At 39.5% G+C, this 121,896-nt stretch overlaps 3 protein-coding genes and 1 long non-coding RNA gene across 4 annotated transcripts; 3 read left to right on the top strand and 1 right to left on the bottom strand.

Annotated features, from left to right (window-relative positions):
• The first annotated feature begins 43,464 nt into the window (after nucleotides 1-43,464).
• Nucleotides 43,465-44,607, top strand: LOC147633970 (uncharacterized). The gene is made up of 3 exons (XM_086805611.1): nucleotides 43,465-43,522; nucleotides 43,640-43,905; nucleotides 44,229-44,607. Exons 1-3 carry the CDS (start codon nucleotides 43,465-43,467, stop codon nucleotides 44,418-44,420), a joined length of 516 nt encoding a protein of 171 aa, XP_086661737.1. The 3' UTR covers nucleotides 44,421-44,607.
• Nucleotides 44,608-78,268: 33,661 nt separating this feature from the next.
• On the top strand, nucleotides 78,269-79,348 carry LOC147633971 (uncharacterized). The gene is made up of 2 exons (XM_086805048.1): nucleotides 78,269-78,624; nucleotides 78,992-79,348. The coding sequence occupies exons 1-2, from the start codon at nucleotides 78,307-78,309 to the stop codon at nucleotides 79,157-79,159; spliced, it is 486 nt and encodes a 161-aa protein (XP_086661174.1). The 5' UTR covers nucleotides 78,269-78,306; the 3' UTR covers nucleotides 79,160-79,348.
• Nucleotides 79,349-85,178: 5,830 nt separating this feature from the next.
• LOC147633972 (uncharacterized) lies at nucleotides 85,179-91,726 on the top strand. The gene is made up of 3 exons (XR_015266870.1): nucleotides 85,179-85,380; nucleotides 91,427-91,453; nucleotides 91,562-91,726. It is a non-coding gene; the product is annotated as an uncharacterized LOC147633972 (long non-coding RNA).
• An 8,573-nt stretch (nucleotides 91,727-100,299) lies between these two features.
• LOC147633973 (uncharacterized) lies at nucleotides 100,300-101,528 on the bottom strand. Its single transcript, XM_086805049.1, has 2 exons — nucleotides 101,102-101,528; nucleotides 100,300-100,740 (listed from the first exon to the last, which is right to left on the bottom strand). The coding sequence occupies exons 1-2, from the start codon at nucleotides 101,414-101,416 to the stop codon at nucleotides 100,495-100,497; spliced, it is 561 nt and encodes a 186-aa protein (XP_086661175.1). The 5' UTR covers nucleotides 101,417-101,528; the 3' UTR covers nucleotides 100,300-100,494.
• Nucleotides 101,529-121,896: the final 20,368 nt, after the last annotated feature.

The raw sequence follows: 121,896 nt of genomic DNA on the forward strand, positions 1-121,896 counted from the left end.
GAAATTAAGAGTGGGGAAAACCTTTACTTTACCACATTTGATGGATACTTTAAGAACCAGCTCAACTTCTTCTCCAGCTCCCTTCTTGCTTACAGAGGTCCCTGACTTCAAGGCATATTGTGATGGCTACATTTGTGATGGGCAAGAAGCACTTATAGGTCACTCCAAACCACTTCTATTTAGGTTCTTCATGGAAGGAGACACACCGGTAATGCAATTTAAGGCACATGTAGCTATTTGTAATTGGAGTGGAAGTATCCGTCTTTGGAAGACAGACAGTGAAGGTAAACCAAGGTTACCAAAAGGAGATCCACCTCTAAAGATGCATGCAGAAGTAATATCATGATTGAAGGGTTACATAAAATTTTGGCATAAAATATCAGGATTGAAGGGTTACATAAAATTTTGGCAGAATCTAAGTAATGGTTCATTTGTGCCAAGATATTATAGGCCCATCATAGATTATTGGAGTAATGTAATCGAAGAGCTTGGAAAACCAATACAATCAGAGGCAAGAAAGTACACAAATTTTTGGCCAAAATTTGAAGGGTCCCATCAATTAGATGATATGAATGTTGAACAATTGCAAGCACAAAGATTCTTAGGTATTGAAGAACATAATGATCATTATTGTGGGCCTGCACAGGATAAACCAAGGGAGGCATTTAACCCTATGCTACATGTTCAGCAAGGACACTTTGTTATGCTACTCCCAGATGACACAAACATCTATCCAGTTTGGCTTGCTATGGCTGAATCAGATATTGATGATGAGCCTACATCACCAAATTACAAGAAACTCTTGATTCAATATTGGGGACCTTGTGCAAGGAAGAAAGGTTTGACAGATACTCAAGCTTATGCTGATTTTTGGAAGGGATATTGGCAAATTAATGAGGCAGAACAATAAGTATGGGAAAATGATGATGCAATTATTTGGTCGTGGAGACCAAGAAATCCATCACCATATAAAAGAATCAAGATACCAGAAAAGGAAGCCCGTAAAGTAAAAGCATGCTTAGGCTTGGCTTGTGAGGATGAAGCTCATATTGATGGTTCCTTCAATGAGGAGTAGCATTTGTAGATGCAATATTGACAATGTGGATTTTTAGGTTATAACTCTAATATCCAAAAGAGATGTACTTTTGTACTATCTTCTTTATTTTTTATTTTCACTTATTGAATGAAATTTTTCTTTGTGCCTCCTATATTTTTTTGATATAATAATGTTTCTATCTTATTTGTTCAATTGTTTCATAAATTTTGTGCAGTGTACAACTCAATTGGTGCAGGTCCTTGTTGCAAAGAAACAAATACCACTTTCTTATTAATGGTGTTTATCAACACCACCTTCCTACATGATTATCAAACTCCTTTCAAAATATGTTTATGCACAAATACTAATTATACCACTTTTTTGGTTCGAACAGTGATTATCTCAACACTACCTTCCTCCATTCTATATTAAGAAATTCCACAATAACTTTTCCCACATTAAGTGGGAAATTCCCATAATACATGAAACCTCTCAATTTCAAAATTCCCATAATGCGGGATTTTTTCCATAATACCTAATACGGTCTTATATGGTTAATAAAATTATCAGAGTAAATCTTGTTTCATGAAGTATGATGAAATAATTATCTATTTAAAGAATAAATCACAAAAATTAAATAATCATGTCAAAGTTAAGTTGACGAAAATCTCGTTTTGTCAGTCATGAGGCGCACGGCCCGTGCAAGGCAACTAGATCCTCTAACCAGTGACAAAGAGTTAGATCCGGATGTTCGAAAAGCACTGCATAAATCCCAACCTGGTCCCTTCAAGGGTGAAGGGGAGCAGTTAGGTGAAGTAGTGAAAAAGTGAATTGAGGTAATGGAGGAATCATTTGATGTAATTGGCTACAATGAGAGAAGCAAGATGGCTCTTGCCAGGTTAAAGATTGTGGGAAACAGCCAGGGTCGCTTTGGAGGAATCACTGTGAGACTAACCGTCTCGACCGGAATACCCAGACCTGGACCAATCTTAAAGCTCACCTCAGAAAGAGGTTTTGTCCTCTGGGCTTCCTTGAAACTAAAATGAATGAGTTCTTGTAACTAAAGCAGGGTAGCCAGACAATTGAAGAGTACCATCAAGCTTTTGCCCTTCTCCTCAAATATTCCCCATAACAATTGGATGAAGAGCAGCTGATGGGCCAGGTTTATTCGAGGAATGAACGAGCCATTGGACACCTTAGTAAAGAATGCCAAACCTATTTCAATGGCCGAAGCAGTAAGAATGGCAAAGGACTTTGCCAAGGTCTTTGTTGTTAAGGTCCCGCCAAAGCCCACACCCTCTAACATTAAAAGATTCCAAACCCTGGGAAGTACTTTAAACTTTCCTCCCCCAAAGCGGTAGCAAGGCCCAAATCAGAATCAGGATGCGGGAAGATTCAGAAGTGAAGGAAGACCCTTCCCTAGAACACTTTCTCAAGAGCCCCACCTATTTCAAGGATTCAGAGGGATGAGCTCAGAAGTGAGAACCGGTGTTTTGGATGCCAGGGTTTTGGTCACCAATTGAAAGACTGCCCAACCCCTGCCATGTCAAGGGGACAGGGAAGTCAGGGACTAAGAGTGCAGAGACCAACCCCTTCCTATCAGTCAAATCAAGGTCCATCTCATCAAAATCCAGGCAATCCCAGGAGAAATCCAGCTTAGGTGTCTACCTCTGTCCACAGTAGCCTCAGAACTCCTTCCCAGAAGTGGGGCAACCAAAGAGAAAGAGTTTTTCCTCAGATTGCAGTAGCCAGAGCAGTCACAATAGCAGAGGTAGTGGAAGAGGAAAGAGACAAATTTATGCAACAATTTAAAACCAAGGACCAAACCATCAATTCTTCATCATTCATGCTCCAACTGAGTATCAGGGTAAGCCTTTTAAGCTTTTGATTGATTCAGGCAGTACTCATTCTTTCATTTCCCTTGGATGCTTACGTAAGCTAGTCTTAGATCAGAAATCAGGGAAACCTATGCAAGTTGAATTGGCAAGTGGGAAGATTCTTTTCACTCACCTTGAGACAGATCGTATTCAGTTCAATCTAGATGGGAATTTAACTGACTGTCAGTTTAGAGTTATACCTTTGGGAGTTTTCAACAGGATCCTTGGAATGGATTGGCTCCACAAAAATCAAGGTGACATTCACTGTCATAATGGAACAATTTCCTTCCGTGACCTTCACGGAAACAAGGTTCAAGGAACCGGAATTTCAGGAGCCCAAAGTTTGCAGTTAGTAAAAGCTTCTAAGTTACTAAAAGGACTTAGAAAGAAGCAGCGCATTTATGTTGTCAAAATGAATCTAATAGATTCAAAGTTAAAATCTAAAGAACCTGAATGGTTAAGTGAATATGATGATTTATTCCCAACAGAGCTAACAGAGATGCCTCCAATTCGGGAAGTAGATCATGTGATAGAATTGACCCCCGGAGCTCAGCTAGTAGCCTTGCGCACGTACAAGATGCCAGTTCCTGAAGCCATCAATCTCAAGGAACAGCTTAAACAGCTGTTAGAACAAGGGTTTATAAGACCCAGTGTTTCACCTTAGGGTGTGCCAGTTCTCTTTCAGAAAAAGAAAGATGGAACGCTAAGACTCTGTGTGGACTACAAAGGTCTCAATCAGCTGATAGTTAAGAATAAGTATCCTATCCCCAGAACTGATGAGCTTCTGGACAGGCTAAGTGGAGCTCAGATCTTCACAAAGATAGATCTCAAATCAGGGTATTATCAAATCAGGATTAATGAGCAAGATATCCCGAGACAGCCATCAATACTCAGTATTGGTATTATGAATTCACTGTCATGCCATTTGGATTGACAAATGCCCCAGCTACATTCAATCGCTTAATGTAAGAGATTCTCAGATAATACTTGGATGATTTTGTTCTTGTTTTCTTTGATGATATTCTGATTTACTCAAAGAATGCAGCTGACTATGAAGCTCATGTCAGAAGAGTTCTTGAGATTCTAAGGAAGCACCAACTTTTTGCAAAAAAGAGCAAATGCACTTTCTCTACCGACCATGTTGAATACTTGGGCTTTCTGGTATCCAAAGATGGAATTTCTCTAGATTTCGCAAAAGTCCAAGCAGTCATAGATTGGCCTGAACCAAAGACAATGAAAGAAGTCAGAGGATTCTTGGGATTGACTGGTTGGTATAGAATTTTTATACCAAAGTATGCTCTCATACCTTCCCCCTGACTAATCTTCTCAAGAAGAATATTCCGTTTCAATGGTCTGCCAGGTGCCAAAGTGCTTTTGATAAGCTGAAGACCACCTTGGTAACCAATCCCATTCTAAAGCTGCCATATTTCTCTCTACCCTTTGAGGTAGTAATTGATGCCATTGGTTTTGCCTTGGGAGGTGCACTTATGCAGGAAGGTCATGCAGTGGCCTATGAATCCCGAAAACTTAGAACGCATGAGAGGAATTATGTTGTCCACGACCTGGAACTACTTTCAGTAGTTTATGCCCTGAAGTTGTGGAGACATTACCTACTAGGTCAAAGATTCACTTTGATGACATATCATCAGAGCTTAAAGTGGATCTTCACTCAGAAGGATCTCAACATGCGCCAAACACAGTGGATGCAGACCTTGTAGGAATTTGATTTTGAAATCAAGTACCACCCAGGAAAAGAAAATGTGGTAGCACATGCCCTCAGTAGAAAAGCCTCCTTGCTTGCAATTACTGTAGTGTCAAATCCTTTGATTATTGAAGCAAGAGAGAAGATCATGCAGGATAGATTATTTGGCCCTATTGCTACCCTACTTATGCAGGAAAGCAAAACTCCACAGGAGTTGAACCGAGTTCAAGGGTACAGCCTAGATGATGGAATTATGTATTATAATTGTAATATGCTATGCATTCCCAATGATGAGGGAACTAAGGGTCAAATTCTGAAGAATGAAGCCCATGACAGTCTTATTGGGGTTTGATTTTTTTGCGAGCTTTATTTGGCGAGCTTTTTGGAGATAAGATAGTTTTATGTGAGCTTGTAAGAAAAATGATACATTTTGGTGAGCTTTTATATAGTAAGTATTTATGAAAGAGAAATAAATACATTCACATACATATACATAAATACATGCATATTCTCAAATACACCTACCTACCTACCTACCTACCTACCTACCTACCTACCTTCCTACATATATACATACATACATATATACACACATTTGTACAATACATACATACATGCATGCATGCATGCATACTCCCAAACATATACATGCATGCATACATACATACCTACATACGTACCTACCTACCTTCCTACATATAAACACACATTTTATGTCAAAGAAACTTAAATGTAGGCACAAACATACCTATCTATGTACCTTTCTTCCAATATTTATTTCAACAGGCCCACATTGTGCGTCCCAACGGCCTCTTCCTTTATATGCATTTGTTCTCCGCTCATTGTGCCATAATGTTGTTTAGGCTCTTCATGTCCGACATCTTTGTTTCCTCCAGTCATTGGACTTTTTGGTCCTCCCCTTGAAGCGTGACTTGCTGCACTGTTTGTTCTAGAGATCTATCTCCAAAACTTACTCTTCTTGCTGTTCCCCAGTTTTGACGATGTCTGCTCTGCATGACATAACCTGGACGATGTGAGCATTGGTCTACTTCCATTGTCCTCACCCTCTTCCGTTGAATAGTCTCCTTATCTTCATGTAGAGGCCTTGATTCCTCATACATAGGAGTATTAGCTACTGTTTCATGGGCCATGCGAGCCACTTATGGTGGTGTTGGTCTTGACCTTACTGCCACCCTGTCCAGCAACTTGCTCAAGCTTGGTCCCTCACTTTTGTGCTTCCCCATCTGATAATACATCCAAATATAATTAAGTTACAGAATGGATACTCACCTCTGGTTTTCCACAAAAGGACTCAACTCCTCCAAAAAGTTACAGAGCTCATGATCCCCATTACTTATAGGTAGCTCATCATTTTGATTCATCATGGAGAAAAACAGCCTATCCTTCACAATATCCATCTGTATTTTTCGAGGATCTGCACTTCTCTGGGCTTTCAACACTTGAGAAACAAACATTTTCACGCGCTTCAACATTGACCTTGAAGTTCCTGGCTGAATTGGATGTTCATGCAGCCCAGTGTGGAGCATCATTCTTGTAATGGTTATGTCACGAGGCATTGCGTAATACGCAACACATCTACACACTTGCACACAGTGTGTAGTTTTGCGACAAAAGTGACAAACTATTTTAGTTTTCTCATCCTCTGTCAGAAGTCCAACTGCAATCTTTTTTGTCAGATGTCCATGAAAGAAGGTGTTGTTATACCTTTTATTGTTCAAGTAAAAAGGAAACCTGAGCCTATGGCACTCCAAAGTACCAACACAATATCTAATATACACGGTACAACTTACAGACATGTTTGATGTTACTGGACGTGTCCATAGGAGCGTGGTCTGGTGGAAAAGTATTAAAGTTTGAGATTTTTTGCTGCAGCCATCAAGCTCCCACTCAAAGGTGACTGTGTGGCTCCATAGGGAAGGCAATACGAAGATGTAGAAAGAACAGGAGAGACAAAAATGTGAAATGAAAATATAAAAACGAAGGAATAGGTGGGACTTTATGAAACAAAAATAGAAGATCAGGTATCTAGGTGGAGCAATCACGATTGAGAATGAAGGCGGTTGAAATGATAATACAAGGTGGAGCAATCACGATTGAGAATGAAGGCGGTTGAAATGATAAAACAAGGTAGAGCAATCACGATTGAGAATGGACGATAAATTTTTTTAATAAAAAATATACAAATATATATGTATCTACAAATATATAAAAAAATATACAAATATATACATTTATTGGTAAGTATTATTTTTATAAAAGGCTAGTCTCTTTGTAAATACACACACACACACACATGTCTATATTTATATATTATATTGTATATATGTTAGGCTAAGAATCTATTAGGATATATTATATTGTATATATTTTAGGCTAAGAATCTATTAGGATATATATATTTTAGTGTGTGTGTGTGTGTGTGTATTTACAAAGAGACTAGCCTTTTATCTATTTTAGGATATATAGATATATTAGACTATATATCTATTAGGCTACACACACACACACACACACACATTTATTAAAATACATATAGTTTAATATGTGTGTGTGTGTGTGTGTGTGTGTGTGTGTGTAACCTAATAAATACCTAGACTAATATATATATATATATACATCAATATATAAATACCTAGACTAAACTATATTCTCTCTCTTTTGAGCCTAAATGTTTAAAAAAGTTTTAAAAGAGCATGAGTTTTCTCTTTGTTGTGCATCACATATTCTTTCTCTCTCTCTCTCTCTCTCTCTCTCTCTCTCTCTCTCTCTCTCTCTCTCACGCACACACACACACACTCACACACACACACACACAATTTCAATAACATAAATAATATAAAAGTTTTAAAAAAGTATGCCACACATATTGAACCATTGAAAAATGTGTGTGTGTGTCTATCTATAGCTTAATATATTTTTAGCCATATATATGTGTGTATATGTATGTATCTATCTTTAGGCTATATATATTTTAGGCCACACACACACACATATATGGTACATATATTTTAGGGTACTCTCAACTCAGTAGGCAAACGGGCCAACGGGCGAACGCATCTGTGAAAAGAGGTACTGTTCTCTCTGCTGTTCTTTTTCTGTTAAATTGAGAGCCGACGGCTATGTTGGAGGTGGCGGTGGAGAAGATTGCGGCTATGTTGGACGTGGCGGCTATGTTGGGTGGCGGCGGCGATGGTGAGGGAGAGGGTGAGGTGGAGGTGGAGGTGGAGAAGGAGACCGGTTTAACCGGTCATGATGCCTCCCTTGCCCCCATTGCTCCAGCCACCCCAAGCTCTGCCCCGAGAGCCTGGGGTAGCTGGAGCAACGGGGGCAAGGGGAGATTTACGGTAGTTCCAGTAGAAGTCATAGTAGTGGGCCTTCACGTATTGGGTGTTATGCTAGCGGAAGGAGTGGTCTCTACAGTCTTGGGAACTTGCACGAGGTGAATACCTACAGCAACCATGGACATATGTGAGGCTAGTCTTTGGTGAATAACATGGAAAAGGGAGCGCCTTTGGCAAATACTCTTGGACAAGGGAGCGTAGGAGTGGCTGCGTAGGCAAGCAGCCTGTGGCCAGCCACCCCAGGCTCCCGAGGCAGAGCCTGGCGATGCTAGCACATGGCTGGAGCAACAGGGGCAAGGGGAGATTTACGGTAGTTCCAGTAGAAGTCATAGTAGTGGGCCTTCACGTATTGGGTGTTATGCTAGCGGAAGGAGTGGTCTCTACAGTCTTGGGAACTTGTAGGAGGTGAATACCTACAGCAGCCATGGACATACGTGAGGCCAGTCTTTGGTGAATACCATGGAAAAGGGAGCATTGGCCTTTGGCGACTACCCGAGGATCATCTGAAGGTTAATGCACATGATGATAATGATGTAGACGCTGATGTTTGATGATGTAGAAAACCCTTTGTTTGATATGACAAAGACTTAGAAAACTTTACAGGGTATGCAAAAAAAAAATGTTGATTATTGCTCAAAAGAAAATGCCAAAGCATGCGTTTGTTGGACTCTGCGTTTTCTTTTTCTCTTTTTTTTTTTTTCTCAAGAAGTTGAGATGATGATGGCCTTCAATGCAAGCTGGTAGTGATGATAGGCACCGATGACTGTGTGGTTGAGGCCAAAAATACGAGTCTACACGGCTGACTGGGCATAGAAGGAGTCGGTGGCAGGCAGAGCGAGGCGAATGTGGTGCTTGTTGAGAATCAAAGCTGCACGTGGCCAGCCACCCCGGGCTCCCGGCAGAGCTTGGGGATGGTCTGCGCTAGCGCAGACCATCCATGTACTGCTAGATCAGCTTCATGTCTCGGACGGGCAGGGACGTTTGCAAGCATGGAGCGAGGGCCTGCACAGACGCCTGTGTGGAGAGCAGCATACCCACAGCACTGGAGAGCCAGCTCAGACCGAGGAGGGACGACTTGGAGTCGCCAGCCTGTGTAAGAAGTTCCTGGAAGCAGTGTGCCAGATCAGCCTCGAATGCTTGCGAGGCAGATGCAGTCTCGGTGTAGACGCGGGACTGGCGCTTGTTACACTGAAGGCGGCAAAGAAGGGAGGAGAGGAAAGACCGGGCAGGGACGTTTGCAAGCATGGAGCGAGGGCCTGCACAGACGCCTGTGTGGAGAGCAGCATACCCACAGCACTGGAGAGCCAGCTCAGACCGAGGAGGGACGACTTAGAGTCGCCAGCCTGTGTAAGAAGTTCCTGGAAGCAGTGTGCCAGATCAGCCTCGAATGCTTGCGAGGCAGATGCAGTCTCGGTGTAGACGCGGGACTGGCGCTTGTTACACTGAAGGCGGCAAAGAAGGGAGGAGAGGAAAGACCTGGAAGCCATAGTACTGATGGTCTGCGCTAGCGCAGACCATCCCCAAGCTCTGCCAGGAGCCTGGGGTGGCTGGCCACGTGCAGCTTTGATTCTCAACAAGCACCACATTCGCCTCGCTCTCCCTGCCACCGACTCCTTCTATGCCCAGTCAGCCTTGTAGACTCGTATTTTTGGCCTCAACCACACAGTCATCGGTGCCTATCATCACCACCAGCTTGCATTGAAGGCCATCATCATCTCGACTTCTTGAGAAAAAAAAAAGAGAAAAAGAAAACGCAGAGTCCAACAAACGCAAGCTTTGGCATTTTCTTTTGAGCAATAATCAACATTTTTTTTTTGCATACCCTGTAAAGCTTTCTAAGTCTTTGTCATATCAAACAAAGGGTTTTGTTGAGAATCAAAGCTGCACTTGGCCAGCCACCCCAGGCTCCCAGCAGAGCCTGGCGATGGTCTGCGCTAGCGCAGACCATCCCCAGGCTCTGCCGGGAGCCTGGGGTGGCTCCTGCTGGTGTGGGTTTCTCTTACACTAACAACAGCTCTGAGACGTTCGGCGACGCTAAGGCTGGTGAGGACTAGTGCGTAGGCCAACCAGATGTGGAGTTCGAGCAGTTCGCGGGCTACGTGAGCATCGCCGACGACGTAGACACTGCCGGAGAGGGCGGACGGGCACTCTTCTACTACTGGCTCACGGAGGCAGCCACATCAGCAGGAGCCTCCAAGAAGAGCACGTTAGCGACTGCAGGGCAGAACAAAAAGGATCGTAAGATGTGTTTTTCTCGTGCGTAAAATAAAGCATGCTTACAGTGTCAGTGAACGGTAGGTCATGAACCAAGCTTGTGATCACGTTTGTTCCACGAGAAATCGTTCATGTAGAGGGAACTAGAGTCTGAATTGATGTGGAATGGCCCATCGCTCCGAACGCTAGCGAGGAGCACCCGGGACCTGCACTCACACCGCAGAGCATGCCGTAAAATGCCGTATTTATTCATGCCGTAAAACGCCGTATTTACTCATCCTAAAGACTAACGATCATTCATCAATTGCACATAATCACCTCCATTGAGCCACATAATGAGAGGTTTTGAGGCCGCATTAGTGGCTGCCTCAGTGAGCCAATAGAAGAGTGCCCGTCCACCCTCTCCGACAGTGTCTGCATCGTCGGCGACGCTCACGTAGCCCGCAAACTGCTCGAACTCCACATCTGGCTGGCCTGGCAAACGCACTATGGTGGGCTGGGTTGCAAGCCTTCTATCCATCCAGTTAATTATCCCTCCAGCCACTCCAGGCTCCCAGCAGAGCCTGGGGATGGCTAGCGCAGACCATCCCCAGGCTCTGCCGGGAGCCTGGGGTGGCTGGAGCAACGGGGGCAAGGGGGGAGATGTGTAGTCTTTTATGTGTTTTAAGGCATCATGTGTATAGTTGTCGAATTCAATTCAGATACTAAGCTTGCAAGCATGTGTATATTCTTCAAACTCTATGTTTTTTTCTTATTCTCACAAGGTAATCATCAATACAACTAATCCCAATGTAATCCCAATGTGCATGTATGGATATAAAATGATTGTAAATCTATGTTTTTTTCTTATTCTCACAAGGTAATCATCAATACAACTAATCCCAATGTGCATGTATGGATATAAAATGATTGTAAATCTAAGCTCCATAAAGATTCTATTTTCTAGGATCGTAGCACTCTGTGAACTCAAATCATGACAATCCCACTCAACTCAATGATTCCACTCAGCTTAACAACCCTACTCTTGGACAATTTCACTCAAGACTGATCTGATGAGATCCCGAGGGATTCACTAATAGGCCCCTATTTAAGCTTATAAGGATACCTTTAAAAATGAATGTCACCCCCCTTCCTTGGTACCCATATTTGACTCTTCCCTTGGTAGTATCCCTCGGCTACTATAGGTGGAGGATGGAGATGAGGCTATGGTGATCTTGTCCTAGCCCTTTCTTGGCCTCTTGGATCTCTGTTAGCTGCCTTTGTAGGTTTTCCACTTGATTGGCTTATGCTCTCTTCAAGATTATGCAGTTCTTCCTATGGTGGTTCTTGCTAGCTCCTCAATTCTTCTGTGACTTTGTGCTCTAAGAACATGCCACATCTTTTTTCCTTATGATTGTTTGTAGTTTGGACATTTATTTTTGGGGACATTTGTCATGCATTTATTCAAGTAATCTAATACTCCCTACATCCAGTCCAATTCTATGGTTTCCAAAAAACTAGATGGGCCTGGCACTATTGGGGCTGGTTTGGGCATGGTGGATCCAGCACAATGGGGCCCATTAGTTGATGATGGGTGAGTGTTTCTTTCCTAGAGGTTTCTTTGAATAGAGCCTATAGTTATGGCCCGATCTTGGTTTTGGTATCATGCCTTGTGAGCTTACTGATCTACTCTTTGAAGTTGTGTGCTAGCCTCTACATGTTTTCTTAGACATGTAGTAAGGTTTGTGTGTGAGGTTGATGTTTTCCTATAGACATGAAGTAGGGTTTATGTGTGAGGTTGATCATCTCTATCTGTCATTCAGCTCAAACTGTTTGCCACTCATATTCAGGGCAAAAGAGAGACAGAAAAGCAGGAAAACAACAGGCAAAGACTAAGAAAGGTATATGATGTGAATAGCCAAGATTCTAATGAGATTGTGTTTTAATGTTTTTAGATATGCTTACTTGGGCTTGGTTTGTGTGTCTTACAGACAACAGGGGGGATACTCACTTAGATCTGGGCGTGTTTGTTTGACTCTTAGCGAGGAAGCTCAATCACGGACACCTATGTCCTCACATGTATCTCTCCTATTAGAGAGGAAACAGAAGCGCATAATTCTCTTGTTTATGAGGAAGAAGCGTTTGTGTTGGAGAACGAAATTGGCTCAATGAGCTCACCTCCTCCAACTCACATGGAGATGCCTGAATCTAGTACTGGTCAAGGGGAGACCCATAGAAGGCTTCTTGGAAAATCTATTGAATTGGGATTGCTTGGTGATGTATTCAGTAAGTTTTTTGTGCAACGCAATTCCTCTACCCCATTGGTCCCTTTATGCAGGCTGATTCCAAATGAAGCCATCCGTACAGTTTCTAGCCAACTTGAGGTGTTTCGTGATTCCTTTGACTGCCATGGCTATGTCGAAGCATCTCCTCCTTTTTTTGTTTCACTTACACGTCCCAGAAGCTCTATGTATTTCGCGGTCACACAAATAGACTTGCAAGAATGGGGACCATACTGGGTGGTACAACATGACAGATTTGAGGATGAAACCAGAGGAACTGAGTGGGAGGATCTCAGTGGTAAGAAGTTTTTTGTTTGGGATGGCAATCATCGTCCAGAGCATCTTCAAGAGAGAGACCCTCCAGAGCATCTTCACAAGAGGGGGAGGTGTCAGGAAAACATGACATCATGGACATGACTAGTAAGAGTACTTTCCATCGCAAATTTATTTTGAGAAGAGTGTGCTTTCGAAATACATCTCATTTTTTGTCTTGTTTACTTGCAGGTGAGAGATGTTCTTCACACATATTATTGCTGGTAGACGTCCACACTCTTTCGGAGGGCTCAGATAGGTAAAAAGAATAATTTCACCATATAATTAGTTTTCCAAGTTATACTTACCAAAACTAAACATCATAAATCTTTTTTGTATAGTGTGGAAGAATTCTTGATGAAGATTCCCAAGGCTCTATCTCATAGAGGTGCTCCCTCATATATAGTGGCTCGCCTCGTATGGGCTGACTTTCCTACAAGTTTATAGGTTGTTGATGTAGATACAGATGGGTGTCCCTCATGGAATCAAGTTTCTTCATCATTGATACGTGCCACACTTATTTTTGTTGGTTTGTTTGTGTGGCTGATGAGGGTTGGTTTGTGTGTTTGAGTCTAATGGATCAACTTCCTAAAATATATTCCATGAGAAAGAAAGTTGGATTGGTCATGCATCGAACAATGTCTGTTCATGTGGAATCAAGTTATTTGTATGAGAATGGAGAACGGGTAAGTCATAATCTCTCAAATATTTCCCTTTATGTATACATGTTATGTGGTATGGATATCCAAACATAATGTTTTCTCGTTATGGTAGGTGGATACATTGGCGCTTAGTATGTTCTATCGAGTAAATTGCCATGTCCCTATTATTGATCGTGAGGCTAGGCAAAATGTTTCAAAGAAGTTATTCAACGCTCAACAAAATTTCATTTTTGAGAAGAATAAGAAGCATCCATTCCAACGCACGATGGTCTTGGAGTGCTACATTCGAGGTGGTGCAGAAAGATCTCCTATGTTCTTTAGGTGAGACAATTTTTATTCTGTTCATTTTCATAGCTACTTTTTCAAAATACTTAGATGCACATTTATGATTGCATTTCATTGTAGGTGGCTAGTGGAGACCTTCTCAAGTGAAGGAGATGGTGTCTTGGACATTTTTGCGGGATGTGGAGGCTTGGGACATGCATGCCAAGAGTTAAAAAGGCACTATATAGGGATAGAGAATGATATGGAGGTAGCCAAAGCATGTTTTTGCGGGATGTGGAGGCTTGGGACATGCATGCCAAGAGTTAAAAAGGCACTATATGGGGATAGAGAATGATATGGAGGTAGCCAAAGCATGTCTGGGAGATTTCTCATTAGGTCGGGAATGACACGTAGAAGAATGCTATAATTTGTGGATCAAAAGACTTTGTAATTGAGATTGTCATGGTTTGGAAGTTTAAAGATCGATATATACATTTTTTATCTTTAAAAGATTGTGTTATATATTTAAGTAAGTAAGAAAGTATGTATGTAATGTATGTATATATGTTAGTGATGCGTAGGTAGCTCTTGTATGTATGTATGTATATGTATTTGTACGAGGTGTATGAATTTAGGTAGATATATGTATATATATAATTATATCAATAAGTATGATGTGAATCAAAAGACTTTGTAATCGAGATTTTCATGGTTTGGAACTTTAAAGATCGGTATATACATTTTTTATCTTTAAAGGATTGTTTTTTATATTTAAGTAAGTAAGAAAGTATGTATGTATGTATGTATGTATATATGTTAGTATGTAGGTAGCTCTTGCATGTATGTATGTATATGTATATTTTGTATGTGTATATGTATGAGGTGCATGAATTTAGATAGGTATATGTATATATGTAAATTATTATACATATCTAAGTAAGTAAGAAAGTATGTATGTATATATGTTAGTATGTAGGTACCTCTTGCATGTATCTATGTATATGTGTCTATGAAGAAAAGCTTCTTTTGGCCTGGTATAAAAAAGGATGTGCTTAATCATGTACGTCAATGTCTGACCTGTCAGAAAGTCAAGGCCGAGAGAGTAAAAATGCTTGGGAAGTTACATCCATTAGACATCCCTCAGATAAAGTGGGGATGCATCAGTATGGATTTTATTACTAGATTACCTTCAGTGCAATCAAGTTACAACTCCATCTTCGTGGTAGTTGATAGACTAACCAAAGTTGTCCATTTGACTCTAATAAAAGAAACCTACACTGCAATGGATGTGGCCAGAGTGTTCCTCAAGGAAATCTTTCGATTGCATGGCTTACTGAGAAGAATAGTAACTGATCGAGATCTCAAATTCACGTCAAGATTCTGGACTGTATTTTTTGAAGTAGTAGGAACTTTCTTAAATCTTAGCATAGCTTACCATCCTAAGACCGAAGGACAAACAAAAAGGATAAACCAAAAGTAATCGAAGATATACTTCAGTCATGCTGTGGCAAGGACCCAAGAAGTGGCTAAGCTATTTGCACCTAGTCGAGTTCGCCTACAATGCTTCTTATCACCGAAGTATTGGGATGAGCCCTTTCAAAGCTCTGTATGGACAAGATTGCTTAACTCCATTAACTTGGTCCGACCCATTGATTAGGGTCGAGATGTCCAGACAGATACTTGATGACATGGAGCAACAGATGCAATCAATTCGCAAAGATATAAAAGCTACCCAGGATAGACAAAAACAGTACGCAGATAAGAAGAGGCCAGACAGAAAATTTGAAGAAGCAGATATGGTCTTCATTCGAGTACGCCCCAAAAGAAGTTCTCTATCTCTTGGGAAGTACAAGAAGTTATCCCCCAGATATTGTGGACCATATGTGATTACAAAGAAAGTAGGTGACTTAGCCTACGAGCTTCTTCTACCTCCTCATCTCAAAGTATATAATGTATTTTATGTCAGCCTTCTTAAAAAGTATGTGCCAAGCCCGAATCATGTGCTTGATGAAATCTTAATTGATGAAATCTTAACTTCTTCAAGGACAGATGGAACTCCAACCTAAAGAAATCCTTGAAAAAGGTTCTCAGGAACAGAATTCTGAGAGAATTATTGGTCAAATGGAAGTTCTATCCTTTTGAAGATGCCACGTGGGAGAAAGAAGCCGAACTGTCGGGATTACCCCGAGTTTGCAAGATGAGGACATCTCGCGTTTTTCAAGTGGGAGAGAATGTAAGATTTCTCCCCAACCTCTCAAGATGTCCAGCATCTTCGCCTGTAATCAAATCCCTCTTCAGAAATATAAAAGATATTGTTTCTCCCTGTTTTGGCCTAGAGAGAGAAAATGTTTTAGAGAGAGATTATTTATATTTTAGATATTTTTTGGTTTAGGATGGAAAAATATCTCTTCTTATTAAAATAAGTTCCCCCAAAATAGAAGTTCAAAAAGAAAGTGCATTAGAAATCAATGATAATCTGTTCAAAAGGCCTTATCCTAGGGAGAGAGAGAGAGAGAGAGAGAGAGAGAGAGAGAGAGAGTAGACTTTGCCTATTTTTCTTAAAATAATTAAAGATAAAAACAAGGGGAATAGAGAGAGAGAGGGAGGGAGAGGGAGGGAGACAACTAGAGAAAAATGATTTTGTTTAGTTTTCTTAAAATAATTAAAGATAAAGAGGGGAGAGAGAGAGAGAGAGAGAGAGAGAGAAGTGAACATCGAGGATGGGATAGAGATAGAAAATAAGGGGGGGAGAGAGAGAGAGAGAGAGAGAGAGAGAGAGAGAGAGAGAGAGAGAGAGAGAGAAAGAGATAAAGATTGATTTAGAAAGACTAAGAACAAAGACTAAGAACAAAGGGTTTTGAGGGGCCAGTCAGATTCATCCAAATGTGTAGAGAAGATAAATAGAAGAAATAAAGAAAATCCCCCCAAAAATGAGTAAATACTCACATAAGATGAAGAGTGGACTAAGGACCAAAGGAAATACTTTAAAAAATGGATTTTTGAGCTCTCACAATGGGAATTCCCCCCTCATGAAGGAGGCGCCTATTTCACATGTGTGGTGGAGTTTTAAATTATCAAAAATTGAGATATTTCATCTCTCCTCTCTCCTAATTCAAGTCTAGTTCCAAAAAGTAAGCTAAATTGACCTAAAAATAGTCAAAAATTGACCAAACTGCTACTCAAAGTGACTTGCAAGCTATGAATTTGTGAGTTTAGAAATTGAACCTTTCATGCATCACATATACTTAAGTGTTTGCAATATCCAAGGAGCCCATTCTGTGAGATCTCCCTGTTCCCACCGAGCAACGGATTCGGGGTACTAGTAGCGGAAGTAGCACTTCTCGCGCGGGACAGGGGTCCCACATTCGGGGCCTCGCCCATGGATATCCGGACAAGAGACTAATCCGTCGATTTTTTCAAAACCGGACTCGGAAAAACTTCCCTTACCAAGAAAGCACAGGCAATTCCACCAGGATAACTCTTTACTCTAACGTAGTCAAGACCATTACTGATCAAGCTGATCCACCGAATGCACTTATAAAGATACTCGGTTAGATCAAGGAAGAAACTTGCACTTGGATCATTGGGATCAACGCTTTTTTCCCCATTAAGAGGCACAGCCGTTGATTCCTATCCATAGAACAATTACTATCCGGGATTTACTTTATCTATCGTAACAGAAATTCAGTCTCGATTTATGGATCCATCAGTCTAGCCTAACCCCCTCCGATCCCATGGGTTAGCTAGCCGCCCAACCACTGTAGTGATGGGATCCAATTTGGAGTTTGGTTAGGTTTTGTCCCGGTTACCAAGAAAAAGAGCTAGCCACGGAAGTTCATGCAAACATAAAACTAGCCACACCACTTACACACCCAATATGAAATTGCCTTTTTCTTAGCATCAGCTAACTTTAAAACAATCCTTTAATGAAACCATAGTACCACTGATCACAATCTTCCAATTTATCTGGTTGATTCTTAAATTTCCCATCATTCCTTCATCAGAGTATCTATGGCATCATTGGCAACTAGAACGCTCACCACCTGTCCACTCAGGGGTCTTTTCAATAGTTCCTAGCCCATAATACTCGGCAATATAATCACTTATAAAAATCAAGATGGACTCTCGTTGAAGATCAGCAAGATCAACCAACAGATCCATAAAAAAAAGCCATGGACTCATCCATTGAAGACCAACAAGGTCAATCAACCAGATCCATGCGCCGGTTTCACAAAACAACTCTTACTTCTTGTTCCAATATCTTCCTCGACGCACGCGTGGGTATCCTAGGCAACCCAAAGCCCAAGCACCGTATGGTCAGCACCCTCTAGGATCCTTCGCAGGTGACCTAACGCTTCACTCATAGGCTGCTTCCTTGGTCCCTCATCCACCGTACCCGGAAGCTCACCATTTTAATCGAACCGAGGCTGGTCAAGACCTCGGCCTTCTTTACTACGCGAGATGTCCTCCATTGACTCTCCGTCACAGCAGCTGCAACTTTATCAGTTAGGTCTCCACGACCTTAATCACAAGACGATCAAAATGCTTCCCTAGCATTCTTGACATAAAACAGCCATTTACAAACAGCATTTACAAACAGTTTACAAATACAGTTTCTATATTAACTCTCATTTTTCCACATTATCCCTCATCAATCCACATTACTTAAATTCCACATTCCATTTATATGTGTACTCATCCCATCACATCATTTTTCATCTCATCACTTCAGATTCCTTCACATCACATATCATATATTCACATCCATACGTATTACCACATCCACATCCACATTCACATCCATACATCCACATCTACATCCATGCATCTATTTTCACATCCACATCTACATGCACATTCATGCATCCTCATCCATACATCCACATCTACATGCACATTCACATCCATACATCCATGCATCTATTTTCACATTCACATCTACATGCACATTCATGCATCCTCATCCATACATCCACATCTAATGCACATTCACATCCATACATCCACATCTATATGCGTACATTCACATCTACATGCATACATCCACATCCACATTCATACATCTACATCTACATGCATACATCCACATCTCCACGCATACATCCACATCCACATTCACATTCACATCCATACATCTACATCTACATGCATACATCCACATCTCCATGCATCTACATGCATACATCCACATCTGCATGCATCTACATCCACATCCTCATTCACATCCATACATCCACATTCACATTCACATCTACATGCATACATCCATACATACACATCCACATTTACATCCATGCATCCACATCCTCATTCACATCCATACATCCACATGCATCCACATCCTCATTCACATCCATACATCCACATTCATGCATCCACATCTACATGCATACATCCATACATACCCATCCACATTCACATCCATACATACCCATCCACATTCACATCTATATTCACATCTACATGCATACATCCATACATACCCATCCACATTCACATCTATATTCTCACCCTATCACAACCCATATACATCTTATCCCATCACATACACTTCTTAGCTCATCCCATACACATTCTATCACTTCTTAACTCATCTTATCACATCCTAACTCATCTCATATGCATCTTATCACATCTTATCAACTTCCCATATCTTTTATGCATACCTCTATGCATGAAATTCAATTATGCTAAAAGTAACACTTTTATAATAAAATATTCATCTCTTATGCATACCTCTATGCATGAAATTCAATTATGCTAAAAGTAACACTTTTATAATAAAATATTCATCTCTTATGCATACCTCTATGCATGAAATTCAATTATGCTAAAAGTAACTCTTTTATAATAAAATATTCATCTCTTATGCATACCTCTATGCATGAAATTCAATTATGCTAAAAGTAACTCTTTTATAATAAAATATTCATCTCTTATGCATACCTCTATGCATGAAATTCAATTATGCTAAAAGTAACTCTTTTATAATAATATATTCATCTTTTATGCATACCTCTATGCATGAAATTCAATTATGCTAAAAGTAACACTTTTGTAATAAAATAATCATCTTTTATGCATACCTCTATGCATGAAATTCAAATATGATAAAAGTAACACTTTTGTAATAAAATAATCATCTTTTATGCATACCTCTATGCATGAAATTCAAATATGATAAAAGTAACACTTTTACATTAAAATAATAATCTTTTATGCATACCTCTTTGCATGAAATCTTATTATGATAAAAGTAACACTTTTATGTTAAAATAATAATCTTTATGCATACCTCTATGCATGAAAATCAATTATGCATAATATAAAAATCAATTTCTCTATGATTTCAATGAATATCTTCAATTAATCTAGGATGATAATTCCTAGAATATGGTAGGAAGTCCTCTTTTCATGCTTTGAATGAAATTATTTTATGCGTAATTTTTATAAAAATTTTGCCATAGCTCTGCTGCTATGACTAATAAATCTCAATTTTTCTAAGGGATAAAGCTTATCATTAAGAAATAATTAGAATGATCCCTAATTAGATCAATAATCCATAATGGATTGAATCAGCAATATTCATGAAATACATAAACTAAAAGCATAGAAAAAAACTATTAATTTGGCCTCAAGTATAGATTAATCTTGGATTAAGGAAAAGCTTTATGAAAAGCTTCATTTGGATTGAGAATGGGTCATGAGTATGACCATTTCTTGAGTGAGAGAGAGAAATTACATAAAAACCATTTGAATTAAGCATAAATGAAAATTTATGTAATTCTTAACTATCATTAATCAATTAACTTCAATAGCATTCATCAAATTATGTAACTCTTCACTACCATTCATCAATTAACTTCAATAGCATTCAAAAACCATTCTAATTAAGCTTCTCAAGCTTGAGAGGGGTTGAGAAGAGAGAAACATTAAGAAATTATAGAAAAGATAAAAATTCACCATTTATCTTACAAATTGCTTGATTCTTTGTTCACGGTAGAGGCCCCCAACCAATCAATTTGTTAAGTATGTTGATGGAGCCACCAATGGGGATTGAAGAAAGAGGAAAGCTCCAATTTCTTCAATTTGGAGAGAATTTTAGAGAATAGTAGAAATTAGCATTATTTCAGCATAACTCTAGTATAGTAAAATTCTTCTATTTTTTTCAAAGGACTCATGTTCTATTTATAGGAGAGGAAAGCTCTAACCAAAGCTAACTGAATTCTAGAATTTTCCAGATTCAATTTGGTTGAATTTGGACTAGATTTGGATCTAGTTTGGTTCCTTTTTGATTCGGTTTGGTTCCATTTTGATTTGGTTTGATTCAAGAGAGAGGAGAGATAAAATATCATATTATTTTTGAGTTTAAAACTCATTCAAGCATGTGAAATATGCACCTCCTTTAATGGAATCCCCTTCCTTACATATGTGTCAAAATGGAATCATTATACCCAAAATATCTCATATTTTTAATATTGCTCATAGTTTTTTACTAATAAACCTTGTACATTTTCAACTCTTCATCTTATGTGAGCATTTACTCATTTTTGGATACCCAAAATATCTCATATTTTTAATATTGCTCATAGTTTTTTACTAATAAACCTTTTTCAACTCTTTCTATGTGAGCATTTACTCATTTTTGGAAACCCAAAATATCTTATATTTTTGATATTACTCATAATTTCTTACTAACAAACCTTGTACATTTTCAACTCTTCATCTTCTGTGAGCATTTACTCATTTTTGGATATCCAAAATATCTCATATTTTTAATATTACTCATAGTTTTTTACTAATAACCTTATACATATTCAACTCTTCATCTTATGTGAGCATTTACTCATTTTTGGGTATCTTCTTTTACAAATTGGATTTATCTCCTCCCTACACATGGATTGATGCTATTGGCCCATAGGAACCTTAATTGGACCATAATCCAAAAATTTCTGAAAATCTAGACCCTTAGGCTAAGGTCTTTTATACCCATTTCCAATTAATTCCAATTGCACATTGGAAAGTTCTTTTTGAATTTCTATTTCAGGGGAACTTATTTTAATAAGATGAGATAATTTTCTATCTAAAAATATTAAAAATTTAAATATTCTCTCTCTAGAATATTTTCTCTCTCTATGAGAAAATTGGCAGAGACAAGATCTCTTATAATTCTGAAGAGGGAATTGATTACAGAGAAAGATGCTGTATATTTTGAGAGGCTAGGGAGGAATCTTACATTCTCTCCCACTTGAAAAACGTGAGATGTCCTCATCTCGCAAACTTGGGATAATTTCGCAAGATACACGAACATGAGACTTAGAGAAAAATTTAATTAAGATTAACTACCAAATAAAAAAGTCTCAAAGAGAGTAAGGGTCAAGACAAGAACAAGATTTAAACTTTATTCATTCTTGGAACATATACAGTAAAGATAGAAGAACTCTTTACACTTCCATAAGTCTGTCCATCATATGATCACAAAAGCAGCACTCACAAGCTGCGCACGTATAAGGTAACTCATCTATGGGAATAATTCTGTTGGTTATTGCCGCACCTATCTCAGTGGTATGAGGTGATCTAACAAAAGGATCTCTGAAAGGCAAGCCAAAAACGGGGTAAAGGCATATCTTCTAATGAGGAAGAAAACACGCCAGTAAGAAGACCCGCTCAGAAAAACCAAGATGCCTTGATCTCATGACGCAGTAGTATCGGGGACCCAAACCCAAGGCTTCAATAACCATGGCCAAGCGGACATTGTTACGAAAGTGCTGCTGACCCCAGGGTGTTACCCTAGTTATGTCTTGATAGGTCCGCCATTTGGTCTGAGCTACCGAAGTTCCCAAGTGAGGAAAAAGTGAGCGCTCATACTGTTCTATAAAATCTTTCTTCATAGACTCGCTTGCGTCTTGAAGGTGAGAAATCATCATGGATAAAACTAATTCCTGTTGCCAAGCCATGAAGGAGATTAAGAAGAAGGGAGATCGATGGAAGTAAGATTACTGTGAGTGACAAGTAAAAGTTACGACTTATATAAAGGAAGAAGCTAGCATAACTTAGAAGCCAACGGTATCTTGCCACTGAGGTTTTTCCGTCTTTCCATGATTTGGGTTTGGCACATATTTCTATAAAATACATTAAGAACTTTGAGATGAGGAGGTAAAAGAAGCTTGTAGGCTAAGTCACCTACTTTCATTGAATTCAGATATAAGGCTCACAATATCTGAGGGATAACTTCTTATACTCCCCAAGAGATAAAGAACTTCTTTTGGGCCGTACTCGAATGAAAACCAAAACCTTGGTATCCAAAACACCGATTTTCACTTCTGAACTCATTGTTCTGAATCCTTAAAATAGGCGTGACTCCTGAGAAGTATTCTAGGGAGAGGGTCTTCCTTTTTTAAACAGAATCTTTCTTTTATTTTAGAGAGGGAATAATTATAAGATCAAAAAGGGAGATTCTTACTCCTGTATACCTCGAAGGCTGGGGAATCTTACATTCTATCCCACTTAAAAAAGTGTGAGATGTCCTAATCTCGCAAGATAGAGGACGACTCTTTTTCTTAAGATCCAATTTTATTCTGGGGTTCCTTATATTCTGGTCAACCCAACAGAATACTGGGATAAATATCCCTTATATAGAACTCATCATTAATTAACAATTCATTCAGATAATATCATTCATATCTTTAACATGATAATGGTCCATTCAGATCATATCATTCATATCTTTAACATGATAATGGTCCATTAGACCGAAAAAATTTCCTTCTGAACATTCCTCCACGGGAATTTCAGTCAAGTAAGTTCTCAATTTGTCATCCCTTAACTTGATCTACCGGTCAATTATTAACAGTAACAATTTGACAGCACAACCCACTAATCTTATAGTGATTTGCTGAAATCATTATCATCATTCTAGTTATGAATATCATCACAGGAACTCGTCCCATTCATCCTCATTGTGGTTTCGTTCAGGTTATTATATTTCTACTAAATTTTAGAAATCATCATTTTTCAATCAGCATCCAAATCAATTCATCAATTCTCAAACAGAATTAAAAATCATATCAACCACACTCGAAATCATTATCTGGATAGCATTAACGCTTATAATTTCAAGTCTTAGATTTACTCATATATACTGTCAGTAAAGAGTTGCAGTTATACTCTCGGTATATACAGGTAGTCACGGCCCTTGGAATTATAAGGAAATACCATCATGTCTAGGCCTCAAGCAAGTCAGGGATTCTATATAATTGCGGTACTTCCATCTGAAGACCCAATTACCAAATTACGAATTTCAGTTTGAATATCAAATTGTATGACTTATATCACATAATTACAACCTTTTTGTGTTTCTTGTTAAATTTTACATATTTGTCTTCTCAGTTGATCTTTATTAGCCGAATGGCTCTGATACCAGCTGTGAGATCCCCCTGTTCTCACTGAGCAACGGATTCGGGGTACTAGCAGCAGAAGTAGCACTTCTCGTGCGGGACAGGGGTCCCACATTTGGGGCCTTGCCCATGGATATCCAGACAAGAGACTAATCCATCGGTTTTTCCAAAACCGGACTCAGAAAACCTTCCCTTACCTGGAAAGCACGGGCGATTCCACCAGGATAACTCTTTACTCTAACGTAGTCAAGACCATTATTGATTAAGCTGATCCACCGAATGCACCTATAAAGATACTCGGTCAAATCAAGGAAGAAACTTACACTTGGATCATTGGGATCAACGCTTTTTTCCCCATTAAGAGGCACAACCGTTGATTCCTATCCATAGAACAATTACTATCCGGGATTTACTTTATCTATCGTCGTAACAAAAATTGAGTCTCGATGTACGGATCCATCAGTCCAGCCTAACCCCTTCCGATCCCATGGGTTAGCCAACCACCCAACCACTGTAGTGATGGGATCCAATTTGGAATTTGGTTAGGTTTTGTCCCGGGTACCAAGAAAAAGAGTTCCAAGGCCCCCTAGCCGGAAGTTCATGCAAACATAAAACTAGCCACACCACTTACACACCCAATATGAAATTGCCTTTTTCTTAGCATCAGCTAACTTTAAAACAATCCTTTAATGAAACCATAGTACCACTGATCACAATCTTCCAATTTATCCAGTTGATTCTTAAATTTCCCATCATTCCTTCATCAGAGTATCTATGGCATCATTGGCAACTAGAACACTCACCACCTGTCCACTCAGGGGCCTTTTCAATAGTTCCTAGCCCATAATACTCGGTAATATAATCACTTATAAAAATCAAGATGGACTCTCGTTGAAGATCAGCAAGATCAACCAACAGATCCATAAAAAAAAGCCATGGACTCATCCATTGAAGACCAACAAGGTCAATCAACCAGATCCATGCCCAGTTTCACAAAACAACTCTTACTCCTTGTTCCAATATCTTCCTCGATGCACGCGTGGGTATCCTAGGCGACCCAGAGCCAGAGCACTGTATGGTCAGCACCCTCTAGGATCCTTCACAGGTGACCTAGCGCTTCACTCATAGGCCGCTTCCTTGGTCCCTCATCCACCGTACCGGAAGCTCACCATTTTAATCGAACCGAGGCTGGTCAAGACCTCGGCCGACTTTGCTACGCGAGACGTCCTCCATTGACTCTCCCTCCTCAGCAGTTGCAACTTTATCAGTTAGGTCTCCACGACCTTAATCACAAGACGATCAAAATGCTTCCCCAGCATTCTTGACATAAAACAACCATTTACAAACAGCATTTACAAACAGTTTACAAATACAGTTTCTATATTAACTCTCATTTTTCCACATTATCCCTCATCAATCCACATTACTTATTCCACATTCCATTTATATGTGTACTCATCCCATCACATCATTTTCCATCTCATCACTTCAGATTCCTTCACATCACATATCATATATTCACATCCATACGTATATCCACATCCACATCCACATTCACATCTATACATCCACATCTACATCCATGCATCTATTTTCACATCCACATCTACATGCACATTCATGCATCCTCATCCATACATCCACATCTACATGCACATTCACATCCATACATCCACATCTACATCCATGCATCTATTTTCACATCCACATCTACATGCACATTCATGCATCCTCATCCATACATCCACATCTACATGCACATTCACATCCATACATCCACATCTATATGCGTACATTCACATCTATATGCATACATCCACATCTACATTCATACATCTACATCTACATGCATACATCCACATCTCCATGCATACATCCACATCTCCATGCATACATCCACATCCACATTCACATTCACATCCATACATCTACATCTACATGCATACATCCACATCTCCATGCATCTACATCCACATCCTCATTCACATCCATACATTCACATTCACATCTACATGCATACATCCATACATACACATCCACATTTACATCCATGCATCCACATCCACATCCTCATTCACATCCATACATCCACATTCATGCATCCACATCTACATGCATACATCCATACATACCCATCCACATTCACATCTATATTCTCACCTTATCACAACTCCTCGCCCCTATTGCTGTTGCCTACCCTTCACCTCGAGTTGCTTGTCTTCTTGCATTGGATCAAGGAGCCCTTCTTGAAACAGAAATAGGACCTTGAAGTTTGTAGTGCTTTGTATTGCGATTTTGTGGTTAGATTCTCATTTTGGGCATGTTTTGGGGCCATTCGCGCGTGGTTTTTGGTTTTTTTTACAGACATCTTTGGTAGGACTAGATTTGCATTGTTCTTTATTATATTTTGGAGTATTATTGTGAGATATACTATAGACGGCTATGCTGATACATGCAAAAGCATCATCAGATACTCACCACACATTGGATCATGTCTACAAGCTACACTCCAGCGACATTGATGTTTATATCTCACAAGAGTAAAATTTCTACATTTCTTTTGCATTTCTTTCATACACCTTGCAGGTCTCCTCACTTATTAACAACCATCTTGGTTGTATCAAAGGATCACTTAGCACTTTTGCAGGTTGCATGATTACTTACTTGGTTATTATTAGAAATGGCAGACAATGATGTGTTTTGGTATATCCACTGAGGATAAGCTTGACAGAACCAACTACCGTTATGGTTCTATATGATGCAGCATGTATTGGTAGCCAAAGAGCTATGAAATATTGTGAGAAACGGGAGCTACCTCTATTTTGTCACATTCATTGATGATTTTTCTAGACATACCTGGATATATCCATTGAAATAGAAATCATAGTTTTTTATGTGCTTTTTTCAGCACTGCTATGGTTGAAAATAGTTCATGTAAGACTAGTACCTTATGTAGTGATTGAGGGGGGGGGAGCATATATATAAGTAGTGTCATGCATACATGTATGATTGGTACCTTGCGTAGTACTGATCGGAGGGGAGGAGTTTTTGTATGATTGGTACCCTGCGTAGTACTGATCGAAGGGGAGGAGTATATGTCTAAGGAGTTTCATGCATACTGATCACGAGATAAAACACCAATGTATTGTATCCTATACACCTCAGCAAAATGGTGTAGCTGAATGCAAAAATAGGTCTCTCATGGAGATTGCACATTGTATGGTCAAAAGCCAGGGGTTACCTCATGATTTCTGGCTAGAAGCAGTCATATGTGAAACATATGTTTTGAACAGGTGTCCTAATACAAAGGCTTTGCATACAATTATACCTTTTGAATCTTGGAATGATAGAAAGCTTTATGTATTTGAATTACGCATTTTTGGTTGTCTTGCTTATGTACTTGTGCATGAGCAAATTCGTAGCAAGCTTCATTAGATAAGGTTATTAAATATTTTTTTCTGAGGTATAGCTTGGAAAGTAAAGGTTATCGTCTCTATCATCCTTTTACTAAGCAAATCTTGTGAGTAGAGATGTTGTATTTGTGGAAGATGCAATTCATCTCTTGCTTTCATGTAAAAAACATCAAAATGTATGTCCGTAGGATATATTCAACACTCTCCTCTAATTGTTCAATGCAAGACACATTGATGTAGAGCATTTGGGTACTTAAAGGAATGTTGAAAATCAATCCACACAAGTTAAAAAATAGCATATTTTTAGCCCACAATTCATAGAAAGTCCTTATAACTGTTCTAGCATCCTTAAGAGTTGAAAATAAGGTCAATATTGGATTAAACATTTTAGTGGCTTTGCATCACTTATTTCTAAAGTAATAACCATTGTTAGGTCTACATAGTGGATTCTAAATTTCATGCATATTCTATGATTTAGGGCTTTAGGCCTTTAAGGCATTAAGACCGATCTAGTAGATCAACTAGATGCTTAGGTTTAACATCTCTTTCTCTTATAAAATTTATCTAGATTAAATCTTTATCCTCAAGGTCTTCTTTGATCAAATCTTCAGACAAAGGAGGGAAATTTTGGTCTAGAGATCTTGTTGTTTTGTCTAAATGAGATTCACTTCATCATTTTATTCCATTGGTTTGACTCAAGGTATTCTCCAAAAAATATTTTCAAATGGAGAATTTAACCTTTTGAACATAATATTCTTTCTAGAGGAAGACTTAATTTCTAGAGAAATCTTCTCTCTAAATTATTCAACCATTTGCCCTAATAATTCCAAGGGTTCTAATTTTAAGATAAGCATCATCCATCTCTATGCTATCAATTTAGCCTTAAGTTTGTTAAGATGGAAATTACGTCACATACTTGTAATGTCCTCTCTCTCTCTCTCTCTCTCTCTCTCTCTCTCTCTCTCTCTCTCTCTCTCTCTCTCTCTCTCTCTCTCTATATATATATATATATATATATATATATATATATATATATATATATATATAGAGAGAGAGAGAGAGAGAGAGAGAGAATAACATTTTCTCATGAGAATTATCCCATTTAATTTCTTATTGGCTCCCAGTGTTAATTATCTTAGATTAATTATATTTCTATATGACCATTAATTACTAATCTATGATATTCTATCTCTAGTTTGCTAGGTTAGCTATCCTATCCAAATAAATGAGATGATTTACTAATATATTCTCTAATTCAAGGTTTATATTACGCATCTAGCTAGGGGCACTCCAAGGTTAATAATATTTAGATTAGGGGGTCAAGGAGATACATTGCTTATTACACAATATGTCCACCCTTCCTATCAATTAATTCTAGGTTAAGCTTTGATACCAATGCAAAGCTCTCAAAGTCCATGTGATCTATCTGCATACTCATACCTTCCCTATAAGGTATCATCTCTCAATGAAGTTATAACTACCCTCATGCACTATACCTAACTACTCAAACACAAGAACTATATCCAAACAAATGCTGCCAGGTACACTATGAAAGCTAGGACTAGTGGTCAAACAATAGATATGCCCACATGGGAACTCTCTAGAGGAATAGAGAAACATATCTAACATAAGAATCTCAAACCTAAGCTCCTCACGGTCCCTTGTATACTCATGGGTATCTTGTGAAGTATCTCTAACCTCATTTTGTGCAATAGATGAATACTCAAGATCCTCTAATTGTTGGTCCTCACTATGATCTTTAGAGAAGTAGGTAGATATACTAGACATATCATCATCTATAATGCTCGATGTACTCGATGCCATCCTATCCCCCTCGAGATCATGACCACATGATCCAACTCACACACAACACCATCACATACATCATTATCACATGCATATGTGTCCATGTCATCATGTGCACATATATCACTATCATCATGTGAACATGTATCATCGTGCGCACGTGTGTGTGATACATCAATATTATCACATGCATGTGTGATACATTAATATCATCATATGCATGTGTGTGCAATACATCATCATATGTGTGTGTGTACAACCATACATCATCATGTGTATGTTTATAAGATACATCATCATCATCTAGATCCATGTCGATGTAATCTACATCATCAAGAACATAATCATGGCGACTCAAGAGTGTAGGATGTGCGCACAAGTCATGAGCCAAAAGAAGATTTGTCCCATGCAACAATGCCAAACCAGTAGTGTCGAGGTAACCAAGCAACGAGTTGATGAAGGCACCATATGCCAAACCATTTATGTTGAGGTAATCAAGCAACAAGTTGATGAAGTTACCATATGCCAAACCATCTGTGTCCAGGTAACCAAGCACAACGAGTTAATGAAGTCACCATATGCAGACCATCTGTACTATATATCCTTCTCATCAAAATAATGCCTCAAGTGACTAGGAAACAAACTTGCAAGATCAAACATCTAACAATGCCACTTCATCATATCATGAAGTCTACAAATGAGGGTATAGAGGTCTAAGCCTCAAAGTACCAAAAGTATGTGTGAAATCAACAAAAGATATGTGAATCATGATATAAAATGGCAACTCAAAATATCGATCATAGAGAGGGACCTCTTTGGGCCTCTCCTCCAACCCTCATGCATCATTCTTGGATTTACAGGCAACTGCGTAGGGACCTCATTGGGCCTCTCCTCTAGCCCTCATGCCTCCTTGGAATTACAGGTGACTCGGTAGGGACCTCGTTGGGCCTCTCCTCTGGCCCTCATGCCTTATTCTTGAACTTACAAGCGACACGGTAGGGACCTCTCTGGGCTTCTCCTCTGGCCCTCATGCCACATTCTTTTTAATGTTTTTATTCATACAATATTTCGAGGCAATGTTCAATAATTGATGTATTTGCAATTGGTAAATTACTTACCATCTATGTCCATTAGGTTATCCACCCAGAGTTTCCCATGGAGGTGAAGGATGTGTTCCATGTACTCCATGCAGAGGGATAGATGAGTTGGATCATCAAAGCCGACATGTCGTATGCCATCTGTATGCTTTTTTTAATGTGCTCATGAAATCCTTTAGATTTTTAATTGCCTTTTTAACTTTCTTATGTGATTTCGATTTGTGCAAGGCATGTAAGATACCCTTGAACTCATTCTCCAATGATAGTGCACAATACGACTTCCAGTGACCTCTTGTGTTACAATGCTTACACAAATAGAATTGATAATCTTTAGTGTGGTGATTCTTGTCGTGACACAACTCACACTTTGTCCCCATTTTTAGTGGTTGATTTGATCTAAGCCCTCGCAACAACGAGTGCACCACACTAGCCCAAGACCAAGTGTGCTCTGAACAAGTAGAGCTTGGTAGAATACCAAGGTTCTTGACGTTCATACGCAAGGCTGCTTGATCTTAACTTTTAGGGTTTTCCACAAAATTTCCTTGGGTAAAAAATTCTTCTATATGCAAATCCCTCTCAAACACTTAATTCGGGCGTGTTACTCCCCTCTCGGACACTTAATTGGGCATTACTCCCCAATAATCTCATAAGGATAGAGTTTGAAAACTCCTTTTAATTTTGGGTCACCCGGATAAGTGGTTGTTAAGAGCTTAAAAACTCTCTTTCAGTATGTGAATTGCCCGAACAAGCTGTTTGTAGCTATCGCCACCCATTGCCCAGGTTCTGGTACAGAAAGAGTCCATACTGTTGAAATATACAAGTGAATAGGGTGTGTGCGGGAACAAGCCCTTAGCAAGAGGCTGTAAAAGAGAATCTGTAAATGTGAGAGAAGCTGTGAAAAGGTGAGAAGTATCTACTGGGAGAGAATAAAGGGTAGGAGGTGTGGAGATATTCTGGGAGAGGTGGAGAGAATCAAGCAAAAGAGGTGGAGTGAATCAGTGGGATTGGATGCTTGGATGTAAACCCTATAAATTGAGGCATTAATGAGAATTTGTCAGTTTTTGATTATCCATGCCTACATTAAGCTATCAGTTAATTGCTCACTAATTATATCTTAATTGCTCACTAATTATATCTTAATTATCATCTAATCTCTTTGTTAATGATGTTGATTCTAGCATTTGATCCACCATAGCTCATCACATTGCTGAAAATTTAACATGGTATCAGAGCCAAGCTTAGCATTCATCTATTTTTTGAGCCTAATTACCTTGCTAATTACTCTACTAATCATAATTAGGAGTTAATCCATTTTCAAGTCTATTTTTAACTAACCTCTGCACCCCCAGCTGGTGGAGGAGATCCCTCTCCCTCTAGGCTCAACATTAGCTCAAAAGCTTTCAGCCATAGCTAGCCATACTCATCCATTCAAGAATTTCATCAAACTACCGGCGCAAGCAGGAGAAAATCGTGATTTTTCCAGCGCTTCTTTTTCTACAGAAAATGGAGATCTTGTCTTCCACAAATGCAATGGCTCGAATTCCTCTTGGCCCTAGGGTTTTCAAGGGTGCTCTACAAGCTGGTGAAAAAAGATTTTGATTTGATCAAGTCTAGAGTGAGAACTAAGCTCTTCATCAAATCTGCAGGTGACACTAGTAAAACAGAGATTAAGCATTCAATACTTGGTTAAATCTTGTGTTTCTTGGCTTAATCCTCTACTAGACTAATTGCTATTGATGGCCTTGAAAGGATTTGAGCTCATTTGAACTCTAAGGCCTTAGATCTGGACTCCCCGCTGCATACTCTGTTTTTTGCACACAAAATAGAGGATTAATTTACTAATCAATAATTAATCAATACTAATCACTATATTTTGGTGCAATTAAGGGTTCAAATTAACCATTGGGTATCTGATATAGATCCCTATAACTTCAGATTGCAATTCGGAGATGATTTGATACTCCAACCATTTCGTATAGATTTGTTACCCTTGGTTTAATGTAATTTTTGGTGATTTTATGCTGATAAATCTGTTGTAATCATCACCTAAACACTAGATTGAGTTGTAAAAAGGTAGACACTGCCTTTGAATCTTGAAATTGGATCAAGAGGTAAGACCCCCTTCACATCATCATGAGTACGGCACAAGAGATAGCTAAATTTAATAAGGAGCAGTTTTACACATGGCAGACAAAAACCATGTATCTGCTCATCATGAGGAAAAATCTGTGGGGGCTAGTTAAGGGAAGAGATGAATGCCCAGAGGTGAGAGGGAAAAATGAGTGGAAGAGCAGGAATGAAAAAGTATTGGGACTTATCGCACTCAGTTTAAATAATGAAATCATTCATCACATCACAGGGATACAGTGGGCAAAAGATGCATGGAATGAACTCAATAAATTATTTGGCACACAAGCTAAAAATTCAAAGATAAATCTGTTAATGCAATTCTATAAATTGGATATGAAGGAAAGTGAACCTTTAATCACACACTTGAACATATATAAAAGCATTAGGTAACAACTGGCAGCTATTGGCAAAAAGGTAGAAGATAATGAGACACTAGCAGTGAGCACTTCTGAAGAGTGTGGACAAAAGTGTGGACAAAGGTGAATATAAAAACATTGTAGCAACATTAACACTAGTTCTGTAATTGGACACTAAAGTGTCCTGAAAGTTAGCATTTTTCTTGAATTTTTGTGGGCAATCTATTAAGAGTTTTGAAATGCTTAACATCCACAGATGTTCCTCAAGACCCAAAAAAAAATTGAGATTTTTTAAATTGCACTTTTCTTAGCTTTTGCAAGGCAATATTTTAATTTTCTTAGACGCATGCTGATAAAACGCATGATTTTTGCTGTTTTCAAAATAGTAGTAATTTGTACATAACTTTTAGAAGGGACATAGTTTGATCATGAAACTTGGCTTGATGGAAAGCCGATGATGTAAACTAAATCTTGGAATCATCAAACGATAATTATTGGATAAATTTTTGACTCGCTAATATTGAAATGATGTTTTTTATACCAGTGGAGCATAAATTTTTCTCCTTCCATATGCAAGCTAATAATGTAAAACTTGAGGTGCACCCATGTTATATAGGGTAAATACTACTTTGTTTTGAATTTTCCAAAACTTTAGAGCCACTTTTTAGGCCTCTTCTCATACATGGCCTTTTGCGCAACCTGTTTTTAATACGTAAAATGTCTAATTATGAGCCTAATTTTGATTTTCATCAAAGGGGAAAGCTGTGTAAGTGCATTATTTGTTGTAACTATAGGTGTAGACTACTTGTGCAAGCATAGTTATGATTAGTTTTTAAAAAATGATGATCAAATTTTGTATTTTTGTTTTTTACAGTTTTTTTAGAACTAGGCGATAAGAACCTACTTAAGTGGAGGCTAAGTTAGTGTCATACACATCAAATTATGGCTTATTCATCTCATCTCAAGCATGAAAACCAATAATCAACATTCTCATTGATAGGGCTACAATTTTTTTTAGTGGCGTGATTGAGTTTTGATAATACGCGTTACTTTTGCTGATTTTATACAACTTTTTTGGAAAAAATTCTAGGAAAGGAAAATGATTTTTTTGGTGAACTTCTACCTCCTTGGACTGATGTATGCTATCAAAATATCTTGGAAAAAATGCTATTGATATCATTGGATTTTTTTTTGAGAGAATGATGCTTGCATATTTGGAAAAATCCTGAAAAATCCTGAAAAATGTTCATTTTCAAGACATATGCTACTTTGTTGCTTATGTACTTCCAAATAAAAAGGCATTTTATATGTTTAGCATTTTTTACATAAGCGTAGGGTTATGTTCTACATGCCCAATGAAGCATTTTGGTTTTTAAAGCCTACATTAGGAGTTTGATTTTTTTTCGCAACCCCCAAAAAAGGACACTCAAGTGTCCTGTTTTGGTACCAAACTAGTGTTAAAGAATGTACTTGAATTGAAGCCACACGAGATAGAAGGAGCTCTACTAGAGCAAGAGACCAGGGGCAAAGATAAGAAATGGCTGGACTCAACAGCAGGAGAAGAAAAAGCATTCTTCACCCGAGGAGGATTCTCTCGAGGACGAGGACGAGGAAGAGAAAGAGACAGAGTAGGAGGAAGAACCTTCACTTACCACACAACTGTGGAAAGCCAGGACACATGGCAAGAGACTGCTACAACAAACCCAATGGAGAAGGAACGACATCGGCAAACTTCATGGAGGCTCCTAAGGAAGTGGAGTCAGATCATCTTTTCTGAGAGAGAGAGAGAGTGAAACCCCATAACCCAATGTAACATGCCCCAACAGAGTAAAACCACTTCTGAGCCATCGATGATGTAGGCCATATGGTAGATGTATGTGTGAGCACTTTAGTCAAGGTCACGGGCACTTGTAGTAGCCTTGGACACATAGAGAGAGAGAGAGTGACAAGGACTATGAGTTTAGGGACTTGAGGCACTGGTCGCGGACTATCAAGTAAGAGGAAAACTTGGTATAGGGTCCACGTGTGCTAGGAGTATTCACTTGAGGGGAGGTGTTGAAATATACAAGTGAATAGGGTGTGTGCGAGAACAAGCCCTTAGCAAGAGACTGTAAAAGAGAATCTGTAAATGTGGGAGAAACTGTGAAAAGATGAGAAGTATCTACTGGGAGAGAATAAAAGGTAGCGAGGAGATTGAGGAGGTGTAGAGATATTCTGGGAGAGGTGGAGAGAATAAAGCAAAAGAGGTGGAGTGAATCAAGGAGAAATCAATGGGATTGGATGCTTGGATGTAAACCCTATAAATTGAGGCATTGGCATAATGAGAATTTGTTGGTTTTTGATTATCCATGCCTACATTAAGCTATCAGTTAATTGCTCACTAATCATGTCTTAATTATCATTTAATCTCCTGGTTAATGATGTTGATTCTAGCATTTGATCCACCATAGCTCATCACATTGCTGCAAATTTAACACATACTTGGTGGCCGATGTGTTGGGCACCAGGGGACATGAATGTAGATCATGACGCAGCTTGTGGGAAATGAGTTACAGAGGCTCAGCAGGCCCACGATGCCCACCCATAGCGCTCCTGCCACCAGCACCAGCAGCAACCTCGGCTTGAACATGGACTCACCCATCACCACCTCTCTAAAACATGGAAAGAGTAGAGCCTGGCTGTGGCTGTGGCTATGGCTCCAATCGAGCGGATGAACATGAACTGGAAGGCAAGCGGCATGAGGCTTCCAAGCTCGCCGTGCGCGACTAAGCTGTATCATCTTTTTTTATTGAGGCCAAGCTTAGCCAAGATAGCTTCCAGCCAGTTCTTTCTTTTTCAGCTCTTTCTTTGATAGCTTCCTGTCTGGTGGCTCCCATGCAGCCGCTGCTACAGCGAGGGCCACATTCACATTAGGAGCAGACTGATCAGTTACTTCAATCTCTGGTTCTCCTTCATCACCTTCCCCCCTTAATTTCTTCATCGTCTTCACTTTCCTCTCCATGGCTTAAATCTTCCTCCTGCATCACGAGAAGTTTCTGCATGTTGCCGATAGTGGCCTAGAATGTTGCAAACTAAAGGCAAACTATTTGATTATTTCAGACTAACTCCTTTGTAAATAGGCAATCGAGTACTTTGGAAAATTTTTGAGAGAGGACTTAGCAATACTTTGGTCTCATTTTGGCTACGAGGAACAGCTTGGTTACCAATAAAAACTTTAGCATTTGGTCTTAGATGGAAGAAATGAGTACTAAATATTACAATGAATATGTAAATTGATTGGTTGGTGATTTGATAATGGATCATAGTGCATTTAATTATAAGTAGAGATCAACTTCTTAAAAAAAATTTGGTCAACATCAAAGCATAGACTAATAATTTAGTAACTATAAAAATAATTTCCAAGGACATTTATTCTAGTGATAGTGCCATTTTTGAAATATGAAAGAGGGCATCACTGTATTGGCACGTGATTTCATACAAGCCCTTTTTTTAGAGCATACTAAAAGAGGAGCTTTTATCCCTAGGTTTTTGGGCTATTAGTTGTTTCCTTGGATAGAGTTTTAAAGATCTCTTGTATGTCAACAAGTAGTATAGTAGATATAAGAAGTATGTCAAGTAGTATAGTAGATATAAGAAGTATGTCAAGTAGTATAGTAGATATAAGAAGTATAACAATTCAAAAAAGAGATTATATATATATATATATATATATATATATATATATATAAAGTAAAAAAAATAAGCAATTGATTCACTAGATTATAAATTTAAAAATAATTTTACTAAATTATCAATTTTACAATAGATAATGTAAGTTAGCAAATAATAATAAACTAAAGGTGAAATAACTACTTTATCAACTAAGTGCTAGCACCCAACCATTCTCAAACTTTCCCCCCCCCCTCAATGAGTACTTCTCTTTATTTTCCATAAGTTTTTTAAACCCCAACATGTAATTATAACTTGAATTATTTTATTAACAAAATAGCTTACCCTATACTCACAATTATTTCCTTATCTATTGCCAATGGCATGGCTTTCCAATTTCCTTGAATCTAGTATCCAAAGGAAAAGATATTAAATAGTGGTGCTCTCTATTATTCTTCTTTGGCTATTTGTTGACAAGAGCCTAAGGCATACAATCAGGTTACTCATGAAGGGAATAACAACTCATGTAATCTTTTTGAAGTAAAGACTCTCCCTCTCTCTCTCTCTCTCTCTCTCTCTCTCTCTCTCTCTCTCTCTCTCTCTCTCTCTCTCTCTCAAGTGTGGTCCAATTGAAACGTACCCATATTCTGTTCCATAATCACGAATACCGGCCACCCCGCACGGAATCTCCAAATTATCCGAACACGGACGTTGTTCTTCTTGTGATGAACTAACTTTCTTTAATACTTCTCTCTAACAAATAAAGTTATCTATCCCCTCATGCGAAGCCGTTACTGAAAAGCAAGGGTCAATTTGGTGTCCGGGCCCTGTTTTGGGCGTCCATTGCAGTTATTGTTACTATGTAAACCCCTATATGAGTTTCCTTACTATGACCCTCTTATACATTATCTAACATCGTTAAGTATAGAATAGAAATCGCTTAGAAATGTCAATTTTTGGTCAATTTTAGGGCTTTTTATGCTAGTAATTAGGAAGAGGCATCAATCTCCACTCTCAATATAAATACATAAACATGAGAGGAAGCTCATATACTTTAGCAATGGTTTGAGCTACTACTTAAGAATTGTTTTGAGCTTACTACTTAAGAGATTAGAAATGGTTTAATAATTAAGAGATTCTATTAAGTATACATAAACATGAGAGGAAGCTCACAAGCTTAAGCATTGGTTTAAGGTACTACTTAAGAATTGTTTTGAGATTTCTACTTAAGAGATTAGAAATGGTTTGATAATTGAGTGATTCTATAAATTATATAAAGACTAGCACATTTATGATTAAGTGCTCCATAATATTGCATGCAAGCTAAACATTAGTTTTTATGATCAAGCTATGGCTTCTGGTAACCTAAGTTATATGAAAACATCGCAATCATAGAAATCATAGTTTGCCTACAAATCTTCTCTTGATTAATTAATCATTAGCATTAAAATTTAAGGTGTAGCTCTCATAATCATATAAACTTAGAGCATGTATGGCTTTTGATATAGGTCATGGAAGGTTTAATAGACAACAATCAATGCATATTTGGAAAACTTTCTATGATTTATAAGTGATTAGCATTAAAGAGTGAGGTTTAGTGCTCACAATCATATTGGATACAAGTTATTAACATTAAAGAGTGAAGTTTAGTGCTCATAATCATATTGGATGCAAGTTCTCATAATTGAGAGATTCTATAAAGTATATAAGGACTAGTACATTTATGAGTAAGTGCTCCATTATACTACATGCAAGTTAAACATTAGTTTTGATGAACAAGCTATGGCTTTTGGTAATCTAAGTTATATAAAAACATAGAAATCATAGCAATCATAGTTTGCTTGCATATCTTCTCTTGATTAACAGATCACTAAAATTTAAGGTCTAGCTCTCATAATCATATAAGCTTAGAGCATGCATAGCTTTTGATATAGTTCATGCAAGGTTTAGTAGACAACAGTCAATGCATATCTATAAAAATTTCTGTGATTTAGAAGTGATTAACATCAAAGAGTGAAGTTTAGTGCTCATAATCATATTGGATGGAAGTGATTAGCATTAAAGAGTGAGGTTTAGTGCTCATGATCATATTGGATAGCATTAAAGAGTGAGGTTTAGTGCTTATAATCATATTGGATGTAAGTGATTAGCATTAAAGAGTGAGGTTTAGTGCTCATAATCATATTGGATACAAGTACTCATAATTGAGAGATTCTATAAAGTATATAAAGACTAACACATTTATGAGTAAGTGCTCCATAATACTGCATTATTGAGGATTAAGCTATGGCTAATGGTAAACTTGAAGACGAGTTCAGGGGAGCGCGTCAAAACGCGCAACCAGTCCTTCAGTTTGCCAATAGAATTTTGACTTTATGTCTACAATTAGGCTTATCTGATAATACGGACAAGAAAGGGCAATTTTTGTATGGCCTGGACATGTAAATCCAATGGGAGGTGCATACGTTTAGGCCAGCCACCTTTGAGGACGCACTCTCGCTTGCGCAGAGTGCAGAAATGAAACATAATGGTGGCAAGCCCAAGACTTCCCAATTCTTAATCATAGAGACCACCATGAATCAAATGTAAAAGGATAAAATATATGTACACTCATAAAAAGTAGGACCTTTCACATCACAAATACCTGTGTGCTCCTATGTAGTGAGCTTTGATGGTTGATCTATATGCTAGTAGAAGCTAGGGAGTAAACTCATAGTGATGATGATGAATTGTGTGATGAACTATGTGGAGAAGGGGCTAACCGTGTATCTATATAGGGAGTAAACTCACAATGATGATGATTGATGAGTTGTGTGATGAAATATGTGGAGAAGATCTAACCGTGTATCTATATAGGCCTATATATGGGAACATCCATGACATGACCACATAGATCCTATTTTAATTTAGCATCTTGCTTATTTGAGACAAGTTTTTGAGAGGTGTAGACTCTACCACATCATCTCATTGAACTCACTCAGATGCCAATTTCGGGGGGTTAAGCATAGAGTCATCCTTGGACACATCATTTCCAACAATGGGACATCCATAGATGAGAATAGGATCCATGTGATCTTGGAACTACCACCAACAATGGGACATCCATAGATGAGAATAGGGATCCATGTGATCTTGGAACTACCACCACCCATAAACTATAAAGGGGTGTGGAGATTTTTGGCGCATGTCAGGCATTACTACAGAGTTCATCTTCTTGTATGCTATATACATGAAACCTTTATACAAGTTGCTGATTGTCTTCTTTGAATAGATAGGTGACAAATGCCAATGTGCTTACAAAAAGTGGCAAGAACACCCATCTTGGGATCCCCCAACTCGATAGATGGCCATAAAAAAAGCTAAACAAGAAATTAGAAAGAACACCCATCTTGGTATCCTCCCAACTAGATAGATGAATATCAATGGCCATACAAAGAGCTAAAGCAAACCCATCTTGAGATTCCCAAATTGGGATCTAATTTTTTATACAATTTGGTTAATTTCATTAATCTAACGTGTGCTTCACTTTGGTCAACAGCCTACATCGCCATTCAGAGAACTGCTTAACTTGATGAAGGACGAGGGTAGGGATGCCCTTACCACACTATGCAAGTCCAATGACTTAGAGTTGAGACAAATCGTTTGCCAACATATCTGAGCTCTTTTATGGACAATGAGGACATCACGACATATCTCCCAACTTTACTCATCCTGGCCTATTGTACAAGGAGATAGTGATCCATATAGACAATAAGTAAATTACGCTTGTTTGATTACAGTAAATCAGAAGCTTTCATCTTGAATCCGAATGTATTCATTTTGTAAACTTTGTACTGGCCAGCTAATGTTGTGTATGACTAGGCCGACAACTACACCTTCCTTAATCAATCGGATTGAACAGCCGCACTTTTAAGTTACTCAGAAGGTCTGACGACGGAACTACATTCTGCCCCTCAGGACTTCTGCCGAGGGAAGCCACGGAAATTATAGGATGGGGGTGTATTTGTAGAACTGCAACGTGGAGTTTTGCGATGTAGAGTTCCGAGTCTCAGTCAGAAAATAATCCTCTTTTTTGGGGGGCCTGATTTTGAAGATTACAGATCATAGAATTAGCCTAGAGCTTGGACCTAAATAATTTGATAAAGGATCAGATGTTAAAGGGTTGAGATTTAAAAAGACACCACTGATCATGCCACGTGCCCAAATTTTATGAAAGTGCCCAGAAAATAGTTTTTTTTAAACTTCATTTTTAAGAGATCTGAAATTTTAATTTTGGCGGACTCATGCTTATAATTTATAAAGAGAGGATACTCTAGCCACATACACAATTCTCTCTCTCTCTCTCTCTCTCTCTCTCTCTCTCTCTCTCTCTCTCTCGATTTTACCCGTCGTCGAAGATGGGCTAATCCACTAGTTGTAATTTTCCAGGGACACAATAACCCACAATGTTCTTCAAGTCGGCCTTATAGTGGCCTACACTCTTTGGACATTGGAATTGAATTTTTGAAGCATTGCAATTAATGCCAAATGTTTTTTATGGTCCAAGAGAAGGATCAAATGCCCCTGGTCCCTATAATCTTGGAACAACTATTTGTAAATGGGACTTAGACTTTGTGGATCCCAATAGATAGGGAAACTCGAGCATGCTTTATCATAGTTGTCATTGACTAATTCATCAAGCCTGGCTAGTCCTAAGATGGATTGGGAGCACCATGCTTCTGAGATGAAATGTAGGTTTAATTTTCATAAGCGTGAAAATCGTAGCTTATTTCACACATATGAAGTCTAATAATGTGTATCATTAGTTCATTCTGGGTGTAACTGAAAGGGTTATGCACACCCATTTCCCATTAGTATTCTTCCCAATCAGAGTGTTAGTTAAATTTTTATGTGCATGAAAATCTCGGAGATTCTCATGGTGTGAGAATTGATTTTTTTTTAAATTAGGGAGCTAGCAAGTTGTTATTTCCTCTTTTGCTTGGCAAATTTATTGATATTTTCACGGACATGAAGATCATAACGATTCTCATGGATGTGAGAATTTCACCTTGTTTGAATTTTCTTGATAGAGAACAAGAATGCCCCTGGATGCTAATACTATCTATGTATTCGGATCCCTCTAGTAGCCTTTTGGGAAGGTAACCTTGGCATGTTGGAGTAGAATGTTGGGGTTCCTATTGGATGCACCTTTCATGCCCATTAGTACCAAGATTTTTTCCTTGAGCTTGATGGAAGATGTTGTTGAAGACTCTAGGGCTCCACCCTGCAGCATTTGAGTTCTTATGTGTGTGTGTGTGTATGTCCATAAACATTGAAAGGTTTCTTGTGTATCCACCTCCTATTGGAAGCGGGTTCTTTTTGTTGTGTCACCTTCTCTTTTGCCTTGGAGTAGGCTTTTAAAGAATTAGCTATTTACCCTATCATTGGCTGCTTCTTGGTCATTAGTGCCCTTGGTTCAAGAAGGTTTTTGTGCCTTAGGCCTCCGTACTTATCCAGGTTCTTGTGGCTTCTTGTTGGCACTACATTTTGGGGAGGATTTTGGCAAGGGTATCACCTTGGGCCACCATTCCTTGGTGCATGAAGGTTCTTGTGGCTTAGGCCTCCATACTTGTCTAGGTTCTTGTGGCTTCCTGCTCGCAATGTATTTTGGGGAGGGTATCACCTTAGGCCGCCATTCCATCCTAACATATTAGTTGTTTGATTTGCTAAACGGGTATGGTTTTTGACTTGTCACTTGTTTTGGACCCCATATCTTTTAGTGACTCTTTCAAAGTATCCATCTGCCCTATAGTACCGTGGTAGGCACCCAACATCTTGTATATGATGATGGGTTATGTGATGAAAACTTCACCTAATCCAGCTCTCCTAATGTCGGTGATAAGATTTGGCTCCCACTCTTCTTTCCTTTCGAAGACCTATAACTTCAGATACCCATACCCTCTTCTTGCCATCATAATAGGGTTTGGCATAGGCTTTGCACATAGATGTCAAATCCTTGGTTTCATCATTTGATTGGATTGGCAATGTGGTGTCTGTAAGAATATGGCATAGTGGAAAAAGATACAGTTACAAGAGAAATTACACTAGACAATGCAATAGAGAGAATGGAGAGAATTTTAAAATTTTGATTATACCAAAAAAGAGATAGGTACAATATGATGGGGCTATCCACCCGTGCGCTCTAGTGTAGAGCTTAGATGGCGATCTAGACATACTCTAGATGGAGAGCGTACTGAGAGTATAGGGAATATATGCTCACAAGCATTGGATGCCTTAGCTTGTGCCAACTATGCCCATTTATAGTGCTACAGATAGTATGGTGGATGCGTCTAAATATTCCCTATATCTTTTCGGGCTAGCTAACGCTTGTACACCTCATCATCTCTTAACCATCCAACGGTCACAACTACGACCCCTTCCAGCATATAAGCTGGGGTTCCCACTAAATATATGTGCACCAATGGCTTCTCCTCATAATGGGGGACCGTACAAATGTGTACCATACATCGATGTGATATACATGCTGAGAGGCGGGCACTGAACATATACTAGCAGTGTCCTCTTCAATGGGGTAATCTTGAGATTTGGGAAGGAGTTTTTATCTTGTGAAGCATAGGCTAGGTATCTCCTCCTGCTTTGGTTTTGGGTTGGCTCCATAGTGGCACCATAATAGTGTTTCCATCCTTCACCTAAGCTAATTGATTACCCCAGTTAATCATGCAATTCATGGCACAAGTTCAACTTCTCTTCACCAGGCAATAACCTGATCTCCCATCATCTCAACATAGCCTAGGGTTACTCGTGAAGCGCACGAATGCAATGAAAAAAAGGACGAGGGGTTTTTGGCAGAGGGAGTTTGGAGTGCACCAAATTTTCAAACCCCTAGCTAATTTGAAAGCTAACCCGACATCGTAGCATGGCAAAAAGATGGTGGATATGAATGGGATCGCGTTGTTTTTTCAAAGCAAAGAAAGTGAAACTCAGCGTCTTTCTTGTCCAATCCTCAGCCCTCTGCATTCCATTCTTACGGTTCCTCCTCGCTTCATTCAACACCAGTAGTAGTATGGAACACCATCACCACCACCACCACCATGAAGAACAGCACCATGGACACCATGGCCTGCTGCTTACTATCCTCCTCCTCCCTCCGCATACCCCCCTCCAGCACCTCTGCCTTACGGCTACGCTGCCCCCGACCCTTACAACTACGCCATCCAGCCGTCTCCATACGGCGCCCCCGCTTACCCTTCCTTTGATCCCTATCAGCAGCAGCAGTTGAATCACGCTATTGCCGACGACCAGCATCGTCATGCCCGGAACGAGCACGCCGCTGAAGTGGGCGCCCTAGCTGCAGGAGCTTTTGCTTTGGTATGTTCTTCCCCTTCTTCTAGGGTGTCTTGAATCTAGGTTCGAGGTTTCTGCTTTCTCCATGGCAACTCATCAGGATTAGCAGGGTCTTCTTCCTGTTTATTACCGCCCAAGGTCACGGTTAAATCTTGGATATTCGGATCCTGAATAGTTAATTGTCGTAGTTGAGTAACAAGCCATCAGGGTTAGGTTTCTACCTTCTTGATGTTGTCATCCTCTACTATGGACGTACTGCTTTCGAAGCCTAGGATTACTGTGCGTCATGTTTAGGGTTAGGCTTTCTCGTTGTTTGATGTAAATTAATGTTGTGATCCTTGTGGCAGCATGAAGCACATGAAGCCAAAGTGGATCCAGCCCACGCAGGCAGGCACAAGCTTGAAGCAGAGATGGCAGGGGCAGTAGGTGTGGGCTCTGCTGCATACGCCTTCCATGAACGCAAAGAGAAGAAGAAGGAGCACATCATCGCCCGCCTCAGCGGCCAGAGTCATCATGGCCAAGGCCACCACAAGCAGTAAGGCCACAAACACCGTCACCACTTGTGGTGATCATTGTCATGAACATTAGCACCACTCTCTTTGTGTTGGATTGTTTCCCGTTTTGGCTCGATGCAGATTTCTATCCTAGCAGGGATCTTTATCACATCAAGACTGCAAAATTTTTTTATTTTTTATTTTATAAATACATTTCCTTATCCTTCTCTCATGTACAAGCATGGGCATTACTTGCTTGAACATTTTGCAAGTTTGATGTGTTCATGGTATGCAGTCATGATGACTTTGTTTTTCTGTGTTGTGAAACTTGGGATGTCATGGTATATGTACAACAGTTGTTTTGCTATTTGTGAAACTTCCTAGTAACACTAATATGTGTATTAGAGAGAATTTGTGAGGAAATCAATTTAATCCAAAGCTTTCCACATGGTGTACTGCAATCCAATCTCAATTCCTGGCTGTACTAGTTTGATGGAGAAACTCTCTCTAATTCGGCCTTGCATCTCAAACTCCTTCCTGATTGAGCAGCTTGCTCGATGGGCCGCCTCAGGGTAAACATAGTGTAGTGGAGCTTGTCGTGTTTTCCTCTGTGGACTAGGGCGCGACCCGGTTGACCACTGCAACTCCTATTTTTTTCCGATTGGAATTCCTCCTTTACGAGTTACCATTGTTTTTCACTGTGTCAGCCTGCCTACTACCGCTCGCATCCTTCTAGTGGTTTCTGGCTTCTCGTCTCTCGCAAGGAACTTTTGGTGGTTCCCTATATAGTGAACTTCACCATATATAGGAAATTTTGAGAGATTTCCTGGTTATGTTGATGGAAATTTCCTATATATATCTAGACAATCGTATTTCCCATTTAATCAAATTTTGAGAGATTTCTTGGTTATGTTGATGGAAATTTCCTATAGATATCTAGACAATCGTATTTCCCATTTAATCAATCCTCTATATGTAGGAAATATGGGCTTATATCTAGGTAATTCAATTTCTTATATAGGAAATATGGGCTAATATCTAGGTAATTAAATTTCCTATATAGAGAGTATGAGCCAATATCTAGGTAATTCAATGTACTATATACACAATATGGGCCAATATCTAGGTAATTCAATTTTCTATATAGAGAATGAATAAGAAATATAGGCTATTATCTAGATAATACAATTTCCTATATAGAGAATTGATTGCCTACGTGGAGAATTGAACCACAAATGAGTAAATGGTTATTTAAAAAAATTCGTTATTTTGAAAAAATTGGTTACTTTGAAACTTTTATACTTAATATTCAAGCATCAATATTATTATAAATTGAATTACTTAAATTCTCCTCTCTCTCTCTTTCTCTCTCTCTCTCTCTCTCTCTCTCTCTCTCTCTCTCTCTCTCTCTCTCTCACACACACACACACACACACACACAAAAAAACTCAATGTAACATACGTGAAAATGTAGGTATGTCCTCTCATCTTATATCAAACAGTAAGAGAATGATTTTACCAATACTAGCATGCCCATATTCAAGCTAAACGGCCATCTACCTTAGAAACTAAGGTTTTCTCTCTCCTTATCAAACAGATAGATATTCTCTCTCTCTCCCTCTCATACGTAATCCAAAATCTTAGATTATTATCTCCCTCTAATGTGTCGCAGCACTAATTAATGATTATATTAAGGTTTTACACCTTAGCTAAAACATCTCCCTCTCTCCCCCTCTTAGTGTGTTCATGTCCATCTCTTTTTCTCACTCTGTGTTAAACGTCTCTTAGAATGTAAATTAAAAAAAAACAACGTATACAATAGCCTTTCTCTCTCTTTCACTATGTCATTGCCCAACGAGAAAATACTACACATAGCGTATATAAAGCCTCTCTCCGAACTCTCCGGAATACAAAAACCTCTAGAGCTTCGAACCTCCAGTCATCCACACGTCAAGATTTCATCTCTAAGGATCTCTAAGGTTACCTCTCACCACTTCAAATTAATTAATTGAAAACAAAATTGGGAAACCATATTAAGCTTGCACTAAGTTAAAATATATACAAATAGGACAAAAGATTTGTGTTGATATTGCGAAACAATGGGAAAGAACATTTTGCATGGGAATGGTGAGAAAGAGTGAGTGTTTTGATAGAATTTACCTACATAGCTTTCAAAGGGTAGCTGTAAAACCTCTTAAGATCTCATAATACCATATACATGAGTTCATGATCTTTCTTAAGATCTCATATAATTTCATAAAATCTTTTTAGAGATCTAATGAGATCATAAGATCCGTAAGACTTCCTCTATGAGTCCATAGGATCACATAAGGGTTGAGAAGGGCTCATCGAACTTAGCCTGGTCCTAGTGCTTATAACATTTTGAGATGATCAAAGCTGTCTCTGTGAGACACTTTGGGAGAGGGGCCTCGCAACCAGCGATTGGATAGCCCATTCACTAGTCGCATCAGGAGTCTAGGTGACTTGGAGTGCATGGTATGGGACATGCATACTTTTGGGATGTGATTGGTCAGGGTTTTGTTGTCTCTAGCATTATAAGGTGTACCACCGAGAGCCCATCAATCATGAGCTTTCGATTGCCTTCGCTCGTGGTTTTGTTTATGAGAATAGCACAACAGCCCCCTTTACTACTGTTCTTCTCTATTCTTAGAGTAGGCAAGAGCAACATATAAGCATGGTTATCAATTAAAGTTTACCTTTTTGGGATCTGTCCCTTACCCTTCTGTGGCATCTTTCCTTTTACCAAAAGGCTGCAAACCATGCCCCAAGGTAAACTTTGTTTTTAATATGTATCTTAGATATGATCAGGATTTGATAATAATGGTTGTTTTTTGTTGGTATAAGCATAGTGATGCATGGCTAGGGAAGAGAACACGCAGAAATGGGCTAAAGATCCGAGTGCGATTCATTCAATTTCTTATTGGAAAACTGTCCCAAAATCTGAGGGTAATACAGGTTCGCATGGGAAACGTGCAACTCTCACCACACTCTCGCGTGTACATCACAAGAATCTTGTCTCAGTTTGGTCAGAAGGGGATCAAATGCTTGTTTATGAGTACATGGCACATGGCAGTCTCAGAGACTCTCGCATAGGTAAGATACTTCTTTAGGTGAAGCAAGCACTTGTTTCCAATGTTTATAGTTGTGTGCTCTTAGAGCATGCATGCATGCATGCATACATACATACATACGGATATGCATGCATGCACACATACGTAAATACATAGACAAATATACATACTATATGCATGCATGCACGCACATGCCAGTACATACAAAGTCATACATACATGCATGCATATGCCCTTTCATACATGTAGATAGATGCATACTTGCCTTGCATACATACATCCAATGGAACTGACACAACAGTTAGGTCCGGATTTTGCTTAAATAAGAGCAGCAAATTCCTGTCGTTTAGTAGATAGAAAATGCTCTCCAATCACCAACCCACTGTCAAAACTAGGAATCTTAATAAGCACTGACATAGGAGATGCCAAGATAGGTCCACAACAAGGAGCACTTGTGCCTATTTATAGGCCCTTTGGACCATAGGAGTGCTGGCCGACTGCTGCTGGTCGGCTAGCCGACTGGTCATAAATGCCCTATATGATGATGCGCCTGCTGTAGCTGCCTCCAACCTGGTTCAGCCGCCGCCGACACACCTCTGGTACAGCCGACTCCCTTGTGTGCAACCAACAGCACCCGTCTTGCAGCAGCAGTCGACAGCCCCTTTGGTACAGCCGACAATCCCTGTGCTTCGAACAACTCATTAATGCCCATATCATCATTGGACACATCCCCACATCAGTGCACCTCCCACCATATCAGCTCGTTAGCCCCCGTTTCCATTGGTGCCCTAGTTTACTCGTCTCATCAAGTTTACTTTTTTCAGATGGGTAGCCCAAATCCCCACCACGATAGGAACGCCTCACTCCTCTACCCTAGATCCCATCAGTTGGCTTCATTCAAAGGCACGTGCCACACAGTGAGGGGAATGTGAATTGCTGTGGGACTCAAGAGGATATGCAGTGAGAGACACGTAGGCAACCAAAAGCTTCATTCTATAGACACCAAGATGGACAATCCTTCAAGGGTCGACATCCCTTCACGTTTTTAGCAGGAAAAATAATTAGAGAATCCATTAGTATTTTTTTCCATTTTTTAAAAATAGTACCTGGCATTAAAAAAAACTAAACATTTCCTTCATCCCGGCGGTTGCCCCGCCATTTCTTGGAATAGAGGAGTTCAAAGCACCAAATTACGACTATGGGCATGGACAAAGGTAGACGGAGATCATGCTGAGTTTCGTGGCAATGGTAGCATGAGAGTGGTTTAGTCGGCTGCAACATGATCCTACTCATCATTCAAAGGTAAAACCCCTCTCTACTAGGATCCTTTTGTTGTGTTTTTTTCTTTAATACATCATGTCTTGTGTGTACCACAAGGAGGAGCAGTTTGGCTTGACCAAAGTCAGCATGCCTTTTCAACTCCCAGGTTTAAGAGGAGGGATCCAAGGGCTTTCATAGGTGGTCTACAAGCAAGACCCATTGAGAGTAAGGGGGCTATGTTGAATAAGAGTGAGAATGAGTAGCAGAGGGGGCTGGCCAACCGACCTCGCTGGTTGGGCTACAACAATTGTAGCCAACCAATCTGGTTTGGGGAATGAGGAAGCCAGACAGCCCATTCCCTTCTACTTGCCAAGCCTCAAAGGAGTTGCCTTGTGCCCATATCTGCCTTCCATGTTTAGAGGCTTTATTAATCTATAATAAGGACAATATCCACATGTCTAGATTATTATGCTACATGCCATGAAACCCATTCAACATCTGGGCCCATGTTATTGGTGGAAAATGGATCACACAAAGAACTTTACAGATGTGCTGATAAAGTTACATTCTTTAAAAAAAATTTTGATGGCCAAAAACCCGTTGAAAAGTAGTGTATTGAAGGTTTAGCTGTATAATAAGACCAGAACCATTCAAGAATCATTTGCACCTAGAAGAGAGGTTTTTGGAAAAATAACCTTGTATGTGTTATTCAACTCCTGTAACATTTTAGATGTGTGACTTGTGTTTGTTAACTCATGTTTTGCATGCAAGTTGTGTCGGAGGTGGTGACTCCATCCTAAAGGAGCTAATTGAACTATGTGAAACTGGGATACAGGGTCAGTCAAGTCATCACATTCACAAATTGACCTCATCAACATGTATGATCTTTTGACAATCTTTATTGCAGCATGACATGAGGCTTGCATGGTCTTGCAGGGGGAGGGCATGTTGGAAATAGAGGTGCTAACATTGGGCAAAACAGCTCTAAGCTTGACCAAAAAGGGACCTCTCATAAGATCGAAGGTCAGCACCTAATCCAACAACCTACAGGTAAAATCATGGAAGATTTTTCAAGCCCTCCCAACCTTTGAATAGCTTCTATAGTAAATGTTTTTCTCTTTGAAAATTTTTAATAGTATGTATAACTGTGATGCAATCATTAGTATGTAAAGAGTGATGTGCCACTGTCAGCAAGTATGCTCCTTGCTTACAGCACAGAAAGAAAGGAACTGTGGGAGATGCTTTTATCGATGTTCATCCAACAACTGTGACTTCTTTTTGTGCGTATTTGAACCTTGTAATTTGCAGTCTTCAATTTTTTTTGTAAAATTCTCAACGATTCATTTTCTTGATTAGATTAGATATGTTGTAGGTGGGAACCTCCAGCATCAGGCCATGTCAATGCATCTGACATTCCAACAAACACAAGCCGCGCTAGCCAAGCCCAACAAAGAGGCAAATTATAGACAAGGGATTTTGATTGTGCTATAGTGATCACATGAGTACTTTTGGGCACCATTTTGGTCCTAAGACAGATCTTTGAATGCCCCATGTTGATGAAGAAGGTGGGATTTGGTTTGTTGTTGTAGATCAATAGTAGGCATGTCTCTCGATGGCTTGTTTTAATCAACATTAAATATGTTGGTATTGATTTGTTCATGGTTAAGGGTCTCATTATAAAAGAGTATGTTTATGATGGTGGAACATGGACGTTGGATGGTTTATGTAGACCGAGCCTATTGCCAACAGTGGGCATCATTTTACGAGGCATGAAAGGCATGATGACATTAGGGAAAATTTGGACTCAAAAAGGGGCCTTGTAAGAGATCCCTTGGGATGGTGATGTGGACAAAGCAAGCCAATAAACCCACATATAATATTGGAGGGTACGTGCATCATTTTTGAGTTCTTTATTCCATTGACATGTAGGGTGTTTTTTAATTCAAAACAATGCCTCTTAAGTATAGTTTTTTATTCCCACTATGGTGCCTTATTTTATTGAAAAAAGACACCACTCTCTTTCTTCATTACACTTTTGAATGTAACCAAGCCAACTTTGCTTACCAAACTTGAACCAAACTTCGTCCCTGCAACCCATCATCTTGCATTGTCTCCCTCATTGTCTTCCCGTCTCCACAACCACAACCACTCCAAATCCGAATTGTTTTGAGCGGGAGGTTTTTGATTTTCTCTTCTTCTCAAGGCGGCAAATTTTGAAAAAGGATGGAAAAGTATTTGTTCTTCATGTGCCATACCTGCTTGTGCATGAATAACAATCCCATTTCTTACCTTTTTCAAGTGACGGTTGTACATTTTGGTGCATCCAGGATACCAACAAGTTTGTTTGATGGACAAGAAGGTATTATTTAGTAATGTTGTCTTTTGGTTTTAATGAAGCAATCTTCTTCACGGGAGATAAGTGTAATATCTTTGGCTTCTTTTGGTTAAAGTGTGAGTTCATGATGCTTTTTGGTGTTGTTAAAGCACAGAACAATGCAATGGAACCTGTGAAACAAAAGAAGAAAAAGGTGGACATCCACTTCCAAGTAGAAGCCGATTATGCTCCCTGCTCTGTAAGAGAAATTGGTCTAGGCCAGCATGCGAAGCCCACATTACTGAGCTTCGAAATGAAGGAAAGAAAAATATGGACCTATGGTTGGATGGTAGTATTTACCCACCAGAACCAACCTCCTCTCAATCTCCATCATTCTTTGGGTTGACAAGTTTCTTCAAGTTTGTGTGTGAGGGTGAAAATGGATTGCTTGGATATTGCAAAAGATTGTTTGGCCAATGTCAAAGTATCTTTGAAAGACATTTGAGTGATAGAGATGCCAGAATAAAAATGCATGAAGGTGCGAATTTTTACTTGGCATCGATCACAACAGCTTTGCAAGCTTCAAATGAGGACAAAGCAAAAGTTTGTGCTGGGTTACAAAAAGAGTTTGATCATTTGCAGCAGACCATTCGTAAGATGCAGGACACTATTAAAGAGAAGAATGAAATTTTGGCAGTTCGAGAAATCAATAATTTCACATTGGAGAGTGAGAATGCACACCTTCGAAAACAACTTGAAAAACAACTTGAAAAGTTCAACAAAAAATTACAATATTTGAAAGACACGCCATTGGGTGCTCGATTACGCAAGAGACAGATCAAACCATTGGAAGAACTCAATGTTGGAGGTGGCCAATGGATCTATAATTTCTTTGAGCTTAAATTTCTTTGAGCACTCACTTTTCATTTTCATCTTTAGTTCCTTTTTTGGAGATGGGGGATTGGGTGTGGGGGTGGTATAGTTAGATGAATGATGGACTGAAATAGCTATCGTTGTTGCTTCAGGATGGTCACAGATGTTGTGGGTCCAAAAGAGCAAGGTTCTGATATATTTGGCAAAGTTCTGACAAAAGATATCGTGGAGTTAGCAATACATCATCCTAAGTTTGCAAGACTTCAATCAGACATAGCAAAGCAATCCTTGCAGGAGGTGAGTGAAGCATTCACTCCTGCAAATGCACAATATATGTGACATGGCTGGTATAAGCACAAAGTCTTACAGGATGTTGTTTAATAAAGTTAAAGAAGGTTTCAATTCTAAGCTTGGAAAAAAACAGTAATTTCCATTCCAAAACCATTTCACGTGAACAAAGCTCGAAATATTCTCAACTTGGGAATGGTCGAACTTATTGGAGAGCCTTGTCACGTGTCTAGTACATTGACAGTGACTAAAAAGAGCGGGGAACAGAAAATCATAGAGCTTACAGAGTTCAACAATTTCATTATGGATGTTCGGAAATTACAAATGGCTATAGTGAAATTTTATGACATCAGTGTACATGAGTGCAATGGAAGGCTGAAATTTGTTTCAAAACTTGATGAGAGTGAGGTGATCAAAGGACAGAAGCTGGAAAGGGTTAGCATGACTTTAATGAATAGAGCTTTGGATGCAAGTATCAGTAATGCTGATGAGAAGCACTTTAGTGTACAATCCAAAAATGAGATTTGGTGGCTGGCTGCATTTGAGGTGACGTGCTATCCATTTTTAAAAAAAGTATATTATGTTGCTGTCCTCTTGTTATGATGTTGTAGACAATTTAACTGGCCTCTTGTTAACAGGTTCCAACAGAGACCCATGAAATTCTAAAGTGGTACTTTAACCACTGAGCTTCCTTCCACTATCCAGTAGCAGTTGAATGGCGAAAAGCTTTATGTAGAAGGATATGGTGAATATGAGGTTGAATGGCACCTGGCTGCAGATCTTAAAACCTTGAAATGCATGTTTGGTATTTCCCAAGGAGCAATGGCCAAGTATCCTTGCCTGTATTGCATGACCGAACGAGGTGTCTCCAAAGGAGGAAAAGAGAGAGAATGGAAATGCCTAAATACAATCAGTAATAGGCATGAAGCCCCAAATCGTGATGCTCCAGGAGTGGATCCTAATTGGGATCCAATTCTTGCTATCCCTTTGATCAGAGTTCATATTTGTGTTTTGCATGCGCTGGTTAGAATAATTGAGAAACTAGTCTACATGTACATCGAATTTTCATGGAATATGAAACCAGCATTAGAGAGTGAAAGAACTATTAAAAAAATAGAGCAAGTGCTTTCAGATGCAGGTTTACATTGTGGTCAAGTGAAGATTGAGAAGGACTTGAGAAGATCAGGGAAGACCGGAAATGTTCCTAGCAAACCATGTTTTGGAGGTGCAAAAGCCAGAAAGTTCTTATCTAATCATACCCAGAGAGGTCATCTAGGTACAGATTTTGAGGTGTGGAGGAAGCTTCATGCAGCTGTACCTGATCGAGACTCTTCAAGAGACCAGCAAGGTTGGCAAAGGCCAAAGCGTGGTTGGCACTTGATCGCCTACTAGCACCTTTGTTGCAAAAAGCAAGGTTTGAAGATGGGGATGTTGAGAAATTTGAGGCAGTTGTGACAGAGTTCTATAGTAGCTATGAAAAGGCATGGGGTGCGACAAACATGACACAATACATGGTTATTACCTGAATACCTACAGCTTTGAGTTTTTATTGTTGTTCAAAATATATTGTACGATACTAAATGTCTTGTTGTTGTTGAGCATTTGTAGCACATTTTGCATGCACATGGAACCTTTTTTGCGGAAGAGTTTGAAACCCTTGGGATTTGGTCTACCCAAGGCATGGAAAGATCTCATTGGCAAGCACGTTGTGCCTATCAAAAGGGCCACTCAAAGGGCCACTCAACATGGAGGAGAAGTGAAGAAAAGTAATCCCATGAAGCAACTATGTCAGTGGTGGTATAGGCGGATGCAAGTGAGGGCTCGTGTGAAGATCAAACAGTCTGAATCAGCTGTGTCATGTGCAGGGATTTTATATTCACGTGATCACAAGATTTTTTTTGTTAATAACACTTGTGAACATGTTATTCACATGTTCACATGTTTTCATGTTCTCAAAATAGCAGGTTACCAGTGACCTGGTAACCTGCCGAAGCTCACCGGGCTTTTTGTTTTCCCGGTGGGAAAAAAAGTTAAAAAAATGGTCAAAATATACTCATGTTCACAGTCATTCCTACCATTTTTGGGCCTTCTGGACTCATTTATGATGTTAAAAGTTCAAAATTCTTTGTACAAAAAAAGTTATCTCTAAATTTATCACCTTAAGCTCGATTACTATCAATTAGATCTTATTATACTTCCAATTGAGTCTAATTGACATCAATTAATATCCAATTGAGTCCAATTGGTATCAATTAAGTCTAATTGGGTGTCAATTGATCGATTGGGCTCAATTGACATCAATTGACACCCCATTGGACTCAATTGGGCTTAATTGGACTTAATTGGATTCAATCAATTGACACCCAATTGGACACAACTGGGCTTAATTGGACTCAATTGACATCGATTAACACCCAATTGATGTCAATTGAGCTCAATTGACATCAATCCTAGTCAATTGATATCCAATTGATGCCAATTGAGCCGAATTGACACCAATTGCACTCAATTGGTACCCAATTGATGTCAATTGAGTCCTCAATTAACATCAATTAACACCCAATTGAGTCCAATTGACATCAACTAATACCCAATTGAGTCAAATTGATATCAATTAAGTATAATTGGGTGTCAATTAATCAATTCGACTCAACTGATATCAATTGACATCCAATTGGACTCAATTGACATCAATTGGGTGCCAATTGAGTCCAAGTGACACCCAATTGATATCAATTACATCCAATTGGGCTTAATAGACATCAATTCACACCTAATTGATGTCAATTGAGTCCAATCCGATTCAATTCACACCCAATTGATGTCAATTGGGCTCAATTGACATCCAATTGATGTTAATTGGACTCAATTGACATCAATTAACACCCAATTGATGTCAATTGAGCTCAATTGACATCAATCGTAGTCAATTGACACCCAATTGAGCTGAATTGAGCTGAATTGAGCTTAATTGATATTAATTATACTCAATTGGCACCCAATTGATATCAATTGAGTCCGATTAGACTCAATTAATATCAATTAACATCCAATTAAGTTTAATTGATATCAATTAATACCTAATTGAGTCAAATTGATATCAATTAAGTCTAATTGGATGTCAATTGATCAATTGGGCTCAATTGGTACCAATTGACATCCAATTGGACTCAATTGACATCAATTGGGTGCCAATTGAGTCCAAGTGACACCCAATTGATATCCATTGCATCCAATTGGGCTCAATTGACATCAATTCACACCTAATTAATGTCAATTGAGTCCAATCACGTTCAATTCACACCCAATTGATGTCAATTGGGCTCAATTGACACCCAATTAACTCAGCCCAATTGATATCAATTGAGTCTAATTCAAACCCAATTGAGTCTAATTACATCTAATTGGACTCAAAGTGACATCAATTAACACCCAATTGATGTCAATTAGACTCAATTAACACCCAATTGATGTCAATTCAGCTCAATTGACATCAATCGTAGTTAATTGACACCCAATTGATGTTAATTGAGCCAAATTGAGCTTAATTGACATCAATTGCACTCAATTGGCACCTAATTGATGTCAATTGAGACTCAATTAACATCAATTAACATCCAATTGAGTTCAATTGACATCAATTAATACCCAATTGAGTCAAATTGATATCAATTAAGTCTAATTGGGTGTCAATTGATCAATTGGGCTCAATTGATATCAATTGACATCCAAGTGGACTCAATTGACATCAATTAGGTGCCAATTGAGTCCAATTGACACCAAATTGATATCAATTGCATCCAAGTGGGGTCAATTGACATCAATTCACACCTAATTGATGTTAATTGAGTCCAATTAGGTTCAATTTACACCCAATTGATGTGAATTGGGCTCAATTGACACCCAATTGATATCAATTTAGCTTAATTGATACCTAATTGATATTAATTAGACTGGATTGACATTAATTAACACCCAATTGATGTCAACTGAGCTCAATTGACATCAATTGTAGTCAATTGATACCCAATTGATGTCAATTAAGCCAAATTGGGCTTAATGGACATCAATTACACTCAATTAGTACTTAATTGATATCAATTAAGTCTAATTGAGCTCAATTAACATCAATTAATATCCAATTGAGTCTAATTGATATCAATTAACACCTAATTAAGTCAAATTGATATCAATTAAGTCTAATTGGGTGTCAATTGATCAATTGGGCTCAATTGATATCAATTGACATCAATTGGGTGCCAATTGAGTCTAATTGACACCCAAGTGATATCAATTGCATCGAATTGGGCTCAATTGACATCAATTCACACCTAATTGATATCAATTGAGCCCAATTGATATTAATTGAGTCTAATTCACACCCAATTGAGTCCAATTGCATCTAATTGGACTCGATTGACATCAATAAACACCCAATTGATGTCAATTAAACTCAATTAATATCAATAAACACCCAATTGATATCAATTGACTCCAATTGGGTTTAATTGACACCCAATTGATATCAATTAAGTCCAAATAGATATAATTAGGCTCAATTGACACCTAACTGATGTCAATTGAGTCCAATTGGGTTAAATTGGATGCAATTAGGCTTAATTGATGTCAATTGAATTAAATCGGATGCAATTTGCCCAATTGATGTCAATTGAGTTCAATTGGATGCAATTAGGCTCAATTGACACCTAATTGAGTTCAATTCATACCCAATTATTGTTAATTGTGTCCAATTGAGCTCAATTAACACCCAATTGATGTCAATTGGGCTCAATTGACATCAGTTAACACCCTTTTGAGTCCAACTGATGTCAATTGAGTCCAATTGGGTGTCAATTGATATCAATTGAGCCCAATTGATCAATTAATATCCAATTAGACTTAATTGATGTCAATTGGACTCAATTCATTCAATTTAGCATCAATTATAATCAATTGATACCCAATTGATATTAATTGATATCAATTAGGTATTAATTGATGTTAATTGAGCCCATGTGACATCAATTGTGTGTCAATTGAATCCAATTGATGTCAATTAAGCCCAATTGACATCAATTGTGTGTCAATTGATACACAATTAGCTTCAATTGGGCTCAATTGACATCAATTGACACCCAATTGATGTCAATTAGGCTCCATTGACACCCAATTAGACTCAATTTGACTCAATTGACATCAATTGACACCCAATTAGACTCAATTTAGCTTAATTAAGTATAATTAAACTCAATTAGACTCAATTTAGCTCAATTGATATCAATTGACACCCAATTATACTCAATTTGACTCAATTGACACCTAATTAGACCCAATTATACTCAATTGACATCAATTGACACCCAATTGATGTGAACTGATGTGAATTGAGCTCAATTGCATCGAATTAGGCTCAATTGACATCAATTGACACCCAATTAATATCAATTGATGTGAATTGATGTCAATTGAGCTCAATTGCATGGAATTAGGTTTAACTGACACCCAATTAATATCAATTGAGTGTAATTGAGCCCAATTCAGCTCAGTTGTAATCAATTGACACCCAATTGATGTCAGTTGCATCCAATTTGGCTCAATTAAAACCCAACTGATGTCAATTGAGTCCAATTGATGTTAATTGGCACCCAATTGATGTCAATAAGGTTCAATTGATGTTAATTGACTCCCAATTGATGTCATTTACGTCCAATTGAGCTCAATTGACACCCAAATTATCCAATTGAAGTCAATTAGACTTAATTGACTTCAATTGTGTTAATTGGATATTAATTGATATCAATTAACACCCAATTGCTATCAATTGAGTCTAATTCGGCTCAATTGACACTCAATTTACATCCAATTGGGCGTGAATTGAGCTCAATTGTATCATATTAGGCTCAATTGACATCAATTGACACACAATCGATCACACAATTGAGTGCAATTAAGCCCAATTGATATCAATTGTGATCAATTGACACCCGATTGATGTTAATTGCATCCTATTGGGCTCAATTGAGCACAATAGGATGCAATTAACACCCAATTGAGTGTCAATTGAGTGCAATTGAGCCCAATTGAGCTCAATTGATATCAATTGACACCTAATTGATGTCAACTGAGCTCAATTGAGCTTAATTGATATCAATTGACACCCAATTGATATCAACTGAGCTCAATTGAGCTTAATTGATATCAATTGACACCCAATTGATGTCAACTGAGCTCAATTGAGCTTAATTGACATGAATTGTAATAAATTAACACCCAATTGAAGTCAATTGGGCTTAATTAATATCAATTAACATCCAATTATTATTAATTGAGTCCAATTCGACTCAATTGATACTTAGTTTACACTCAATTGCGTCGAATTAGGCACAATTGACATCAATTGACACCCAATTAATATCAATTGAGTGTAAATCAAGTGTAATTGAGTCCAATTGGGCTCAATTGAGTGCAATGATGTCATGGATAATTGAGTCAATTGATGTAAGTATAGTTAGATTTAATTGGTGTGTCAATTGAACTTAAGGCCAGCAAATTATACAAAACTTTTTTTGTGCCAAGAATTTTGAACTTTTGACATCATAAATGAGTCCAGAAGGCCCAAAAATGGTAAGAATGACTGTGAACATGATTTTTTTATTTTTTTATTTTTTTATTTTTTTATTTTTTTAATTTGCCCGCCGGAAAAATGGGTTTTCCCGACGGGATTACTAGCAGAGAAGGTTTTTGCAGGTCATAAAAAATGCCCGTGAATATACATTGTGATCACAAGAATTTTTATGTTAACAACAGGTTTTGTTAACGTGATCACGAAATTGTGAAGACGTTAATGAAATCCCTGGTCATGTGCAATAAGAAAGATGCAGGCTGAACGGAGACGATCAATATATGTCTCCTCACAGGGAAGGCAGAATCATGCTGAATGGCTAAGACAACGACAAAGACAAGGCAGAGTGTGGAAGAAAATTGATCATTGAAATACGTATTATAAAACAATGATGTAACTGTAAAAGATTTTAAAAGATCAAGAGCTTTCATCTATGTCCCATATAAATGTTTTCAATATGTATACATTTCATAGTTTTTAATGGTAAGCAAGAAGAGTATTGAGAAATATGAAGAAACCTCTTAGCAACTGGAACAATCTAAATCTGTTAATCTGGAGCAGAGACTTCCCCCAATCGAGCCCTTTTTGATGAAGTTTCTACATCATCTTCTTCATCCTCTATCAATGGCACAACAGGGACCTTTGGCCTTGTTGTTCTAAGAAGATGCTTCTTCCCACAATCACTCAACAGATTAGGATCTGTGATTCCACATGCCAAGCCGTAAGCAGCATATGTTAAATAATATTTACATCTCAGCGAATATACTCCAGGTCCCTCTCCAAAAATTCGAACAGCTGCTTGCCGCTCCAGAAGTATTACCTTGTTTGCATTCAACCTTAAGTGATAGCCACCTAAATACCTGGATAGAGTCTTTATCGCCATCAGAGGAAAACTTGCATTGTCCTTGGAGAAGCTAGCGTGAAATATCACAATTTGAGGGAATTTTAGGCGATGTATATATGTTCCTAGTGTCGAATCGTGGCCCAATCCCGCCATACGCTTGCCTGAAGCACGTTTGAGGAATGTGTCTTCATATATTTCCAACTGAAAAAATAAAGGAGCATTAGCCAAAAACAACATCACCAAACATTTCAAGACAAAGTTGATAAAGCCAAATCCGCAACAAAAGTACGAAAACACAACAAAAAAAACTAACCTCTTGGTTCTCATCTGCAAGGCGTCTTGCCATAAATTAGTGCTCGAACTAGGAACGGTTTCCACTGTCTTACTTGGCACATCCCTAAACCCTCCCATGTTGGTAATATTCAGTCTTTCCCTTGCTTCTTGTAGCTCTTCCTCTGTGGCATCTTTTCCTTCATATTTAAGGGGATCAGCATAGATCATCTTTAGTGTTGCTGCAAGCAGATAGGAACCCGGTGTCTTTCACATGGCTATCCACTCTAGTAAGTACTTATCTATCCCATCATCATCTACAAAATTATCATCGACCTCAAGATTTTGGGCTATGAAAGCTATGCAATGGTCCTCCCTTAAGTTAAATACATGTTGTATGTCTGTCAGCAATATATACTCTGAATCTCCTACTTGGTAGGAGGCGAGTAATGGCGTTGGAATGGGAGAGAAGTCATCTGATTCAATCACAAGCTGACTTATATCAATGTTTTGTTCTCTCACTGCCTCAATATCAACCGCCGAACTGAGCTTCCTCTCTTCTTCAACATTGAACTCCTCAATCACATGAGGAGTGTCCTCCTCTTCAGCAACATCCTCAACGGTGGGACTAGCCTGACGAGAAACCGTGTCTTCACTTTCATTTGTTGCATGCGGCTCTGTACATTCTTCATCTGTTAATTGCACGTTCATGTGCAAGAAGCATAAGAAGGCATAAGAGTATTCCATCAAGCGGCATTTTCTTTTGTGAAAAGGGCATAGCAAAGCTCTCTTCTTATCACATGGTACCTTGTGCCAATCCCTGTTTAACCTCTGCTTCTTCTTCAGCGACACCTTGAGATTAGAATGAATGTGATTTTTCCCATCAATCATCACTGGTTCTTCATTTGTGAGCTCATCAAACTCTTGCTTTACCTCTTCAAAGTATCCGGGATGACTAGAAAATGTTTCCTCCAGAGAAAAATCGCAATTGAACATCAACGAAATTGAAGGGTGCAAATCATGACGTTGACATTTGTAGAGGAAGTCATACAACAGAGTTGCAGGTGTTTCTTTAATCTCTTCGTCCACATCAAACTCGACTTGAACTTGCCATGGCTGAATTCAAGGGTGTAAATAAGACATGGAAAATATTAGTTCAAGCGATGAATCAAGAGACAGTCGGTCTTAAACAACAAATCTCTGTGTGGTGTGAATGGATTCAACATAACGCGAGAGGAGATGCCAGAGGAATCCAGGTATTCCTCCTCGCGTTGTAGTGAATCTATTTTCCCTAACGCAAATAAAATTGCAGCTTTGTCAAGGACCTCTTCTCGCGTTATGGTGAATCGATTCACCATAATGCGAGGAGGAATATTGTGCTTCCTATGGGACCTTCGCTCGCGTTATGGGGTGAATTGATTCACCGCAACATAATGACATTTTCATCCTTTGGCGCCGCCTCTTATGCTATGGTGAATTACAAATAAAGATACTTCTCAAGTACCCATACTGAGAGAGGAGGTGTCAAACGAATTAAAATAGTCTTCTTCGCAGAGTCAATTCACCATAATGCGAGGAGTCATAGGTTTTCAATTCACCTTAATGTGATGAAAAGACAAAGCAAGGAGTTCTGCACAAATGAAACCAAAAGAACGAAATAACAAAAGAAGAAGGAAGCACAAAAGAGATAAAAATACCAGGAAAACGAATTGTATACAAACGTCGCAGGAGATGGAGATGAAGGAGGTTGTCGTTGTCTTTGATGGAGATGAAGGAGGTTGGAGGTTTGTCTTTGACGTTTGATACAGGAGGATGAAGGAGGATGATTGATGAAGGAGGGTTGGAGGAGATAGTCATTGATGGAGATGAAGGCCGTTGGTGGGGAGATAAATGAGAATACGAACTCCAAGAGAGGCAATAAATGAGATGGGTATCCTAGAGAAGCAATTAAAAACCGTTTTTAATGCTATGCGACCCATGTTTGGGGTGCTTTGAACATACAATGTATATTGAAACTAACCCCCTCGCTTGTAATTTTTTGTGGTTGAGTATGTGTTGGAAGCAGATTTGATCTTAGAGCATAAATGGATTGTTGATGTGCCCAAGCACCACTGTGCTTTGCTAAGCGCGATAGAGTCATCATCATGATGGTCAAGGAAAAAAAGTTGACAATACCATACTGCCAAGAAGAGGATCCAACTTTAATGGATATCTATGATGCTGAACATAAAATGATACAAGCCTCTTCCCCACAAAAGCCCCTCTACACAATGACCTACCATCTGTGTCAACAACCAACTCCGATAAAGCCTCTACTCCTTCAATCCCATCCTCACCTACGAAGTTCGATGCCAAAACCTCGCAATCAGCAGCTATTCATGAAGAAGTTCCCAGAGCCCCAACCATCTATCTCTAACAAGGAACTCAAAGGAAAGGCCTCGGATCCTATGCATCAAAGGAGAACCACATGCTCAAAGGCCTCATCATCGACAACCACTCCACAAGAGACTCTAACCTCATCATCATCAACAATGTCCACCATGAGTCTTAAACCTGCACCCTTAGTGTCAACCAAAGTCAAGGAGGGTCCCAAACCTTCCACATCAGCCCTAAAGAAAACTCCACCAAGACTCCCATAATCACGATATTTTAATAGTATAAAAATGTGGGTGGAGAAGCAGCTACTTGTAGCTCAAGGCTACTATGAAGGTGCCAATCAAATTTGGGTGCCTCGACAGTCAAAACCTCTTCCTCAATGCAGCAATCGAAAGCCAAGGAAAAAGAAAAGGAATCCACAACACCATCCACAAAAGCCTATGTAAGTTCCTCAAAGAACTCCACCAATGCAACAAGTGTGGGTACCAAAAACACTGCTATAAGCACAAGGGTACTACCAAAGAAATACCAAAGCTTGGGTCCCCAAGTGCATAACAAAGTCCCCTAAGCTTGCACAAAGAAAAAAGCCTCAACACCAAGCACATCGGCCACCAAATTACAGTGTTTGTCAAAGATGGGTTCCTGTGGATGTACTTCAATAATAACAAGGATACTATGATGGCCTTCCTTACTACCTTGACATCATTTCAGCAACAAATTCAAGAATCAATACTACGGAGACTTAAGAGCACATCAAGAACAAAATAACAATGCTCTTGTCATCCCTCTAGAAGTGAGAAATGACCACACAAGAAGCTGTTGCTTGCAAATCATGACCTAGATGACCCATAAAATTAAAAAAAATAGTCTCACGGCTTAAGAACCAGCATTGTCACAATTTAAGCCTCATTACGGATTAAGCCATATCACACAATAGCCACTACATAATTGTTAAGCTTATTGCTTACTATTCTTTTGGCTCAATTAATGTAGCAGTTGCTCCATGAGTACGTATCCATACTCGCACTGGAGAACATTTGCACCAAAGCCTCACCATCGACATCTTCCAGGTATATCTTTGGATGGGGGGGCCATGGTGGGCGAAAGCCTGGTCAATGGTACAACCCATTGCTTGGAATTTTTCTTTAAATTACAAACCTCTCCAAACTACGCCACCATCTCCACAAATCAATTATCTTCAATCCTTGGTGAAGATATCTATATTAGTCTCGCAAGTCGACGTAATTCTCACCAGCAAGTGGCTACTTCAACACAGAGTAGTTCAATAAGAGTCTATATGACTCAATTCTTGTACTTTATGTAAATCTGCTTCATAAGAGAACTTAAATATGCATAAAAACATAAAAAGCACATGGACAGAAGAAGACAGGATCAGGTCCTACTCAACAACATTTGACAAAAATCCTACCACACAAAGGGACATCATCACAAGCCAATTACTTCAAATGATGAATGTCGCTTCAATGAATCAAATGAGGAATTAAGAATCACCATCTCGTTCTGATGAGTAAGTCTACGTTCCTCTTGATCCTTCTCTCTCTACTCTCCTATTATTAACATCTCTTAGTGTCCCCACTAACAAAAATCACATGTAACCTTGTTGATGATTGCCAAAAACAAATTGAGCCAAAAAAAAGAAAAAAGAAAAAAGAAAAAAGAAGGGGCTCACACAAATGCAAAAATGTAATCATTCACAAAAAACCCCACCCCCCACCCACAGTTTAAGTGAGTGTGAACACTTATGGCCATGTATATAAGTGAATTTCTCTCATAATACATGACACTCTCCTATTGTGCAATTGAGTCTTGCTCTTGGAAGGGAGACATGTTAATCTAATTCTAGGATTAACAAGAGCTACCACCATTATCTTACATCAAAGAGTCACGGTAGATACACCAAAGGGTCATACATTCAAGATATGAAGCAATAGTGTCCAAAGCTAAAACTTGGACGGGCGCCCGTAATGGTGTGACGGAGTATTGGCGATTCCTGCTTCAAGAGCGTGTGGTAGCAAATAGGATGAAGTCCTAAGTGATGTACTTCATGGATATATTATGAGAGTAGTCATTGTAATAGCATTAGGCCTCTTATGAGCCTAAAGTGCCCGGTCGGCCCACGGTTTAAGTGAGTGTGAACACTTATGGCCATGTATATAAGTGAATTTCTCTCATAATATATGACACTCTCCTATTGTGCAATTAAGTCTTGCTCTTGGTAATCCTCCTGCTAATCTCTCTCCCTAATGCATGCTAGTGAGTGTGTGTGAGTGAAGTGAGGTGAGAGGAGGGACGAGGACCCGTAGTGCAACGCGGCGGTGTGACAACGCTCTAGGAGACGCGGTGGAATTGCTTCTCGAGGAGTTGTAGAGCTTGGAGACCTCAAGGGTTACAAGCTCAGCCATTGGAAAGATCCTCACGATAGTTGCGGTTCACCATGTAATCTCTTTTTGGATGTGTTTCAAGGAGGGTTAGAGTGAGCCATAACAATTGGGTACCAACTTCTCATGACAATTTGTTTCATCAAAATTGCCTTTGCACATGCTTAGGATATGTGCAATAACCATCATGTCAAAGTGCAACATGTTGGTCATTGGCTTAGATACGCTATGGAGGGTGACACCATAGATATGGCATCTTGATTTGACAACCAACATGGAGAGAAAATATGGTAGCTAAGCATAAGTCCTCCCTTGATGATGCATGTGTACCATACATAGAAAATATGGTAGTTAAGCATAAGACCTTCCTTGATGATGCAAATGTACCATACATAGTAAGTTCTTTGTTGGAGAGTGCTAAGAAACACACATATATGCTAATTTAGCTCCTTTTTGCTTGAGGCGTTTCCTTTGGCGAAGGAGCACCCACTTGCTTTGCCTCATGTGATGCTATCACCTCTGCTAATTTAGCTCCTTTTTGAAAATATTGGGGGAGGAGAGAGAGCTCGAGTTCTTGCAAGTACACACACACACACACACACACACACACACACACACACACACACATGGATATAACACACGCAAAAAGATGAAAGGCTGAAATCTTCTTCTTCTTATTACTCTCAAAAGAAGGCTACAAAAGATAAGTGAAAACCCAACATAAGTACTAGAGTACTATATACAAGTGGACCATAATGCGAACACACTAAATAGGTGAGTTGGCAAGATAGTATGCCATAACCGTAGTTGGACTAGGTAGGTATAGTTTAACTGTAGAATCACTGGAGAAGATGCATCATGCCAGCTATAAAACATGCCAGTGTTGTAAATGTGTAATGGTCACCCAGGCACATCATGAGTGTCGGCTCATGTTGAGCTTGACATCATGAGTGTCAGCTCACATTGAGCTTAAATATCAACACTCCCCCTCAATCTGAACTCCATCTCTAAGACTCCAAGCATAGTGTGGAATCTACGAAGCTTCTCTGCATTGTAAAACAAATTTTCTCTATTTATAGCAAAATAATGGTTGATGTTATGTATTTTCTAATGAGAAATTTCTTAGTAGTGATGTTTTTTCATGTTTAAAAAATGTGGCTTTCCATATAACAATGTAGAGTACTGCCTATATTCATTATATAAGTCTCTATAAATGGTCTATCCATGGATTGCTACCTTCACAGCCAGGGAGTAACTTTTTAAATCAATTTTCATAATAAAAAGTTTTCTCAATATAGGTTAAACTATGAACCATTGTGTTTATAAACAACTGTTCTTCTACATATATAACATTTATATCTTGTTCATCATGTTCTTCAACATGGAATTGCTAATGATACAAATGTTGCTTTCATTATTTGTTAGTTTGCACATTTCCTTCTTTATAAATATTGGCAATTTAGCAAATCACATAGAGCTTTCATAACCAATGGGTGAACATGGTCAATCAAATGCCTGACTGGGCGGGTAACATTTCGCTCCGTCCTTTTTCCACGGGAGAAGTCTCTCTGCTCATGTATGGCATATTCAATTTTTCTTTAGATTCATATTAATAAATTAGAATAAAAATCATAAAATCTTGGTAGTATTTGTTGAGCCTATATAAATTTTGATAGTGTTAAAATTAAGCATTTTTTAAGTAGTTTAAAAAGTTAGCACTTTTTACGTTCTTATTTATTATACAATTAAGTGGACACAAATGTGGTGGATTTTATTACACTTAACATATCTAGCACTAAATTTATATATTTTTTATACTTCACTATAACCATATTTGCTTGTCAAATTCACTAATTTAAGGTAATACTTCACTATAACCATATTTGCTTGTCAAATTCACTAATTTAAGGTAATAAACCAAAAATAACATATCACATGATGCACATTCATTACTTGGAGTGTATTTGGTTGATTTAAAATATCATTTTATGATGGGAGTTGTTGACGATGTATGAATAGTTGTTTAGCTATGGATATTCTTTTAGACCTTGATGGTTTACCTTCAATTTCTAATGATTCTCTAAGTTTTCTTATTTAACTTTTTATTTAAAACTAACATTGCTAAAAGCAATGCTAGTAGTAGACATTGTTATAACACTATTATTTATCTTTTAAAAAGAATTTAATTTATTTTCTAAGTTCTCTTGTATAACTTTTTATTTTATTAAAACTAATACTACTGAAAGTAGTGTTAGTAGTAGGCAGAGTTTTCTTTTTTAAAAATAATTTATTTAATTTACTATTTTAAATATAATGGTTTTTAACTCCTTTAATACTTGGACAAGATTTATGCAATGAAGGGATCATGGCTCTTATACTAATGCAATGAAGGGATTATATCTCTGATACCAATGCAAAGCTCTCAAAGTCCATGTGATCTATCTGCATACTCATACCTTCCCTATGAGGTATCAGCTCTCAATGAAGTTATAACTACCCTCATGCACTATACCTAACTACTCAAACACAAGAACTATATCCAAACAAATGCTGCCAGGTACACTATGAAAGCTAGGACTAGTGGTCAAACAATAGATATGCCCACATGGGAACTCTCTAGAGGAATAGAGAAACATATCTAACATAAGAATCTCAAACCTAAGCTCCTCACGGTCCCTTGTATACTCATGGGTATCTTGTGAAGTATCTCTAACCTCATTTTGTGCAATAGATGAATACTCAAGATCCTCTAATTGTTGGTCCTCACTATGATCTTTAGAGAAGTAGGTAGATATACTAGACATATCATTATCTATAATGCTCGATGTACTCGATGCCATCCTATCCCCCTCGAGATCATGACCACATGATCCAACTCACACACAACACCATCACATACATCATTATCACATGCATATGTGTCCATGTCATCATGTGCACATATATCACTATCATCATGTGAACATGTATCATCTTGCGCACGTGTGTGTGATACATCAATATTATCACATGCATGTGTGATACATTAATATCATCATATGCATGTGTGTGCAATACATCATCATATGTGTGTGTGTACAACCATACATCATCATGTGTATGTTTATAAGATACATCATCATCATCTAGATCCATGTCGGTGTAATCTACATCATCAAGAACATAATCATGGCGACTCAAGAGTGTAGGATGCGCGCACAAGTCATGAGCCAAAAGAAGATTTGTCCCATGCAACAATGCCAAACCAGTAGTGTCGAGGTAACCAAGCAACGAGTTGATGAAGGCACCATATGCCAAACCATTTATGTTGAGGTAATCAAGCAACAAGTTGATGAAGTTACCATATGCCAAACCATCTGTGTCCAGGTAACCAAGCACAACGAGTTAATGAAGTCACCATATGCAGACCATCTGTACTATATATCCTTCTCATCAAAATAATGCCTCAAGTGACTAGGCAACAAACTTGCAAGATCAAACATCTAACAATGCCACTTCATCATATCATGAAGTCTACAAATGAGGGTATACAGGTCTAAGCCTCGAAGTACCAAAAGTATGTGTGAAATCAACAAAAGATATGTGAATCATGATATAAAATGGCAACTCAAAATATCAATCATAGAGAGGGACCTCTTTGGGCCTCTCCTTCAACCCTCATGCATCATTCTTGGATTTACAGGCAACTGCGTAGGGACCTCATTGGGCCTCTCCTCTAGCCCTCATGCCTCCTTGGAATTACAGGCGACTCGGTAGGGACCTCGTTGGGCCTCTCCTCTGGCCCTCATGCCTTATTCTTGAACTTACAGGCGACACGGTAGGGACCTCTCTGGGCTTCTCCTCTGGACCTCATGCCACATTCTTTTTAATGTTTTTATTCATACAATATTTCGAGGCAATGTTCAATAATTGATGTATTTGCAATTGGTAAATTACTTACCATCTATGTCCATTAGGTTATCCACCCAGAGTTTCCCATGGAGGTGAAGGATGCGTTTCATGTACTCCATGCAGAGGGATAGATGAGTTGGATCATCAAAGCCGACATGTCGTATGCCATCTGTATGCTTCTTTTAATGTGCTCATGAAATCCTTTAGATTTTTAATTGCCTTTTTAACTTTCTTATGTGATTTCGATTTGTGCAAGCGATGTAAGATACCCTTGAACTCATTCTCCAATGATAGTGCACAATATGACTTCCAGTGACCTCTTGTGTTACAATGCTTACACAAATAGAATTGATAATCTTTAGTGTGGTGATTCTTGTCGTGACACAACTCACACTTTGTCCCCATTTTTAGTGGTTGATTTGATCTAAGCCCTTGCAACAATGAGTGCACCACACTAGCCCAAGACCAAGTGTGCTCTCAACAAGTAGAGCTTGGTACAATACCAAGGTTCTTGACGTTCATACGCAAGGCTGCTTGATCTTAACTTTTAGGGTTTTCCACAAAATTTCCTTGGGTAAAAAATTCTTCTATATGCAAATCCCTCTCAAACACTTAATTCGGGCATGTTACTCTCCTCTCGGACACTTAATTCGGCATTACTCCCCAATAATCTCATAAGGATAGAGTTTAAAAACTCCTTTTAATTTTGGAGCACCCGGACAAGTGGTTGTTAAGAGCTTAAAAACTCTCTTTCAGCATCTGAATTGCCCGAACAAGCTGTTTGTAGCTATCGCCACCCATTGCCCAGGTTCTGGTGTACAGAAAGAGTCCATACTGTTGAAATATACAAGTGAATAGGGTGTGTGCGGGAACAAGCCCTTAGCAAGAGGCTGTAAAAGAGAATCTGTAAATGTGAGAGAAGCTATGAAAAGGTGAGAAGTATCTACTGGGAGAGAATAAAGGGTAGGAGGTGTGGAGATATTCTGGGAGAGGTGGAGAGGATCAAGCAAAAGAGGTGGAGTGAATCAAGGAGAAATCAGTGGGATTGGATGCTTGGATGTAAACCCTATAAATTGAGGCATTAATGAGAATTTGTCGGTTTTTGATTATCCATGCCTACATTAAGCTATCAGTTAATTACTCACTAATTACATCTTAATTACTCACTAATTACATCTTAATTGCTCATTAATTACATCTTAATTGCTCACTATCAGTTAATTGCTCACTAATTACATCCTACTCACTAATTACATCTTAATTATCATCTTATCTCTTTGTTAATGATGTTGGTTCTAGCATTTGATCCACCATAGCTCATCACATTGCTAAAAATTTAACATGGTATCAGAGCCAAGCTTAGCATTCATCTGTTTTTTGAGCCTAATTACCTTGCTAATTACTCTACTAATCATAATTAGGAGTTAATCCATTTTTAAGTCTTTTTTTAACTAACCTCTGCACCCCCGGCTGGTGGAGGAGCTCCCTCTCCCTCTAGGCTCAACATTAGCTCAAAAGCTTTCAGCCATAGCTAGCCATACTCATCCATTCAAGAATTTCATCAAACCGCCGGCGCAAGCAGGAGAAAATCGTGATTTTTTCAGCGCTTCTTTTTCTGCAGAAAATGGAGATCTTGTCTTCCACAAATGCAATGGCTCTAATTCCTCTTAGCCCTAGGGTTTTCAAGGGTGCTCTACAAGCTGGTGAAAAAAGATTTTGATTTGATCAAGTCTAGAGTGAGAACTAAGCTCTTCATCAAATCTGCAGGTGACACTGGTAAAATAGAGATTAAGCATTCAATACTTGGTTAAATCTTGTGTTTCTTGGCTTAATCCTCTACTAGACTAATTGCTATTGATGGCCTTGAAAGGATTTGAGCTCATTTGAACTCTAAGGCCTTAGATCCGGACTCCCCGCCGCATACTCTGTTTTTTGCACACAAAATAGAGGATTAATTTACTAATCAATAATTAATCAATACTAATCACTATATTTTGGTACAATTAAGGGTTCAAATTAACCATTGGGTATCTAATACAGATCCCTATAACTTCAGATTGCAATTCGGAGATGATTTGATACTCCAACCATTCCGTATAGATTTGTTACCCTTGGTTTAATGTAATTTCTGGTGATTTTATGCTGATAAATCTATTGTAATCATCACCTAAACACTAGATTGAGTTGTAAAAAGGTAGACACTGCCTTTGAATCTTGAAATTGGATCAAGAGGTAAGACCCCCTTCACATCATCATGAGTACGGCACAAGAGATAGCTAAATTTAATAAGGAGCAGTTTTACACATGGCAGACAAAAACCATGTATCTGCTCATCATGAGGAAAAATCTGTGGGGGCTAGTTAAGGGAAGAGATGAATGCCCAGAGGTGAGAGGGAAAAATGAGTGGAAGAGCAGGAATGAAAAAGTATTGGGACTTATCGTACTCAGTTTAAATAATGAAATCATTCATCACATCACAGGGATACAGTGGGCAAAAGATGCATGGAATGAACTCAATAAATTATTTGGCACACAAGCTAAAAATTCAAAGATAAATCTGTTAATGCAATTCTATAAATTGGATATGAAGGAAAGTGAACCTTTAATCACACACTTGAACATATATAAAAGCATTAAGTAACAACTGGCAGCTATTGGCAAAAAGGTAGAAGATAATGAGACACTAGCAGTGAGCACTTCTGAAGAGTGTGGACAAAAGTGTGGACAAAGGTGAATATAAAAACATTGTAGCAACATTAAAGAATGTGCCTGAATTGAAGCCACACGAGATAGAAGGAGCTCTACTAGAGCAAGAGGCCAGAGGCAAAGATAAGAAATGGCTGGACTCAACAGCAGGAGAAGAAAAAGCATTCTTCACCCGAGGAGGATTCTCTCGAGGACGAGGACGAGGAAGAGGAAGAGGCAGAGTAGGAGGAAGAACCTTCACTTACCACACAACTGTGGAAAGCCAGGACACATGGCAAGAGACTGCTACAACAAACCCAGTGGAGAAGGAACGACATCGGCAAACTTCATGGAGGCTCCTAATAAGGAAGTGGAGTCACATCATCTTTTCTGAGAGAGAGAGAGAGTGAAACCCCATAACCCAATGTAACCTGCCCCAACAGAGAAAAACCACTTCTGAGCCATCGATGATGTAGGCCATATGGTAGATGTATGTGTGAGCACTTTAGTCAAGGTCACGGGCACTTGTAGTAGCCTTGGACACATAGAGAGAGAGAGAGTGACAAGGACTATGAGTTTAGGGACTTGAGGCACTGGTCGCGGACTATCAAGTAAGAGGAAAACTTGGTATAGGGTCCAGGTGTTCTAGGAGTATTCACTTGAGGGGAGGTGTTGAAATATACAAGTGAATAGGGTGTGTGCGAAAACAAGCCCTTAGCAAGAGACTGTAAAAGTGAATAGGGTGTGTGCGAGAACAAGCCCTATGCAAGAGACTGTAAAAGAGAATCTGTAAATGTGGGAGAAACTATGAAAAGATGAGAAGTATCTACTGGGAGAGAATAAAAGGTAGCATGAGGAGATTTAGGAGGTGTAGAGATATTCTGGGAGAGGTGGAGAGAATAAAGCAAAAGAGGTGGAGTGAATCAAGGAGAAATCAATGGGATTGGATGCTTGGATGTAAACCCTATAAATTGAGGCATTGGCATAATGAGAATTTGTTGGTTTTTGATTATCCATGCCTACATTAAGCTATCAGTTCACTAATGAGAATTTGTTGGTTTTTGATTACCCATGCCTACATTAAGCTATCAGTTAATTGCTCACTAATCACGTCTTAATTATCATTTAATCTCTTTGTTAATGATGTTGATTCTAGCATTTGATCCACCATAGCTCATCACATTGCTGCAAATTTAACACATATTTGGTGGCCAATGTGTTGGGCACCAGGGGACATGAATGTAGATCATGACGCAGCTTGTGGGAAATGAGTTACAGAGGCTCAGCAGGCCCACGATGCCCACCCATAGCGCTCCTGCCAGCAGCAGCAGCAGCAACCTCGGCTTGAAACATGGACTCACCCATCACCACCTGTCTAAAACATAGAAAGAGTAGAGCCTGGCTGGGCTGTGGCTATGGCTATGGCTGTGGCTGTGGCTCCAATCGAGCGGATAAACATGAACTGGAAGGCAAGCGTGAGGCTTCCAAGCTCGCCGTGCCCGACTAAGCTGTATCATCTTTTTTTATTGAGGCCAAGCTTAGCCAAGATAGCTTCCAGCCAGTTCTTTCTTTTTCAGCTCTTTCTTTGATAGCTTCCTGTCTGGTGGCTCCCATGCAGCCGCTGCTACAGCAAGGGCCACATTCACATTAGGAGCAGACTGATCAGTTACTTCAATCTCTGGTTCTCCTTCATCACCTTCCCCCCTTAATTTCTTCATCACCTTCGCTTTCCTCTCCATGGCTTAAATCTTCCTCCTGCATCACGAGAAGTTTCTGCATGTTGCCGATAGTGGCCTAGAATGTTGCAAACTAAAGGCAAACTATTTGATTATTTCAGACTAACTCCTTTGTAAATAGGCAATCGAGTACTTTGGAAAATTTTTTGAGAGAGGACTTAGCAATACTTTGGTCTCATTTTGGCTACGGGGAACAGCTTGGTTACGGGGAACAGCTTGGTTACCAATAAAAGCTTTAGCATTTGGTCTTAGATGGAAGAAATGAGTACTAAATATTACAATGAATATGTAAATTGATTGGTTGGTGATTTGATAATGGATCATAGTGCATTAATCAACTTCTTAAAAAAAATTTGGTCAACATCAAAGCATAGACTAATAATTTAGTAACTATAAAAATAATTTCCAAGGACATTTATTCTAGTGATAGTGCCATTTTTGAAATATGAAAGAGGGCATCACTGTATTGGCACGTGATTTCATACAAGCCCTTTTTCTAGAGCATACTAAAAGAGGAGCTTTTATCCCTAGGTTTTTGGGTTATAAGTTGTTTCCTTGGATAGAGTTTTAAAGATCTCTTGTATGTCAACAAGTAGTATAGTAGATATAAGAAGTATGTCAAGTAGTATAGTAGATATAAGAAGTATAACAATTCAAAAAAGAGATTATATATATATATATATATATATATATAAAGTAAAAAAAAATAAGCAATTGATTCACTAGATTATAAATTTAAAAATAATTTTACTAAATTATCAATTTTACAATAGATAATGTAAGTTAGTAAATAATAATAAACTAAAGGTGAAATAACTACTTTATCAACTAAGTGCTAGCACCCAACCATTCTCAAACTTTCCCCCCCTCAATGAGTACTTCTCTTTATTTTCCATAAGTTTTCTTCATTCATTAACATAAACCCCAACATGTAATTATAACTTGAATTATTTTATTAACAAAATAGCTTACCCTATACTCACAATTATTTCCTTATCTATTGCCAATGGCATGGCTTTCCAATTTCCTTGAATCTAGTATCCAAAGGAAAAGATATTAAATAGTGGTGCTCTCTATTATTCCTCTTTGGCTATTTGTTGACAAGAGCCTAAGGCATACAATCAGGTTACTCATCTTGTTTGGAAAATAGTTACAAGAAGGGAATAACAACTCATGTAATCCTTTTGAAGTAAAGACTCTCCCTCTCTCTCTCTCTCTCTCTCTCTCTCTCTCTCTCTCTCTCTCTCTCTCTCTCTCTCAAGTGTGGTCCAATTGAAACGTACCCATATTCTGTTCCATAATCACGAATACCGGCCACCCCGCACGGAATCTCCAAATTATCCGAGCACGGACGTTGTTCTTCTTGTGATGAACTAACTTTCTTTAATACTTCTCTCTAACAAATAAAGTTATCTATCCCCTCATGCGAAGCCGTTACTGAAAAGTAAGGGTCAATTTGGTGTCTGGGCCCTGTTTTGGGCGTCCATTACAGTTATTGTTACTATGTAAACCCCTATATGAGTTTCCTTACTATGACCCTCTTATACATTATCTAACATCGTTAAGTATAGAATAGAAATCGCTTAGAAATGTCGATTTTTGGTCAATTTTAGGGCTTTTTATGCTAGTAATTAGGAAGAGGCATCAATCTCCACTCTCAATATAAATACATAAACATGAGAGGAAGCTCATATACTTTAGCAATGGTTTGAGCTACTACTTAAGAATTGTTTTGAGCTTACTACAAGAGATTAGAAATGGTTTAATAATGAAGAGATTCTATTAAGTATACATAAACATGAGAGGAAGCTCACAAGCTTAAGCATTGGTTTAAGGTACTACTTAAGAATTGTTTTGAGATTTCTACTTAAGAGATTAGAAATGGTTTGATAATTGAGTGATTCTATAAATTATATAAAGACTAGCACATTTATGATTAAGTGCTCCATAATATTGCATGCAAGCTAAACATTAGTTTTTATGATCAAGCTATGGCTTCTGGTAACCTAAGTTATATGAAAACATCGCAATCATAGAAATCATAGTTTGCCTACAAATCTTCTCTTGATTAATTAATCATTAGCATTAAAATTTAAGGTGTAGCTCTCATAATCATATAAACTTAGAGCATGTATGGCTTTTGATATAGGTCATGGAAGGTTTAATAGACAACAATCAATGCATATTTGGAAAACTTTCTATGATTTATAAGTGATTAGCATTAAAGAGTGAGGTTTAGTGCTCACAATCATATTGGATACAAGTTATTAACATTAAAGAGTGAAGTTTAGTGCTCATAATCATATTGGATGCAAGTTCTCATAATTGAGAGATTCTATAAAGTATATAAGGACTAGTACATTTATGAGTAAGTGCTCCATTATACTGCATGCAAGTTAAACATTAGTTTTGATGAACAAGCTATGGCTTTTGGTAATCCAAGTTATATAAAAACATAGAAATCATAGCAATCATAGTTTGCTTGCATATCTTCTCTTGATTAACAGATCACTAAAATTTAAGGTCTAGCTCTCATAATCATATAAGCTTAGAGCATGCATAGCTTTTGATATAGTTCATGCAAGGTTTAGTAGATAACAGTCAATGCATATCTATAAAAATTTCTGTGATTTAGAAGTGATTAACATCAAAGAGTGAAGTTTAGTGCTCATAATCATATTGGATGGAAGTGATTAGCATTAAAGAGTGAGGTTTAGTGCTCATGATCATATTGGATAGCATTAAAGAGTGAGGTTTAGTGCTTATAATCATATTGGATGTAAGTGATTAGCATTAAAGAGTGAGGTTTAGTGCTCATAATCATATTGGATACAAGTACTCATAATTGAGAGATTCTATAAAGTATATAAAGACTAACACATTTATGAGTAAGTGCTCCATAATACTGCATGCAAGTTAAACACATTAGTTTTGACGATTAAGCTATGGCTTATGGTAAACTTGAAGACGAGTTCAGGGGAGTGCATCAAAACGCACAACCAGTCCTTCAGTTTGTCAATAGAATTTCGACTTTATGTCTACAATTTGGCTTATCTGATAATACGGACAAGAAAGGGCAATTTTTGTATGGCCTGGACACGCAAATCCAATGGGAGGTGCATACGTTTAGGCCAGCCACCTTTGAGGACGCACTCTCGCTTGCGCAGATTGCAGAAATGAAACATAATGGTGGCAAGCCCAAGACTTCCCAATTCTTAATCATAGAGACCACCATGAATCAAATGTAAAAGGATAAAATATATGTACACTCATAAAAAGTAGGACCTTTCACATCACAAATACCTGTGTGCTCCTATGTAGTGAGCTTTGATGGTTGATCTATATGCTAGTAGAAGCTAGGGAGTAAACTCATAGTGATGATGATGAATTGTGTGATGAACTATGTGGAGAAGGGGCTAACCGTGTATCTATATAGGGAGTAAACTCACAATGATGATGATTGATGAAATATGTGGAGAAGATCTAACCGTGTATCTATATAGGCCTATATATGGGAACATCCATGACATGACCACATAGATCCTATTTTAATTTAGCATCTTGCTTATTTGAGACAAGTTTTTGAGAGGTGTAGACTCTACCACATCATCTCATTGAACTCACTTAGATGCCAATTTCGGGGGTTAAGCATAGAGTCATCCTTGGACACATCATTTCCAACAATGGGACATCCATAGATGAGAATAGGATCCATGTGATCTTGGAACTACCACCAACAATGGGACATCCATAGATGAGAATAGGATCCATGTGATCTTGGAACTACCACCACCCATAAACTATAAAGGGGTGTGGAGATTCTTGGCGCATGTCAGGCATTACTACAGAGTTCATCTTCTTGTATGCTATATACATGAAACCTTTATACAAGTTGCTGATTGTCTTCTTTGAATAGATAGGTGACAAATGCCAATGTGCTAACAAAAAGTGGCAAGAACACCCATCTTGGGATCCCCCAACTCGATAGATGGCCATAAAAAAAGCTAAACAAGAAATTAGAAAGAACACCCATCTTGGTATCCTCCCAACTAGATAGATGAATATCAATGGCCATACAAAGAGCTAAAGCAAACCCATCTTGAGATTCCCAAATTGGGATCTAATTTTTTATACAATTTGGTTAATTTCATTAATCTAACGTGTGCTTCACTTTGGTGAACAGCCTACATCGCCATTCAGAGAACTGCTTAATTTGATGAAGGACGAGGGTAGGGATGCCCTTACCACACTATGCAACTCAAATGACTTAGAGTTGAGACAAATCGTTTGCCAACATATCTGAGCCCTTTTATGGACAATGAGGACAGCTCGACATATCTCCCAACTTGACTCATCCTGGCCTATTGTACAAGGAGATAGTGATCCATATAGACAATAAGTAAATTACGTTTGTTTGATTACAGTAATTAGATGGAGAGCGTACTGAGAGTATAGGGAATATATGCTCACAAGCATTGGATGCCTTAGCTTGTGCCAACTATGCCCATTTATAGTGCTGCAGATAGTATGGTGGATGCGTCTAAATATTCTCTATATCTTTTCGGGCTAGCTAACGCTTGTACACATGATCATCTCTTAACCATCCAACGGTCACAACTACGACCCCTTCCAGCATATAAGCTGGGGTTCCTACTAAAGATATGTGCACCAATGGCTTCTCCTCATAATGGGGGACCGTACAAATGTGTACCATACATCGATGTGATATACATGCTGAGAGGCGGGCACTGAACATATACTAGCAGTGTCCTCTTCAATGGGGTAATGGTGAGATTTGGGAAGGAGTTTTTATCTTGTGCAGCATAGGCTAGGTATCTCCTCCTACTTTGGTTTTGGGTTGGCTCCATAGTGGCACCATCATAGTGTTTCCATCCTTCACCTAAGCTAATTGATTACCCCAGTTAATCATGCAATTCATGGCACAAGTTCAACTTCTCACCAGGCAATAACCTGATCTCCCATCATCTCAACATAGCCTAGGGTTACTCACGTGAAGCACGAATGCAATGAAAAAAAAAGGACGAGGGGTTTTTGGAAGAGGGAGTTTGGAGTGCACCAAAATTTCAAACCCCTAGCTAATTTCAAAGACGGTGGGTTCTAGAAGGTAGGCGCAGGGCCTACCTTCTAGTCCGACCGAGGACAATGGCGTAAGCGCGAAAGCTATAAAATGAATGGGATTGCGTTGTTTGTTCAAAGCAAAGAAAGTGAAACTCAGCGTCTTTCTTGTCCAATCCGCATTCCATTCAACACCAGTAGTAGTATGGAACACCATCATCACCACCACCACCATGAAGAACAGCACCATGGACACCATGGCTATGCCGCCCCTGCTGCTTACTATCCTCCTCCTCCCTCCGCATACCCCCCTCCAGCACCTCTGCCTTACGGCTACGGTGCGCCCGACCCTTACAACTACGCCATCCAGCAGCCGTCTCCATACGGCGCCCCCGCTTACCCTTCCTTTGATCCCTATCAGCAGCAGCAGTTGAATCACGCTATTGCGGACGACCAGCATCGTCATGCCCGGAACGAGCACGCCGCTGAAGTGGGCGCCCTAGCTGCAGGAGCTTTTGCTTTGGTATGTTCTTCCCCTTCTTCTAGGGTGTCTTGAATCTAGGTTCGGGGTTTCTGCTTTCTCCATGGCAACTCATCAGGATTAGCAGGGTCTTCTTCCTGTTTATTACCGCCCAAGGTCACGGTTAAATCTTGGATATTCGGATCCTGAATAGTTAATTGTCGTAGGTGAGTAACAAGCCATCAGGGTTAGGTTGTTTCTACCTTCTTGATATTATTGAATGTTGTCATCCTCTACTATGGATGTACTGCTGTGCATCATGTTAGGGTCGGCGTTTCTTGTTTTCGAAGCCTAGGGTTACTGTGCGTCATGTTTAGGGTTAGGCTTTCTCGTTGTTTGATGTAAATTAATGTTGTGATCCTTGTGGCAGCATGAAGCACATGAAGCCAAAGTGGATCCAGCCCACGCAGGCACGCACAAGCTTGAAGCAGAGATGGCAGGGGCAGTAGGTGTGGGCTCTGCTGCATACGCCTTCCATGAACGCAAAGAGAAGAAGAAGGAGCACATCATCGCCCGCCTCAGCGGCCACAAGCATTAAGGCCACAAACACCGTCACCACTTCTGGTGATATCATTGTCATGAACATTAGCACCACTCTCTTTGTGTTGGATTGTTTCCCGTTTTGGCTCGATGCAGATTTCTATCCTAGCAGGGATCTTTATCTCATCAAGACTGCAAATTTTTTTTATTTTTTATTTTATAAATACATTTCCTTATCCTTCTCTCATGTATTATTTTGAACAAGCATGGGCATTACTTGCTCGAACATTTTGGAAGTTTGATGTGTTCATGGTATGCAGTCATGATGACTTTGTTTTTCTGTGTTGTGAAACTTGGGATGTCATTTGATGTGTACAACAGTTGTTTTGCTATTTGTGAAACTTCCTAGTAACACTAATATGTGTATTAGAGAGAATTTGTGAGGAAATCAATTTAATCCAAAGCTTTCCACATGGTGTACTGCAATCCAATCTCAATTCTTGGCTGTACTAGATACAATTTTTAGTTTGATGGAGAAACTCTCTCTAATTCGGCCTTGCATCTCAAACTCCTTCCTGATTGAGCAGCTTGCTCGATGGGCCGCCTCAGGGTAAACGTAGTGTAGTGGAGCTTGTCGTGTTTTCCTCTGTGGACTAGGGCGCGACCCGGTTGACCACAGCAACTCCTATTTTTTCCCGATTGGAATTCCTCCTTTACGAGTTACCATTGTTTTTCACTGTGTTAGCCTGCCTACTACCGCTCGCATCCTTCTAGTGGTTTCTGGCTTCTCGTCTCTCACAAGGAACTTTTGGTGGTTCCCTATATAGTGAACTTCACCATATATAGGAAATTTTGAGAGATTTCCTGGTTATGTTGATGGAAATTTCCTATATATATCTAGACAATCGTATTTCCCATTTAATCAAATTTTGAGAGATTTCTTGGTTATGTTGATGGAAATTTCCTATATATATCTAGACAATCGTATTTCCCATTTAATCAATCCTGTATATGTGTAGGAAATATGGGCTTATATCTAGGTAATTCAATTTCTTATATAGGAAATATGGGCCAATATCTAGGTAATTAAATATCCTAAATAGAGAGTATGAGCCAATATCTAGGTAATTCAATGTACTATATACACAATATGGGCCAATATCTAGGTAATTCAATTTTCTATATAGAGAATGAATAAGAAATATCGGCTATTATCTAGATAATACAATTTCCTATATAGAGAATTGATTGTCTATGTGGAGAATTGAACCACAAATGAGTAAATGGTTATTTAAAAAAATTGGTTATTTTGAAAAAATTGGTTACTTTGAAACTTTTATACTTAATATTCAAGCATCAATATTATTATAAATTGAATTACTTAAATTCTCCTCCTCTCTCTCTTTCTCTCTCTCTCTCTCTCTCTCTCACACACACACACACACACACACAAAAAAAACTCAATGTAACATACGTGAAAATGTAGGTATGTCCCTCTCATCTTATATCAAAAAGTAAGAATGATTTTACCAATACTAGCATGCCCATATTCAAGCTAAACGGACATCTACCTTAGAAACTAAGGTTTTCTCTCTCCTTATCAAACAGATAGATATTCTCTCTCTCTCCCTCTCATACGTAATCCAAAATCTTAGATTATTATCTCCCTCTAATGTGTCGCAGCACTAATTAATGATTATAGTAAGGTTTTACACCTTAGCTAAAACATCTCCCTCTCTCCCCCTCTTAGTGTGTTCATGTCCATCTCTTTTTCTCACTCTGTGTTAAACGTCTCTTAGAATGTAAATTAAAAAAAAAACAACGTATACAATAGCCTTCCTCTCTCTTTCACTAGGTCATTGCCCAACGAGAAAATACTACACATAGCGTATATAAAGCCTCTTTCTGAACTCTCCGGAATACAAAAACCTCTAGAGCTTCGAACCTCCAGTCATCCACACGTCAAGATTTCATCTCTAAGGATCTCTAAGGTTACCTCTCACCACTTCAAATTAATTAATTGAAAACAAAATTGGGAAACCATATTAAGCTTGCACTAAGTTAAAATATATACAAATAGGACAAAAGATTTGTGTTGATATTGCGAAACAATGGGAAAGAACATTTTGCATGGGAATGGTGAGAAAGAGTGAGTGTTTTGATAGAATTTACCTACATAGCTTTCAAAGGGTAGCTGTAAAACCTCTTAAGATCTCATAATACCATATACATGAGTTCATGATCTTTCTTAAGATCTCATATAATTTCATAAAATCTTTTTAGAGATCTAATGAGATCTAATGAGATCATAAGATCCGTAAGACTTCCTCTATGAGTCCATAGGATCACATAAGGGTTGAGAAGGGCTCATCGAACTTAGCTTGGTCGTAGTGCTTATAACATTTTGAGATGATCAAAGTTAAGTCTCTGTGAGACACTTTGGGAGAGGGGCCTCCCAACCAGCGATTGGATAGCCCATTTGCTAGTCGCATCAGGAGTCTACGTGACTTGGAGTGCATGGTATGGGACATGCATACTTTTGGGATGTGATTGGTCAGGGTTTTGTTGTCTCTAGCATTATAAGGTGTACCACCGAGAGCCCATCAATCATGAGCTTTCGATTGCCTTCACTCGTGGTTTTGTTTATGAGAATAGCACAAAAGCCCCCTTTACTACTGTTCTTCTCTATTCTTAGTAGGCAAGAGCAACATATAAGCATGGTTATCAATTAAAGTTTACCTTTTTGGAATTTGTCCCTTACCCTTCTGTGGCATCTTTCCTTGCACCAAAAGGCTGCAAACCATGCCCCCCCAAGGTAAACTTTGTTTTTAATATGTATCTTAGATATGATCAGGATTTGATAATAATGGTTGTTTTTTGTTGGTATAAGCATAGTGATGCATGGCTAGGGAAGAGAACGCGCAGAAATGGGCTAAAGATCCGAGTGCGATTCATTCAATTTCTTATTGGAAAACTATCCCAAAATCTGAGGGTAATATAGGTTCGCATGGGAAACGTGCAACTCTCACCACACTCGCGTGTACATCACAAGAATCTTGTCTCAGTTTGGTCAGAAGGGGATCAAATGCTTGTCTATGAGTACATGGCACATGGCAGTCTCCGAGACTCTCGCACAGGTAAGATACTTCTTTAGGTGAAGCAAGCGCTTGTTTCCAATGGTTACAGTTGTGTGCTCTTAGAGCATGCATGCATACATACATACATACGGATATGCATGCGTGCACACATATGTAAATACATAGACAAACATACATACTATATGCATGCATGCACGCACATGCCAGTACATACAAAGTCATACATACATGCATGCATATGCCCTTTCATACATGTAGATAGATGCATACTTGCCCTGCATACATACATCCAATGGAGCTGACACAACAGTTAGGTCCGGATTTTGCTTAAATAAGAGCAGCAAATTCCATCGTTTAGCAGATAGAAAATGCTCTCCAATCACCAACCCACTGTCAAAACTAGGAATCTTAAGCACACTGACATAGGAGATGCCAAGATAGGCCCACAACAAGGAGCACTTGTGCCTATTTATAGGCCCTTTGGACCATAGGAGTGCTGGCCGACTGCTGGTCGACTAGCCGACTGGTCATAAATGCCCTATATGATGATGCGCCTGTAGTGTCGCCTCCAACCTAGTTCAGCCAACACACCTCTGGTACAGCCGACTCCCTTGTGTGCAACCAACAGCACCCGTCCTCTGCAGAGTAGCAGTCGACAGCCCCTTTGGTACAGCCGACAGGCCCTGTGCTTCAAACAACTCATTAATGCCCATATCATCATTGGACACATCCCCATATCAGTTCACCTCCCACCATATCAGCTCGTTAGCCCCCGTTTCCATTGGTGCCCTAGTTTACTCGTCTCATCAAGTTTACTTTTTTCAGATGGATAGCCCAAATCCCCACCACGATAGGAACGCCTCGCTCCTCTACCCTAGATCCCATCAGTTGGCTTCATTCAAAGGCACGTGCCACACAATGAGGGTAATGTGCATTGTTGTGGGACTCAAGAGGATATGCAGTGAGAGACACGTAGGCAACCAAAAGCTTCATCTATAGACACCAAGATGGATGATCCTTCAAGGGTCGACATCCCTTCACGTTTTTAGCAGGAAAAATAATTAGAGAATCCATTAGTTTTTTTTCCCCATTTTTTAAAAATAGTACCTGGCATTAAAAAAAACTAAACATTTCCTTCATCCGGCAGTTGCCGCCATTTCTTAGAATAGAGGAGTTCAAAGCACCAAATTACGGCTATGGGCATGGACAAAGGTAGACGGAGATCATGTTGAGTTTCCTGGCAATGGTAGCATGAGAGTGGTTCAGTCGGTTGCAACATGATCCTACTCATCATTCAAAGGTAAAAACCCTCTCTACTAGGGTCCTTTTGTTGTGTTTTTTTTTTTAATACATCATGTCTTGTGTGTACCACAAGGAGGAGCACTCTCGCTTGACCAAAGTCAGCATGCCTTCAACTCCTAGGTTTAAGAGGAGGGATCCAAGGGCTTTCATAGGTGGTCTACGAGCAAGACCCATTGAGAGTAAGGGGGCTACGTTGAATAAGAGTGAGAATGAGTAGCAGAGGGGGCTGGCCAACCGACCTCGCTGGTTGGGCTGCAACAATTGTAGCCAACCAATCTGGTTTGGGGAATGAGGAAGCCAGGCAGCCCATTCCCTTCTACTTGCCAAGCCTTAAAGGAGTTGCCTTGTGCCCAGATCTACCTTCCATGTTTAGAGGCTTTATTAATCTGTAATAAGGACAATATCCACATGTCTAGATTATTATGCTACATGCCATGAAACCCATTCAACATTTGGGCCCATGTTATTGGTGGAAAATGGATCACACAAAGAACTTTACGGATGTGCTGATAAAGTTACATTCTTTAAAAAAAATTTGATGGCCAGAAACCCGCTGAAAAGTAGTGTATTGAAGGTTTAGCTGTATAATAAGACCAGAACCATTCAAGAATCATTTGCACCTAGAAGAGAGGTTTTTGGAAAAATAACCTTGTATGTGTTATTCAACTCCTGTAACATTTTAGATGTGTGACGTGTTTGTTAACTCATGTTTTGCATGCAGGTTGTGTCGAAGGTGGTGACTCCATCCTAAAGGAGCTAATTGAACTATGTGAAACTGGGATACAGGGTCAGTCAAGTCATCACATTCACAAATTGACCTCATCAACATGTATGATCTTTTGACAATATTTATTGCAGCATGACTGAGGCTTGCATGGTCTTGCAGGGGGAGGGCATGTTGGAAATAGAGGTGCTAACATTGGGCAAAATAGCTCTAAGCTTGACCAAAAAGGGACCTCTCATAAGATCGAAGATCAGCACCTAATCCAACAGGTAAAATCATGGAAGATTTTTCAAGCCCTCCCAACCTTTGAATAGCTTCTAGTAAATGTTTTTCTCTTTGAATTTTTTTAATAGTATGTATAACTGTGATGCAATCATTAGTATGTAAAGGCTCAGTGATGTGCCACTGTCAGCAAGTATGCTCCTTGCTTACAGCACAGAAAGAAAGGAACTGTGGGAGATGCTTTTATCGATGTTCATCCAACAACTGCGACTTCTTTTTGTGTGTATTTGAACCTTGTAATTTGCAGTTTTCAAATTTTTTTGTAAAATTCTCAACAATTCATTTTCCTGATTAGATTGGATATGTTGTAGGTGGGAACCTCCAGCATCAGGCCATGTCAATGCATCTGACATTCCAACAAACACAAGCCGCGCTAGCCAAGCCCAACGAAGAGGCAAATTATAGACAAGGGATTTTGATTGTGCTATAGTGATCACATGAGTACTTTTGGGCACCATTTTGGTCCTAAGACAGATCTTTGAATGCCCATGTTGATGAAGAAGGTGGGATTTGGTTTGTTGCTATAGATCAATAGTAGGCATGTCTCTCGATGGCTTGTTTTAATCAACATTAAATATGCTGGTATTGATTTGTTCATGGTTAAGGGTCTCATTATAAAAGAGTATGTTTATGATGGTGGAACATGGACGTTGGATGGTTTGTGTAGGCGGAGCCTATTGCCAACAGTGGGCATCATTTTAGGGAGCATGAAAGGCATGATGAAGGGGGCACTTTTGCTCGAGCAAGGTCCAGTCCTGCTCCTCTGAATGCCTATGTGAACGGAGTTGCCTAGGGCTCAATCCCCTCCTTGGTGTGAAGATGACAAAGATGGGCACTACATGTTTCATCTTGGAGAAAATATTACTTCCCACTGTAATGACACTTGCTAATCCTACACCACATCTTGGATTACAACTTGGCAGCTTGATTCACTTCTACACATGTGGTTTGATTTGCCATGCATTTCGCTCATTCTCACTAAAGGCTTTTTCATGTTGGCTTGACCTTGAAGTTGAGTTGTATTCTCGCTTATGCTTTTATTAATTCCTCTCTAGTTTATGAGTTTTTCTGACCTCTAAATTTCATGTTAGATATATGTAACGCCGCTACGGGCGTTACCACAGGAGGGGACGGCCTCTGGCTCACCACCCAGCCATAGAGGAAGAATGAGGATTGCCCCTCATCCCCCAGGCTATATAGTGTGTGGCTTGCCGTCCACACTAGCCTGACCGCCCATGACTCCGCATGGGCGTCCTCTCCCACTGAACCCCGGACATGGCCATCCGGTCTGTCGTCTGTAACGCCGCTATGGGCGTTACCACAGGAGGGGACGGCCTCTGGCTCACCACCCAGCCATAGAGGAAGAATGAGGATTGCCCCTCATCCCCCAGGCTATATAGTGTGTGGCCTGCCGTCCACACTATAGCCTCGCCGCCCATGACTCCGCATGGGCGTCCTCTCCCACTGAACCCCGGACATGGCCATCCGGTCTGCCGTCGGTCATCATCTCACAGGCGTTACAGCCTACGTGACATTACCCCCCCCTTAAGAAGAGTTTTCGTCCTCGAAAACAAACTGGGGAAACCTATTGGAAATTGCACTACGGCGTTCCCAGGTAGCTACCTCCTCATCTTTATCTGTCCATTTAACAAGTACCTCCTGGTACACTTTATGTCGGGTTTGTCTGTCACGATATCCTAGAATCTTTTCAGGTTCATGTGGTATCTTTGGTGGCTCTATCAAGTCCACCAAAATCTCTGGAGAAACTGCGTTCTCTAACTCGTGAACTGATTTCTTCAGTTTACTGACATGGAAGACAGGATGGACTTGAGAACTCTCCGGTAACTCAAGTTTATATGCTATGTCTCCAATCTTCTTAAGGATTTTAAAAGGACCACAATATCTCGGAGAAAGTTTATTACACTTTCCCATTTTCATGGTTTCTAACTGCGTAGAAACCTTGAGGAATACAAAGTCACCTTCTGCAAAGGCCACCTTTCTACGTCCTTTATCCGCATAAGTTTTAGCGCGATCCTGAGCGCTACGAATGCTCTCACGTGCGGCTCTGAGCATATCATTCATATCTTCAAGGAAATCCTTGACAGATTGAATCTTTTCCTTTTCTAGGCCTACAGCCATCGGAGATCTCGGTTGGAATCCATACATTAACATGAATGGTGTAAATCCAGTCTCGCTGAGTGTTTGGAGCTGTTATAGGCAAACTCCAATAAGGGCAAGTACTCTTCCCAATTAGATTGCTTCTTACTAACATAAGAACGCAACATATCCTCTAGAATTTGGTTAACTCTTCCAGTTTGACCATCAGACTCCGGATGATCTGCCGTACTCATACTCAGAGTAGTATCCAAATTTTTGAAGACTTCCCTCAAAAAATGACTGTTGAACTTTCTATCTCTATCCGACAATATATCTGCGGGCAAGCCATATAGCTTGTAGAGATGTTCAATAAAGAGTTTTGCCAACTCTGGCATTTTTACCATTTTCTTGGTGGCAATAAATTTTGCCATCTTGGTTAACCTATCCACCACCACCTAGACCGAGTCATTCCCTCCACTTGTCGTGGGTAAACCGGTGATGAAATCCATGGAAATGCTTTCCCATTTCCCTTGAGGAATGCTTAAAGGATGGAGCAAGCCCCCAACCTTTAGCCTTTCATGCTTATTGACCTGACACTTATTGCATTGCAGCACATAAGTCTAGACGTCCTTGAACAAACTAGGCCAATAAAATTGTCGTTTGACTAGTGCATAGGTCTTTTGTATCCCGGGATGACCAGCACTTGGACTATCGTGACTTTCTCTAAGAATGCATGCTCGAAAGTCACCAATAGTTGGTACACACACCCTACCCTTGTAGAGTAAGTACTCGTCATCAATGGAGTAGTTAGCATACTTCTCCCCCTCACGAAGTTTAGCATCATCCTTTGAAATCGTGTCGGAAAACAAAGGTGATGAAGGGCCTACGTCTGAGCTCTCCAGCTAAAACTATACCCCGAAGACTAGGCTAGCCTCTCCGGACTAACTCTCGCTTCGCTACCCGCCGCACCTACGGCCAGTCTCTCCGGACTAGCATTACGTGCCGACGAGGAAGGTGGGCGCGGCTGTGACAAAGTGCGTACGCGTACAGCGTGCCAGACCTCTGTAAAGACAGGATCATGTCACACAAGCCACGGAGTGATTCCAAGAATTCATTCTTGAAAACCGTAAAGCTTAACTCATTAATTTGTGGCATGCGGCTAAGCGCATCCGCCACAACATTATATTTACCCCTTTGGTAGCGAATCTGAAGGTCAAACTCCTGTAGAAGCTCCGCCCACCGAGCTTTCCGACCTTTCAACTTGTTTTGACTCGAAAGCCATGTCAGGCTTTCGTGATCTGTACGTACTTCAAAAGTGGCACCATATAAATAGTGTCTCCACTTTTTAAGTGCATATACGATGGCCAGTAACTCTCGCTCGTAAGCCGAGTAGTTACGCTGAGCCCTATCTAATTTTTGCTCTCAAATGCAATAGGGCGTTCCCTTTGCAAAAGCACGGCTCCGATGGCCTCACCACTAGCGTCTGTCTCCAAGACAAACGGCTCAGTAGGGTCAACTATAGTCAAAACAGGTGCAGGTGTTATGGCTACCTTAAGTTTGTTGGTCTCCCTCCCAACATATATTCTTTGTTTTTGTGCGCAATTGATCCGTTAACAGGACTGCGATCTTCGCGTAGTCCTTTACATACTGTCGGTAAAACCCCGACATGCCAAGAAAAATCTGCAGTTTTTCAAGATTTTTCGGGGCTAGCCACTTGAGAATAGCTTCCACTTTCTCAGGTTCCATCCGCGTACCATGGGCGAATATTATGATGTCCAAATAGTGAATTTCTCTTTCAAAAAATTCACATTTGCTCTCCTTCGCAAATAGCTTGTGTTGTCGCAATAACTGGAACACTAATCGCAATAACTGGAACACTAATCGCAAATGTGCCAAGTGTTCTTTATGCGTTTTGCTGTACACAAGAATATCATCTAGGAAAACTACTACGAATTTTCCTAAGTATGGATGTAAAACACTGTCCATCAGCGTCATAAAAGTCGCTGGAGCATTGGTTAGCCCAAACGGCATAACCAAAAACTCAAAGTGACCGAATCGTGTCCTGAATGCTGTCTTCGCAACATCCTCAACCTTAATTCTAACCTGATGATACCCAGATCTCAGGTCTATCTTAGAGAAATATTTCGACCCATAGAGTTGATTAAACAACTCGTCCATACGTGGCATAGGGTACTTATTCTTAATCATGATTTGATTAAGAGCCCGATAATCTATGCACATGCACATAGAACCGTCTTTCTTCTTTACTAGAAGAATCGGTGATGCCCAAGGACTCGAACTAGGGCGAATAAACCCTTTCTCTAAGTATTCAGTCAACTGCTTTTCCACCTCCTGTGCCTCGGAGTGGCTCAACCTATAAGCAGGTTTGCTTATTGGTTTGGACCGAGGCATAACTTCAATGCCATGGTCTACTTCCCGTGATGGTGGTAAACCATCTGGAAGCTCTGTAGGAAAGATCTTGAAATTCCTGCAATAAACTTTTCAAAGCATCTACGTACTTTGTTTTTAGAGTCTCTTTTGCCTTGGACTTTGTTGTTTCATCATCACATGCATGCCAAACAGGGTTTTCAAAAAAAAGTGGGTCTCTTCCAAGGCTTTGTTTTCCATGTTTGTCTACGCAAACATTACTTTCAGTTTCAGCTACACAAACAGAATTTACAAGAGGGTAACAAGCGTATACTTGTGCTACTTGGCCGCTGCAAACCGCGTGGCATAACTTGAGCGATGATATAAGTGGTGAAAAGGGGACACTACGGTCTCCCCCTGTAGGGTGATGATATTACCCCCAAACTCAAACTGTAATGTGTTGTGTAAATAACTCCGAACTAGGCTAGGACCGAGGCTATACAGCCACCACTCCCTGCCTAAGTAAACATCTGCTCTAGCCAAATGCATGACCTGGAAGTCAAGCACGGCCTCATAGTCCTGCATGATCAAAGGGACTCCCAAGACCATGGTATTCCATACCTTTTTATCATAACCATTGGCCAAACCAACGGTATACTCATGATCACTTGCGGTCTCTTTTAATTTCAACTTCTTGACCAATGAATAGTTCAAAAAGTTATGGCTAGCCCCATCGTCTATAAAGACAGTGACTCTACGGCCACCTATGGTGCCATACATGCGCACCATGTCATGCGGACCAACACTAGGCTGCCACATAGCTGGTGTCACTGAACAAGCGTGACGCTCGTCACCATGACTCACCGTAACCTCTCTGAACTCTCCGGCACTGAGAGGTAGCGTCTGCACCGTGTGCAATTGCCTAGAGGATTTACCATCGCTCTTAGGCACCTTGCCACTAGTGCTTGCTTTTAACTTTGGGCAATCAGCCTTGTTGTGCCCCACTTCATTGCAGTTGAAGCAACGATTTTCCTTTTGTGCTTGCAACAAGTACTGCTCCTTTTTGTGGGTTTTAGAACGTCGTTTTTTCTTGAAGGGTCTTGGTTTTTTAGACCAACGACCTCCTCACTCCCCTCCGTCCTCTCCCTTGTTTTTTCACTACGGAAACCCTTTCTTTTAAACCCCGACCCCTTTTTTTTTAATCCACTGATCTCCCTGCCCCATCTCGCGCACCACGACGCTTGATGTCATCATAGATTTGCGCATACTTGATGGCCTGAGAGAGGTCCTTAGGCTGCAAGGGCTCTACATACTCAAGATAATCATTTGTTATGCCTCGTTTGAAGCCCCTCAATGTTTGGAATGCATCGATTCCCTTCAACTTGAGTATGAGCTCTCTGTATAGTCAGAGATGTACTGGGTGAGGGTCTTGTGTTCTATCGAACACTTGTCCCGCGCATCCCAACTTCTCTCTTCTTCATTTCCTAGCAAAAACTCCTTTCGAAACATTGTTTCGAAAGCTGCCCAAGTGGTAGGGCGAGTGGTAAGACTCATCTACCACTTGTATGCCTTGCCAGACAATAAGAAACTAGCCTCTAGGACTGCACATGACTAGGCTGCTTACGCAGCTCATGAATGTCCGACCATTTCGCTAAGAACATATTAACAGAATCCTTGTTACGCTCTCGTTCCTCGCCGCCAAAACTAGGCAACTTAAAATCTTTAAGTAATGCCGAGGCTGCCTCTACGGGCGACCTCGCAGGCACTGCGGCCTGTCCTCCCGGGACCACGGGTGAGGCTGCGCTGACGTGTGTCGCAGGCGAGCGTCTATCACGAGGAAGAGGAGAAGATGTCGAAATAGCGGACAACACGTCTAGGCATGTGGAGATGCCCTGTAGCATCGTGACAACGTCATCCTGGACCCTCTGTAAGGTCGTCAATTGCGTGTTAACATATCTAAACATCCCACTAGAGCGCTCCGTCTCTGTGAGGATGTCGGTAGGGTCAGTAAGGTACTAGTCAATGTCGTGGTCTGCCAAGAGGTCATCATCCCCCTCGGCTTGAGGATTGCCCCTCATCCCCCAGGCTATATAGTGTGTGGCCTGCCGTCCACACTAGCTTGGCCGCCCATGACTCCGCATGGGCGTCCTCTCCCACTGAACCCCGAACATGGCCATCCGGTCTGCCATCTATAACGCCGCCTACGGGCGTTACCATAGGAGGGGATGGCCTCTGGCTCACCACCCAGCCATAGAGGAAGAATGAGGATTGCCCCTCATCCCCCAGGCTATATAGTGTGTGGCCTGCCGTCCACACTAGCTTGGCCGCCCATGACTCCGCATGGGCGTCCTCTCCCACTGAACCCCGGACATGGCCATCCGGTTCGCCGTCGGTCACAGGCGTTACAGCCTACGTGACATTTCATGTGGCATTTTTTCGTGCTTTGGACATGCAGACAAAATTCTTAGCAGGATGGGGAAAGGTATGTTACTTCCTTTTTCTAAGCTTACAGCTGCCGTCTTTTCTACCTTGACTTTTTCTAAGCTTACACCTGCCATCTTTTCTGCCTTGTTTTTTGACACATGGAAAGATGGAGTCTGTCTCCTACATTGTTTTGGATACATTTTTGTCTACCTATAGACTGTAAGCCATTGTGTGGATAACTCAATCAAGCTATGGGCATGATGGATGCTAAATGCCCTTAGCCTCCAGCATGACAAGAGCGTTCATAACTTTCTTCACATTCGGCACAACATGACCACAGTCATCATGAAAGCTCATTACCATTGATCTCTTACAGAGTTTAACATGCAGTACCAGCTATGAATGAACATTTAAATCGTGTTAGCATGGTTGCTTCCACCTTCATTAAGAAAACCTCACTTAATTGGGCACCTCACCTTTCATTCACTCGCATAACCTATCTAGAGGATAAGCTAATAAGCATTCTCTAGACAAAGATACAATGGATTCACTATATAATTTCCTAGATCAAATAAGGATATCTAGGAAAAGTGCAAACTAGGGAAAATGAAACAATTTCCTAGATAGGCTACCTAGAAAATACAATGCATGGATTTCTCTACATAGATAAATTTACATATATAGGAAAATTTTTCCTATGTAAGCAAATTTTTCTATATAGAAAAAATCTTCCTACATAGGAGATTTTTTCCTTGTAGGAAAATATTTTATATAGGAAATTTTTACTATATAAATAAATTTTCCTATATAAAAAAATCCATGCATTGTATTTCCTAGTTAGCTATCTAGGAAAGTGTTTCATTTTCTCTAGTTTGCACTTTTCCTAGATATGTTCATTTATATCTAGGAAATTATCTAGTGAATGGTCTTTTTTTACTATATAGAGAATGAACAAAAGTGCCTTGTGTTTGTTGCTGCCTGTCGTGCCTTTTAATGGTGAAGAAGCCGAGCAACCCGTGGCAATATTTCTCGTTTGCGTACAATCGTATATCTATGGAGTCTTTGTTGGGGTAAAGGCACTATGCCCACCCTTATAGTGTGTACAAGCCCATAAGTTATAGTACATAGTACACTTAGTACTTTTAATGTACTAAGTGCACTATGTGTACTAGTGCAATATACATGTGTGATAGGGGAGTCACACACTCATGCTATTATGAGTTGACTTATCCCCACAACTCTCTCTCTCTCTCTCTCCCTTGTTCTCTCTCTGTATATCTCCCACATGAATTAACCTAACCCTAATTCTTCCTTCTCCCACACAACTGGTATCAGAGCCTTCAACTAGAGCACACAGTCAAGCTGGCAATGAAGCGCAGCAACGTTTGAGATTTGAGCTTCTTGTAAGGAAAGAGAGTGCTGAGCAGCGCACAGTATTGCACATAGGGCAGGGCACCAGGCAAGAAGGCGTGGGCTGCTCAGCTGCTGCCCAGGCACAACCAGCGCTGCCTAGCCATTCAAAGCGTAACGTGGGCAAGCGTGGCAGAGCTACCCGTAGCAAACCACGAACCAGAACCAGGCGTGAGCGAGTACGTGTAGCGAGCCACTGAAGTGAGCGTTGGCGAACAAACGCTGGGCGTAGACTGGCGCTAGGCGAAGCGGACATGGAGGCGCTGCGCTGCTGTTGTCTGAACGACTCCTCCTGGTCTCGCCCGCCATCACCTTCTTGATCTCCCACGAGTGAAGCGGCCGATTCTTGCTACAGGCAGCCAGCATCGTACGCTAAGTCACCGTAATAAGGAGACTGAAGCAGCTCCTTCAATTGCCCACCTGCACATCAGCAGCATCAGACGTGCCCCCCCTTTTTTCTCCTGCAACAACTGAAATTCAGCCTGCAAATTGAAGAAAAATCAAAAAATCACAAGGTATTTTCCTCAATTTTTTTTTGGGATTTGCAATTGAGCAAGTACAATCAACAATTGAGCAGATACAGGTGTCGAATTGCTCAATTTTGAGCAAAATTGGCAAAATTGGGTGACATTGGTCACAATCAGGATCAATTTGCAGGACATTGGTCACAATCAGGATCAATTTGCAGGAAATTGGATGTCGAAATTTGGGGCTTTTGATGTAATTGTGCAATTAAGCACTCATACATGCTGTATGATGTGAGAAATCGCACATTTGGGCAAAATTTGCAGCAAATTGCAGTGCAAATCAAGGGGCTTTTGTGCCGATTGTATTGATTTGTAAAATTTGCAGCAAATTGCAGTGCAAATCAAGGGGCTTTTGTGCCGATTAGATTGATTTGCATGCAGGCAATCGCATTTGATGCTGTGGATAATGTGTTGATGCCTTACAAGCACTCAATGTGCCTATAAATCAAGGGGCTTTCATGTATTTGATGTATATGTGGCCAAGGGGAAGCATCGTGAACACTCTGGATGCCTTCATGTGCGTCAATGCACCATGTATGATCAAAAATTGATCTTAAATCAAGGGGCTTTTCAAGTTCGTATGCTTGTTGAGCTTGGCAAAGCAGCAGGCAAGACATTTATGCCTTGAATCCTCAGAAATCAGCTTGCAGTCAAGGAGCTTTTGCCCAATTTCTGTTCGGAACTGTTGTATGCAGTGTTCGGAACTGTAAAAGTCTGATTTTCACTCATTTGGACAGCCAAGAGAGCATTTATTGCTACTATACCTACTGGTACAGATTTGGCACAGCTTTGTGCAAGTTTTGGCATGGCTGTACACTGTTTTGAGTGACCAAAAAGTTCAATTTCAGCTGCTGTACTTGTCGGCAGGTTTGGTACATCATTGGTGAGCACTTGGTACTGCTGTACAGTACTTTGGAAGGGCAACAGAGCACATTTAAGGTGTTGTCCAAAATCTGCAGCAACCAGATTTTGGTGATTTCATCACAAACATTGGGAGAAAAGTTGCATTCTTGCTTCCGCAGTGGGAGATAAAGCTTGGGAGAACAACTGTGAGCACTTTGTGTGCTTTTGGTGCAATGTTTGCACATTTTGCAGGGAGTCAGGCATTGACAGGTTGCATATTGCTATGGCAACCACAGGTGAGAGCTCTTCATTGCTTCACATCAAGAAGCTCGAAGGCTCGCATAATTATGATATTTGGCAAACCCAGTGCTTCAATGCGTTGCTCCAAAAAAAGCAGCACAAGCCTATCAAAGAAAGGGGTGTGATGCCCGCTTCTCTTACTGCTGAAGAGTGGGAAGATATGGATGAGCTGGCAAGATCTACTATCATGTTGTCTGTGTCAGACTCATTACTTTTCAGCATTCGTGAAGAGAAGACAACTTGGGGAATGTGGCAGAGATTGCAGGACTTGTATGCCCAACAAAGTGCCTCAAGCAAAGTGTATTGGTTGAAGAAACTCATAGGTCTTCAGATGAAGGAAGGGGCGTCTATGACAGCTCATCTAAATGAGTTTAATGGTATTGTCAGCCAGGTCATTAATCAAAAGTTGGCAATGGACGATGAGTTCAAAGCCACTTTTCTGTTATGCACTTTGCCAGAGAGTTGGGACACATTCAGGACAGCCACTAGCAATTCGCATGCTATGCTGTCATATGCAGATGTTGAGGGTGCTCTTCTTCAAGAAGAGATGAACAGGAAAAACAACTCTGTTGGAAAGTCCAATGCAATGAATGCACGTGGGAGATCCCAACAAAGGGGAAAAAGCCAAGAACGGGGAAGGAGCAAGTCTCGCTCCAAAAAGGATTTGGAATGCCATTATTGTGGCAAGAAGGGACACATTAAAAAGCAATGCTACAAATGGAAAAATGATCAAAAAGAAAAGGGAAAAGGCAAAGACAAAGAGAAAGATGAAGCCAAAGATGTAAAGTCAAAGGGCAAAAGTGGAGTCAAGATTGAAGAAATCAATGTGTCACATGCAGGTGGCAGTGAGGATGAGGTCCTATTTACGTCTTCACTTGATGCCCATTCACTTCTTACAGGTGGTCATGGTATGCACTCATGGATCATTGATTCAGGTGCCTCCTTTCATGTCACAGGTTGCAGAGACTTGTTTGTCAGGTATACTCCTGGCAATGAAGGAGTGGTTTATTTGGGTGATAACCATGCATGCAAGATTCTTGGCAGAGGTGATGTGAGGCTTGTGTTTTCAGATGGCTCACAGCTTATGCTCCATGATGTCAGGCATGTGCCTGAGATCAAGAAGAACCTGCTTTCTACTGGACAGCTTGATGATGCTGATTATGTTACCACATTTGGTCGTGGAAAGTGGAAAATTAGTAAGGGCTCACTGGTTGTTGCCAGAGGCTCTAAGGTGGACACTCTTTATTTCATGCATGCAGGTGTTTGTCACCATGCTAATGTAAATGCAACCGAGCTGCCGGAAATTTCTATGTGGCATAGCCGGTTGGGACACATGAGTGTCAAGGGAATGGAGCAATTGTCTCGTTTGGGTTACTTGCCTTCTCTAAAGTTTTCAAGTTTTCAGTTTTGTGAGCATTGTATATATGGTAGGCAACTACAGTGCCCCCACAAGAAAGCTCTTGGACAGAAAGATGCTCAGTTAGAGCTTGTGCATACAGATGTATGTGAGATGCCTCAGCTTTCTTTGGGAGGGGCAAAATACTTTGTGTCTTTTATAGATGATGCCACACGCAAGGTGTGGGTTTATCCTCTTCGTTTGAAGAGTGACACATTCTCAGTGTTTGAGAAGTTTGTTGCTCTTGTGTTGAGAATCAAACTGGCAAAACACTGAAAGCTTTGCGTTCCGACAATGGTGGAGAGTACATGTCCAAACAGTTTCAGGACTTTTGTGATGCTAAAGGCATCAAGAGGGAGCTCTCTACTCCTTATGATCCTCCACAAAACGGGACAGCAGAGAGGATGAACAGGACCATACAGGAGAAGGTCCGTTCTATGTTGTCACATGCTGCATTACCTCATGGTTTTTGGGCTGAAGCTGTTATGACAGCCGTTCACCTTATAAACAGGTCACCTAACACGAGGCTTGGTGGGAAAGTGCTAGAGGAAGTATGGACAGGGAAGCCTCCGTCATACAAGCACTTGAGAGTGTTTGGTTGCGTTGCGTACGTGCACATACGCAGGGAAATTGCGCACCAAACTTGATCCTAAGTCTCACAAATGCATATTCCTAGGATATGGTGACAGAGGTGAAATGGGGTATAGACTTTGGGATCCCTTGAATAGAAAGATTATACGCAGCAATGATGTCATTTTTGATGAAACATGCATGTATAAGGAGCCTGCAAGGCAACAGGAGCCTGGCAGAATCATCTTTGATGATGATGGAAATCATGGACAACAACCAAGGGCTATAAATCAGCCATTACAGCAGCAAAACCAGCCCTTAAATGGTGCTGAAAATGGTCCAAATGGACAGCCAGAGATGGCAGAAGATATCCCTATGGATATACCACAGTTAGAAGAAATACCGGGCATGATATTTCAGCCTTATGGCATGGAACAGGAGCCACCAATGGGTGATATGCAGGCTGGACAGCAACCTGCAAATGATGGTCATTGGGTACGGAGGTCCACAAGACCCTCCAGAGCCCCTGACAGGTTTGTTCCAGGGGTTGACTACTTGATGCTCACTGACTGTGGGGAGCCCTCATGTTATAAAGAGGCTTTACAGAGGGCAGACAAGGCTCTATGGGAGTGTGCCATGAAGTCAGAGATGGATTCTCTGCATAAAAATGGAACTTGGAAGTTGGTGCATTTGCCTGCAGGCAAGAAGGTTTTGCCATGCAAGTGGGTTTACAGGCTCAAAGTTGCACCAGATGCAAAGCCAAGATACAAAGCCAGGTTAGTGGCTAAGGGCTTCAAGCAGGAATATGGTGTGGACTTTGATGAGATTTTCTCTCCAGTGGTCAAAATGACCACACTTAGAGCTGTGTTGGCTTTGGTTGCGCATGATGATCTGGACTTGATTCAGATGGATGTGAAGACTGCTTTTCTTCACGGTGATCTCCATGAGGAGATATATATGCAACAGCCAGAGGGTTATGCAGTAAGTGGAAAGGAGAAGCTTGTATGCAAGCTGAAAAAGAGTCTTTATGGGCTCAACAAACAGGCACCAAGGGAATGGTATCATAAATTTGATACATTCATGAAATCCCAGAAATTCAGGAGAAGTGACATAGATCACTGCTTGTACACCAAGAAAGCTTTGGATGGCAGTCTATTGATCCTCATCTTGTATGTTGATGATATGCTGATTGCCAGGAAATCTCGTAAGGAGATGGATACCTTGAAGCAGAGGCTGCATCAAACCTTTGATATGAAGGATTTGGGTGATGCAAATCACATCTTGGGTATGCGGATACTTCGGGACAGAAATCAGCATGTGTTGTATTTGTCTCAGAAGGAATACATTGGCAAAGTCTTGCAGAGGTTCAATATGGACGGGGGGAAGAAGACTAGTACTCCTTTGCCTCCATATGTGAAACTCAGTGCTATGGACAGCCCACAGTCAGATAGAGACAGGGCTGATATGGCCAAGATTCCGTATGCTTCAGCATGTGGCAGTCTCATGTATGCCATGGTTGCTACTAGGCCGGACATTGCATTTGCAGTGGGAGTGGTTTCTAGATACATGGCCAACCCTGGCAAGAAGCATTGGGAATCAGTGAAAGGTGTCATGAGATACCTGAAGGGCACACAGGATATGTGCATTTGCTTTGGCAAACAGGATGCATTAGTGCATGGTTACACGGATTCGGATTATGCCGGTCATTCAGATAACCGGAAGTCTACTACCGGTTATGTGTTTACATTCACAGGAGGTGCTGTGTCATGGATATCCAGGATGCAGAAGTGCACTGCCTTATCTACTACAGAGGCCGAGTATATTGCAGCCACAGAGGCTTGCAAGGAGGCATTATGGCTATCTCGGTTAGTGGTTGATTTGGGTTATACAGGGGATATTCCATTGTTGCATTGTGACAGTCAGAGTGCCATTCAGTTGGCAAAGAACCCCGTTTTTCATGCAAAGACGAAGCATGTGGATGTGAAGTATCACTTCATCAGAGAGGTGATAGAGAACAAGCAAATTCAGCTTGTTAAGATTCATACGGATGACAACCCGGCTGATCTATTGACAAAGAGTTTACCTCCGGAGCGTTTTGCTCATTGCAGACACTTGATGGGCATTGGATGAGGCCAGTTTCAGCCTTGATATGGCCTTGTATATTATCATGTACATGCTGATTTTTCTTTTCCTTCATTTAAGGGCACTTTGCCTTTAAGTGGGAGGTTGTTGGGGTAAAGGCACTATGCCCACCCTTATAGTGTGTACAAGCCCATAAGTTATAGTACATAGTACACTTAGTACTTTTAATGTACTAAGTGCACTATGTGTACTAGTGCAATATACATGTGTGATAGGGGAGTCACACACTCATGCTATTATGAGTTGACTTATCCCCACAACTCTCTCTCTCTCCCTTGTTCTCTCTGTGTATGTCTCCCACAACTCTCTCTCTCTCTCTCCCTTGTTCTCTCTGTGTATGTCTCCCACATGAATTAACCTAACCCTAATTCTTCCTTCTCCCACACAGTCTTTGTTTTGAGTAAAGAAATCGAAGAAGGTCCTTTGTTGCAACTCTCTCAGTGCTACTGTACTTCTTGGTCCTATTTTGTTGTTGCAACCATTTTGGCTCAGCTTTCTTGGAGCAAGAATACCTCAATGTTTTTGGATTACTAATCCGTTGTTGCCACATGATTAGCATGCTTTACTTGAGTAGGGACTTGGTTCGAATTGGATTTTTGAAATTCATAGGTTAAGATAAGATTCTGAAAAAAACATGTTTAAAAAATGTGTTTTTCATCATCATCCAAAATTTTGGTCCAGGACTACACAAATGTGCATTCCATGGTACATAAGGTCACAAATGGTGTGCACTATCAACAAATAGTTCACATTGAAAGTAAATTATCAGGCTAGCCTAATGGATTTTATATTCTAGTGTGGCAAATTTATATGATTTATATTCATGACAATATAATGATTAGTCTAGTCAAGACAATATAATGATTAGTTTTACATCGTATGGTAAAGGCATTCGCCAATTTTATTGTGTGAGTGAGTAACAGAATCTAGAAAGCACATTTTAAATGATAAAGAAGAAAACAAAAATGGATAACTAAAAAGGCGCGCAAGTGCATAATTATGCAAGGAAAATGGTGAACTCTCAATCACATGCCACTTCCACTAGAAAATAAGGGATAGGTTTTCCTCCTCTTCCTCCTCCCCCCCACTCCCCTTGCAAAAGAAAGCACATGACATTTGAGTGAGAAGAATATCAAACCAAAGTTTTAATCTTAATTCATGAAATTAGAAAGAAATAATTGGAGGAAGATTTTGTGAATATAGTTGATGTGCAAAGCTTTTCTTCCATAGGATGTTCTTCCTTGTTACATTTAAAATCACTTGAAAGTGGCACTTGAAGGTCAGAGGAGGTTTATAAAGACGTTGAAAATTGAGGTTGAATGGGATTTTTAGAAATCCAAATTGAAAATTTACTATAACATTTAGAGGGAAAAAAATTAGTATTTGTACAATGTTAGGATCAAACTCCTCATCAGTTTCCTCATACTTAAGGTACTCGGTTGCAATCCTTTAAATCTTATGGCTGCAGAGCTAGTGTAATCACACAAATTTCTTCAATCTTGAGAACAGAATAGACACACCGTTTCATATACAAGCATGGCTGGTTTATCTCATCAACAACGTGTTACTTTCACAAGCTTGTCAAGTTGTTTCTCAAATACTGTAGACTCTTTGAAAACATATACTTCATGTAGAGAGAGCTTCGGAAATTTATTTCTTCTCTCTAATGCACAGTATCTCCCAAATTTCACATCCACACAGCAAAACAAGTCATCATGACTGCATAACGTGAAGAAATCAAATTTAAAATATTTATACAAAAACCAAAAAAAGAAAAAGGATAGTCTTGATGAAATAACAATCCATATGCTGAGATAGAAATCCCAGCGTCAGAAATAATTAGAGACCCAAAACGTAAACAATCCAACAACACAAAGAAAGTGGTGGTGCTAATGTTCCATGACAATGATCTCACCAGAAGTGGTGATGATGGCTTTTATGGCGATTTTCTTCATGCTTGTGGTGATGGCCATGGCCATGGCCATGATGACTTTGGCCGCCGCTAAGGCTCGCAATGAGGTGCTCATCCTTCTTCTTCTCTTTGTGTTCATGGAAGGCGTATGCTGCCGAGCCCACAGCTGCTGCCCCTGCTATCTCTGCTTCAAGCTTGTGCCTGCCTGCGTGGGCTGGATCCACTTTGGCTTCATGTGCTTCATACTGCCATAAGGATCACAACACTCATCCACATCACACAACAAGAACCTCTAACCCTAAACATGACACACAGTAACCCTAGGTTTTCATACTACTTCGAAACACCGACCTTAAAACGATGCGGAATGACAACATTCATTAACATCAAGAAGGTAGAAACCCTAACCCTAAGAGCGGTGCATGGCTTGCTATTGCAATAATTGACTACATCAAACTATTTAGACCATCGGGATCATAATATCCAACTACAAGTAACAATCAGAAACCATGACCTTAGGAAAAGTCAGAAAACTCATTCGCCATTGAGAAAACGTAAACCCTAACCCTAGATTCAAGACACCCTAGACGAAGGGGAAGAACATACCAGAGCAAATGCTCCCGCAGCCACTGCGCCCGCTTCTGCGGCGTGCTCGTTTCGGGCATGACGATGCTGGTCGGCGATGGCGTGATTCAACTGCTGCTGCCGGTAAGGATCAAAGGAGGGGGCGCCGTATGGAGCCGGCTGAATGGCGTAGTTGTAAGGGTCGGGGGCGCCATGGCCGTAAGGCAGAGGTGCTGGTGGGGGGTACGCGGAGGGAGGAGGGGGATAGTAAACGGCAGGAGCGCCTGCATAGCCATGGTGTCCATGATGCTGCTCTTCATGGTGGTGGCCATGGTGATGGTGGTGATGGTGTCCCATAGCTGAGGCAGAGTGATTGATTGATTAAGCGAGAAAGAAGCGATTAAACTGAGGCAGAGTGATTGATTAAGCTGAGGCAGAGTGATTGATTGAGCAGCTTTGTAACTTTCACAAGTTCGAACGCCATTGTAGCAGCATGTATGTATGTATGTATGTATCTTTAAGTTTTAAAACAAAACAAATCATTTTTTAATTTAAAAAACCCAAAATCATTATACACACTTTGTCTTTGTCTCTGTCTCTGTCTCTCTCTCTCTCTATATATATATACATATATATATAATTTAAAACAAAATAAATCATTTTATTATTAAAAAACCCAAAATCATTCTACTCTCTCTTTCTCTCTCTCTATATATATATATACTTAAAAATATTTTATTTAAAACAAAACAAATCATTCTACACTCTCCTCTCATCTTGTATACACTATAGAGAAAATATATATACATACATACATACATATATACATACATACATACACATATGCATACATACGTATATATGTATAGATATAATGACCTTGAGCAAAATAAACCAGCTTGAGCAGTGAAGCAGCTAGAAGAGGCGAATGTTCTTGAGGAGCTCGAGGAGGCAAAGGAGTGCTGAGGTGAGGGGGGGCAGCTAGAGGAGGCAAAGGCACTTGAGGGGACACCATGATTGGGCACATTCAGGATGCCAAGTCCCCCAAGGAGGCGTGGGACACCTTGGTAAAGCTCTATGAAACAAATACCAAGGCACGTAAGATATAGTTGAAGAATGAACTTCATACTGTGGAGAAAAAGAGCATGTCTGTGAATCCCTTGCATCTATTGGTGTGTCAGTAGATGATGATGATAAGGTGGAAGTCTGTCTACGTGGTCTCGGGCCACAATACAAGGCGTTCAAGACGTCCATTCAGACTCGGGAAAATATTCCCAACTTTACAGATTTGGTGTCTATGCTGATTATCGAAGAGAAGAGCTTGGGTGAAGACCAACAGTCTTCACAAAGCAAAAACAGTTCAGAGCAACAGGCCTTCTACACGAGTTCAGGAAGAGGACGAGGTAGAGGAGGCCGTGGACGCGGTCAAGGAGGTGGCCGAACAGGTAATCAGAATTATGGCCAGCAGCAGCAGCAGCAACAACAGTCCCAGAATCAACAACAACAACAACAACACGCAGGTGAAAGAGGCAAATTCAGAGGCAGGGGGAGTCAAAGAGGCCGTGGAAATTGGCAAAGGCAATATAATGATGCACGTGAATGCTATTATTGTGGTAAGCATGGACATGTGCAGTCAGAATGTTATAAGAAGCAGGCTGACATGCAAAATGGGAAAGTGCAGCAAAACAACTATGCATCCTCAAGCAGAAATAATGAGGATAATGAAAGGTTGTTTGTTATGCAGCATGTTGTGAATGCCATGTCTGAAAATGTTGATGCAGCACAAAAAGATAATGTATGGTATGTGGATTCAGGCGCTTCGAACCACATGACGAGTCATGGGGAGTGGTTCAAGGAGATAAAAAACCCGGAAAGACCAGGTTTTGTGAAAACAGGGGATGACACTGCTCATCCAATTGCCCATGTTGGAGATGTGCCATTGTCTATGCAGGATGGCAAAGTGAAGTACCTTGCAGATGTACTTCATGTACCGAACATAACAAAGAATCTGGTTTCAGTTGGCCAGATGATTGAGCAAGGTTTGCAGGTTCGGTTTAACCCTGATGGGTGTTATGTTGAAGATTTCAAAGACAAGTGCAAGTTGGTTGCAAAAGGCAACAGAGTGGGCAGAATGTTTACATTGAATGTAGACATACCTGAAATGAGTGCTGCGATGTTTGCAAATGGTTCAGGAGTTGTTGCAGACACAGATATATGGCATAAAAGAATTGGACATGTAAATGTGCAGAGATTGAAGTCTATGCAGACAAAAGGAATTGTGACAGGGTTGCCAAAATTTAAAGTGGAAGGTATGCAGAAAATATGTGAAGCATGCCAATTTGGGAAGCAAACAAAGCATGTGTTTCCATGTAACAGATATGTGAGCAGAAATGCACTAGATGTTGTGCATTCAGATGTATGGGGTCCTACGAAGACCATATCTATGGGAGGTTGTAGGTATTATGTGACTTTCATTGATGACCACACAAGGAAAGTGTGGGTATATTTCATGAAAGAGAAGAGTGAGGTGTTCACTCACTTTCAGAATTTCAGAGTTTTGGTTGAAAAGCAAACAGGGAAATATGTAAAGTGCCTAAGGTCAGATGGAGGGGGAGAGTGCTTCTCCAATGAGTTCTTTGAATTTTTGAAGAAGAATGGTATTCGGAGACAGTTTACATGCAGATACACTCCGCAGCAAAATGGAGTTGCTAAGCGGAAAAACAGGCACATTACTGAGATTGCGCGAGCATTGATGGAAGAGAAGAATATGCCGCATTGCTATTGGGCTGAGGCTGTTTCTACAGTAGTATACATCATGAACAGGACTCCAACTGCAGCCATACATGATGTAACTCCAGAGGAAAAGTTTACTGACAGAAAACCAGATTTGTCTCATCTGAAAGTCTTTGGATGCATTGCATATGTGCATGTGCCAGATGAGCTGAGAACTAAGCTGGATCCAAAAGCTGAAAAATGTGTGTTTATTGGATACTCCCTTGAGCAAAAGGGATACAGGTGTTACAACCCTGCTACACGTGAGTTGAGGGTAAGCAGGGATGTTGTCTTTGATGAGATGAGCAGTTGGTATGCTGCTGAAAAAGAAGCTATTGGGGCTGATGTGAGTGGAAGTGTGGTTGCACAGAATGCAGGTCAGCAATCACAGTCTTTGAGTGGACCAGGAGAGTCCTCATCTAGTGGGTCTGTTGATAGACCATGGAGTGGCAGGCTGCGTCATAATACCAGCCCTGCAAATGTGATTACTACATCACGAAAAGGAAAAGAGAGTGGTTGAGCCCCTTGGTATGCCTGACATTTCTGCAGGGCATTCTCATGTTGATGGAGAGTCTAGTGGCTCAAATATGAGCCTTGATAAGGAGCTTGGGATCCGAGCTATGAGAACACCTGGTGTAAAGAAGGCTATGGAAGCCATGAATGAAAAGCTGCGAAGATCAGGGAGAGTGAAGAACCCTGTGCAGAGATTTACATATGATGGTTATGTGGCACATCACTATGCATATATGGCAAAGGTTGTGCAGGTTGTTGAGTCCACATGCATTGATGAGGCTGTTGGAAATGTGTGTTGGGAGAAAGCTATGGATGAGGAGATGGATGCACTATATGGAAATGAAACTTGGGATTTAGTGCAATTGCCTGAAGGCAAGAAAGCCATTGGATGCAAGTGGGTGTACAAAGTTAAACATAACAGTGATGGAAGCATAAATAGGTACAAGGCTAGATTGGTAGCCAAAGGATATGCGTAGACATATGGCATTGATTATGAGGAAACTTTCAGCCCAGTTGCCAAGATGGCAACGGTGAGAGTTGTGATAGCAGTGGCTGCGTCAAAGCAATAGTCTTTACATCAGATGGATGTAAAGAATGCATTCTTGCATGGGGATTTGCAAGAAGAGGTGTATATGTTGCAGCCACTTGGTTATGAGGATGTGGGTCACCCCGAGCATGTGTGCAGGTTGAAGAAAGCCTTGTATGGCTTGAAGCAAGCACCAAGAGCATGGTCTGACAAGATTTTTGCATATCTTGTCACTATTGGCTTTCATGTAGCCAATGCAGATTTCTCATTGTATGTGAGACATGGTGATAGAGGGGTTGTGCTTGTTGTCATCTATGTAGATGACTTGATCATTATGGGGGACCATGATGCAGAGATCTTTGATGTAAAGATCTTGCTTAGACAGAAGTTCGAGATGAAGGATCTGGGGGAGCTCAGATATTTCTTGGGCATTGAGGTGATTAGGTCACCACATGGTATTGGATTACTGCAGAGACAGTATGGCTTGGACATGTTGTCCAAGTATGGTATGACAGGCTGTAAGCCTATTTCTGTGCCATTGGATCAAAATGGCAAGTTGAGTGCAGATTCAGGAGAGATCTTGGAGGATCCTACTATGTACAGGAGCGTAGTAGGAAGTTTGATCTACATGACGATCACCAGACCAGATTTGAGCTATGCTGTTGGGTTGGTGAGTCAGTTTATGCAGGTTCCACGGAAACCGCATTTGGATGCAGTGAGACGCATACTGAGGTATGTGAAGTCTACTTTGCATTGTGGACTATTCTATGAGACTGGGACAGAGATATGTGTACATGGGTACACAGATGCTGATTGGGCTGGTAGTATCTCAGATAGAAGATCTACCAGTGGATTCATGTTTTCTTTGGGGAGTGCTGCTGTGACTTGGAGCAGCAAGAAGCAGCCTACATAGTAGGAAGTTTGATCTACATGACGATCACCAGACCAGATTTGAGCTATGCTGTTGGGTTGGTGAGTCAGTTTATGCAGGTTCCACGGAAACCGCATTTGGATGCAGTGAGACGCATACTGAGGTATGTGAAGTCTACTTTGCATTGTGGACTATTCTATGAGACTGGGACAGAGATATGTGTACATGGGTACACAGATGCTGATTGGGCTGGTAGTATCTCAGATAGAAGATCTACCAGTGGATTCATGTTTTCTTTGGGGAGTGCTGCTGTGACTTGGAGCAGCAAGAAGCAGCCTACGGTTGCTCTATCCAGTACAGAGGCCGAGTACAGAGGAGCTGCTATGGCAGCATGTGAGGTAGCTTGGTTGAGAAAGCTACTTGCAGATTTGGGTCTATCAGTGGATAGACAAGTTATCATTTTCTGTGACAACATTAGCAGTATACAGTTGGCCAAGAACCCAGTCTTTCATGCTCGTACGAAGCACATAGAGGTTCACTACCACTTCGTCAGAGAGAAGGTCTTAGCAGGAGACCTTGACCTTGTTTATGTCAGCACAGAGGATCAGGTAGCTGACATCTTCACCAAAGCATTGGGTACAGAGAAGCTCCGCAGATTCAGGGCTTCGCTTGGTGTACATGAGATGGAGTTGAGCTCGAGGGGGAGTGTTGAGATATCGAGCTCGTCTAGTGAGGCGGTGGCCACCACTGATGACCCGCCTGGGGGATAGGCCCCACACTTACACCACTGGCATGGTTGGTGAGATCTTGGGTGATATGCGGCCAGTGGGATGACAGGCTGTGTGATAGCCATTCTAGAGACTGGCATAGTTATAGCGCCAGCTCATTTAGTCGGGTTCACACTATAGAGAACCCGTGTATGTATTTGGTTGAGTACCTTTCATATTATTGTGTACTCTTATCTTGTATATGGTGTGTTGAGTGTTGAGTAGAGAAGAAGAAGATTTTCAGCCTCTCACCTTGTGTATTCTCTATTAGGGTTTTGTGAGTGTGTGTGTGTGTGCTTGCAAGAGCTCAAGCTCTCTTCCCCCCTGCATCTTTTCATGTTTGAAGCAAGAGTGGCCACCAATTACTTTGGAGAGGATTAAGCCAAAAATAATTGAATTATCAACAAAATTCAATGTAATTGGCTCTGGGTAGGAGTAGAGTAACAGTGCATAAACACCATTAACCTTTTACAAAGCAAAAGAGCCTTCTATTTATAGGAAAAAATGAGCCTCTAACCAAGCAAACTGATTCTAGAATTTTCCATATAAGTTTGGTCAATTTTTTACCATTTTGGGTCAGTTAGTTTAGCTTACTTTTTGGATCTAGTTGAAATAGGAGAGAGGAGAGATGAAAATATCTCATTATTTATGAGTTTAAAACTCCTCCACACATGTGAAATAGACGCCTCCTTCATGGGGGGATCCCACACTAAGGTGTCAAAAATGCTTCATTTCATCTAAATCTCTTCTTTTTTAACTAATAAACCTTGTCCTTAGTCAACTCTTTATCTTATGTGAGCATTTACTCATTTTTAGGGGTTTTTCTTTTATTCTTTAATTTATCTCCTTCCCACATTTGGATTAATCTTATTGGTTCAGGGCTTTATCTAGAATATCAAGCACCTAAGGTTTGTGACTTTCCATAAAATTTGAGCTCATTTTGGAAGCCAACACACAATATGAGTTAGAATAAACTATGACTTTTTGCTTCAATAAATTTATCACCCCCATTTGACACAAGGTCATCTAGACATGAATGGTCCACCCCTGAGCACTCTGTCTCAGTATATAACCCAAGAGACTCATCAGATCGCTCTGAATCAGCACTCACTCTTCTTCAGCTAATCTCTCTTGACCAGCACACCTTTCTGGTGAGGGAGGTGATGATTATTGGAAAGTGCATGCACATACAACAATACCATGTATGAGTATAAAAATAATAAAGGTAACTATTGGGTACATTGTACTACAAGTAGCAAGATGAAGATCAAGATTTGAGTGACACACTGAATTTCCTATGGTTTGACTCTAATCTCTTTGGATCAACTCTCAGCCTTGAGTTTACTCTACTGAACCACCTGTTTAGCTCTAAACTCAATATCCATGTTAAGAGATCCCTTTAATCACTTTGTATGAGTAGCCCCTCTAGACACAGCAAACCATGGCTACAACCACCAATGGTTAGAAATGTCATAACATAATCTAGGTAGTGACTATGCACTATGAAAACAAAAGCCAAGAAAGTGAACTTTTACATGTTTTCCTCGATGCCCCATACAACCAAGAGCCTGTGTAGAACATTTGATGTCCCATACTATCAAGAGCCTGTGTAGAACATTTGATGTCCCATACCACCAAGAGCCTGTGTAGAACATTGGATTTCCCATACCACCAAGAGCCTGTGTAAAACATTTGATGTCCCATACCACCAAGAGCCTGTGTAGAACATTTGATGTCCCATACCATCAAATGATTACGAGAACTATTGTGACACAAAAACTGAACCTTATTTCTTTTGGTTGCAAGAATCCATGTCCCCAAAACCCAAGAGTGAACTTTTACATGTTTTCCTTGGTGTCCCATACCACCAAGAGCCTATGTAGAACATTTGATGTCCCATACCATCAAATGACTACGAGAACTATTGTGACACAAAAACTGAACCTTGTTTCTTTTGGTTGGAAGAATCCACGTCCCCAAAACCCGAGTGATGCAAAATATCACCATTTGCATAAGGTATAATTTATTTTAACCATGTGTTCCCTACTTTTAGGAGATTGAAAATCTCATCTTAAAACTTTACAATACTTACTATGGAGTATACTTATAGATTAATATGATAAATCTTGGGCTATACGTAACTCCAACCACTTGGACTGCAAAATTTTACGGAGTTATAATATAAAATCGAGGAAACTTAGCTGATATTTTTCCAAATGACATAACATGTCACATACCTTCCCAATTTATCAAACAAATGGAACATATATGTATCCCACATAGCATAGAGTAGCTATGTACTTAGATATAAACATGGTGAATAAGAACATGATAAATGTCCTTTTGATACTTGGGTTTCACATACTCAAAGTCTATTAATTCCAAGGTTGAGATTGGTTACAAGAACCATTAACTATAAGCATGGGATTATTACGAATCTTGTTAAAAGGGTAGCAAAAAAGCTTTTCACTTTTTGTTCCAATAAATGGGATCAAGACTCGACCCAAACATCTTTGTAACTAAAGAATCATTTTTTTCTACTGGCCTATTAGAATTCATTCAAAAGGGCACACATCACTACTATAGACCACACACACGAGAGCTTCCATCTCTACAAATTGAGTAAACAACACAACGCTACGGTTGTTAGATGCCCAAAGATGATTTTTGTTTTCTGTGATACAAACATAGGGCTTACTTTGGATATATATATATTTAAAATCTTTTATTTAAAACAAAACAAATCATTTTTTAATTTAAAAAACCCAAAATCATTCTTCTCTCTCTCTCTCTCTCTCTCTCTCTCTATCTATCTATCTATCTATCTATATGTGTGTGTGTGTGTGTGTGTGTGTGTGTGTATCTTTTAGTTAAAACAAAACAAATCATTTTTTAATTAAAAAAACCCAAAACCATTCTACACACTCTCTCTCTCTCTCTCTCTCTCTCTCTCTCTATATATATATATATATATATATATATATATAATTTAAAACAAAACAAATCATTTTTTTATTAAAAAACCCAAAATCATTCTACTCTCTCTCTCTCTCTCTCTCTCTCTATATATATATATATATATATATATAAAACAAATCATTCTACACTCTCCCGTCATCTTGTATACACTATAGAGGATATATATATACATACATACATATATATATGCATACATATGTATATATGTATAGATATAATGACCTTGAGCAAAATAAACCACCTTAAGCAGTGAAGTAGCTAGAAGAGGCGAATGTTCTTGAGGAGCTCGAGGAGGCAAAGGAGTGCTGAGGCGAGGGGGGGCAGCTAGAGGAGGTAAAGGCGCTTGAGGAGCTTGAGGAGGCGAAGGAGTGTTGAGGTAAGGGGGACAGCGTCATGAGTGATGGGAGGGTTGTCTTCCTACGCAAACAACCAACAGGGCGGCTACTCTCCCTCTGTGCTTAAGATGACATTACAAGAGGGTTGAGAACATGTGCAGCTCGCGACGGACATTGCAAGAGGGTTGAGAACACCTGAGCTGGCAAGCAGACATGGAAGTGGACCCAGTAGACAACCGTGGGGGTAGAACACTAGAGCTGGAGCAGTAGGCGGAGGACAGACAATGCAATTGTGTGGCTGAGGTTGTGTTACTGGACCAGACCCGTGATGGTGACCTGATGTCAGAGCGTGAAGTTCACGTTTCTCCAACTCGCTCGAATTCAAAATGGCGGAAAGCACTTTTTTTTCTTTTTTAATTTCAGGCCGCCTCCTTTACCCACGTAGAGGGAGGGCCACTCTCCCTTTATCTTGTATAGATTTCTTCTCACGTTTAGCAGCATATTCTTTCTTACATTCTTGATAACTGAGCTCGCCAGAGCTCTGCATAAATAAGGTGTTAATATTAAGACAAGATTTTTTTTAAAAATTTAACGAACACATTCATCCACAGGACTAAATCCAAAGCATACCCTCGTTGATTAAACGCATAATGAACCGTGAGGATTCAGAGGGAAGTCCGACAATATCTTTCAACTTATCTAACTTGGAAAGTGCCTCGGTATCCTCTTTGGAGCTTAAGCAGATTAACCATGATGAATACTATTTTCAGCATGTAAGATTGCATATACAAAAAAAATCCATACATAGAATTCATATGCACATTGAGAAAATAATCAAACTTCTAATGTACAGATCAGAACTTGTGTTAAATAAACTTACTGCCATGCGCTTCATCAGATTCAAAACCAAGTTTTTACGAAGCTCCTCCAAAGACACTTGGCCTGCCACCAATAACTTGTAACAAGCATCTTGTGTGCATTTTTTTGATGACCCAGATCGATCAATCACTGGTGGTGAGGCGAGGCAAGGGCTGAAGTTGCTGTGAATGAGTCTATGGGCTACACAAACCTTTCTAGGAAGGGGACTTGTGTAAACATCCTTGTTGATAACATCTAAGGCGCATGGGCGTGACTTCCATGTGAGTTTCACATGCTTCACCCAGGCTTGTGTGGGCTTTTTTTTGCTGCAAGCCTAGTATAAAAGCTGCAACATAGTTTGTAAGAAGTTGAAGAGAGAAAAAACATAAACAAACACAAAACAACCCTAGTAAATACCATTAGACACAAATAAAAGAAACATGTTTCAAGGATGGTGCTCTTGGTGCCCCCTTACTCCTCGGATATACCCAACCTGATTTGTAAAGCACACAAATCTATGTGGCCTCTACAGAGTGATCAGAATGCCCATCACCTCATCTGTGAGAGCTAGAAAACCTTGAAAGGAAGAGGTTGAGAGGATGGAGGGTTGGATTGAACAGCACTGTAATACATGGTCTGGGATATCAAGGGCTCTCTCAAAACATGGAGAGCACAAATAAACAAAGTAGAGTGAAAATGTTGAGTACAAGCACAAATAAACAAAGTAGAGCACATTACTGTGAGTAGAGGACTATAAACATATACTTGAAAGAGAAGCACTCACTTTCACCATCTCCATCTCCTCAGCCGCGGCTACTTCTAGGAGAGGGATTAATTACATAACGAACCGAATTAATTACGTAACGAACCGAACAGCTTGGTGGAGGAGGGAGTAATGACGTTGGGAGTTTGTGTGTGTGTGTGAGAGAGAGAGAGAGAGAGAGAGTTCAGAATCGTGGATGGCTGTATGTGTGATATCCTGGATGCGGATGCGTGTGTTTGATTTATGCTCCATTATTATTTATAGTTTTCATTTCTATTATTTACTGATGATGACACATCACCTTGAGAACCAATATTGCTATAACCTTATTTATAGAAAAAAAACAATCTCAATCAAACACTAAATATACCTAGGTCCTAGGTAGTACGAGATGCTGGTTTATTATTGGCATTATTACAAATTTATATCTTTCTAAGAGAAAAAAAGAAAATCTCTAAAAGATATACATACCTAGGTAAAATAATGACACACATATCTAAGCATGATATGGCTTCTATGGGTATGCGTCTTGCGATGACGTGATGCACAATATGCATGCCTTTGTTGTTTAGTGGTGTGGTGAAGATGATGATCATGAGAATGATAATCGTAAGGATGAGGTGGTGTAGTACCTGCCTTCTGGCCGCATCCTTCTCTTCTCCGCATAATCGCATGTCATGCTCTACTTTGCCACCATCCAAGAATGGTCTACCTCACTATTATTAAGCTTGTTGAATTCCCAATGCTGGAAGAAATGGCATAGAGGAGACATGGGAACATAGGACATGAGGTGGTAATGAAGAGAACCAAGTGAGAATCATACAAAAAGATAAATTACAAAGATCTAAGTTGTTATTTTTAGGGCCATAAAGCCATGTGATATGTAGCGACTCATCTGAGATATATGAGATGAGGAGCCAAAAGACACATGGATGTATAAGCTGTCATCCCATGAATGAAAATGTGCAGTAGGTGCTGCCAACAACAAGAATTGGAGGCTTTGAGGAGCAGCAACCGCAGTGAAGTAAAGAGGAGCCACATAGGTTGAGAAATTCTCAACACGCCAAGGTTGCCGCCACCCACAAGGTGCCCACTATGAAGTTTGCGAGCTTGCAAGAGGCGCTATGGTGAGAAGCAGCAGAGGCAATTAGCTCATAGTCAGAAATAAAACTTCAATGCCAGTGATGAAAGCACCATGGAAAGGTGACAATAGTATAGTTGCTACACATATGTTGCCCACTAGAGCAGATATAGAGATAGGAGAGACATAGCTCATCAAGCGCTATCAGAAAATCTGTAGTTGGGCCATTACAAGAGCTTACGTAGTGGAAGCAAGAGAGAGTGAATTTCGACGCAGTAGGGCTTGTGTGGAGGAACAATGTCACCATTTGGCCGTATAAGTGGTCTTCCTCTATTTTCTTGCCAAGGTATGGGAGGCTAGGGAGCTTTGTGTCGCTCATACTAAGGCAAGGACTCGCGTCACCTACACGAGGCCAGGCCTCGTTTCACTTGTACTGTGGCCAAGACATGGAGCCCACTATCAGAGGGATCCCAGCTTAGGCTTCCCATTGAGCCAATTATGTGCTCGAGAAGACCTACTATTTATAGGTTCCAAGAACGGGAGATATTTCCATTGCATAAAGCATATGCATTTATCCTACCGCTGTTGATTCTTTTCCTTAGAATAATTTTTATCCGGGATTTACTTCATCTATCCTACCATAACAGAATTGAGTCTCATTTTACGGATCCATCAGTCCAGCCTTACCCCATCCAGTCCCGTGGGTTAGCCAACCACCCAACCATTGTAGTGATGGGAGCCGATTAGGAATTTGGTTAGGTTTTGTCCCGGGTACAAGCGAAAAGAGTTCCCAAGCCCGCTAGCCAGATATTCATGCAAACTTAAAACTAGTCACACCACTTACACACCCAATATGAAATTACCTTTTTCACAGATTCGGCTGTCTTTAAAATAATCATTTAATGAAATCATAGTGTCACTGATCATAATCCTCAAAATCTCCGGTTGAATCCTAATTTCTAATCATTTCTTCATCGGTGTATCTATGGCATCATTGGCAATTAGAACACTCACCACCTATCCACTGAGGGGCCTTTTCGATAGTTCCTGGCTCATAGTACTTGGTAATATATTCACATATGAAAATGGAATCTGTGTTGAAAATCAGCAAGATCAACTAACGGATCCATATAAAAGAGCCATGGACTCATCTGTTGAGGACCAGCAAGGTCAATCAACCAGATCCATGCCCGAATTCAGAAAATAACTCTTACTCCTTGTTCCAATATCTTTCTCAATGCACGTGGGGGTATCATCGGCAACCCAGAGCCCGAGCATCGTATGGTCAACACCCTCTAGGATCCTTCGCAGATGACCTAGCGCTTCACTCATAGGCCGCTTCCTTGGTCCCTCATCCACCATACCGGAAGCTCACCATTTTACTCGAACCGAGACTGGTCACGACCTCAGCCGAACTTGGTACGCGAGATGTCCACCATTGACTCTCCGTCAGCTGTTACAACTTTCATAGTTAGGTCTCCACGATCTCATTCACAAGACGGTCAAAATTCTTCCCCAGCATTCTTGACATAAAACAGTTATTTAAAAATAGGTCATACCTAAAGTTTCTATAATGAACTCGCGTCTTTCCACATTGTTCCATCATCAATCCACATTATTTAATTCCATAACCATTTCATAAGTATTCCTATTCTCATCCAGTCACATCATTTTCATCTTATCACATCTTTCCTCAATTTAATCTCATCAGATCTCATTCCCTCGCATCTACCCATATCCACATCTCATCAGATCTCATCCACTCGCATCTACCCATATCCACATCTCATCTCATCACATTCATTCACATCTCATCCATTCAGACCACATCACATTCACTCACTTCACATCTCATTCATTTTACCTCACATCTCATTCATTCATATCTATCCCGATTCACATCCCATCACATCACATTCATTCATATCCATCACATTCATTCTCCTCTCACCATTACATCACATCACTTCTATCCACATCATATCTCGTTCATACACACCTCATCTCATTCATCCACATCCATCCAATCGTTCACTTGTACGACTACTCACATCTATCCATACATTCATATCTATCACTTCACATCCACATATATTCATGTCACATCACATCACATTCTTTCACATACACATCTATATCCATTCTTTCACATACATCCACATCCATTCTCTCACATACGCATTCACATACACATTCACATCCATTCGTCACATACACATCCATATCCATTCTTCACATATACATTCACATCCATTCTTCACATACACATCCATATCCATTCTTCACATACACATCCACATCCATTATCATCACATACATTCACTCACATCCCATATCATTCATTTACATCCTGATTCACATGACATCACATCTCATCTATTCATTCACATTAATTTGATTCACATCACATCTATTCACCTCACATCGCATCACCTCTATTCACATCACAACTATCCATTCATTCACATCTATCTGATTCTCATCACATCTATTCACCTCACATCTCATCACATCTATTCACCTCACATCTTATCACATCTATTCACTTCACATCCATCCATCCATTCATTCATGTGTATCTAATTCACATCACATCTCATCACATATATTCACCTCACATCTCATCACCTCTATTAACATATATTCACATCACATCTCATCACATATATTCACCTCACATCTCATCGCCTCTATTCACATTGCATCCATCCATCCAGTCACATCTATCTCATTCACATCACATCTCATCACATCTATTCACCTCACATCTCATCACATCTATTCACATCACATCTCATCACATCTATTCACCTCACATCTCATCACCTCTATTCACATCACATCCATCCATTCATTCACATCTATATGATTCACAGCACATCATATTATCACATCTATTCACCTCACATCTCATCACCTCTATTCACATCACATCCATCCATCCATTCACATCTATCTGATTCACATCACATCTATTCACCTCACATCTCATCACCTCTATTCATATCACATCATATCACATCCATCCATGTATTCACATCACATCTCATCACATCTATTCACCTCACATCTCATCATTTCTATTGACATCACATCCAATCATAGAATAAGAGAATATGAATTTTGATATAAAATTCTTTATGCATCTATTTATGCATAAAAATCAACTTTTAATGAGAATAACACTTTTGAAATAAAAATAATTCCTTTATGCATCTTTTTATGCATAAAATCAATTTTAATGAGAATAACACTTTTGAAATAAAAAATAAATCCTTTATGCATCTTTCTATGCATAAAATCAATTTTAACGAGAATAACACTTTCGAAATAAAAATAATTTCTTTATGCATCTTTCTATGCATAAAATCAATTTTATTGAGAATAATACTTTTGAAATAAAAAATAATTCCTTTATGCATAAACTTAATTTTAATGAGAATAACACTTTTGAAATAAAAAATAATTCCTTTATGCATCTTTCTATGCATAAAATAAATTTTAATGAGAATAACACTTTTGAAATAAAAATAATTCCTTTATGCATCTTTCTATACATAAAATCAATTTTAATGAGAATAACACTTTTGAAATAAAAATAATTCCTTTATGCATCTTTCTATGCATAAAATTAAATTCAATAAAAACAACACTTTCATAATAAAAATTTCCATTATGCATCTTTCTATGCATAGAAATTACATTTAATGAAAACAACACTTTTATAAGAAAAATTTCCATTATGCATCTTTCTATGCATAGAAATTAAATTCAATGAAAACAACACTTTTATAACAAAATTTTTCATTATGCATCATTCTATGCATAGAAATTAAATTCAATAATTAATATCAGTAATATCCATGCATATTCATAAGTGAATATGTACATGGAGTAAAATAGAATATTTCTTTTAGAATGCACAAACTGTGGGGAATTACTCTTTTGGAATAACATAAAAATAATTTTTCTTTTCCACAAAACTCTAGAAAATTTTGCCATAACCTCCTTTGTATTGCTAACCATTTCTCATTTTTAACATTCTATTTTCAATTGAAATTAACCTCAATTAGATCTAATCTACTCAATTTTAACTTTGAAAGAGAGTAAACAATAAGAAAAGTTTAATTAATCTTTTTGTTAAACATTCTAGTTTAAAGAAAGGCTGAATTGTATGGAAGAGAAGGGGATGGCCTTTTCATCAAGGCATAGCATCAGAATTCACTTTAATCATTAATATAACAAGAAAAATCAAGAAAACCATAGATTTAAATTTAAAAAGTCTGAAAAATTTAGCTTACATAGAGTTGTAAGCTTTCCTTTGGCTTAAGGGATTGAGGGTTCTACTCTTGTTTAAAGCAAGAGTGGCCACCAATTACTTTGGAGAGGATTAAGCCAAAAACAATTGAATTATCAAGAAAATTCAATGTAATTGACTCTGGGTAAGAGTCGAGTAACAGTGCATAAACACCATTAACCTTTTACAAAGGAAGAGCCTTCTATTTATATGAAAAAAATGAGCCTCTAACCAAGCAAACTGATTCTAAAATTTTCCATATCAGTTTGGTCAATTTTTGACCATTTTTGGGTGAGTTTAGCTTACTTTTTGGATCTAGTTGAAACAGGAGAGAGGAGAGATAAAAATATCTCATTTTTTATGAGTTTAAGACTCCTTCACACATGTGAAATAGGCACCTCCTTCATGAGGGAGGATCCCCACACTACTGAGGTGTCAAAAAATGCATCATAATCTAAATATCTCTTCTTTTTTAACTAATAAAACTTGTTCTTAGTCAACTCTTCATCTTATGTGAGCATTTACTCATTTTTGGGAGTTTTTCTTTTATTCTTCAATTTATCTCCTCCCCACATTGGATTGATCTTATTGGTCCATGGGAACTTTAATTGGACTATAATCCAAAAATTTCTGAAAACCTGGACCCTTAGACTAAGGTCCTTTTTACCTATTTTCAATTAATTCCAATTGCACATTGGAAAGTTGTTTTTGAATTTTTGTTTTAGGGAAAACCATTTTAGACACTAGGAAGATTTTTATATCCAAAAATATCTCAATTTTAAATTACCTCCCTCTAGATATTTTCTCTCTCTAGGCTAAAATAGGGTAAAACAAGATCTTTCTTTTGTTTCAGAGAGGGGAATAGTTATAAGATCACAAGGGGAGGTTCTTACACCTACACGCCTCAAAAGCTGGAGGGAGAAATCTTACAATTTTAGTGTTAACAAAGTGTATTGTTCACGAGACGGTGCTCAAGGACGTTCACACCTAGTCGGTGTAGTTTCAGTGGTATTAAAGCATAGTTGTTTCCTGCTTCTCAATGGGAAACAATAGTTTGGGCACTGAGAATTGTATGAAAAAACGTCATTCACTATGGATAGCCATGCACACAATAGACAAGGGCCTAGTTCAACTGGCCAAGTAAGTGGCACTCATTTTTTTGAAGCCTTGGGTAATAAGCATATGCATACAGGTTATGTAGAGAAGCAAACACATGTTAAACCACCTTCTCTAGGGAAAGAGAATATGTATGAAGATGACCTAGATGTATTGAAGGTTGAGATGGAGCACATGAAGAGGCAAATGTATGCCAAGGAAGAAGAGATCAAAATGTTGTATGAGAACCCACAAGTTCACAAGTTTATTGAGGCTACAAATGCAAGTCTATGGTAGCACACGTGATGGATTCTCCTTTTGCGTAAGTGATGATAGCATATGCAATTAGTGTACCTTTATATGCATTTTCTTAGCCTGACTATTTTGTGTAACAGCTTATTGAAACATCAAATATTGCTAGAAGATAATGAGATGCCAGTGGATCGTAGTCAAGAAAAAGCAATGTTGCACTCGATTGGCATGGACTACAACACACACCATGCTTGTCCAAATGATTGTATTCGACAAGAATATAACAATGTAGTACAATATCCACATTGTGGTACATCGAGATATAGACAAGATATGCAAGGAGAAAGGGTACCTGCAAAAGTTTTATAACACTTTCCCATCATCCTTTGGATTAAAACAATGTTCAAGTGCAAATCCATTGCAGGATTGATGACTTGGCACCGTAACACTAGGTCCACGGATGGTGTTATGCATGTGCTCGCAGATTCCCCTACATGGAAGCACATTGAAGAGAAGTGGGTAGCCTTTCAGGAGGAGGCTCGCCATATTCGACTCGGACTAGCGATGGATGGAGTGAATCCATTTGGTCTACGAAGTTCATCATGGAGTACATGGCCTATTTGTCTTGTTAACTATAATCTTCCACCATGGCTAGCGATAAAAAAAAGTGCATCTTTTAATGTCTTTGATAGTTCCTGGAAAGTACAAGGTGAAGAACATGAATGTGTATTTAGCCCCTTTAGTTGAGGAGCTTCGTGTTCTATGGGAGGGCATTGAAGTTCATGTTATTTCCAAGAGGTTTGGATAACGTGCTGTAACATTGAGAGGAATAGTAATGTGAACTATGCATGATTGGCTTAGCTATGGAGAGTGCTCAAGTAATATTGTAGCTTGTTAACATATTATGTTAAGTCATGATTGTCATCTAAACTTACCTACTACAATCTTTTTTGATGTTCTACAGGGCTTTCAGTGTCATGGTATAATGGATGTCCATTATGTGGGCCATAACTTGAGGCTCGATACTCAAAGTCTATGAAGAAGATAGTATATGAGGGCCACAAGAAGTATCTCCCATTGGACCATCCTTTGCGTGAGGGATCTCTAGGGAGGTCTCCTCGCATATGGAAGAGCAGTGACTGGAGGACCTTATGGGAGCTTGATCCAACCTATACACCTCCAAGAATGAAGCGTCTATCGATTCTCCATCAACTTCCATACTGGAATGAGCTTCTAGTGAATCATCTTCTTGACCTAATGCATATTTTCAAGAATATAGCTGAGGCGCTTTGGAAAACCAAGGTGAAGCTACCAAAAAAACCTTGGGTCATGACAAAGGAAGAGCAACGACGTATAAAGAAGTGCATTAGTGAGTTTCGTATCCCTACAAGATGCTGCATTGCTTGAAGGGAGCATTTACAAAGGATGATGAGCTTAGTGGCTTGAAGAGTCATGATTGGCACAAATTCTTACAATTCGTGCTTCCTATAGACATCAAGGATTACCTCAGCGATGACATTAGAGCAACAATTTATAAAATTAGTGTAGTGGTGCATTGAATATCAAGGCAAGAGATTAGTAGTAGAGATACATTGGAAGCAGCACGGTTAAACTCCATCGAGGTTGTTACAATGGCTGAGAGATACTTTCCAACAAGTATTTTAACCATTCAATTGCACTTACTAGTTCATGTGGTTGATGAAGTTACTGTGGCTGGGGTTGTCCATAACCAATGGATGTTTTTCTTGGAGAGATTTATGAAGACACTTAAAGGATTTGCATTCTTGATAACTGAGCTCGCCAGAGCTCTGCATAAATAAGGTGTTAATATTAAGACAAGATTTTTTAAAAAAATTTTAACAAACACATTCATCCACAAGAATAAATCCAAAGCATACCCTCGTTGATTAAACGCATAATCAACCGTGAGGATTATCCATCCATCCATTCATTCATGTCTATCTAATTCACATCACATCTCATCACATCTATTCACCTCACATCTCATCACCTCTATTCACATCACATCCATCCATCCAGTCACATCTATCTGATTCACATCACATCTATTCACCTCACATCTAATCACCTCTATTCATATCACATCCATCCATCCATTCACATCTATCTGATTCACACCACATCTCATCACATCTATTCATCTCACATCTCATCACCTCTATTCACATCACATCCATCCATCCATTCACATCTATCTGATTCACATCACATCTCATCACATCTATTCACATCACATCTCATCACCTCTGTTCACATCACATCCATCCATGTATTCACATCTATCTAATTCACATCACATCTCATCACATCTATTCACCTCACATCTCATCACCTCTATTCACATCACATCCAATCATAGAATTTAAACATAGATTTTAAGAGAATTCTAAATTTCATATAAAGATTCTTTATGCATCTATTTATGAATAAAAATCAACTTTTAATGAGAATAACACTTTTGAAATAAAAATAATTTCTTTATGCATCTTTCTATGCATAAAATCAATTTTGATGAGAATAACACTTTTGAAATAAAAATATTTCCTTTATGCATCTTTCTATGCATAAAATCAATTTTAATGAGAACAACACTTTTGAAATAAAAAATAATTCCTTTATGCATCTTTCTATGCATAAAATCAATTTTATTGAGAACAACACTTTTGAAATAAAAATAATTCCTTTATGCATCTTTCTATGCCTAAAATCAATTTTAATGAGAACAACACTTTTGAAATAAAAAATAATTCCTTTATGCATCTTTCTATGCATAAAATCAGTTTTAATGAGAACAACACTTTTGAAATAAAAATAATTCCTTTATGCATCTTTCTATGCATAAAATCAATTTTAATGAGAATAACACTTTCGAAATAGAAATAATTCCTTTATGCATCTTTCTATGCATAAAATTAAATTCAATGAAAACAACACTTTTATAATAAAAATTTTCATTATGTATCTTTTTATGCATAGAAATTAAATTCAATGAAAACAACACTTTTATAATAAAAATTTTCATTATGCATCTTTTTATGCATAGAAACTAAATTCAATGAAAACAACACTTTTATAATAAAAATTTTCATTATGCATCATTCAATGCATAGAAATTAAATTCAATAATTAATATCAATAATATCCATGCATATTAATAAGTGAATATGTACATGGAGTAAATTAGAATATTTCTTCTAGAATGCACAAACGGTGGGAATTACTCTTTTGGAATAACCAAAAAAAATCTCTTTTTCATAAAATTCTAGAAAATTTTGCCATAACCTCCTTTGTATGGCTGACCATTTCTCATTTTTAACATTCTATTTTTAATTTAAACTAACCTCAATTGTTAAGGACTCTAATCTACTCAATTTTCACTTTTCAAGAGAGTAAATAATAATAAAAGTTTAATTGATCTTTTTGTTAAACATTCTAGGATAAAGAAAGGCTGAATTGTAAGGAAGAGAAGGGGATGGCCTTTTCATCAAGGCATAGCATCAGAATTCACTTTAATCATTTATCAAACAAGAAAAATCAACAAAACCATAGATTTAAATTTAAAAAGTAAGAAAAATTTAGCTTACATAGAGTTGTAAGCTTTCCTTTGGCTTGAGGGATTGAGGGTTCTACTCTTGTTTGAAGCAAGAGTGGCCACCAATTACTTTGGAGAGGATTAAGCCAAAAACAATTGAATTATCAAGAAAATT

This window comes from Cibotium barometz, chromosome 11 (assembly GCF_041138505.1).
Source record: "Cibotium barometz isolate CiBa-2024 chromosome 11, ASM4113850v1, whole genome shotgun sequence".
Taxonomy (NCBI): domain Eukaryota; kingdom Viridiplantae; phylum Streptophyta; class Polypodiopsida; order Cyatheales; family Cibotiaceae; genus Cibotium; species Cibotium barometz.

Bases quoted from the DNA above. Each gene is read 5' to 3' on its own strand.
- LOC147633970 (XM_086805611.1), top strand. From the start codon at position 43,465: ATGGTGGATATGAATGGGATCGCGTTGTTTTTTCAAAGCAAAGAAAGT. The intron at 43,523-43,639 runs GTCTTTCTTGTC...CATGAAGAACAG, and splicing joins CAAAGAAAGTGAAACTCAGC to CACCATGGACACCATGGCCT. The intron at 43,906-44,228 runs GTATGTTCTTCC...TCCTTGTGGCAG, and splicing joins CTGCAGGAGCTTTTGCTTTG to CATGAAGCACATGAAGCCAA.
- LOC147633971 (XM_086805048.1), top strand. From the start codon at position 78,307: ATGGAACACCATCATCACCACCACCACCATGAAGAACAGCACCATGGA. The intron at 78,625-78,991 runs GTATGTTCTTCC...TCCTTGTGGCAG, and splicing joins CTGCAGGAGCTTTTGCTTTG to CATGAAGCACATGAAGCCAA.
- LOC147633973 (XM_086805049.1), bottom strand. From the start codon at position 101,416: ATGGGACACCATCACCACCATCACCATGGCCACCACCATGAAGAGCAG. The intron at 100,741-101,101 runs GTATGTTCTTCC...TCCTTATGGCAG, and splicing joins CTGCGGGAGCATTTGCTCTG to TATGAAGCACATGAAGCCAA.